Here is a 144,179-nt window from a genome sequence, read left to right on the forward strand (position 1 = left end):
ATGTAGCAGATGACCAAATTGCAAGTACATCTTCTCAAACTCCAGTATTCATACAAAAAAAGAGGCAAGTTAATTTTAAGTGCAGTTGCACAAATATATTGCTTGATACTGTCGTTTTGTTTTTTTAAATAAACCATGTCTGTTTTTCTCTTTTCAAAGTTTGGAAGATATATTGTGCATCCTACAAAATCAAGTTAACACCACAACAGAGTTCAAATTGTGTGTAGATAGAAATGAGCTTCCTGACAGGGGTATCATTCAATGGAAAAGGAAAAAATCTGCATCTCCTGTTAGTACCCTTAAGGTAGTGTATATTGGAGAGTCAGGCGTTGATACAGGAGCACTGAGAAGAGAGTTTTTGACAGGTATGCTGGTTCAGGTGTTTAACAGTTTCATTTTGATGTGAAAGTCCCAAGTGATTTGACCTAAATTTGTTATCTGCTCTTATATGTTAGATATGATTTCAGGAATTGAAAACCGATTCTTTGAAGGAGATGACCTATGTGGAAAAAGTCCCAAGTACTCTTTGACAGACCTTGATAATGACAACTTCAGGTTGGTATCACCCATGGTTTTTAATTCATACAGGGCTATATGATTTATTTTATTTTTTTTAATTATGGACTTCAAGACATTACCTATCTTCCATACAGAACTGTTGGTGAAATAATGGCAGTCAGCCTAGCACAAGGTGGTCCACCACCTGCTTTCATGAAAGAGTGGTGCTACAACTTCATCTGTACTGGGGAGGTAGACTTCAGTAACCTGTCCACAGTGGATGTGGCAGACCTCGTTTCTTGTCTGCTTATCAGCAAGGTAAACATTCGAATGAGTATGAATAAAACTTGATTTTGAAGTTTTACTTGTTTCCAGGTAGAAAATGCCGCAGATTCCCAGTCTCTCATGATGTTATCAGATGATATTGTAGCCTGTGGATACACAAGCCATATCAAACTAGACAACAGAGACAAAATAATTCGGTAAGTGCTTCTCGGCATACAATCCTTGTTTATATCACTGCCTGAGTATGTATTTTCTTGTTTTATGAATACTGTTGTTTATCGCAATGCTTCTTGTGTGTTTTTTAAAGAGCAATTGTCTTACATTCTACAACAAGACTGATCCCAATGCTACAGCAAATTAGAAAGGGCCTGGAACTATACGGCCTGCTGGATCAGATGTCTGGAAACACTGATGCTTTCCACTCCCTGTTTGTTCCTGGGAAAATCACCAAAGTATTGATTTTAACTCTCAAATATCTTGGTCTTACACTGTCCAACTATTCAGTTGTGCATGTCATCCAAGCATGCAGAGTTGAACACAAAAATAATTCTGCACTATTTTTGTAGCCTGATGCTGATTTCATCATGATGAACTGCCAACCACGTTTCAGTGAAAAAGGGACATCCAAGGAGACAACTGAGAGGAAGATAATAAACTTTCTCCAAGATTTTTTACAGGAGTTAGAAATGTCAGGTATAATGAACACGCAGGAGTATAAATAAGTAAATCATGATTATTATTTTTTTTTTTATGATTTCATTTAAGTAAAGTAAAAATAACAATTGTTTTGCATGTACAGGTCACGACCACAGGACTCAGAATGTTGAAAAGGGTTAACTGTTCTCTGAAGTTGTAGCAGGGCGTCATCCTCAAGTGGGCAGAATATTTCTGGAACCACAATGTAACTAGTAGTGTCTTTGTCGCTTTGTAGTATGGCACTCTCCCAGTTAATCCCTGGGTCTTGGAGTTCCTACATAAAAATACATTCCAAGTCAATGTTTGTATGTTAATTGTTTTATATTACGAGTCAATGTTTTGTATGTTAATCGTTTTAGAAAAAAAAAACGTTTTGTAAAAACCGATGTATTGACTCAAATAGAATTCTACCATTGTCAACATACTGTCTATAGCAGTTTTAGATTTGCCTAAAAAAAAAAAAATACAACTAGAGTGCATTGTATTTAAAAAATAAAAATAAAAATAAAAAAAGTGCATCTCTTAAGTGACACCAATTTAAGTCAGGCTGGATGTTTTGTATTTAAAAAAAGAAAAAAAAGAAAAGAAAATTAGATTGTCTTAACACAAAATGTACCTCAAGCCTCTCTCCTTCATCAAGATCTTGAAAGTGTCCCATACACCACAGCTGTTCAGGGCTGAGACTTCCCTCTGTTCGTAGTGGATGATTATTCCACACTCTGAGAAAGGAGTGAAGGTCTGCTTTCAGTCAACGTACATAGATGTAGTGCACACTAAAAAGGTGAACTTCATCAGAGATGTCCAGTACTCCATCTTCTTCCAGAGAGTGGAGAACATCATAGTACTTGCTTGTGACTGCTACCCAGACATCTCTCCAAAGTCGCTCTATTCTGCAACGAAATAAAAAGATTGACTTCAATTTCTAAACTGAAAATTGAAAGGACTAAAAACCATTACATTTAACAGCTACAACATTGTTGTTACCAGCAACAAATCAACAAAACTAACCTCTGGTTGTGAACGCTCTTTCCCGTTATTTTGAATTAAGCCCCGCCCCCTTCCGCCTTCTTAGCCAATCAGAAGCCGTTATTTTGAATTAAGCCCCGCCCACTTCCGCCTTCTTAGCCAATCAGAAGCCGTTATTTTGAATTAAGTACCTCCCCCTAACCAATCAGAAGCGGGGGGACCACCTGTCAAAATTTGACAGGTACCCCGCCCCCCAACCAATCAGAACCCGTTATTTTGAATTAACCCCCGCCCCCTCACCACAACCCTAGCCAATCAGGCGTCAGAACAGCAAATGTCAAAATTGATTGATGACATCCTGCACCCCTCAACAAACATATGTTATCCGGTCCCCCCTCCCTTCCCCTCACAACCCTAGCCAATCAGGCGTCAGAACAGCAAATGTCAAAATTGATTGATGACATCCTGCACCCCCTCAACAAACATATGTTATCCGGTCCCCCCTCCCTTCCCCTCACAACCCTAGCCAATCAGAAGCCGAGGACAGCAAATGTTAAAATTTGATTGATGACCTGTTTATCCGGTCCCCCCACCCACCCTTCTGACCCCCCCCCCCCCCCCCCCCCCCAACGAACATATGTTTTCAGGACCCCCCTCCTCCCACCCCACTGGTGAACATATGTTTCCGGTCACCCCAACGCCCTCCCCATTGTATATGTGTTTCCGGTGACCCCTCTACACCCCCCCACCCACCAGCTTTGAAATCGCGGAGGAAGCGCTCTCCACACTTTGCAAGACCCCCCCCATAGTTCTACCGTCTGCTATTCATAAATCGTTTTCCTCCTGATAAAAAACTTTTTATTATGTTGCAGGAAGGATCCCAACAGCTTTGAAGTCGCGGAGGAAGCGCGCCCCTGTATTCATGAAAATTTTCACACGAATAGTGATAAAGCTCCCCCGTACCCCTTTGAAGTAGAACGGGGTATCAACCGGGGGTCTCGTGGGAAGCGGCGACCCCCCTTATCACCACGGTCAAACTTCACACCAAGTTGGGCGACAGGAAGCCCCCACCACCGGCGCCTCTATCGGGTATGTGCGTGCGTGAATGTAAAATAGTACGAGGTTCTCTTAATCGAGTTAAAGTGTTGTGAATATTAATTATTGTTATCCATTTGCTTCTTGTTTTTTAAAATAAATAAAAGAAACTTACCGGTGTTTACGGGTACGAAGTTGCGTCTCCTTTTCGACGGTCGTACGTATAGGGTTGTTATTTAACCAATTTCTGAAGACGTCTGATATTGTAAAAACGGTGGAGAGGTCTGAGTGTCACCCTCCGCGGTGAACAGCACCATCTAAAGGTCAAAGGATGTTACAGCCTATGATTAAGAGAGGGAGGTAGGTATTAGAACGTGATAAGTTTGTCTGTATTTTTAATTTTAAATAGAGTGAGGCATGAAATTAATCGGTCGATGTTTTATGCGTTGTATTTGATAGCAATGTAATAAAGACATTTTGGTAGGATGAACACAATAAAGTTAGTCTACAAAAGTAAATTAGGGTATTAAAATGTTGATAATGAATGTAAAACCTAAAAATTTGATTCAAAGGTATTCATTTTGTAAATTATACATTTTGGATGACGGAACATTGTATGGCATTAGAGTAGCCTTTAAATATTAAGTGGGGTTAATTTTAAATTTTTGGCAACGGCAGATCGAAACTAGCATCGTACTAAATCCCCCGCAGCCATCTTTTTAATGTTACTGAACATTAATGGTATTCCTGTAACTCAATTCATTTACGTTTCGGTTACAAATGATATGTTTTATTTTTATATGGTATCTATTACAAGACGATGGATGCTAGAATTTGTACATTTTATATATATATATATATATATATATATATATATATATATATATATATATATATATACGTGATGTTTATAGGTATGCTTAGACGTGTATGTTTTTATTATTTTATGTTTATGATGTGTATAAGAGTACGCTGTTTGGGGAGGGACGGGAAAAGTGGTTTACCTTTTTTTTTTGTGTGTTTAAAAAAGATAATATTTGTACTAGTTTTAAAAAATACTGATTTCTGGAGAGAATATGTAATCACAAACTCAGGCAGGAACTGCATGTGGACATTATTGGACGTCTGCTTCTTTTTAAAACTAAGAGAATTGAAAGTATGAAACTTTGAGTTTCTTGATACGTTAATAGATTTATACTCTACTTAACCCTTAATCTTTAATCTTAAAGCCGATCTTTGCAACAATTTAACCAAAATCATCTTCTTATTAGTAGATTAACACCTTAGTCTCTTACAAAGGGTATTCCTGTAAGCCCTTGGCTAATAGTTTTTTAGAAAGGATCCACGGTTTGAATTTATGACACCATAGATGTATTTGTACATGAAGAAGGGTGTGTACACTTTTATTTTAGGGCTGTAGCAATTTAAAATGGAATTTTCCACATTTACCAGATTTAAAGACATACTTATATGTTATCCTAAATGTGATTCACTGTGCAAAATAATAATACTGAAAATGACACAAAATCACGAAAATACAAATAATTCCTACAAAACAAAAGAGGAACCTCACGGCGAGGCGTTGCTCACGTTCTAGTTGTAAACCTGCTTTGGGGATATACATTTTCTACAAATGTACCACTGAGAATATTTACGAGCTTGTAAATAAAATACTAAAGGGTTACCAACATGAAAAATTAAATTTTCGGAGCTTTTAGCTGTGTTAAAATGCTCTTACCTCACCAAATACATGACCGAATTGGAGTTTTCCTCCATTCTCCCCTCTCTGAGAAATTCCGGTCTACAAAACACCAGCCCCACCCAACCTGAGAAAACAAGCTGTAGGCGGTCTTTGACATCATAAGGTTACCCTCTCTCAAGTTTTTGTTGTACGTCTAGCTATGTATTTTATGTTTTTGAGCTGTTGTATATAAGATTGCGTTGTACATAAGAATTTTACCCCCTCTTACGTTTTTGATGCGTTATAAAACTAATAAATGTACTGATTTTTTTTAAAAAAGGATTAGGCTTAGAGAAGGTGTTGGTGGCACTCTCATGAGCTGAGTGCGCAAGTTGTTTTAGCCCCTCTGCAGATGCGCACACGTATAAAATGTTATTTTTCTGTTTCTAGTTTTGTTACCGCTAGTGCTATAATTTGTGTCTATACGATTTTTATCGGATGTCTCTATGTATTTTTGTTGTTGTTTAAGTTTATGAGGTTTGTATATACGAATGCGCTGTGTGGAAACGGGTTTTAACATCTATCGTTTTTGTAAGTCTGGACATCCCCACGACTCTCCAGAAGTATGCAGACTTTCAGCGAGCCGCCAAATCTTACAACATCTAGTCCTGAGCGTTCTAACTCGATCCCCCGGAGGTGGTGGCACTGGTAAATCTCCTCAAAGATTATTAAACGTTCGCAATGTTAGGTTTTTTTTTTCTCGAAGGGGGAGTGTTAGATGACGGCCGAGCGGTTAAATACTTTTATTAGCACGAGACCCCACTGGGGGCGTAGTTTTTACCAAAAAAAACCTATTAAACTTCTAGTGATAAAGACTTCTTTAGTTTCTCTTTAAAAAAAAAAAAAAAAAAAAAAAAAAAAAAAAAAAAAAAAAAAAAAAAAGGTTGGTGGCGGTAAACAACAGATTTTTTTTAAAATGAAAGTCAGAGAGTCTCCTTGATTCCTTCGCACATTAAAATCAATATGCGACTATTATAAAAACATTTACCGTAAAATTAAACATCTTTGAATAAGTCCCCCCTGTTTTAATCCGGGGTAAAACATTTAACGATAATATTCGTCAGTAAAGACACAAGGGGTCTAAGCCGACGTTTAAAGCGTGTAAAGACGTCGCTAAAGAGTAAACTCTCGGAATAACTTTAAATTGTAAAACGTTAGCCTCACGAATAATTAGTCAATACAGGAATCGAGTAGGTAAATATTAATTACAAATTTTAACGGTATACGTACGCATTCAATAAAAATACAAGCGGGTATTTAATACTCTGCAAAGTCACGCCTAGAATTTTTAAAATCCGTAAAAATGTGTAAACACGTTTTGTTTTGCTTTGTTTTGGAGGGACCGAGTATTTTGAAACATTTCATAGTAAAGCGTAAGGAGAACTAAAAAGTTTCATAAAGGTAATAATTTGACTTTAAAATAATAAATAACAATAAAAAAAAAACAAAAGAAAGTGCTCCGTGCTTCACCCTAAAGTGCTACGTGTCAGTCAGTCTGTCGCAATTTGGCCCGGGATGGGGGGGGTCACTGTTCAAGAGATTTTAGTGATCTGGGGACAAACGTAGTCCTCCTCCTTCTTCGTCGGTGTGTTCGTCAGAGTGGGGCGTCTCATCCTGCTGAGATGATGGAAGCCACTCAAACATTCGATGAAGTGAGTGAGAGGGATCGAGCAGGATTCGGTCACAAAAGGAAGATAAGGCTCTGCAGGGTGTCCAATGATTTTTGAACAGACTTTAGTGATATTAAGTAGACGAGTCCGGTCTCGCAGGGGGTGATGGAATGGAACCAAGAAGTGAATGGGAAAGTTAGAATACGCACTCATATACAAGTAACTAACATACTTCTAAAAGCAAAAGTTGGTAAAAATTGATCAGAAATCAATAAGTATCCATATATTATTTGTACAAAATACACCGGCCACCTTAAAACGATGCAAAGATGCGTTTTAGGATGATAGCGAAACGTCATAAATGTAATACAAGATAATCATACCGGTAAGAAAAACATAAAACTATAAAATAGTATCATCAAACACCTATTGTGAGAACTCAGAAACTATTGTAAAAAAAACAAAAACAACAATATAGTACGAATAATATTTTTATCTGAATTATGTCGCTATTTTTAAAGCGTTAGATGGGTAGACGTCTTAAATAATATTATTCATTCAAATTAAGTAATATAGTAGCTGTTATTTCACAATCAGGGCGGTACGTTAGCTGGCTTCTTAGCATAAAGGGTTGTGAGACCGAGTCCTACCTCCGGCCTTGCTGGGTAGACTTTGCGTGTTCTCCCAAATTCCTAAAAAAAAAAAAAAAAAAAAAAAAAACCACGCGTAGTAGGTAAATTAAAGAGTCCCGATGTGTAAATATGCGTGTAAAAAATTGTTTACCTACGCGTACCATCGGAAAGTAAGCGCGATTCGTAAGGAAAAAATAAATCGTTCAATCAAAAGTTAAATGTCTCTTAGTCATACAAGATACACGTTTGTTCACTATATGTTTAGGTAAATTGCTGCAAAGAGCGGTTTTAAGATTAAAAAAGATCGTCGCGGTAGATTGTTACGCTCTGATTAAATCTCGTAGTTTTGTGTTTTAAACCCAGGGGTGATTTAGTATAGCTAATCTTACAGACTATCATATTCAATAATATCTTATAGGCTAATTTAACAATGGGTATTTCTAAGTATTTAAAAGAAAAAAAAACTCACAAAGACTTGGGATCTCTTAGTTCGAATACGTCGTGCAGCGATAAAACTATTTAGAGTGTTAAACGTGCTACATCTTTGCTAGCGATAAGTCTAAAGACGTTTTATTTATCTTCGAAGGGTAAGTTAAGAAAACAAGAAACAAAACAAAACATAAGGGTTTCACGAAACAAAGCACTATCGGTAACAAAAATAAAAAGTAAGTATCCATATATTATTTGCACAAAATACACCTGGCACCTTAAAACGATGCCTTCACCCACCTAAAAAACTAAAACAGAAACAAAGCAAAAATAAAACTACATCATCCTTCTTCACGTACGCGCCATATTCCGAACATAATAAAAACATATTTCATACCCGAATACTTTCTAAAAAACTACAATCCTAAGCCTTACAGGGGTATCCATTGAAAGAATCCGAGCTAATTAGAAGATATTTCATTCATACATATTCAGATGAAAAGGCTAACATCAAGATAGAAGACTCTTACAATCAACAGCTTAAAGATTTCAAAAAGTATGATCCCCACAATACATTCCCCCTCCACCTCCTAAATCAGTTACTGCTTTAAAAAAAAAAAGTTTGCGATTACAAGTCCTTTTCATAAATCAGTTTAAGAAAAACAAAAAAACAGTATATTTATTAGTTTTTTAAATATTACAAAAACGATAGATGTTAAAACCCATTTCCACTATCATCTATCACTATCGCGAGATGCTGTGACTATCGCGAGACCGGTAGCGAGACTGGGAAAATCTAACATGGCGGCGTCCTGCTGCTAAAATAGAATTAGCTTTATATTTCTAATTAAACCCGAATTTAATGATTAGTTAAATTCGATTTTTTTCTTTTCTAAGAAAGATCGGAAATATTATCCAGTGTGGACGACCTCGAACGCTTTATTGACGATTATTTTTATAGCTGCGCGATGGATGATCTGGCGGCTAGTCGTGATAATCCTTCGAAAAAAAGGAAAAATGACTCGTCAACAGACACGGACGATTTAGTAACCGCCGACGTATCGGTGAGTATGCTGGATTCCATAAATAAAAAACTTGACGTCCTCTGTCTTATCCGCGAGGACGTCAAAGAATTAAAGGCAAGTTTGGAATTCGTTAGCCAACAGGTAAGCGATCTCCAACGAGATAATTCCGAGCTACGCTCCTCTCTCGTCGCTGTCACAGCCGAGTTGGAGACGATTAAAAAGGAAAATAAAATGCTAAAGGAAACGGTCTTAGATGTTCAATCCCGTAGTATGCGGGAAAATCTACTATTTTCAGGTATATCCGAAAATACCCCAGTTAATCCAGAGGGCGAGATAAAAAAAATTATGACATTATCGCTAAAGATCCCTCAGGAGACGGTAAATAATATCTCTTTTTACCGTGTACACCGGCTCGGAGCTCGTAAGGGCAATAAGCCCCGTCCTATTATTGCTAAGTTCGAACATTTTAAACATAAAGAATTGGTAAAAAGTAAAGCTCAAAGGGACATCTTTCGGGATGAATGATCAATTCCCAAGAGAGATAAACGAGCGGCGAAAAGTACTGTTTCCTATAATGAAACAAAATAGACAGGAGGGTAAACGGACTTCGATGGTCGTTGATAAATTATATATCGACGGCCAGCTATTCCGAAACCCAACCTCGACCCCTTGGCTGTTCTAACTGATAATTGGTAGAGCCGAGTATTGTGTGATTATTTGACGTATGTATATGTATGTGTATGTATATGTGTATATATGTATATATATGTATATGTATGTATACGTGTATGTATATGTATGTGTATGTATGGATAATGGGTTACGAAACTGAGAATATGAATTTATATCATGTATAGGCTATAATAATAATAATAATGATAATAATAATAATAATATAAAAATATATTCTTAAAAAAATAAAAATAATAATAATAATAATAATAATAATCTCGCTTAGGTCACTATTTACTGGTGTATTGTTATGTTGAATCCCCCACAGATTTCCTTCACACTCACTTCCCCCCTCGTTTCTTCACTATTATACTTATCTACTTGCTATCTCTCTCTTTATATAAATTATATAAATTGCCTAATTACTCTTTTGCTATCCTACAATATGTTAATATTAATAAGCAGCTTATATAGATGTATACATAAGACTGAGTCTATATTGCTCGTATGCAGAAATTAGTTCTGGTCTCCTGGAATGTGTGTGGCGCTCACTCCCAGGCAAAAAGAATAAAAATTTTAGACCATCTCTCAAAATTTAAAGCAGATATTTGTCTCCTACAAGAAACCCACTTACAAAAATCAGAAGAAAAATTATTTATAGATAAAAATTTTAGTCAAGTTTACTCTGCCTCCTATAATAGTAGACAAAGAGGTGTCTCTATACTTATACATAAGAATTTATTCTTTACTCTAAATAATATAGTAACAGATTTAGAGGGCCGATATATTATTATCCAGGTAACTATATTTAATAAAGTATATACAATTGGTAATTTATATGCCCCAAATAATGATGACCCGGATTTTTTCCATGAATTTTTCTCTCGGTTACTCGATTTAGCAACAAATTCTACTATTATTATTGGAGGTGATTTTAACACGGTCTTAAACCCATTAATAGATCGTTCTAATAATACGATATATACAAGGCGATTACGATCCGCTAAAGTAATAGATGAATATATGGAGGATTTTGGCCTCAGCGATGGCTGGAGACTTCAAAACCCAACTAAGAAGGAATTTACTTTCTTCTCTGCGGTGCACCGATCATTCTCAAGAATTGATTTTTTCCTTACAAATAATTCTATTGTTGATAAAACTGCTATAAAAATACATTCTATAATTATAAGTGATCATGCACCAGTCTCTCTCACTCTACAAATTGACTCTACCTTTAAACCTCCCCCGATATGGCGTTTTAACATCTCATTACTGAAAGACGTAGAGTTTGATAAAATTATTAGAAGGGAGTGGGCAGATTTTTTTGGAAATAAATGACTCTCCAAATATATCTCCATCTCTTCTCTGGGAAGCAGGAAAAGCGGTAATTAGAGGGAAAATTATATCATATTCAACTTATAAAAAGAAACAGGATCAAAAATTAGAAAAATACCTGGAAGATAAAATTAAACAACTAACGGATGAATATGCATTAAACCAAAATAATCAAATATGGATAGAACTACAGAATATAAAAATACAGTTAGATAACATGTTATCTAAAAAGACAGAGTTTATAATACAACAGTTGAGATATAATAATTTTGAACATAATAATAAATCAGGTAAATTCCTGGCAAATCAACTTCAACGGAATCGGGAAAAATCTCTTATAACGGCTATTAAAGATATAAATGGTGAATGCACACAATCACCAAAAGAAATTAACCATATTTTTATGTGACTGCTGCCCGCAAAGCAGTAGCGAAGCTACTGCTGCGGAGCAGTCACATATTACTATCCAGAAAGAGCAGTCACATATTACTATCCAGAAAAAAAGCGTTTATTATTCCGTCTTATTCTTCACATTTTTTCAGACAAAATGCGGGTCGTACCGTTGAACGTACCGGCATAAATGAGGTATCAAAAGATGCGTCTCGATCTGACTCGGCGGGGAACCATTTTTTTTCGGAATTTCGAGTTACCATGGCGACGCAATTTCCCCAAAACCCCGCCAAAAAGTCCCATAGGAATGAATGGAGAAGGGGGAAAAACATCGACAAATTTAACACCTTTTTCGAAGCCACGCTGCGTGCACATACATTGGCCGACCGAGACGATTTTTAGCTCATTTTGTTGCAATTTTTCCCATCTTTAGCTCTGTGTCGAAATTTTTTTTAAGAAATGTAAGCGCTCCCTCCTGTGCGGGTTCAAAGAGAGGGTGTGAAATGAAGAAAAAAAGGCTTTTTACATTAGTGTGTATTGCGTTTGCTAGAGTGGCGCAATCAGCGCTAGAGTGGAGAGACAAAAAAAATTATTTCGAAAAATTTCACTTCAACTCGTCACCGTGGCCACAATATTTGCTCAGTAAACATCAAATTTGGATATTTTGTAGTCACAAGGGTCTTCTTTCTGACAAACCCACTTTTGTGCGGCAAAGGTGTCATTTAGTACCTTTTATTTGACTTGAAGCGAGGGGAAGTCGCACTTTTTCGCCCATTGAGCCCCATGTTATTTTCGCCGCCTTTTTTTGGCATTTTTTTACAAGTCACACGTTTTCAACCTCTAATTTGGTCATTTTTTATCCGATTTAAAAAATGAGAACATGCTTACGTTCCCCAAAGCCTTGCCGTTCTAACGGGGCATTTCTGAAATCTGTATCTTAAACCGTTTTGTTCGAGGTGTGCGCTTTCTCATAGAACTCAATTGAAGCAAAATGTTCGCCCACCTGGTAATTACGAAATGTGTGTGCGTGAATGCGCATATTTGTTAAAGTGACAGTAACCCATTTTCAGTTTATTGATTATGGCTTAACTTCCACATTTCTTGATCAATTAAAACAATTCGAATTTTAAACTCTTCAGATCATTCCCTATTTTCGCTTAATAAAAAAAAATCAAAGCACAATATTATATTTTTGTTTATGAAATGTAACGTAATGAACTGCTATTTAAATGGTGCTTTTTGAGCTATTCTGCCCACTCTCTCACTTCTGCTCAGCAACTGCCTCAGCCAATCAGAGCTGCTTGTTGTCATCCACGCCTGGAATTTCCCCACCACCGCCCACACACAGTGGCGGCCATCTTGGCCAGGGATTCTCACACTACTGTCCATACAGAGCGGCGGCCATCTTGGCCAGGGATTCTTACACTCCTGCCGATATAGAGCGGCGGCCATCTTGGCCAATTGATTAGCTTGGCCAGGGATTCTCACACTACTGTCCATACAGAGCGGCGGCCATCTTGGCCAATTGATTGGCTAGGCCAGGGATTCTCACACTACTGCCCACACAGAGTGGCGGCCATCTTGGCCAATTGTTGAGGTGCACCCAGGATTCTCGGCTTCTGCCAGCATGGAGCGGCGGCCATTTTGGTCAATTGATTAGCTTGGCCAGGGATTCTCACACGACTGTCCATACAGAGCGGCGGCCATCTTGGCCAGGGATTCTCACACTACTGTCCATACAGAGCGGCGGCCATCTTGGCCAGGGATTCTCACACTACTGCCCATACAGAGCGGCGGCCATCTTGGCCAATTGATTAGCTTGGCCAGGGATTCTCACACTACTGTCCATACAGAGTGGCGGCCATCTTGGCCAATTGATTGGCTAGGCCAGGGATTCTCACACTACTGCCCACACAGAGTGGCGGCCATCTTGGCCAATTGTTGAGGTGCACCCAGGATTCTCTGCCTCTGCCCACATGGAGCGGCGGCCATTTTGGTCAATTGATTAGCTAGGCCAGGGACTTCAGCACCACTGCACACACACAGAGTGGCGGCCATCTTGTCCAATTGTTGAGGTGCACCCAGGATTCTCGGCCCCTGAGTGGCGGCCATCTTGGCCAATTGATTAGGTATGACAGGGATTGACCTAATTTCAACAGGAAGTGACCCAGACAGACCTAAATTCAACAGGAAGTGACTTAATTTCAGTAGGAAATGACCTAAAAATGACCTGATATCAACAGGAAGTGACTTAATTTGAACAGGAAGTGACCTAATTTCAACAGTAAGTGACCCAGAACTGACCTAAAATCAACAGGAAGTGACCCGATTTCAACAGGAAGTGACCTAATATCAACAGGAAGTGACCCGACTTCAACAGGAAGTGACCTGATTTCAACAGGAAGTGAGCATGCTAGTGCTAAGTTAGCATGCTAATGTTAGCTGAGCATGCTAATGTTAAGTTAGCATGCTAATGTTAGCTTAACATGCTAATGCTAATGCTAAGTTAGCATGCTAATGCTAAGTTAGCATGCTAATGCTAGTTTGTCATGCTAATGCTAAGTTAGCATGCTAATGCTACGTTAGCATGCTAATGCTAATGCTAAGTTAGTATGTTAATGCTAATGCTAAGTTAGCATGCTAATGCTAAGTTAGCATGCTAATGCTACGTTAGCATGCTAATGTTAAGTTAGCGGGCGGGGGTTTGAGGCCTGCCCCACTCCGGGAGAACTCCTGGCGCCCCGGGCGGGCTCCGGAGGCCGGTCCTATTGTGGTGCCAGATGGGTGGGGTGGGGGGTGCTGGGGGACGGGCGTGCCACCTACACCCGCCGGGTTGGGTGAGGCCCCGCTGGTCGCTCCTCTTACTCACTTCACTAGTTTTGCACTATACACTTTGTAAATATACACATAGGGCACACAACACATTTCTTGGTGGGGTGGGGAAGGGTGGAAACACCGTCTTCACCCTTCAACTCCCCTCCAATTTTAATGCACTTCATGTCCAAGGGGATGGGTGAGTTGGGGCGGGGAGCCATCAGAGGGGATGGACTGCAGTGCCTGGCAGCGCTGTGGTCCCCCCCATCTGTGTCCCTGCCCCACCACTTTGTCCCTCCTTTTTTGGGGGGGGGGGATGCGGGTGTGTCGGTGTAGGGGAAATTTTTTCCCTCTGCTCCGACTCACCTGCTCCCAATTTTAATGCACCACACGCACACACTTGTATATACACTGGGTGGGGCCACATTCACGGTGTAAGGGTAGAGTTCGGCAGTCGGCGAGCTGGCAGACTCAGTAACAGGGTTAGGTGTCACTAGTACGCTGGCGTGACGACCGGGGCCTCTCCCCACCGGGCTCGGTGTTCTGGTGCTCCGCCTTTTCCCCTGGTGCTTCCTCCTCTGCTTCCCCCCTCCCGCCGCTGTGCTACTCTCGCACGGCTGGAGGTGGGGTGGGCACGTTTTCCCTCTCTGCGCTGCTGCCCGGTGCCGGTTTCCGGGGGTGGGGGGGGCTCGCGGGGGGCCGGGTTCGCGGGGGGGTTGGCGGTCATCGGGGGGGGGGCGGCTTGTTTGGGGGGGTGGAGGTATGGGTGGGTGGGGGGTTGGGTGTTGGGGGTCGGGGTGTGTTCGGGGGTTTGGGGGCCGGGGGTGGTGGGGCCTGGGTCGTGGTGGGTGGCGGGTTTGGGTGGGGTGCGGGGGGGTCGTGGGGGGATGGGGGCTGGGGACCGGTGGGGCGCTGTGGGGGCCCGCTGGGCCTCGTTCTGCGGCCTTGGGCTCGGGGGTGTGGGCCGGGGCTGGGGCGGGGGTGTTCCGGGCGTCTGGGTCGGCTCGCCGACCGGTGTCCGCTCGGGTGGCTTGGGGGTGGCCTTGGTGCTGCCGCGGCCTGGGGATTTCGGGGGGGGGGGGGGGGGGGTGCTCGCTTTGCTGGACCGCGGTTGACGGCTTTCTTTCTTTGGTGGTGGTCCTTATGCATGCCAGATCCGTCGCACCAGCATCTACTGAAACTCAACAGAAGTAGCCTCTCCCTCCCACAGCCCCTTGAATCAGTGGGTGCTGGTGTCTGTGGATCTCACTTTGCTTTATCTATCCTTCCCTCCTTCCTCTTTTTAGTTTTTCCTCTGGTCACTTGAGATCTCAATTTATTGGAAGTTTGAGGCTTCTGGGGTTGGCATAAGACTCTGGTTTTGTAACCACGCAGGAGGGGTTTTGTTGGTACTGGATTTCACTTTGATGGATTGGATGTACTGGCTTCTATGGATCTCACTCTGCCTTATCGATCCTTCCCTCCTTCCTCTCTTTAGTTTTTCCTCTGGTCTCTTGAGATCTCGCTAAATTTGCTGGAATTTAGAGGCTTCCGGGGTTGGCGTAAGACTTTGATTTTGTAATCATGGGGAAGGCAGGAAGTGTTTGGTCGGTGCTGGATTTCACTTTGATTTATCTTTCTTTTCTCTTTATTTTTTTTCTGACCTTTTCTCTGGTCTCCTGACCATTTAAACTTCACGACTCTGGCAAGATTCTGAAGTACCTGGTTAAGGCGAAGGGTAATGGGATATTTATAAGGCTTTAGGTGAATTAATGAGTATAAATTTATACGTATTTGCACGCACACGCACGCACGCACGCGCACGCACGCACGCACGCACGCAAACGCACGCACGCAAAGGCACGCACGCACACAAAAAAAAAAAAAAAAAAAAAAAACATTTCCACACGGCGCATTCGTATATACAAACCTCACAAACTTAAACAACAACAAAAATACATAGAGACATCCGATAAAAATCGTATAGACACTAGGGGTGTGAATTGCCTAGTACCTGACGATTCGATTCGTATCACGATTCACAGGTCACGATTCGATTCGATACCGATTAATCCCGATACGAATTTATAAGTCGATTGTTGCGATTTTTTTCCATTCAAATTTAGAAAATACTAATCAGTAAGCTTGTAGAGTGTAAGATTTATATGAAAATGTATTATTTATTTATCTGAAATTTCAGTCTTATAGAGGTTGTAATCTGTTTCATGTTTGAACAGCATTAAAATAAAATATTAAGGCTTAATGTTCCGTTCTTATAACATTCTTCCATGCTCAAGGTGTGAATCCTAACCCAAAATCAGACGTTTTGTTGAATATTTTTCCATTAAAAATGGAAGTTTAAAAATCTATTCACACACACACACAAAAAAAAAAAAAGGCAATGATGATAAGACGTTGAATCGGTAAGACTACCGAATGAACAATTCTGAGCTCTTAAAAAAAACAAAAAAAACAAAAAAAAACGATTTTTTTTAATTGAATTGATTCGAGAATCGCGCGATGTAGTATCGCGATATATCGCCGAATCAAATTTTTTTTAACACCCCTAATAGACACAAATTATAGCACTAGCGGTAACAAAACTAGAAACAGAAAAATAACATTTTATACGTGTACGCATGTGCAGAGGGGATAAAACAACTTGCGCACTCAGCTCATGAGAGTGCCACCAACACCTTCTCTAAGCCTAATCCTTTAAAAAAAAAAAAAAAATCAGTACATTTATTAGTTTTATAACGCATCAAAAACGTAAGAGCGGGTGAAATTCTTATGTACAACACAATCTTATATACAACAGCCCAAAAACATAAAATACATAGCTAGACGTACCTTCTTCATGTACGCGCCATATTCCTAACATAATAAAAACATATTTCATACCCGGATACTTTCTAAAAAACTACTACTAACCTAAGGGTTACAGGGCTATCCATTGAAAGAATCCGAGCTAATAATTAGAATATATTTCATTCAAACATATTCAGATAAAAAGGCTAACATCAAGATAGAAGACTCTTACAATCAACAGCTTAAAGATTTCAAAAAGTATGATCCCCACAATACATTCCCCCTCCGCCTCCTAAATCAGTTACTGCTTTTAAAAAGAGTTTGCGATTACAAGTCCTTTTCATAAATCAGTTTAAGAAAAACAAAAAAAAACAGTATATTTATTAGTTTTTTAAAATATTACAAAAACGATAGATGTTAAAACCCGTTTCCACACAGCGCATTCGTATATACAAACCTCATAAACTTAAACAACAACAAAAATACATAGAGACATCCGATAAAAATCGTATAGACACAAATTATAGCACTAGCGGTAACAAAACTAGAAACAGAAAAATAACATTTTATACGTGTACGCATCTGCAGAGGGGCTAAAACAACTTTAGGCCGTCAGGTCACACACGTTTTTGTTCAGTTTCGCTCCACTACCAGGGGCACTAAATAATCTTTACTTCATAAAATAGATTTATTAGTAGTAAGTAGAGGAGGGTCCGTCGGGAGGTCGAATCTCGGATTCAGGAGGAGCAGTGTGGTTTTCGTCCTGGCCGTGGAACAGTGGACCAGCTCTACACCCTCCGCAGGATCCTCGAGGGTGCGTGGGAGTTCGCTCAGCCAGTCCACATGTGTTTTGTGGATTTGGAGAAGGCGTTCGACCGTGTCCCTCGGGGAGTTCTGTGGGGGGTGCTTCGGGAGTACGGGGTGCCGGGCCCCTTGTTACGGGCTGTTCGGTCCCTGTACGACCGTTGCCAGAGTTTGGTCCGCATTGCCGGCAGTAAGTCGGATTCGTTTCCGGTGAGGGTTGGACTCCGCCAAGGCTGCCCTTTGTCACCGATTCTGTTCATAACTTTTATGGACAGAATTTCTAGGCGCAGCCGAGGCGTGGAGGGGTTCCGGTTTGGTGGCCTCAGCATTGCATCTCTGCTCTTTGCAGATGATGTGGTGCTGTTGGCTTCATCAGGCCGGGGCCTCCAGCTCTCACTGGAGCGGTTCGCAGCCGAGTGTGAAGCGGCTGGGATGAGGATCAGCACCTCCAAATCCGAGACCATGGTCCTCAGTCGGAAAAGGGTGGAGTGTCGTCTTCAGGTCGGGGATGAGATCCTGCCCCAAGTGGAGGAGTTCAAGTATCTTGGGGTCTTGTTCACGAGTGAGGGTGGGATGGAGCGGGAGATCGACAGGCGGATCGGTGCAGCGTCTGCAGTGATGCGGACTCTGTATCGGTCCGTCGTGGTGAAGAAAGAGCTGAGCCAAAAGGCAAAGCTCTCGATTTACCGGTCGATCTACGTTCCAACCCTCACCTATGGTCACGAGCTGTGGGTCGTGACCGAAAGAACAAGATCCCGGATACAAGCGGCCGAAATGAGTTTCCTCCGCAGGGTGTCCGGGCTCTCCCTTAGAGATAGGGTGAGAAGCTCGGTCATCCGGGAGGGACTCAGAGTCGAGCCGCTGCTCCTCCGCGTTGAGAGGAGCCAGCTGAGGTGGCTCGGGCATCTGGTTCGGATGCCTCCTGGACGCCTCCCTGGTGAGGTGTTCCGGGCATGTCCCACTGGCGGGAGGCCCCGGGGACGACCCAGGACACGCTGGAGAGACTATGTCTCTCGGTTGGCCTGGGAACGTCTCGGGATCCCGCCGGAGGAGCTGGTTGAAGTGGCTGGGGAGAGGGAAGTCTGGGTTTCCCTCCTGAAGCTGCTGCCCCCGCGACCCGACCCCGGATAAGCGGAAGAAGATGGATGGATGGATGGATAGTAGTAAGTAAGAATCCGTGGAGTTCACCCTCTGAAAACCTGCCAATTTTGTATTTTCGGTGGTGAAACCCCGGCACTATTTTGCGATGAGGCGCAGTGATCTCCGGTGTGGGCGTAGTGCCATTAGGTCGGTAGTGGTGTGATTTAGGTCACATGAGCCAATCAGGTAGCTGCTGCTTTCTCCTCACCATAGCAACCGCATATCAAAAATGGCGACCACAACGTCGGAGAGCGAAGAAGAGCGAAAGGAGAAAAAAGTTAAAAAGAAAGTGGTGAAAAAACTTCGTTCCCATTCAGGTTTGACCATCGCTTCAGCTGGCCCCGTCCTTCCAGCCATCTGCATCATTTGTAAAAATAAATTTCAAAGTATATTCGTCTGGGATCGGAAGGCACACGGAAGAGGGATCATCTCGCCAAAGCAGAAACATTGTCAGCAGGTATGTGCTACACACACGCGTGCCCATTTCTGTTATTAATGTGACCGATATTTTGTATAGGGCTGAAAATAATTTGTTGCTAGGTTAAGTTTTAAGGCTATAGTTTATTAAAAACGCGAGCTGCTGAATGATTTATCGAGTGAATCCAACAGTTGTTACCAAACTCGAGTTACCTGTGCCCATCAGTCATAATAGAGTCACAGCTACATGCTCCCTTTTCCCCAAACTCTCTCTCATCAACCTCAACAAACACTTTACTTAAATCTGTGATGTGCATATACTGTAAAGAGGTGATGTGACAATAACACTTATAATGTAATTCTTTTTTGTCTAAAGGCGGGTTGCTGCAGGCAGCTGAGATGAAGAAAGACTGTTCCATTCTTCTGCATATTCAAGACAAAAGACTGTCACAATGGAGGTGCAGTTTTGTTTCAGAGATTACACAAGGTTCTTAAAGTCAACAGAAACAGCAACCAGGGACGAACAAATGTGAGTTGTTACATTGCACTATTTCATTGTCACTTTGCTAAAATTACACATTTCAAAAGTAAAGCATTGGTCAGCAATATGTCACTTGTATTCCGTTTACATTTCGAGACAGCATTAATTAGAAAGCATGACTCTGCACATGTTAAGTGAGTGTAGGTGTGTTTCAGACAACCCTATGCTGAGAGCTACAAACTCTTTTGTGAACAAGTAATCCGTCAAAGGATTATAGTTGACAAAGATGTGATGAGAATGGACAAGCTAAGAGGTTTGTGAACAGTGTTAAGAAACACGGGGATCTTGATGCTTCAGACTACAGGTAACGTATAAATCTTCACACTGAAAAACATTGTCTGAAATCTATGGGAAGAGATTTGTCTAAAATCTCACTGTTTCAGAAAAAAATAGTTTGCTGACAAGCTCAATTTAAGTTAAAAATAAATAAATAAATAAAATTGATTCTCTAAAAATGAAAACCAGTTGGTTGTTAATTATTATATGCAAATGTGTTTTTTTGTCTTCTGTATTTATAATTGTTCTTTGACCAAGAAAGTATATAGGCCTATAGGTATATTTTTATTTCTATCCAAATATACGATTATTCACTAGAATTTTCAGTAGGATATCCGAATACCAAAATATTCGATAGCTGCAGCACTAATAATACTAATTTTGAGTTGTGGCACGCCCACACGAGTTATTTTACCACACACCCATGTCAAAACTAGCTTACTGCACACACTGCACCCCAACGTCAAATTTTTGCTAACGTCATAATAATAATAATAATAATAATAATAATAATAACAATAATAATAATAATAATATATATTATAAATTTTGTTGGATCCAAAAGCAACTTACAGAATTATAGTTTCATATGATTGTAATTGTCTTATTTTCAAATGTTTAAATATTTTCTTGATTTGAACAAAATATAATTGTTTAGAATAATCTTGATTTCAATTATTACCAAAATAATTGTGATGATTATTTTTTTCCATAATAGAGCAGCCCTAATGTGATGTGAATATGTGTATCTTGTGCTCATCTTTCCCTTTAATTTTCTATTTCAGGCAGTATATACTGAAACGAAGATTGAGGTGTGATTTCCCCCAGCTGGTTTTTCACACCCCTTTCCAGCAACAACTCTGCAATGGTTTTTGTAGAGACATTATCAACAACTGACAAACTTTTAGACAGGGTACCTCACTCATCAGATACATCAACTACTGAGTCTACTGACGTAAGCCAAGAAAGTGACACTAACACATAGCTGGTAAAACATCAGGTTGTAAAATCACAGGGCATACGAGGACACTTGACAGTGCAGGGCTGTAAAATCTATGTAAAATTTGCCTTTCTGTTTGTTTCATTATCAAGATGTTAACTCTCCATTTTAACACTTTTCAAGCAAAAATAAAAATGTCTGTATTCCATTTTTCCACAACACAGACCTTTGTTAAATTGGTCTGCCAAAAAAAGAGAGCTGTTCCAATGAAGTTCCAAAGGTTTTATTGTGAATGCACATTTGATTTTTATTTTATTTATTTAATTTTTTTTATTAATATTTTTTGAGTGGGGGGCAGGGGTGGGGGGCGGGGGGTATAAATGACATGCTGTGATGACACAATCTGATACTTTAATAAATATTCTATATGTTATAATAATCTGGGCTCTGAATGCATCTATTTTCATCTAGTCCATTTTGCCTTGTTCCAGGTTTGTGGTGCATTGTAGTATTTTTGGCCGATGTATGCTGCTTCTTGTGTACCTTTCATGACGTAATAGGTTGTGAATTGTTTTCATATATGAAACATAAACATAGCTAAATGTAACATCCGTGTGCTGGTTTCACTTCTAGTTGAAGCGCTTTTTTGTTTTTTTGGCACAAATTTAATATATTTAATTATCTAAATTCACATGATTGCACCAAACCACCAATACTTGTTTCTGATGTTAGGTACATGTATTTATAACATCTGGGAATGATTTTCTGTTGCCAAATTTAATGTAAGACGTTTTACAACCAAAAACAGCAGCACAAGATTTTCGTTTTTTGTTATTTACCTAAATATGCATTTCTGGCTTGTGACAAAATTGGGGCAGGAAAACATTGGGTGAACTTTTAACCCAAAGTTCAGAAGGGTATTATCTATCAAAAAATGCATTGAACAAGTAGTGCCCAGACAGTGGAGCGAAACTCATTTTCTAGGCACTTTTTTGGGGTTCACCCCACGGCCTACTTGCGCACTCAGCTCATGAGAGTGCCACCAACACCTTCTCTAAGCCTAATCCTTTTTTTTTTAAAAAATCAGTACATTTATTAGTTTTATAACGCATCAAAACGTAAGAGGGGGGTGAAATTCTTATGTACAACACAATCTTATATACAACAGCCCAAAAACCTAAAATACATAGCTAGACGTACCTTCTTCACGTACGCGCCATATTCCTAACATAATAAAAACATATTTCATACCCGGATACTTTCTAAAAAACTACTAACCTAAGGGTTACAGGGCTATCCATTGAAAGAATCCGAGCTAATAATTAGAAGATATTTCATTCATACATATTCAGATAAAAAAGGCTAACATCAAGATAGAAGACTCTTACAATCAACAGCTTAAAGATTTCAAAAAGTATGATCCCCACAATACATTCCCCCTCCGCCTCCTAAATCAGTTACTGCTTTTTAAAAAAAAAAGAGTTTGCGATTACAAGTCCTTTTCATAAATCAGTTTAAGAAAAACAAACAAAAAGCAGTATATTTATTAGTTTTTTAAATATTAGAAAAACGATAGATGTTAAAACCCGTTTCCACACAGCGCATTCGTATATACAAACCTCATAAACTTAAACAACAACAAAAATACATAGAGACATCCGATAAAAATCGTATAGACACAAATTATAGCACTAGCGGTAACAAAACTAGAAACAGAAAAATAACATTTTATACGTGTGCACATCTGCAGAGGGGCTAAAACAACTTGCGCACTCAGCTCATGAGAGTGCCACCAACACCTTCTCTAAAGGCCTCAGTATGCTTCTGCGACGGGCTCGCACGGGGGGGTTACGGCGTTGCTCCGCTCGTGCGTTTGCCTTCCGACTTGTGCGCAATACACATCGGTGTCTGCTGGAGTTTCACACCAAGTCCCGCTGTCGCTATGGCTGGGCCGCCACAGAGTGGTGATTCCTCTGCATTTTATGACGGATTCAGGAAGTTCAATTTAATTCAGAAACACGAAACAAAGCCGGGGGGAGAGTAAGTTCATCACCGTGGCAATTAATGATTGCCAATTTGCACCGGTGTCGGCCGTAAACTCGCCAAAACACAACAGCCGTGCGCTTAGCGAACACAGTTTTTTTTTTTTTTTTTTTTTTTTTTTTGTTATTGTTGTTTTCCGCCTCTCGTCCCAGGCACATATCCACATGCACAGCCGTGGTCTCCGAGCAGGGATGTCGATTTGCGCCGCCAGTTGCCTTCACGGAAACTATCTGGGCGGGGGGCGGGGAGAGAGAGAGAGAAAAAAAAAAGAAAAAACGCCATCGAACGGACCAATCAGAAGCGAGCTACGCCCCGCCATCTACGGCGTCCAAGGATTGGCGACGTGTGCACGTCAGCCGGCCACGAGCGACGCGGCACTTAAAATTCATGAGCGCCGTAGATCATGTGATCGACGGCGGTTCATCGACGCGAGAGCAAACGTGGAGGCATAAATTAGGCTTAAGCCTAATCCTTTTAAAAAAAAAAATCAGTACATTTATTAGTTTTATAACGCATCAAAAACGTAAGAGGGGGTAAAATTCTTATGTACAACGCAATCTTATATACAACAGCTCAAAAACAAAATACATAGCTAGACGTACAACAAAAACGTGAGAGAGGGTAACCTTTTTTTTTTTTTTTTTTTTTTTTTTTTTAAGAGCTCAGAATTGTTCATTCGGTAGTCTTACCGATTCAACGTCTTATCATCATTGCTCTTTTTTTTTTTTTTTGTGTGTGTGTGTGCGTGCGTTTGCGTGTGTGCGTGTGCGTGCGTGCGTGCGTGTGCGTGCAAATACGTATAAATTTATACTCATTAATTCACCTAAAGCCTTATAAATATCCCATTACCCTTCGCCTTAACCAGGTACTTCAGAATCTTGCCAGAGTCGTGAAGTTTAAATGGTCAGGAGACCAGAGAAAAGGTCAGAAAAAAATAAAGAGAAAAGAAAGATAAATCAAAGTGAAATCCAGCACCGACCAAAAACTTCCTGCCTTCCCCATGATTACAAAATCAAAGTCTTACGCCAACCCCGGAAGCCTCTAAATTCCAGCAAATTTAGCGAGATCTCAAGAGACCAGAGGAAAAACTAAAGAGAGGAAGGAGGGAAGCATCGATAAGGCAAAGTGAGATCCACAGACCCAGCACCCACTGATTCAAGGGGCTGTGGGAGGGAGAGGCTACTTCTGTTGAGTTTCAGTAGATGCTGGTGCGACGGATCTGGCATGCATAAGGACCACCACCAAAGAAAGAAGCCGTCAACCGCGGTCCAGCAAAGCGAGCACCGCCCCCCCCCCGAAATCCCCAGGCCGCGGCAGCACCAAGGCCACCCCCAAGCCACCCGAGCGGACACCGGTCGGCGAGCCGACCCAGACGCCCGGAACACCCCCGCCCCAGCCCCGGCCCACATCCCCGAGCCCAAGGCCGCAGAACGAGGCCCAGCGCCCCACCGGTCCCCAGCGCCCCACCGGTCCCCAGCCCCCATCCCCCCACGACCCCCCCGCACCCCACCCAAACCCGCCACCCGCCATGACCCAGGCCCCACCACCCCCGGCCCCCAAACCCCCGAACACACCCCGACCCCCAACACCCAACCCCCCACCCACCCATACCTCCACCCCCCCAAACAAGCCGCCCCGCCCACCCCCCGACGAGCGCGGCAAAATATGCTATTTAAGCTCAATGCAGGAAGTGTTTCGGTTTGGTCCAGTGTTCATTGTCCCACGACCCCGCAGAATGCGGGCGAGCGTCCACGGCACGGCACCACGCGCCGGCACCAACAACCGCGAAGACAAAAGAGTCCGGGCGAGGGGTAAGCAGTTCATGCAGATATCCACTACGGGAATACGTGTAGGCTGTGTGGAAAACAGTTTAGGCGGAGCTCGTCTCTGCGGAACGAGGGGCAAGCTGCGCGCGCTCACGTAGGCTGCTCCTCTCAGCTAGACGGCAGCGTGTCCCGTCGGAGAGTGACGGACAGTTACTGGCGCCCCGTCACATTATCCCCCTCCTCCCCGAGGTTGACGATGTGCGGCAACCTTGACAGATAAACCGCCACCACGTTGCTCTTGCCCGACCGATGTCGGACCTGGAATCGGAACGGCTGCAGGGAGAGGTACCAGCGGGTGAGACGGCTGTTGTGATCCTTCATGGAATTAATCCACGTAAGAGCACGATGATCTGTCTCCAAGTCGAACTCTCTCCCCAGCAGGTAATATCTCAAGCTCTCCAGAGCCCATTTGATGGCCAGGCCCTCCTTCTCCACAGTGGAGTACCTGGTTTCACGTGGCAGCAGCTTGCGACTTAGGTACATCACCGGCTGCTCCTCCCCCGGAGTACCTTGGGCCAAGACTGCCCCAAGTCCCACTGCTGAGGCGTCAGTCTGCACCAGGAACCGCTGGTCGAAGTCAGGACTCCTCAGCACCGGAGAGGAACACAGACAGGCTATGAGGGTTTGGAATGCAGTCTCACATACCTCATTCCAGGACACAGGATTCCTCTGGTCTTTTGCTGTCAGCGCTGTTAGAGGAGCGGCGATCGTGGCAAACCGTGGGACAAACCTCCTGTACCAGCCGGCCAAGCCCAAGAAGGACCTCACCTCCTTCTTCGTGCGAGGCCGTGGACAGTTGCGGATGGCCTCGACCTTATCCAACTGTGGTCGAATCTCGCCTCGTCCAAGCCGGTAGCCAAGGTATCGTGCCTCCTCTCGCGCCCACTGACACTTGGCAGGATTCAGTGTCAGGCCCGCCTTCTGGATCTGACCTAGCACTCGTCCCAGATGCTGCAGATGTTGCTCCCAGGTTTCACTGAAGATGACCACATCATCCAGGTAGGCAGCACTGCAGTCCTCACATCCCTGCAGGACACGGTCCATCAGCCTCTGGAACCTGGCAGGTGCTCCATGGAGACCAAAGGGCATCACTGTGAACTGGAAGAGGCCAGCAGGAGTCCGAAATGCTGTGTAGGGGCGACTGGAGGCATCCAGAGGTACCTGCCAATAGCCCTTGCAGAGGTCCAGTGTAGTGATGAATCTGGCCCGCCCAATCTTTTCCAGCAAATCGTCGATACGGGGCATCGGGTAAGCATCAAACTCCGACATGGCGTTGAGCTTCCGGAAGTCGATGCAGATGCGGAGTGACCCGTCTTTCTTCACCACAATGACCACTGGGCTGCACCACTCTGACTCTGATGGTTCGATCACCCCCAGGCGCTGCATCTCCTCCACTTCTTTGAGCAGTTTCGCCACCAGATGTTGGGGCACCCGGTAGGCCCTTTGGCGGATCGGCCCCTTGTCCTTCAGGCGGATGATATGTTCCCCAAGAGCAGTCTTTCCCGGGTTTGCAGCAAACAGTTTGGAGACTTGCTTGAATACCTGGCTCAACTGGCCGGACTGGACCGCAGGGAGATGGTCAAGTGCAGGCTCGGCTGACAGGTGGAGGTCAGCTGACGTGTACTCCTCCTCCACGTCACTATCCACCTCCATCACCAGCAGGGATGGCACCGGAACCTGGACTGGAGCCTCCTTCCACTCCTTCAGCAGGTTGACATGGTAGGTCTGCTTCTTCTTTTTTTTGTCCGGGTGGTGGATCTCGTACGTCACAGGGCCCATCTTCTTGAGGACCGTGTACGGACCCTGCCACTTAGCAAGCAGTTTGCTGGTGGAGGTTGGCAGCAGAAGCAGGACCTTCTGGCCGGGTTGGAAGTGGCGGTGCCTGGCTTGCTGATCATACCAGGCCTTCTGTGTCTGCTGGGCCTCGCGCAGGTTGACCTCGGCGTCGCATTGGTACTTGGCCAGCCGATCCCTCATCTCCAATACAAACTGGACGATGCTGCGGTCGCTCGTGCCAGTTGCAGGAGTCCCCCAGGTTTTCCGAAGAAGGTCCAATGGGCCCTGGACCTCCCAGCCATAAAGCAGCTCAAAGGGGGAGAATCCGGTGGATGCTTGAGGGACCTCCCGGTAGGCGAAAAGCAGGAAGGGCAGCCACTGGTCCCAGTCTCGTCCATTGTCGGCCACGAATTTCTGCAGCATCTTTTTCAGGGTTTGGTTGAAGCGCTCGACCAAGCCATCCGTCTGAGGGTGGTACGGAGTGGTCTTGACCGCTGAAATCCCGAACTGTTTATGGAAGAGCTGCAGGAGCCTGGAGGTGAAGTTGGTCCCTTGGTCTGTAATAATCTCATCCGGAACACCAACTCTGGAAAAGAGCTGGACAAGACACCGCAGCACAGCCGGGGCAGTCACAGTGCGCAATGGAAAAGCCTCAGGGTAACGGGTAGCATAATCACATATCACTAACATATACTGGTGCCCTCTACTACTTTGTACCAAATGCCCCACAATGTCCATGGCTATACGCCTGAATGGCGTGGAGATTACTGGCAGAGGTTGAAGGTAGGCCCGGTCTGACTGGCGTACATAACACGTTTTCTGGCAAATAGGACAGGTCTTACAGAACGATTGAACATCCGCATACATGGAAGGCCAAAAGAATCTGGAGGATATGCGCAAAAAAGTTTTGTTGCGACCAAGATGACCTGCCCAAGGCAAGGTATGTGCCCGGCGCAGTATCAGTGGTCGACATGAGACTGGTACCACAAGCCGCTTACTCTCATTCGCTACGGCATACAGTACATCATTGTCAATTACAAAGCTTTCTTTATCCCCCTGCGCCATATCCAGCGCCCCAACCACTTTGGCAAATAATGGTTTCAGAGTTATATCCTCCCTTTGTAGGACCCCAATGTCCACTGGCACCTCCCACCTGTCCTTGGTATGTCCATCCTTGTAGTCCGGCATTGGGGATTGCAGCCCCTTTTCAAAGCGCCGCTGGCGGCGCGACTTTCTTAGCCCCTTTGTGCCCCCTTCAAACAGACTACTGTCCAGTGTAGCAAAATAGTCTGGATCCATCACACTGGCTTTGCCCGGGACTGACGGCAGCCCCGCTCTGGCTCGGCTACGCGTAATTACATACCCCGATAAACCCCTACCACATTCACTGTCTTTGGGTCCTGATCCCAGCAACACCTCCAGGAAAACTGGTAAGTCCCACCCCAGAATGGCTGCCACAGGCAGCTTTTCCACCACTCCTACATTCAATAAATAGGGTTGCTCATCCACAACCACAGTCAGTTCAGCAGTAGGGTAGGAGTGACTGTCGCCATGCACACACAAAATATCTTCCAGTTTGTTATAATCCACACTGCTTATTGGAACGAGGTCCCTTCGGACTAACGTCAAGAAACTACCCGAGTCCACCAGAGCAGTCACCGGTTCCCCGTTAATCGCAATGTCTTTAAACCGCTGCCGCCCCCCCACAGCGATTACAGTCTCCGACCTGGGAGTGTAACATGCCCCGCTAATCTTAGCTTTTCGAATAGGGCACAGAGAAGCTTTATGTCCGGCTTGTTGGCAATAGAAACAGATGAGCTCCTTACCAGGACTCTGCTGGCGAGGTGCAGGGCAAGTTTCTCCATGCTGATAAGTGCTGGTTCGGGCTGCTGGTCTGAGTTGCATAGAAGACTGACGATTCGGGCCACCTTGATACTCCATCGGGCCTCCTCTCCGGGCATTGAGGTACTGAAGAGCTAGCTTAGCCGCCATTAACCCGTCGGTCGGCTCATGCTCCTTCACCCAGGTGCAGATGTCTGCCGGGAAGACACGCAGAAGCTGCTCCAAGATGACCTGGTCGCCGATCTGCTCCTTGGTGTGCTGCCCCGGTCGAATCCACCGCCTGTAGAGACCCTTTAACCGGTGGTACGTCTCAGTTGGGTTCTCTCCCGGTGGAACAGTCATGGACCGGAACAGCCGTCGATAAGTCTCCGGTGAGACATCAAACTTTATCAGTAAGGCTGCCTTCAGGTCGGTGTACGAATGAGCCCTCTCCTCATCCATGGCTGTGTACGCCTCAAGTGCCTTTCCCATCAGGAGTGGCACTAGGCGACACGCCCACTCAACCTCTGGCCAGCCCCAGGTTTTGGCAATGCGCTCAAAGCGAAGCAGGTAGTTTTCAATGTCATCGCCTGCCATGAACTGTGGAATTTTTGGGTCTCCAAAAGTTCTGTAGTCAGGCCCGGCCAGCTCTGGTCTGTGGCTCACCCTTGAGAGTGGCGCCTCTGCAGGAGAACTATGACGTGGCTGAGGCGCTGGTGTCGGCAAGTTTAGCCTGACGCTGGAATCCTCACCCGGAAATGTGTCCCGGGATGGTACTGTGCTGGGTGCTACCGGGACCCACTCCGCCCCTCGTGGACCAACATGCTGGGCTGGCCAGGAAGCTGGGAACCCTCTGAGCTCTGCCAGGAAACCCTCCTCTCTTTTCTGCTGGCCCTCCAGAAAAGTCCTCATGGCTGCCACCAGCTCCTGTTCTGCACTTGGTCCTCTCAGAGCTGCCTGGACAGCTGGATCCGCAGCGCCTCCATCCTCGTCCTCCCATTTTAGCGGGCGACCTCGGGAACTCCTCCCTGCGGCCCGTCCTCGTCCTCGTCCTCTTCGACTGGCCATCCCACCACTGCCACCAAATGTCACGGGTTCGTTTTAAGAAGGGGAAAAATGATGGCGCAGTCGAAAAAATTCAGTGAGTGGGTTCTTTTTATTTACCCCAGCACAGCATCCAAAAAGGTGAACAAATATTTACAGTGCAAGTCCAGTGCAGACAAAACAATTTCAAAAATATTTACAACTTCTTTTTGGCCATTTCCACAACTTACTGTTGACAGCTCTGCCCTCACTATCGGACCTCTCCCGACAAATAACTTCCGACTCCCTTAAATACCCTATAGCCCCTCCCCCAGGACAAACCATTTAGAAATTAAACAAAAAGTAACAAAAAGCAGCTAAACCGTGTGTAAATGGACAATATCTACAACATATATTCCTAAAAAAAAAATCCCCCCGTTCACTACCCGTAATTTCCTCCCTCAAACAGAAAGCAATTCGCCTAATAAATCTACTACTATAATGGTTCATTCCAAAGTCAGGTGACAGCTGAAGCGCGGCAAAATATGCTATTTAAGCTCAATGCAGGAAGTGTTTCGGTTTGGTCCAGTGTTCATTGTCCCACGACCCCGCAGAATGCGGGCGAGCGTCCACGGCACGGCACCACGCGCCGGCGCAGAGCGCGCCCCCCCCCCAGCACCAACAACCGCGAAGACAAAAGAGTCCGGGCGAGGGGTAAGCAGTTCATGCAGATATCCACTACGGGAATACGTGTAGGCTGTGTGGAAAACAGTTTAGGCGGAGCTCGTCTCTGCGGAACGAGGGGCAAGCTGCGCGCGCTCACGTAGGCTGCTCCTCACAGCTAGACGGCAGCGTGTCCCGTCGGAGAGTGACGGACAGTTACTGGCGCCCCGTCACATAGTGACACCTAACCCTGTTACTGAGTCCGCCAGCTCGCCGACTGACGAGCTCTACCCTTACACCGTGAATGTGGCCCCCACCCAGTGTATATACAAGTGTGTGCGTGTGGTGCATTAAAATTGGGAGCAGGTGAGTCGGAGCAGAGGGAAAAAATTTCCCCTACTCCGACACACCCGCATCCCCCCCAAAAAATGAATATGTATATGTGTGGTGCATTAAAAAAGGAAATGGAGGGACAAAGTGGTGGGGCAGGGACACAGATGGGGGGGACCACAGCGCTGCCAGGCACTGCAGTCCATCCCCTCTGATGGCTCCCCGCCCCAACTCACCCCTCCCCTTGGACATGAAGTGCATTAAAATTGGAGGGGAGTTGAAGGGTGAAGACGGTGTTTCCACCCTTCCCCACCCCACCAAGAAATGTGTTGTGTGCCCTATGTGTATATTTACAAAGTGTATAGTGCAAAACTAGTGAAGTGAGTAAGAGGAGCGACCAGCGGGGCCTCACCCAACCCAGCGGGTGTAGGTGGCACGCCCGCCCCCCAGCACCCCCCCAGCCCCACCCGCCCCCACCCCACCCATCTGGCACCACAATAGGCGGGCCGCCAGCGCAGCAGGGCTACTGGACAGCCCACCGGCCACCGGAGCCCGGGACCGGGAGGCAGAGGAGGATGGTCGGGAGGAGGCGAGGAGGGAGAGGCGACGGGGGGAGGAAGGGGGAGGGGAGAGGGAGCCACGGGGCACACCAGAGGCCCACCCGCCCCGAACCGCGCCGCCGGGCACGGAGCAGCGGACCGCGCCGGGACGGCACCGCCCCGGGCACCAGGGAAAGCACCCCAACACCGCACCCCACAGGGGGCCCAGGGAGCGGCCAAGACGCAACCGCTACCGAGCAGACAACGGGGGGGGGCAGAACCACCCCCGCCCGACCACGGGGGACGGCGTCAAGAAAATTAACTAATTAGCATGCAGTAACACCAAGTGTTGATGCTTAGTGCCCACTAGAAATAAATCTTAAGGAGTTAGTGAGTAAAGTGTCGTATAGTGTGGTATGCTTGAGCCCACTAGCAGCAACTAGGTTCCTGACTATATAAAAATGAAAACAATCAGATACAAAATACCAAATACAGAAGCAGCGAAAACAGAAGTTGTAACGATGTGGTGGCTCTCGTTAACAGGCAGAATCTTGGCAGGATTAAGTTGCCAAATTAAGATTAAAATATTCTATGTACATAGACCATATTTGTTTAAATCTTGATACTTGATTTTTATTTAAGGCAGAGATTTTTTCCATTGAGATATAATTTATTAGTAAGTTTAACCAGTGGTCGATATTCAGAGATTGTTTATTTTTCCAATTGACAAGGATTATTTTTTTAGCAATAGTAAGGGCTATAAATATAGATTGGGATTGTTTACATGGTAGCTCAGTTATTGTTAAGTCACCTAGTAAACACAATCTTGGAGATAAAGGAAGCCTACAGTTTAATATATCAGCGAGCTTTTCCAAGATTTTAGTCCAGAAATGCATCACTGGAGTACATGACCATAAAGCATGAAGATAAGTATCGGCAGTGTTTTGTGAGCACTGGAGACAAATGTCGGAGTCAGAGAGTCCCATTTTTTTCATCATATATTGTGTAATATATGTTCTATGAAGTATCTTATATTGGATAAGTTGCAAATTTGTCTGTTTGGTCATTTTAAATACATTTTCACAGATTTGGGTCCAAAAGTCTGGTTCCGGAACTATAGACAAGTCTTTTTCCCATTTTAAAGTCGGTAAATACGTTTTATTTGTGTATAAAAATAACTTATATATTTTTGATATTTTCTTTATTGTTGTTGGAGAAAGCTTTATAATATCTTTAGCTAAGACAGGCAGTTGGAGCGTATCCTGAAGTGTTGGGATTTGTTTCTTAACCATATTTTTAACTTGCAGATAATGTAAGAAATTTCCATTTTTTATTTCATATTTCTGGACCAAGTTTGTATACGATATAAACTTATTATCTGAGAAAAGATGATGAAGGTGTGTAATTCCTTTCTGCTCCCATAAGCTTAAATGGAACGACTGATTATTAAGTTGAAAGTCGGGGTTATGCCAAATGGGAGAGAGCCCACAGGGCGCCAATTGGGAATTTGTAATTTCTAATGCCTTCCACCAGGCAGTCAGGGTGGCGGCTATCATTGGGTTTTTAAAACAATTATGTCGTTTTATTGATTTTGTAATAAAGAGTAAATCTAACAGTCTAAGATTATTACAATCCTTCTGCTCCAATTCCAACCAACAGTTAGTATCTCTGTTGGGTTGTGTCCATAGCACAAGATATTGTAGTTGATTAGCTATATAATAGTACATAAAGTTTGGTGCCTCTAAACCTCCTTTAGATTTACTTTCCTGAAGAGTAGATAGACTAATTTTGGCTTTTTTTTTATTCCAATAGAATTTTATGATAGCAGAGTCCAGCGATTGGAACCAGTTAGACGTAGGTTTAAATGGAATCATTGAAAATAAATAATTAATCTTTGGTAAAACTTTCATTTTTATAGTAGCTATCCGTCCTATTAAAGAGATCGGAAGATTATTCCAGCGCTCCAGATCACTACGGATACTATCCAATAATGGTAAAATTTAAAGAAGTTAATTCAGTTAACTTTGGTGAAATTTTAACACCTAAGTATTTTAAATTACCTGTAGGAAAGGAGTAGTGTGGATCCTGACTTGTAGGATTCCATTAATTTTCTGTAATAGGTAATAATGTTGATTTTGTCCAGTTAATAGAGTAATCTGATAAGTGAGAGAATTTAGTTATTAAGTTAAATGCTTCCCCTAGCGAGATAGCAGGTTCTTCTAAATAGAGTAGTATATCATCGGCATATAGATTAATTTTATGTTCTATTGGATTCCTTGGATCTGTCTATCCTGACGTATAGCTAATGCAAGCGGCTCAATAAATATAGCAAATAATAAAGGAGACATTGGGCACCCTTGTCTTGTTCCCCTTTGTAGAGTAAAACTCTGTGATGTAATCCCATTAGTAGTAACTGTAGCTTTAGGAGAATCATATAATATTGAGACCCATTGAATGAATGACTCCCCGAAGCCGAATTTATTTAAGACAGCAAAGAGGAAGGACCAGTTAACTTTATCGAAGGCTTTTTCTGCATCCAGCGAAATAACAACTGCCTTTTTATCATACCGCTGTGACGTACTAATCAAGTTAAAGAGCCTCCTAATATTATTAGTAGAATGACGACCTTTAATAAAACCTGTTTGATCGCTATGAATAATTGTCGAGATTACTGTTTCTAGTCGAGATGCCAAGGCCTTAGCGATAATTTTAATATCGGTATTAATTAGTGATATCGGTCGGTAACTTGACAGGAGGGTGGGGTCTTTTTCTGGCTTTAATAAAAGTTTAATTGCTGCTATATTCATATCTTGACGTATATCACCCTTACTTTTAATTTCAGTTACTACTCTTAGAAATAATGGAGCAAACATTAACCAGAAATGTTTAAAAAATATAGCCGGATAGCCATCTGGACCAGGTGAGAGGGTAACCTTATGATGTCAAAGACCGCCTACAGCTTGTTTTCTCAGGTTGGGTGGGGCTGGTGTTTTGTAGACCGGAATTTCTCAGAGAGGGGAGAATGGAGGAAAACTCCAATTCGGTCATGTATTTGGTGAGGTAAGAGCATTTTAATACAGCTAAAAGCTCCGAAAATTTAATTTTTCATGTTGGTAACCCTTTAGTATTTTATTTACAAGCTCGTAAATATTCTCAGTGGTACATTTGTAGAAAATGTATATCCCCAAAGCAGGTTTACAACTAGAACGTGAGCAACGCCTCGCCGTGAGGTTCCTCTTTTGTTTTGTAGGAATTATTTGTAGCAGACGGTAGAACTATGGGGGGGGTCTTGCAAAGTGGGAAGAGCGCTTCCTCCGCGACTTCAAAGCTGGTGGGTGGGGGGGTGTAGAGGGGTCACCGGAAGCACATATACAATGGGGAGGGTGTTGGGGTGACCGGAAACATATGTTCACAGGCGGGGTGGGAGGAGGGGGGTCCTGAAAACATATGTTCGTTGGGGGGGGGGGGGGGGGGGGGGGGGGGTCAGAAGGGTGGGTGGGGGTTCCGGATAAACAGGTCATCAATCAAATTTTGACATTTGCTGTCCTCGGCTTCTGATTGGCTAGGGTTGTGAGGGGAAGGGAGGGGGGACCGGATAACATATGTTTGTTGAGGGGGTGCAGGATGTCATCAATCAATTTTGACATTTGCTGTTCTGACGCCTGATTGGCTAGGGTTGTGAGGGGAAGGGAGGGGGGACCGGATAACATATGTTTGTTGAGGGGTGCAGGATGTCATCAATCAATTTTGCCATTTGCTGTTCTGACGCCTGATTGGCTAGGGTTGTGGTGAGGGGGCGGGGGTTAATTCAAAATAACGGGTTCTGATTGGTTGGGGGGCGGGGTACCTGTCAAATTTTGACAGGTGGTCCCCCCGCTTCTGATTGGTTAGGGGGAGGTACTTAATTCAAAATAACGGCTTCTGATTGGCTAAGAAGGCGGAAGTGGGCGGGGCGTAATTCAAAATAACGGCTTCTGATTGGCTAAGAAGGCGGAAGGGGGCGGGGCTTAATTCAAAATAACGGCTTCTGATTGGTTTTATGGGGGCCATAAATCAGTTTTTGACGTTTGCTGGCCTTTAATAATATATAATGTGCGGTGTCTAGGTTCTCAACACCCTGATCTGCTCTTACTCTAAAAAGAAAAAACATACATTAGGCAAAGGTAATTTATAACTTAAGTTAATAATACATATATATATAAGGGATATACTTATACGTTATTACAAAATGAGTTGCTTTGTGACCAGGTATATTACCGTGATGGTAAGCCATGAAGCTGGATTGCTCTCATGAAGAATGAGAGAGCAGTTGATGATCTGTTATTTGTCGCAGCATCCAAGTACAAGATCTGCAATTTATGACAGAAAATTGTACATAAACTTTAAGTCCTGTACTACACTTAAATCAGACCCGTCACCAGAAAGAAATTGTAGGGGGGGCATTACCTTTTTTTGGGGGGGCACACTTTATCAACCTAAATCTAATGTTCATCAGGTTGAACAGCGGCATTGTGACAACTGCAAAAGTGTTCAGATATATTTTCTGTCACTTAAAAGCGGCAGTTCGTTCTGAAATCTAAAAGACAAACTGAAAAAAAAATGTGTAGTTCATTTTGCATTTATTCAACTCAAAAGTTCATGTGAAACAAATCCACTCGTCACTTCTGTAAACAATTATGTCCGAATGAATGACCGCAACCCAGCCCCTTCTATCTGGAATTGGCTAGCAGTTGCCTTCATTTGCGTGTTGGATTAGGGCTGTACGATATGGACAAAATTTCCTTTCATTTTTGCCAGACATCTCTATTCTTTGATCTTTGACTCAGCATGAGACTTCACATCATTTAATTTTTTTTATGGTGCCTTCTGTATTTTGTTATTTTATTTCTATACTTATACAGATTTTTTTTTTTTTTTAGTATTTTATTTGCGTGTATACTTATCTGCTTATATTTACTCTAATTAATTTTATTTTGTGTTATTTTATTTTACTTGTGTCTACTAAAAGACTAATTTCTATTCCATGCACAGCACTCTGTATGCAGCAATGGCTGTTTTAAAGTGATTTAGAAATAAGGTTGAGTTATGTCGATGATATACAGAAACAACATATGGGTTCAGTGAAAAACTAAGCAGAATATCAATCCAAAAAGAATGTGTAAAGTGCTGTTTTTTTAATTAGAACTTAGTGACAGTCATCAACATGAACAAACTTGGCAATAAAAAAAAAGAGAATTCAACTCACATTGTACTGCAACTGCTTTAGTGATAAATAATTTTATGCTCCATAGTTGTTGTTGTGTATGTGTGACTGCTTGGGTCTGTTAACAGCATACTGTGTATTGCTACAATTCATCCGTGCTGTGTGGCTTGACTAATTAAAATAAAAGTTTGACACTCACTTGTAAACGTAACCAGTGGACTCAGGATTCCCATTGATGTCAACTGTGTCATCCTGGATCTAGGTTTGGCATTTGGTGGCTTCCATTAAAGCGGCACGACTTGCTCACTGCTCAGTCTTTGTCCCAGCGCCAGCCGGCAAATGCGCACTATCTACCCGGAAGTAGATTTGGCTAAGGCACGTCTGCAGAGCGCGCGTCTCCCCCCACCCCACCCCATCCCTCCTGATCCTGATTGTCATTGGCTCGCTTAGTTGTCAATCACAGCCAAACTTGAAAGGAGGTATGTGGTTGGCTGGCACGCCATGCTTTACTTGAAACAGAAGGCGCAAGTTTACGTGACTGATAGGACGAATAGTTGGTGAGTCATCTTGCTAGGGCGGGCACGGCTGACTGACAGGGCGGGCACGGACCCCCAAGGCCCGCCCATGGCGACGGGACCGACTTAAATGTCTACTGTTTTGAGCTCTCAGTGTAGTGAATTATGCAGTCACTTATCCCCACCAGGGGTTAGTAAAACAAAACAAATTACTTTTTTGTGACATACCATTACCCAACTTTTATTCACATTAAAAACTTTCAGCAAGGGGTTAAGACTCTGAACATATCCTTACCTTCCTTGAGTAACCATCGACTCCACCAAACACCACAATGTTATACCTGGGGAAAAGAAGGGGGTTAATAAAATAGAACTATTTTAATAATCACAGGAAGTTTATTTTACATTACCTTATGAGTTTATGATTTGTGTCAATGTGGACCAAGGAGAGAGGGCCGCGCACGGAATAACTTCTTCACATAACACATCCCAGCTCCGTCATCCGCTTGAAGATCCCTGCAGCATCAACACGGTGCATGGACGCCATCATTCTCCACCACTGTACACGAATGCCCATCGAAACTAAATGACCTTGTACCATTCTATATCCAGCATTTGGCATCTGACCTTTAACAACTGAGATTATGTGGTCAAGATCATCATCAGTCATTGTGCTGTATTGTCCTCTTACAGACAATCCAAATTCTTGCATCCTTCTGTAAATTGTTCTTTTTGAAACACCAAGGCATTTTGCAACACAGGAAACTGGAAGATGTGTGTCCAACAAATACTTCAGTCTTTCACTCTCCAATACAATTCTGGGATGACCAGGTCCAGGTCCTACTTCTATCTCTTGTTCCACTGTAGTCATAGAGGTTTCTCGGATTTCCCTCTGAACAGCATGATAGAGGTCTCTCAAGGCTTCTGTAATCTCAGATAAATTGCCTATCTGTCCAGAGAATGATTCAAACAAAATAAGATCATGACGAGTCAGGAACTCAAGAAAATCCAAATTCAATGGTTGCTGGTTTAAGGCTGACTGCAGTTTATGAAGAAGTCTCTCCAACAACTGTTGCCTCAGCTGGTCCTGTGAAAATGACAAGGATCTAATAAACTGTTTACATTGATACAATATAAACAATACTGAATTTTGGGATTTCAAAAGTAGCATTACTCTGCTCCCTACAAAATTCAAGTGGAAGGCAATATTTACATTTGAGCAGTATTCGATTTAAGTAGCCAAATATTTTATTGATAAACCATTAATGCGTCTTATTCACAGCATTAACAATGCAAATTGGCTGCGGCTGGTTCGCTGGCGTTGCAGCATCTCAAATTAATTGGTAAATGTTAGCATTCTATCAAGATATAAGTATTATATTCCATGTAGAAACTGAGCATTTAATTGAAAATAAATCATTAGATTGTATGCAAAGACTACGAATTTAGTGTCATTTTATTTTAAATACTCACAGGTGGACGTGGTGTGACATTTCCCTGTAGCTGCTCAGATGACATTCCGCCAGAGTGCATGCTATGCTATGCTAGCTTAGACAGAAAGCAACAAAAAAAAAGGAAATCTACTGCTGACTGCTGGTATCTCAAGGGGACAATAACGTTAAACTAAACAAAGATAGAATATTTTTAAATATAATTCAACAACCAGAATGGCAAAGTCTTGTGTTAGAAATCAGACGAATTCCCGAAACTTCTATCGAGTTGAATGTTGAAGCTTCCGGAACATCTTATATAAAATGCTATTGGATAGTAATCAGCCAATAGGGATTGGCCCTGCTTCCCGACTCCTGATTGGTTAAGAATTGTGGCACAAATATTACGCCTCGACCCTTGCATCGCAAGCGTAAATCAAAGTTTCGTACGTGTTGAGGAGAGACGTAGCAAGCGTGCGCGAGGACTGTTTTGTACGCACGAAACACATTTTGTACGTACGAAACACATTTTTGGTGCGTACGAAACACATTTTGTACGTACGAAACACATTTTTGGCACGTACGAAACACATTTTGTATGTACGAAACACATTTTGTTACGCACGGAATTGTGGCACAAATCTAACGCCATATCACACATATGTTATTCATTCTTTATTGTGCGAAGGCTGGAGGCCTTCACACATATGTTATTCTACACCATTCCCGTTATTCTTATTGTGTGAAGGCTGGAGGCCTTCACACATATGTTATTCTACACCATTCCCGTTATTCTTATTCTTATTCTTATTCTTATTCTTATTATATTTTATTACTCGCACTTTTTTGTCCAGTTTTTACTTCCACATTTTTCACCCGATTCACTCCGTTCCAATTTCAAACGATTCCAAATATTCGCGCCTACATCTTATTCCCACGATTCACGTGTTACCCGCAATTCCCGATTTCGTACCCGATTTTTCCCCATGTATTCTTTTTTTTTTTTTTTTTTTTTTTTTTCTTTAAGAGCTCAGAATTGTTCATTCGGTAGTCTTACCGATTCAACGTCTTATCATCATTGCTCTTTTTTTTTTTTTTTTTTTTTTTTGTGTGTGCGTGCGTTTGCGTGTGTGCGTTTGCGTGCGTGCGTTTGCGTGCGTGCGTGCGTGTGCGTGCAAATACGTATAAATTTATACTCATTAATTCACCTAAAGCCTTATAAATATCCCATTACCCTTTGCCTTAACCAGGTACTTCAGAATCTTGCCAGAGTCGTGAAGTTTAAATGGTCAGGAGACCAGAGAAAAGGTCAGAAAAAAATAAAGAGAAAATAAAGATAAATCAAAGTGAAATCCAGCACCGACCAAACACTTCCTGCCTTCCCCATGATTACAAAATCAAAGTCTTACGCCAACCCCGGAAGCCTCTAAATTCCAGCAAATTTAGCGAGATCTCAAGAGACCAGAGGAAAAACTAAAGAGAGGAAGGAGGGAAGGATCGATAAGGCAGAGTGAGATCCATAGAAGCCAGTACATCCAATCCATCAAAGTGAAATCCAGTACCAACAAAACCCCTCCTGCGTGGTTACAAAACCAGAGTCTTATGCCAACCCCAGAAGCCTCAAACTTCCAATAAATTGAGATCTCAAGTGACCAGAGGAAAAACTAAAAAGAGGAAGGAGGGAAGGATAGATAAAGCAAAGTGAGATCCACAGACACCAGCACCCACTGATTCAAGGGGCTGTGGGAGGGAGAGGCTACTTCTGTTGAGTTTCAGTAGATGCTGGTGCGACGGATCTGGCATGCATAAGGACCACCACCAAAGAAAGAAAGCCGTCAACCGCGGTCCAGCAAAGCGAGCACCGACCCCCCCCCCCCCCCAACCCCCCCCCCCCCCCGCCCCCCCACCCGAAATCCCCAGGCCGCGGCAGCACCAAGGCCACCCCCAAGCCACCCGCGCGGACACCGGTCGGCGAGCCGACCCAGACGCCCGGAACACCCCAGCCCCGGCCCACACCCCCGAGCCCAAGGCCGCAGAACGAGGCCCAGCGGGCCCCCACAGCGCCCCACCGGTCCCCAGCCCCCACCCCCCCACGACCCCCCCGCACCCCACCCAAACCCGCCACCCACCACGACCCAGGCCCCACCACCCCCGGCCTCCAAACCCCCGAACACACCCCGACCCCCAACACCCAACCCCCCACCCCCCCATACCTCCACCCCCCCAAACAAGCCGCCCCCCCCCCCCGACGACCGCCAACCCCCCCGCGAACCCGGCCCCCCGCGACCCCCCCCCCACCCCCGGAAACCGGCACCGGGCAGCAGCGCAGAGAGGGAAAACGTGCCCACCCCACCTCCAGCCGTGCGAGAGTAGCACAGCGGCGGGAGGGGGGAAGCAGAGGAGCCCCAGGCCCAGGGAGAGGGAGGGGGAGGGGGGCCGACAGGGAAGGGGGGGGGGGAATCGGGGGGAAGACGACAAGAAGGCGAAAGGGCGGCTGCAGGGCAGGAGGGGGGGGTGGGGGGGAGTAGGAGGGAGGGCGACAAGGGAAAAGGGACCGGGAGGCAGAGGAGGATGGGCGGGAGGAGGCGAGGAGGGAGAGGCGACGGGGGGGAGGAAGGGGGAGGGGAGAGGGAGCCACGGGGCACACCAGAGGCCCACCCGCCCCGAACCGCGCCGCCGGGCACGGAGCAGCGGACCGCGCCGTGACGGCGCCGCCCCGGGCACCAGGGAAAGCACCCCAACACCGCACCCCACAGGGGGCCCAGGGAGCGGCCAAGACAACAACCGCTACCGAGCAGACAACGGGGGGGGGGGGGGGGGCAGAACCACCCCCGCCCGACCACGGGGGACGGCGTCGAGAAAATTTACTAATTAGCATGCAGTAACACCAAGTGTTGATGCTTAGTGCCCACTAGAAATAACTCTTGAGGAGTTAGTGAGTATAGTGTCGTATAGTGTGGTGTGCTCGAGCCCACTAGCAGCAACTAGGTTCCTGACTATATAAAAATAAAAACAATCAGATACAAAATACCAAATACAGAAGCAGGGAAAACAGAAGTTGTAACGATGTGGTGGCTCTCGTTAACAGGCAGAATCTTGGCAGGATTAAGTTGCCAAATTAAGATTAAAATATTCTATGTACATAGACCATATTTGTTTAAATCTTGATACTTGATTTTTATTTAAGGCAGAGATTTTTTCCATTGAGATATAATTTATTAGTAAGTTTAACCAGTGGTCGATATTTAGAGATTGTTTATTTTTCCAATTGACAAGGATTATTTTTTTTAGCAATAGTAAGGGCTATAAATATAGATTGGGATTGTTTACATGGTAGCTCAGTTATTGTTAAGTCACCTAGTAAACACAATCTTGGAGATAAAGGAAGCCTACAGTTTAATATATCAGCGAGCTTTTCCAAGATTTTAGTCCAGAAATGCAGCACTGGAGTACATGACCATAAAGCATGAAGATAAGTATCGGCAGTGTTTTGTGAACACTGGAGACAAATGTCGGAGTCAGAGAGTCCCATTTTTTTCATCATATATTGTGTAATATATGTTCTATGAAGTATCTTATATTGGATAAGTTGCAAATTTGTCTGTTTGGTCATTTTAAATACATTTTCACAGATTTGGGTCCAAAAGTCTGGTTCCGGAACTATAGACAAGTCTTTTTCCCATTTTAAAGTCGGTAAATACGTTTTATTTGTGTATAAAAATAACATATATTTTTGATATTTTCTTTATTGTTGTTGGAGAAAGCTTTATAATATCTTTAGCTAAGACAGGCAGTTGGAGCGTATCCTGAAGTGTTGGGATTTGTTTCTTAACCATATTTTTAACTTGCAGATAATGTAAGAAATTTCCAGTTTTTATTTCATATTTCTGGACCAAGTTTGTATACGATATAAACTTATTATCTGAGAAAAGATGATGAAGGTGTGTAATTCCTTTCTGCTCCCATAAGCTTAAATGGAACGACTGATTATTAAGTTGAAAGTCGGGGTTATGCCAAATGGGAGCGAGCCCACAGGGCGCCAATTGGGAGTTTGTAATTTCTAATGCCTTCCACCAGGCAGTCAGGGTGGCGGCTATCATTGGGTTTTTAAAACAATTATGTCGTTTTATTGATTTTGTAATAAAGAGTAAATCTAACAGTCTAAGATTATTACAATCCTTCTGCTCCAATTCCAACCAACAGTTAGTATCTCTGTTGGGTTGTGTCCATAGCACAAGATATTGTAGTTGATTAGCTATATAATAGTACATAAAGTTTGGTGCCTCTAAACCTCCTTTAGATTTACTTTCCTGAAGAGTAGATAGACTAATTTTAGCTTTTTTTTTATTCCAATAGAATTTTATGATAGCAGAGTCCAGCGATTGGAACCAGTTAGACGTAGGTTTAAATGGAATCATTGAAAATAAATAATTAATCTTTGGTAAAACTTTCATTTTTATAGTAGCTATCCGTCCTATTAAAGAGATCGGAAGATTATTCCAGCGCTCCAGGTCACTACGGATACTGTCCAATAATGGTAAAAAATTTAAAGAAGTTAATTCAGTTAACTTTGGTGAAATTTTAACACCTAAGTATTTTAAATTACCTGTAGGAAAGGAGTAGTGTGGATCCTGACTTGTAGGATTCCATGAATTTTCTGTGATAGGTAATAATGTTGATTTTGTCCAGTTAATAGAGTAATCTGATAAGTGAGAGAATTTAGTTATTAAGTTAAATGCTTCCCCTAGCGAGATAGCAGGTTCTTCTAAATAGAGTAGTATATCATCGGCATATAGATTAATTTTATGTTCTATTGTCCCGGAGTGGATTCCTTGGATCCGTCTATCCTGACGTATAGCTAATGCAAGCGGCTCAATAAATATAGCAAATAATAAAGGAGACATTGGGCACCCTTGTCTTGTACCCCTTTGTAGAGTAAAACTCTGTGATGTAATCCCATTAGTAGTAACTGTAGCTTTAGGAGAATCATATAATATTGAGACCCATTGAATGAATGACTCCCCGAAGCCGAATTTATTTAAGACAGCAAAGAGGAAGGACCAGTTAACTTTATCGAAGGCTTTTTCTGCATCCAGCGAAATAACAACTGCCTTTTTATCATACCGTTGTGACATACTAATCAAGTTAAAGAGCCTCCTAATATTATTAGTAGAATGACGACCTTTAATAAAACCTGTTTGACCGCTATGAATAATTGTCGAGATTACTGTCTCTAGTCGAGATGCCAAGGCCTTAGCGATAATTTTAATATCGGTATTAATTAGTGATATTGGTCGGTAACTTGACGGGAGGGTGGGGTCTTTTTCTGGCTTTAATAAAAGTTTAATTGCTGCTATATTCATATCTTGACATATATCACCCTTACTTTTAATTTCAGTTACTACTCTTAGAAATAATGGAGCAAACATTAACCAGAAATGTTTAAAAAATATAGCCGGATAGCCGTCTGGACCAGGTGCTCTGCCATTAGGCATACTGTCTAAAGCACGATACAACTCATCTATAGTAAGCGGGGCATCTAGAATATCTTTATGTTCAATAGATAACTGAGGTATATTTAAGCTATTTAGGAATACCTCAATATGTTCAGGGTTAGGTCTATTAATTTCTGAGTATAGATTTCGATAATAGTTATAAAAAATATGGTTAATTTCTTTTGGTGATTGTGTGCATTCACCATTTATATCTTTAATAGTCGTTATAAGAGATTTTTCCCGATTCCGTTGAAGTTGATTTGCCAGGAATTTACCTGATTTATTATTATGTTCAAAATTATTATATCTCAACTGTTGTATTATAAACTCTGTCTTTTTAGATAACATGTTATCTAACTGTATTTTTATATTCTGTAGTTCTATCCATATTTGATTATTTTGGTTTAATGCATATTCATCCGTTAGTTGTTTAATTTTATCTTCCAGGTATTTTTCTAATTTTTAGGGCCCGAGCAGCGACCGCTGCGAGGTCCCTATTGTTTTTGTAAAAATTATTATTATTAGGGCCCGAGCAGCGACCGCTGCGAGGTCCCTATTGTTTTTCGTTCGAATTATTATTATTATTAGGGCCCGAGCAGCGACCGCTGCGAGGTCCCTATTGTTTTTGTAAAAATTATTATTATTAGGGCCCGAGCAGCGACCGCTGCGAGGTCCCTATTGTTTTTGTAAAAATTATTATTATTAGGGCCCGAGCAGCGACCGCTGCGAGGTCCCTATTGTTTTTGTAAAAATTATTATTATTATTATTATTATTATTATTATTATTATTATTATTATTATTATTATTATTATTATTATTATTATTATTATTCTTTATTCTCCGCAAACGATCGCGATTTTGGGTACCTAAACATTCACGAAAACTCACCGAACTTTGCACACTCCTCAGGCCCGGCGAAAAATTTGATATTATTAAGTCGTCATAACAATGCGACTCAATAGCGCCCCCTAGCGTAGAAAAATAAAAACCAAGCCCGGCACGTTTGAGCTAGAGCAACAAAAACTGGCAGGCACGTGTAGCACCCCGAGACGCACAAAAAGGTCTATTGGGACCATGTAGCTAAAATGTACAGGAAGTGAGCTATGAATTTTTTTATGTCCAATTTTGGCCTATTTTGGCACATTCACTGTGGTCATGCTTTTTCCCCCTTTGCAAACATTTTTCATCCAATTGACTTCAAACTTGGCATTTATCATCTCAAGACCTGAGAGAAAAACTGGGCAAAAAGTCTTGCCTTTTCGAAATACTATATGATGGGGGCGGGGCATCAAATATTGTCTTTAAAATTTCATTTGTCCAGAAAGAGCAAATGCTTAATAACTCCCATGTTCAAGCTCCAAAAAATCTCAAACTTCTCAGGCAACGTAATAGTCACGGCCTGAAAACATCTATATGATAAAATTCAGTTATACATATAGCGCCACCTAGTGGTTACAATAAATGTCATACTTTACGTTTTTAGCTACTGTGCTGAGCTTGTTGAAGGGATCCATTTGAAAATTGGTCAGAAAAGCCTTAAGATGTTGATCATGCCCCACACCGAATATTGTAACTTTTCGCCAAAGGGCGTGGCCGCTACGGTGACGCAAAGTCTGAAGATTTTCGTGAAAATAAAAGCTGCATTAACTTGACCGAGATGATCCTATCTTCTCAAAATTTCACACATTTGATGAGAGTCCAGCCCTAAAGACATCTACTGACTTATATTTCATCTAACTGATAGCGCCACCTAGTGGCAATTTTTTTTCTTACGAATTTTCTTCTACGTTTTTCTCCAAACACGTTAACTGGACCTACCTCATATTTGCTCAGATGAGGGTTTCGGCCTTCATGATGTCACAACACGAAGTTTGTGAGTTTTCGCGAATTGCTGTGGGTGTGGCTAAGCGCTGTTCGCCAAGAAAACAACGCCAGTTTTGAGGGTCTAAACATGCACAGAAACTCATGAAACTTGGCACACACATCTGGCCTGGTAAAATGAGCCATATTTTATTGTTGATTGTGCTATTTTTACAAAAATGACTCAATAGCGCCCCCTAGAAGTTTTTAACGAAGCAGCCCCGGTTGTACGTTTAAGCAAGAACGACGAATATTTTTAGATGTATGAGGGAGCCCAAGTCCTACAAAAAAGTCTCTGGGACCCATATGCTAAAATGAACAGGAAGTGAGCTACGAATTTTTGAATGTCCCATTTTTGACAATTTTTGCACATTCACAGGGGGCAGACTTTTGCCCACTTCTCCTACACGTTTCATCTGACTGAGTTAAGACTTGACCTGGACCATGTCAAGACCTGAGCCAACGACAGGGGGAAAAATCTTGACCTTTCGAAATACTATATGATGAAGGCGGGGCATCAAAATTTGTGTTTCGCACTGAAAAAGGATATGCTTAATAACTCCCCGGTACATGCTCCAAAAAATCCCAAACTTGAAATGTATGTTTATCGTCAAGGCCTGAAGCTATCTCTATGACAACATTCAGTTATATATGCAGCGCCACCTAGCCCTTGAGGCATAAAAAAAAAATACCCCACATACGGTATTTTGTACAAAAAATGTAAACTCATTCTAAGTGTGATAACTAAGTCATTTATGAATATTCTTTTAGTTTCCACCACTCAAAATGTTCACTGGCATCAGACTTATCCAAACATATATATATTTTTATTTATTTTTGATAGCCTCTGTGGACATTAAAAGCAATATCGTGAATGAAGGATATGCTTAATAACTCCACGGTACATGCTCCAAAAAAAATCCCACACTTGACATGTATGCTTATAATCAAGGCCTGAAGGTATCTCGATGACAACATTCAGTTATAAATACAGCGCCACCTCGCCCTTGAGGCTTATATAAAAAAAAAAAAAACACATACGGTATTTTGTACAAAAAAATGTAAACTCATTCTAAGTGTGATGACTAAGTCATTTATGAATATTCTTTTAGTTTCCACCACTCAAATTGTTCACTGGCTTCACACCGATCCAAACGTATGTACGTTTCCATTTTGTTTTATTCATTTTTGATTGCCCCTTTGGACAATAAAAGTAACATTGTGCAATGAGTACAACGAGCGATGATGTATATATACACTTTTACAAAAAATACCAATCAGGGCAACTCATTGCCTAAAAATAAAAAAGGACGCTGATTTTTGCAGGTCTTAACAATCACCAAAACCCGTTGAGCTTGACACACACTGGCAAAAAAAATATTCTACATGTAAACGTTTATTCTGCCATTTTCAAAGAAATTTTACTTCCAATATGCCAGTACCCCAACGTGCCAGTACCCTAACGTGCAAGTACCCCAACGTGCAAGGACCCCAACGTGGCCCGGGCTGCGAGGGCCCTTTATAGCTGCTCGCAGCTCTAGTTATTATTCTTCTTCTTCTTCTTCTTCTTCTTCTTTATTCTCCGCAAACGATCGCGATTTTGGGTACCTAAACATTCACGAAAACTCACCGAACTTTGCACACTCCTCAGGCCCGGCGAAAAATTTGATATTATTAAGTCGTCATAACAATGCGACTCGATAGCGCCCCCTAGCGTAGAAAAATAAAAACCAAGCCCGGCACGTTTGAGCTAGAGCAACAAAAATTGGCAGGCACATGTAGCACCCCGAGACGCACAAAAAAGTCTATTGGGACCATGTAGCTAAAATGTACAGGAAGTGAGCTATGAATTTTTTTATGTCCAATTTTGGCCTATTTTGGCACATTCACTGTGGTCATGCTTTTTCCCCCTTTGCAAACATTTTTCATCCAATTGACTTCAAACTTGGCATTTATCATCTCAAGACCTGAGAGAAAAACTGGGCAAAACATCTTGCCTTTTTGGAATACTATATGACGGGGGCGGGGCATCAAATATTGCCTTTAAAATTTCATTTGTCCAGAAAGAGCAAATGCTTAATAACTCCCATGTTCAAGCTCCAAAAAATCTCAAACTTCTCAGGCAACGTAATAGTCACGGCCTGAAAACATCTATATGATAAAATTCAGTTATACATATAGCGCCACCTAGTGGTTACAATAAATGTCATACTTTACGTTTTTAGCTACTGTGCTGAGCTTGTTGAAGGGATCCATTTGAAAATTGGTCAGAAAAGGCTTAAGATGTTGATCATGCCCCACACCGAATATTGTAACTTTTCGCCAAAGGGCGTGGCCGCTACGGTGACGCAAAGTCTGAAGATTTTTCGTGAAAATAAAAGCTGCATTAACTTGACCGAGATGATCCTATCTTCTCAAAATTTCACACATTTGATGAGAGTCCAGCCCTAAAGACATCTACTGACTTATATTTCATCTAACTGATAGCGCCACCTAGTGGCAATTTTTTTTATTACGAATTTTCTTCTACGTTTTTCTCCAAACACGTTAACTGGACCTACCTCATATTTGCTCAGATGAGGGTTTCGGCCTTCATGATGTCACAACACGAAGTTTGTGAGTTTTCGCGAATTGCTGTGGGTGTGGCTAAGCGCTGTTCGCCAAGAAAACAACGCCAGTTTTGAGGGTCTAAACATGCACAGAAACTCATGAAACTTGGCACACACATCTGGCCTGGTAAAATGAGCAATATTTTATTGTTGATTGTGCTATTTTTACAAAAATGACTCAATAGCGCCCCCTAGAAGTTTTTAACGAAGCAGCCCCGGTTGTACGTTTAAGCAAGAACGACGAATATTTTTAGGTGTATGAGGGAGCCCAAGACCTACAAAAAAGTCTCTTGGACCCATATGCTAAAATGAACAGGAAGTGAGCTACGAATTTTTGAATGTCCCATTTTTGACGATTTTTGCACATTCACAGGGGGCAGACTTTTGCCCACTTCTACACGTTTCATCTGACTGAGTTAAGACTTGACCTGGACCATGTCAAGACCTGAGCCAACGACAGGGGGAAAAATCTTGACCTTTCGAAATACTATATGATGAAGGCGGGGCATCAAAATTTGTGTTTCGCACTGAAAAAGGATATGCTTAATAACTCCCCGGTACATGCTCCAAAAAATCCCAAACTTGACATGTATGTTTATCGTCAAGGCCTGAAGCTATCTCTATGACAACATTCAGTTATATATGCAGCGTCACCTAGCCTTTGAGGCATAACAAAAAATACCCCACATACGGTATTTTGTACAAAAAATGTAAACTCATTCTAAGTGTGATAACTAAGTCATTAGGGCCCGAGCAGCGACCGCTGCGAGGTCCCTATTGTTTTTGTAAAAATTATTATTAGGGCCCGAGCAGCGACCGCTGCGAGGTCCCTATTGTTTTTGTAAAAATTATTATTATTATTATTATTATTATTATTATTATTAGGGCCCGAGCAGCGACCGCTGCGAGGTCCCTCTTGTTTTTGTAAGAATTATTAGGGCCCGAGCAGCGACCGCTGCGAGGTCCCTATTGTTTTTGTAAAAATTATTAGGGCCCGAGCAGCGACCGCTGCGAGGTCCCTATTGTTTTTGTAAAAATTATTATTATTATTATTATTATTATTATTATTATTATTATTATTATTATTATTATTAGGGCCCGAGCAGCGACCGCTGCGAGGTCCCTATTGTTTTTGTAAAAATCATTATTATTAGGGCCCGAGCAGCGACCGCTGCGAGGTCCCTATTGTTTTTGTAAAAATTATTATTATTAGGGCCCGAGCAGCGACCGCTGCGAGGTCCCTATTGTTTTTGTAAAAATTCTTCTTCTTCTTCTTCTTCTTCTTCTTCTTCTTCTTCTTCTTCTTCTTCTTCTTCTTCTTTATTCTCCGCAAACGATCCCGATTTTGGGTACCTAAACATTCACGAAAACTCACCGAACTTTGCACACTCCTCAGGCCCGGCGAAAAATTTGATATTATGAAGTCGTCATAACAACGCGACTCTATAGCGCCCCCTAGCGTAGAAAAATAAAAACCAAGCCCGGCACGTTTGAGCTAGAGCAACGAAAATTGGCAGGCACGTGTAGCACCCCGAGATGCACAAAAAAGTCTATTGGGACCATGTAGCTAAAATGTACAGGATATGAGCTATGAATTTTTTAATGTCCAATTTTGGCCTATTTTGGCACATTCACTGTGGTCATGCTTTTTCCCCCTCTGCAAACATTTTTCATCCAATTAACTTCAAACTTGGCATTTATCATCTCAAGATGTGAGAGAACAACTGGGCAAAAAGTCTTGCCTTTTCGAAATACTATATGATGGGGGCGGGGCATCAAATATTGCCTTTAAAATTTCATTTGTCCAGAAAGAGCAAATGCTTAATAACTCCCATGTTCAAGCTCCAAAAAATCTCAAACTTCTCAGGCAATGTAATAGTCACGGCCTGAAAACATCTATATGATAAAATTCAGTTATACATATAGCGCCACCTAGTGGTAACAATAAATGTCATACTTTACGTTTTTAGCTACTGCGCTGAGCTCGTTGAAGGGATCCAGTTGAAAATTGGTCAGAAAAGCCTTAAGATGTTGATCATGCCCCACACTGAATATTGTAACTTTTCACCAAAGGGCGTGGCCGCTACGGTGCCGCAAAGTCTAAAGATTTTTCGTGACAATAAAAGCTGCATTAACTTGACCGAGATGATCCTATCTTCTCAAAATTTCACACATTTGATGAGAGTCCAGCCCTAAAGACATCTACTGACTTATATTTCATCTAACTGATAGCGCCACCTAGTGGCAATTTTTTTTCTTATGAATTTTCTTCTACGTTTTTCTCCAAACACGTTAACTGGACCTACCTCATATTTGCTCAGATGAGGGTTTCGGCCTTCATGATGTCACAACACGAAGTTTGTGAGTTTTCGCGAATTGCTGTGGGTGTGGCTAAGCGCTGTTCGCCAAGAAAACAACGCCAGTTTTGAGGGTCTAAACATGCACAGAAACTCATGAAACTTGGCACACACATCTGGCCTGGTAAAATGAGCAATATTTTATTGTTGATTGTGCTATTTTTACAAAAATGACTCAATAGCGCCCCCTAGAAGTTTTTAACGAAGCAGCCCCGGTTGTACGTTTAAGCAAGAACGACGAATATTTTTAGGTGTATGAGGGAGCCCAAGACCTCCAAAAAAGTCTCATGGACCCATATGCTAAAATGAACAGGAAGTGAGCTACGAATTCTTGAATGTCCCATTTTTGACGATTTTTGCACATTCACAGGGGCAGACTTTTGCCCACTTCTCCTACACGTTACATCTGACTGAGTTAAGACTTGACCTGGACCATGTCAAGACCTGAGCCAACGACAGGGGGAAAAATCTTGACCTTTCGAAATACTATATGATGAAGGCGGGGCATCAAAATTTGTGTTTCGCACTGAAAAAGGATATGCTTAATAACTCCCCGGTACATGCTCCAAAAAATCCCAAACTTGACATGTATGTTTATCGTCAAGGCCTGAAGCTATCTCTATGACAACATTCAGTTATATATGCAGCGCCACCTAGCCCTTGAGGCATAAAAAAAAAATACCCCACATACGGTATTTTGTACAAAAAATGTAAACTCATTCTAAGTGTGATAACTAAGTCATTTATGAACATTCTTTTAGTTTCCACCACTCAAAATGTTCACTGGCATCAGACTTATCCAAACATATATATATTTTTATTTATTTTTGATAGCCTCTGTGGACATTAAAAGCAATATCGTGAATGAAGGATATGCTTAATAACTCCACGGTACATGCTCCAAAAAAAATCCCACACTTGACATGTATGCTTATAATCAAGGCCTGAAGGTATCTCGATGACAACATTCAGTTATAAATACAGCGCCACCTAGCCCTTGAGGCTTATATAAAAAATAAAAAAAACACATACGGTATTTTGTACAAAAAATGTAAACTCATTCTAAGTGTGATGACTAAGTCATTTATGAATATTCTTTTAGTTTCCACCACTCAAATTGTTCACTGGCTTCACACCGATCCAAACGTATGTACGTTTCCATTTTGTTTTATTCATTTTTGATTGCCCCTTTGGACAATAAAAGTAACATTGTGCAATGAGTACAACGAGCGATGATGTATATATACACTTTTACTAAAAATACCAATCAGGGCAACTCATTGCCTAAAAATAAAAAAGGACGCAGATTTTTGCAGGTCTTAACAATCCCCAAAACCCGTTGAGCTTGATACACACTGGCAAAAAAAAATATTCTACATGTAAACGTTTATTATGCAATTTTCAAAGAAATTTTGCTTCCAATATGCCAGTACCCCAACGTGCCAGTACCCTAACGTGCAAGTACCCCAACGTGCAAGGACTCCAACGTGGCCCGGGCTGCGAGGGCCCTTTATAGCTGCTCGCAGCTCTAGTTATTATTAGGGCCCGAGCAGCGACCGCTGCGAGGTCCCTATTGTTTTTCCAAAAATTATTATTATTATTATTATTATTATTATTATTAGGGCCCGAGCAGCGACCGCTGCGAGGTCCCTCTTGTTTTTGTAAGAATTATTATTATTCTTCCGCTTCTTCTTCTTCTTCTTTATTCTCCGCAAACGATCGCATTTTTGAGGACCTAAACATTTACGAAATCTCACCAAACTTTGCAATCTCTTCGGGCCCGGCGAAAAATTTGATATTATGTTGTTGTCATAACAACGCGACTCTATAGCGCCCCCTAGCGTAGAAAAATAAAAACCAATCCCGGCCCGTTTGACCTAGAGCTACGAAAATTGGCAGGCACGTGTAGCACCCCGAGACGGACAAAAAAAGTCAGTGGAAGCCATTTCCTAAAATGTACAGGAAGTGAGCTATGAATTTTTGAATGTCCAATTTTGGCCCATTTTGGCACATTCACTGTGGTCATGTTTTTTCCCCCTTTGCAAACATTTTTCATCCAGTTGAATTCAAACTTGCAATGTATCATCTCAAGACCCGAGACAACAACTGGGCAAAAAATCTTGACTTTTTGAAATACTATATGACGGGGGCGGGGCATCAAAAATTGCCTTTAAAATTTAATTTGTCCAGAAAGACAAAATGCTAAATAACTCCCATGGACAAGCTCCAAAAAATCTCAAACTTCTCATGCAACTTAATAGTCACGGCCTGAAAACATCTATACAATGAAATTCAGTTATACATTGAGCGCTACCTCGTGGTGACAATAAATATCATACTTTACGTTTTTAGCTACTGTGCCGAGCTCGTTGAAGGGATCCAGTTGAAAATTGGTCAGAAAAGCCTTAAGATGTTGATCATGCCCCACACCGAATATTGTAACTTTTCGCCAAAGGGCGTGGCCGTTACGGTGCCGCAAAATCTGAAGATTTATCGTCACAATAAAAGTTGCTTTAACTTGACCCAGATGATCCTATCTTCTCAAAATTTCACACATTTGATGAGAGTCCAGCCCTTAAGACATCTACGAACTTATATTTCATCTTACTTATAGCGCCACCTAGTGGCAATTTTTTTTCTTACGGATTTTCTTCTACGTTTTTCTCCAACCACGTTTACTGGACCTACCTCATATTTGCTCAGATGAAGGTTTCGGCCTTCATGATGTCACAACACGAAGTTTGTGAGTTTTTGCGAATCGCTGTGGGCGTGGCTAAGCGCTGTTCGCCAAGAAAATAATGCCAATTTTGAGGGCTGAAACATGCACAGAAACTCATGAAACTTGGCGCACACATCTGGCCTGGCAAAATGAGCAATATTTTATTGTGGATTGTGCTATTTTTACAAAAATGACTCAATAGCGCCCCCTAGAAATTTTTAACGAAGCAGCCCCGGTTGTACGTTTAAGCAAGATCTTTGGAAATTTTTAGGTGTATGAGGGAGCCCAAGACCTACAAGAAAGTCTCTTGGACCCATATGCTAAAATGAACAGGAAGTGAGCTACGAATTTTTGAATGTCCCATTTTTGACGATTTTTGCACATTTACAGGGGGCATACTTTTGCCCACTTCTCCTGCACGTTTCATCCAACTGACTTCAGACTTGACCTGGACCATGTCAAGACCTGAGCCAACGACAGCGGGAAAAAATTTTGACTTTTCGAAATACTATATGATGAGGGCGGGGCATCAAAATTTGTGTTAAGCACTGAAAAAGGATATGCTTAATAACTCGACGGTACATGCTCCAAAAAATCCCAAACTTGACATGTATGATCATAGTCAAGGCCTGAAGCTATCTCTATGACAACATTCAGTTATATATGCAGCGCCACCTAGCCCTTCAGGCATAAAAAAAAAAATACCCCACTTACGGTATTTTTACAAAAATTGTAAACTCATTCTCAGTGTGATAACTAAGTCATTTATGAATATTCTTTTACTTTCCACCACTCGAAATGTTCACTGGCATCAGACCTATCCAAACATACATATTTTTTATTTAGTTTTATTTATTTTTGATAGCCTCTATGGACGTTAAAAGCAGTATCGTGAATGAAGGATATGCTTAATAACTCCCCGGTACATGCTTCAAAAAATTCCAATCTTGACATGTATATTTATAGTCAAGGCGTGAATGTATCTCTATGACAAAATTCAGTTATAAATACAGCGCCACCTAGTCCTTGAGGCATAAAAAAAAAACAACAACCCCACTTACGGTATTTTGTACAAAAAATGTAAACTCATTCTAAGTGTTATAGCTAAGTCATTTATGAATATACTTTTACTTTTTCCACTACTCAAGATGTTCACTGGTATCAGACCGATCCAAACATATGTACTTTTTTATTTTGTTTTATTTATTTTTGATAGCCTTTTGATATGGACAATAAAAGCAACATTGTGCAATGAGTACGAGCGATGATGGGTGTATTTACTTTTGCAAAAAATACCAATCAGGTCAACTCATTCCCTAAAAATAAAAAAGGACGCTGATTTTTGCAGATCTTAACAATCACCAAAACCCATTGAGCTTGACACACACATCACACCTGGCAAAAAAAATCCACATGTAAAGGTTTATCATGCCATGTTAAAAGAAATTTTGCTCCTAATGTGCCAGTACCCCAATGTGCGAGTACCCCAACGTGCAACTACCCCAACGTGGCCCGGGCTGCGAGGGCCCTTTATAGCTGCTCGCAGCTCTAGTTATTATTATTCTTTATTCTCCGCAAACGATCGCGATTTTGGGTACCTAAACATTCACGAAAACTCACCGAACTTTGCACACTCCTCAGGCCCGGCGAAAAATTTGATATTATTAAGTCGTCCTAACAATGCGACTCGATAGCGCCCCCTAGCGTAGAAAAATAAAAACCAAGCCCGGCACGTTTGAGCTAGAGCAACAAAAATTGGCAGGCACGTGTAGCACCCCGAGACGCACAAAAAAGTCTATTGGGACCATGTAGTTAAAATGTACAGGAAGTGAGCTATGAATTTTTTTATGTCCAATTTTGGCCTATTTTGGCACATTCACTGTGGTCATGCTTTTTCCCCCTTTGCAAACATTTTTCATCCAATTGACTTCAAACTTGGCATTTATCATCTCAAGACCTGAGAGAACAACTGGGCAAAACATCTTGCCTTTTTGAAATACTATATGACGGGGGCGGGGCATCAAATATTGCCTTTAAAATTTCATTTGTCCAGAAAGAGCAAATGCTTAATAACTCCCATGTTCAAGCTCCAAAAAATCTCAAACTTCTCAGGCAACGTAATAGTCACGGCCTGAAAACATCTATATGATAAAATTCAGTTATACATATAGCGCCACCTAGTGGTTACAATAAATGTCATACTTTACGTTTTTAGCTACTGTGCTGAGCTTGTTGAAGGGATCCATTTGAAAATTGGTCAGAAAAGCCTTAAGATGTTGATCATGCCCCACACCGAATATTGTAACTTTTCGCCAAAGGGCGTGGCCGCTACGGTGACGCAAAGTCTGAAGATTTTTCGTGAAAATAAAAGCTGCATTAACTTGACCGAGATGATCCTATCTTCTCAAAATTTCACACATTTGATGAGAGTCCAGCCCTAAAGACATCTACTGACTTATATTTCATCTAACTGATAGCGCCACCTAGTGGCAATTTTTTTTCTTACGAATTTTCTTCTACGTTTTTCTCCAAACACGTTAACTGGACCTACCTCATATTTGCTCAGATGAGGGTTTCGGCCTTCATGATGTCACAACACGAAGTTTGTGAGTTTTCGCGAATTGCTGTGGGTGTGGCTAAGCGCTGTTCACCAAGAAAACAACGCCAGTTTTGAGGGTCTAAACATGCACAGAAACTCATGAAACTTGGCACACACATCTGGCCTGGTAAAATGAGCAATATTTTATTGTTGATTGTGCTATTTTTACAAAAATGACTCAATAGCGCCCCCTCGAAATCTTTAACGAAGCAGCCCCGGTTGTACGTTTAAGCAAGAACGACGAATATTTTTAGGTGTATGAGGGAGCCCAAGACCTACAAAAAAGTCTCTTGTACCCATATGCTAAAATGAACAGGAAGTGAGCTACGAATTTTTGAATGTCCCATTTTTGACGATTTTTGCACATTCACAGGGGGCAGACTTTTGCCCACTTCTCCTACACGTTTCATCCGACTGAGTTAAGACTTGGCCTGGACCATGTCAAGACCTGAGCCAACGACAAGGGGAAAAATTTTGACTTTTCGAAATACTATATGATGAGGGCGGGGCATCAAAATTTGTGTTTCGCAATGAAAAAGGATATGCTTGATAACTCCCCGGTACATGCTCCAAAAAATCCCAAACTTGACATGTATGTTTATCGTCAAGGCCTGAAGTTATCTCTATGACAACATTCAGTTATATATGCAGCGCCACGTAGCCCTTGAGGCATGAAAAAAAAATACCCCACATACGGTATTTTGTACAAAAAATGTACACTCATTCTAAGTGTGATAACTAAGTCATTTATGAATATTCTTTTAGTTTCCACCACTCAAATTGTTCACTGGCTTCACACCGATCCAAACGTATGTACGTTTCCATTTTGTTTTATTCATTTTTGATTGCCCCTTTGGACAATAAAAGTAACATTGTGCAATGAGTACAACGAGCGATGATGTGTATATACACTTTTACAAAAAAATACCAATCAGGGCAACTCATTGCCTAAAAATAAAAAAGGACGCTGATTTTTGCAGGTCTTAACAATCACCAAAACCCGTTGAGCTTGACACACACACTGGCAAAAAAATATTCTACATGTAAACGTTTATTATGCCATTTTCAAAGAAATTTTGCTTCCAATATGCCAGTACCCCAATGTGCCAGTACCCCAACGTGCAAGTACCCCAACGTGCAAGGACCCCAACGTGGCCCGGGCTGCGAGGGCCCTTTATAGCTGCTCGCAGCTCTAGTTATTATTATTAGGGCCCGAGCAGCGGCGGCGGCGGTGCCGCTGCGAGGCCCTATTGTTTTTGTAGGAATTCTTATTATTATTATTATTATTATTATTATTATTATTATTATTCTCCGCAAACAATCGCATTTTTGAGACGCTAAACGTGAACGAAAACTCACCAAACTTTACACGCACATCAGGCCTGGCGAAAAATTTGATATTTTAAAGTCGCCATACATGATAACAGAAAAATGGCTCCATAGCGCCACCTACATGGGTTAAACGGATCCCTGTCCCGCTACGATTGTCCTATGGCGACGAAAATTGTGTGGCACCCGTAGCACATCCAGATGAACAAAAACCTCTTTGATGTGTGTACCCTAAAATAGACAGAAAGTGAGGTATGATCATCTGAATGTCCAATTTTGGCCCAGTTTTGCACATTTACAGGGGTCATACTTTTGCCCGCTTCTCCTACACGGTTAACCTGATTGACTTCAAACTTGGGATGGACCATCTCAACACCTGGGACAACATCATTGTAAAAAATCTAAAGTTTTTGATATACTATATGACGGCGGCGACGCATCAAATTTAGAGTTTAAAAATTCTTACTTCACGAAGCATTGCCGGTTGTACGTTTAATCTAGAGCTACGAAAATTGGTACACATATGTAACAGACTATGACCTACAAAAAACTCTTTTTGAACCATATGCTAAACCTCACAGGAAGTCCGCCATTTTGATTTATTTTGGAACGTGTTGCCATTTTTTTGGCCATTTCATTGGGGTCTTATTTTAACGAACTCCTCCTACAGTGTTTATCCGATCATCTTCAAACTTGGTGTGATTCATCTTAAGATGTTGAAGATGAAAAGTTATTGAAAGCTTTGTATTTCGTCGCACGCTGTTGTCATGGCATGCACTGTTTGCAAAGGAAAAAAAATATCCTTAAAGAAGCATTCCAACTTGTACGAAGCAGCGAGAGCTACGAAAATTTGTAGACATACGTAACAGCCCAAGATGTACAAAAAAGTCTCTTGGTGCCCTGTGCTAAACCCAACAGGAAGTCCCCCAGGGGCCGGGCATCACATTTTGAGCTAAAAAACTCCTCTTTAACAAAGCATACCCGGCTGTACGTTTCACCTAGAGTTGCCAAAATTTGTAGAGGTATATAACAGCCCTCGAGGTACAAAAAACTCTTTTTGAACCATATGCTAAACCTAACAGGACGTCCGCCATTTTGATTTACTTTGGAATGTGTTGCCATTTTTTGGGCCATTTCATAGGGGTCATATTTTAACGAACTCCTCCTACAGAGTTTATCCGATCATCTTCAAACTTGGTGTGACTCATCTTAAGATGTTGAGGATGAAAACTTATTGAAAGCTCTTTATTTCTTCGCACGCTGTTGTCGTGGCATGCACTTTTTGCAAAGGAAAAAAATCCTTCTTAATGAAGCATTCCCAGTTGTACGAAGTAGCTAGAGCTACAAAAATTTGTAGACATTTGTAACAGCCCACAATGTACAAAAAAGTCTCTTGGTGCCATGTGCTAAACCCAACAGGAAGTCCCCCAGGGGCCGGGCATCACATTTTGAGCTAGAAAACTCCTCTTTAACGAAGCATTCCCGGTTGTACGTTTGACCTAGCGCGATGATAATTTGCAGGCATACATAAGAGCCCACGATGTACAAAAAAGTCTCTTGGAACCATGTGCTAAACCAAACAGGAAGTCTGCCATTTTGATTTACGATGGGATTTGTTGCCATTTTTTGTGGCCTTTTTCAGGGGTCATATTTTAACGAACTCCTCGTACAAAGTTCATCCGACCGTCTTCAAACTTGGTGTGTTTCATCTTAAGATGTTTAAGATGCAAAGTTATCGAAAGTTTTTTATTTTGTCGCACGCTGCTGCTATAGCGATGCATTGTTTGCCAAGTAAAGTGCTGCTTTGTTTTTTTATCTATACATGTGTGAAAACTCATGAAACTTTGCAAACACATCAGACTTGTCATGAACATGAATTTTTAGAGATTTATTGTGCAATTTGCAATAAATAGCGCCCTCTAGACATTTTTATGAAGTATTTCCGATTGTATGATTCTGCTAGATTTGTGAAAATTAGGACAGACCCCTATCAGCCTAATACCTACAAAAAAGTATGATGTAGCCATTTGCCAAACCAAAGAGGAAGTCCGCTATTTTGATTTTATTTTGGGAATTATACATCATTTTTGGCCTCTTTCATTAAACTTTGCACAGACAAGGCATGGAAAAAACTAACATTTTAAATGGTCCTTGTTCCATGTAACAGTACCCCAACGTGCCAGTACCTTGACGTGCAAGTAACCCAACGTTGTGCTCAATAGCGCCCTCCATGCATTTTTATGGAGCATTTCCAATTGTATGATTCAAGCGATACACAACTAAAGATGACTTGACCTAGATTTGTGAAAACTGGGAGGCATACCTATTAGCTTAAGACCTACAAAAAGTATTCTGTAGCCGTATGCTAAACCTAAAAGGAAGTCCGCCATTTTGAATTTATTTTGGGAATTGCACACCATCTTTGGCCTTTTGCACTCACAAAGCTTGTCAAAAACATTTTAGATGGTCCTTGTCCGATTTGACAGTACCCCAACGTGCCAGTACCCCGACGTGCAAGTACCCCAACGTGGCCCAGGTTGCGAGGGCCCTTTATAGCTGCTCGCAGCTCTAGTTATTATTATTATTATTCTTTATTCTCCGCAAACAATCGCGATTTTGGGTACCTAAATATTCACGAAAACTCACCAAACTTTGCACACTCCTCAGGTCCGGCGAAAAATTTGATATTATGAAGTCGTTATAACAACGCGACTCTATAGCGCCCCCTAGCATAGAAAAATAAAAACCAAGCCCGGCACGTTTGAGCTAGAGCAATGAAAATTGGCAGGCACGTGTAGCACCCCGAGACGCACAAAAAAGTCTATTGGGACCATGTAGCTAAAATGTACAGGAAGTGAGCTATGAATTTTTTAATGTCCAACTTTGGCCTATTTTGGCACATTCACTGTGGTCATGCTTTTTCCCCCTATGCAAACATTTTTCATCTCATTGACTTCAAACTTGGCATTTATCATCTCAAGACCTAAGAGAACAGTTGGGCAAAAAGTCTTGCCTTTTCGAAATACTATATGACAGGGGCGGGGCATCAAATATTGCCTTTAAAATATCATTTTTCCAGAAAGAGCAAATGCTGAATAACTCCCATGTACAAGCTCCAAAAAATCTCAAACTTCTCAGGCAACGTAATAGTCACGGCCTGAAAACATCTATATGACAAAATTCAGTTATACATATAGCGCCACCTAGTGGTTACAATAAATGTCATACTTTACGTTTTTAGCTACTGTGCTGAGCTCGTTGAAGGGATCCAGTTGAAAATTGGTCAGAAAAGCCTTAAGATGTTGATGATGCCCCACACCGAATATTGTAACTTTTCGCCAAAGGGCGTGGCCGCTACGGTGACGCAAAGTCTGAAGATTTTTCGTGACAATAAAAGCTGCATTAACTTGACCGAGATGATCCTATCTTCTCAAAATTTCACACATTTGATGAGAGTCCAGCCCTAAAGACATCTACAAACTTATATTTCATCTTACTGATAGCGCCACCTACTGGCAATTTTTTTTCTCACGATTTTTCTTCAATGTTTTTCTCCAACCATGTTAACTGGACCTACCTCATATTTGCTCAGATGAGGGTGTCGGCCTTCATGCTGTCACAACATGAAGTTTGTGAGTTTTCGCGAATCGCTGTGGGCGTGGCTAAGCGCTGTTCGCCAAGAAAACAACGCCAATTTTGAGGGCCTAAACTGCGACAGAAACACACGAAACTTGGCACACACAGCTGGCCTGGCAAAATGAGCAATTTTTTATCGTCGATTGTGCTATTTTTACAAAAATGACTCAATAGCGCCCCCTAGAAATCTTTAACGAAACAGCCCCAGTTGTACGTTTAAGCAAGAGCTACAAATTTTTTTAGGTGTATTAGGAAGCCCAAGACCTACAAAAAAGTCACTTGGACCCATATGCTAAAATGAACAGGAAGTGAGCTACGAATTTTTGAATGTCCCATTTTTGACGATTTTTGCACATTTACAGGGGGCATACTTTTGCCCACTTCTCCTACACGTTTCATCCGACTGACTTCAGACTTGACCTGGACCATGTCAAGACCTGAGCCAACGACAGGGGGAAAAATCTTGACTTTTCGAAATACTATATCATGAAGGCGGGGCATCAAAATTTGTGTTTCGCACTGAAAAAGGATATGCTTAATAACTCCCCGGTACATGCTCCAAAAAATCCCAAACTTGACATGTATGTTTATCATCAAGGCCTGAAAGTATCTCTATGACAACATTCAGTTATATATGCAGCGCCACCTAGCCCTTGAGGCATAAAAAAAAAATACCCCACATACGGTATTTTGTACAAAAAATGTAAACTCATTCTAAGTGTGATAACTAAGTCATTTATGAATATTCTTTTAGTTTCCACCACTCAAAATGTTCACTGGCATCAGACTTATCCAAACATATATATATTTTTATTTATTTTTGATAGCCTCTGTGGACATTAAAAGCAATATCGTGAATGAAGGATATGCTTAATAACTCCCCGGTGCATGCTTCAAAAAATCCCAAACTTGACATGTATATTTATAGTCAAGGCGTGAAGGTATCTCTATGACAAAATTCAGTTATAAATACAGCGCCACCTAGCCCTTGAGGCATATATATATATATATATATATATAATAAAAAAAAATAATACCCCACATACGGTATTTTGTACAAAAAATGTACACTCATTCTAAGTGTGACAAATGTTGAGGGTTTCGGCCTTCATGATGTCACAACACGAAGTTTGTGAGTTTTCGCGAATTGCTGTGGGCGTGGCTAAGCGCTGTTCGCCAAGAAAACAACGCCAGTTTTGAGGGTCTAAACATGCACAGAAACTCATGAAACTTGGCACACACATCTGGCCTGGTAAAATGAGCAATATTTTATTGTTGATTGTGCTATTTTTACAAAAATGACTCAATAGCGCCCCCTAGAAATTTTTAACGAAGCAGCCCCGGTTGTACGTTTAAGCAAGAACGACGAATATTTTTAGGTGTATGAGGGAGCCCAAGACCTACAAAAAAGTCTCTTGGGCCTACATGCTAAAATGAACAGGAAGTGAGCTACGAATTTTTGAATGTCCCATTTTTGACGATATTTGCACATTTACAGGGGGCATACTTTTGCCCACTTCTCCTACACGTTTCATCCGACTGACTTCAGACTTGACCTGGACCATGTCAAGACCTGAGCCAACGACAGGGGGGAAAATCTTGACTTTTCGAAATACTATATGATGAAGGCGGGGCATCAAACTTTGTGTTTCGAACTGAAAAAGGATATGCTTAATAACTTCCCAGTACATCCTCCAAAAAATCCCAAACTTGACATGTATGCTCATAGTCAAGGCCTGAAGGTATCTCTATGACAACATTCAGTTATATATGCAGCGCCACCTAGCCCTTGAGGCAAAACAAAAAAATACCCCACATACGGTATTTTGTACAAAAAATGTAAACTCATTCTAAGTGTGATAACTAAGTCATTTATGAATATTCTTTTACTTTCCACCACTCAAAATTTTCACTAGCATCAGACCTATCCAAACATACGTATTTTTTATTTAGTTTTATTTATTTTTGATAGCCTCTATTGACGTTAAAAGCAGTAACGTGAATGAAGGATATGCTGAATAACTCCCCGGTACATGCTCCAAAAAATCCCACACTTAACATGTATATTTATAGTCAAGGCCTGAAGGTATCTCTATGACAAAATTCAGTGATAAATACTGCGCCACCTAGTCCTTGAGGCATTAAAAAAAAAAAACAAAAAAAAAACACGGTATTTTGAACAAAATTTGTGAACTCGTAAGTGTTATAACTAAGTCATTTATGAATATTCTTTTACTTTCCACTACTCAAGATGTTCACTGGTATCAGACCGATCCAAACAACAGTAGTTTTTTTATTCAGTTTCATTTTTTTTGATCGCCTCTATGGACAATAAAAGCAACATTGTGCAATGAGTACAAGCGATGATGGGTATACATACTTTTGCAAAAAAAAAACAGTCAGGTCAACTCATTCCCTAAAAATAAAAAATGAAGCTGATTTTTGCACATCTTGACAATCACCAAAACACATTGAGCTTGTCACACACATCACACCTGGCAAAAAAAAAATCACATGTAAAGGTTTGTCATGCCATGTTCAAAGAAATTTTGCTCATAATGTGCCAGTACCCCAACGTGCGAGTACCCCAACGTGCAAGTTCCCCAACGTGCAAGTACCCCAACGTGGCCCGGGCTGCGAGGGCCCTTTATAGCTGCTCGCAGCTCTAGTTATTATTATTAGGGCCCGAGCAGCGACCGCTGCGAGGTCCCTATTGTTTTTGTAAAAATTATTATTATTATTATTATTATTATTATTATTATTATTATTATTATTATTATTCTTTATTCTCCGCAAACAATCGCGATTTTGGGTACCTAAATATTCACGAAAACTCACCAAACTTTGCACACTCCTCAGGTCCGGCGAAAAATTTGATATTATGAAGTCGTTATAACAACGCGACTCTAGCGCCCCCTAGCGTAGAAAAATAAAAACCAAGCCCGACACGTTTGAGCTAGAGCAACGAAAATTGGCAGGCACGTGTAGCACCCCGAGACGCACAAAAAAGTCTATTGGGACCATGTAGCTAAAATGTACAGGAAGTGAGCTATGAATTTTTTAATGTCCAATTTTGGCCTATTTTGGCACATTCACTGTGGTCATGCTTTTTCCCCCTTTGCAAACATTTTTCATCCAATTGACTTCAAACTTGGCATTTATCATCTCAAGACCTAAGAGAACAGCTGGGCAAAACATCTTGCCTTTTCGAAATACTATACGACGGGGGCGGAGCATCAAATATTGCCTTTAAAATTTCATTTGTCCAGAAAGAGCAAATGCTTAATAACTCCCATGTTCAAGCTCCAAAAAATCTCAAACTTCTCAGGCAACGTAATAGTCACAGCCTGAAAACATCTATATGACAAAATTCAGTTATACATATAGCGCCACCTAGTGGTTACAATAAATGTCATACTTTACGTTTTTAGCTACTGCGCTGAGCTCGTTGAAGGGATCCAGTTGAAAATTGTTCAGAAAACCCTTAAGATGTTGATCATGCCCCACACCGAATATTGTAACTTTTCGCCAAAGGGCGTGGCCGCTACGGTGACGCAAAATCTGAAGATTTTTCGTGAAAATAAAAGCTGCATTAACTTGACCGAGATGATCCTATCTTCTCAAAATTTCACACATTTGATGAGAGTCCAGCTCTAAAGACATCTACTAACTTACATTTCATCTAACTGATAGCGCCACCTAGTGGCAATTTTTTTTCTTACGAATTTTCTTCTACGTTTTTCTCCAAACACGTTAACTGGACCTACCTCATATTTGCTCAGAGGAGGGTTTCGGCCTTCATGATGTCACAACACGAAGTTTGTGAGTTTTCGCGAATTGCTGTAGGCGTGGCTAAGCGCTGTTCGCCAAGAAAACAACGCCAGTTTTGAGGGTCTAAACATGCACAGAAACTCCTGAAACTTGGCACACACATCTGGCCTGGTAAAATGAGCAATATTTTATTGTTGATTGTGCTATTTTTACAAAAATGACTCAATAGCGCCCCCTTGAAATTTTTAACGAAGCAGCCCCGGTTGTACGTTTAAGCAAGAACGCCGAATATTTTTAAGTGTATGAGGGAGCCCAAGACCTACAAAAAAGTCTCTTGGACCCAAATGCTAAAATGAACAGGAAGTGAGCTATGAATTTTTGAATGTCCCATTTTTTACGATTTTTGCACATTCACAGGGGGCAGACTTTTGCCCACTTCTCCTACACGTTTCATCCGACTGAGTTAAGACTTGGCCTGGACCATGTCAAGACCTGAGCCAACGACAGGGGGAAAAATTTTGACTTTTCGAAATACTATACGATGAGGGCGGGGCATCAAAATTTGTGTTTCGCAATGAAAAAGGATATGCTTGATAACTCCCCAGTACATGCTCCAAAAAATCCCAAACTTGACATGTATGTTTATCGTCAAGGCCTGAAGTTATCTCTATGACAACATTCAGTTATATATGCAGCGCCACCTAGCCCTTGAGGCATAAAAAAAAAAAAACCCACATACGGTATTTTGTACAAAAAATGTAAACTCATTCTAAGTGTGATAACTAAGTCATTTATGAATATTCTTTTAGTTTCCACCACTCAAAATGTTCACTGGCATCAGACTTATCCAAACATATATATATTTTTATTTATTTTTGATAGCCTCTGTGGACATTAAAAGCAATATCGTGAATGAAGGATATGCTTAATAACTCCACGGTACATGCTCCAAAAAAAATCCCACACTTGACATGTATGCTTATAATCAAGGCCTGAAGGTATCTCTATGACAACATTCAGTTATAAATACAGCGCCACCTAGCCCTTGAGGCATAAAAAAAAAAAACCCACATACGGTATTTTGTACAAAAAATGTAAACTCATTCTAAGTGTGATAACTAAGTCATTTATGAATATTCTTTTAGTTTCCACCACTCAAATTGTTCACTGGCTTCACACCGATCCAAACGTATGTACGTTTCCATTTTGTTTTATTCATTTTTGATTGCCCCTTTGGACAATAAAAGTAACATTGTGCAATGAGTACAACAAGCGATGATGTGTATATACACTTTTACAAAAAATACCAATCAGGGCAACTCATTGCCTAAAAATAAAAAAGGACGCTGATTTTTGCAGGTCTTAACAATCACCAAAACCTGTTGAGCTTGACACACACTGGCAAAAAAAAATATTCTACATGTAAACGTTTATTGTGCCATTTTCAAAGAAATTTTGCTTCCAATATGCCAGTACCCCAACGTGCCAGTACCCTAACGTGCAAGTACCCCAACGTGCAAGGACCCCAACGTGGCCCGGGCTGCGAGGGCCCTTTATAGCTGCTCGCAGCTCTAGTTATTATTATTCTTCTTCTTCTTCTTCTTCTTCTTCTTCTTCTTCTTTATTCTCCACAAACGATCGCGATTTTGGGTACCTAAACATTCACGAAAACTCACCAAACTTTGCACACTCCTCAGGCCCGGCGAAAAATTTTATATTATGAAGTCGTCATAACAATGCGACTCGATAGCGCCCCCTAGCGTAGAAAAATAAAAACCAAGCCCGGCACGTTTGAGCTAGAGCAACAAAAATTGGCAGGCACGTGTAGCACCGCGAGACGCACAAAAAAGTCTATTGGGACCATGTAGCTAAAATGTACAGGAAGTGAGCTATGAATTTTTTTATGTCCAATTTTGGCCTATTTTGGCACATTCACTGTGGTCATGCTTTTTCCCCCTTTGCAAAAATTTTTCATCCAATTGACTTCAAACTTGGCATTTATCATCTCAAGACCTGAGAGAAAAACTGGGCAAAACATCTTGCCTTTTTGAAATACTATATGACGGGGGCGGGGCATCAAATATTGCCTTTAAAATTTCATTTGTCCAGAAAGAGCAAATGCTTAATAACTCCCATGTTCAAGCTCCAAAAAATCTCAAACTTCTCAGGCAACGTAATAGTCACGGCCTGAAAACATCTATATGATAAAATTCAGTTATACATATAGCGCCACCTAGTGGTTACAATAAATGTCATACTTTACGTTTTTAGCTACTGTGCTGAGCTTGTTGAAGGGATCCATTTGAAAATTGGTCAGAAAAGCCTTAAGATGTTGATCATGCCCCACACCGAATATTGTAACTTTTCGCCAAAGGGCGTGGCCGCTACGGTGACGCAAAGTCTGAAGATTTTTCGTGAAAATAAAAGCTGCATTAACTTGACCGAGATGATCCTATCTTCTCAAAATTTCACACATTTGATGAGAGTCCAGCCCTAAAGACATCTACTGACTTATATTTCATCTAACTGATAGCGCCACCTAGTGGCAATTTTTTTTATTACGAATTTTCTTCTACGTTTTTCTCCAAACACGTTAACTGGACCTACCTCATATTTGCTCAGATGAGGGTTTCGGCCTTCATGATGTCACAACACGAAGTTTGTGAGTTTTCGCGAATTGCTGTGGGTGTGGCTAAGCGCTGTTCGCCAAGAAAACAACGCCAGTTTTGAGGGTCTAAACATGCACAGAAACTCATGAAACTTGGCACACACATCTGGCCTGGTAAAATGAGCAATATTTTATTGTGGAATGTGCTATTTTTACAAAAATGACTCAATAGCGCCCCCTAGAAGTTTTTAACGAAGCAGCCCCGGTTGTACGTTTAAGCAAGAACGACGAATATTTTTAGGTGTATGAGGGAGCCCAAGACCTACAAAAAAGTCTCTTGGACCCATATGCTAAAATGAACAGGAAGTGAGCTACGAATTTTTGAATGTCCCATTTTTGACGATTTTTGCACATTCACAGGGGGCAGACTTTTGCCCACTTCTCCTACACGTTTCATCCGACTGAGTTAAGACTTCGCCTGGACCATGTCAAGACCTGAGCCAACGACAGGGGGAAAAATTTTGACTTTTCGAAATACTATATGATGAGGGCGGGGCATCAAAATTTGTGTTTCACAATGAAAAAGGATATGCTTGATAACTCCCCGGTACATGCTCCAAAAAATCCCAAACTTGACATGTATGTTTATCGTCAAGGCCTGAAGTTATCTCTGTGACAACATTCAGTTATATATGCAGCGCCACCTACCCCTTGAGGAATAAAAAAAAAATACCCCACATACGGTATTTTGTACAAAAAATGTACACTCATTCTAAGTGTGATAACGAAGTCATTTCTGAATATTCTTTTAGTTTCCACCACTCAAAATGTTCACTGGCATCAGACTTATCCAAACATATATATATTTTTATTTATTTTTGATAGCCTCTATGGACATTAAAAGCAATATCGTGAATGAAGGATATGCTTAATAACTCCACGGTACATGCTCCAAAAAAAATCCCACACTTGACATGTATGCTTATAATCAAGGCCTGAAGGTATCTCTATGACAACATTCAGTTATAAATACAGCGCCACCTAGCCCTTGAGGCTTATATAAAAAAAAATAAAAATACCCCACATACGGTATTTTGTACAAAAAATGTACACTCATTCTAAGTGTGATAACTAAGTCATTTATGAATATTCTTTTAGTTTCCACCACTCAAATTGTTCACTGGCTTGACACCGATCCAAACGTATGTACGTTTCCATTTTGTTTTATTCATTTTTGATTGCCCCTTTGGACAATAAAAGTAACATTGTGCAATGAGTACAACGAGCGATGATGTGTATATACACTTTTACAAAAAAATACCAATCAGGGCAACTCATTGCCTAAAAATAAAAAAGGACGCTGATTTTTGCAGGTCTTAACAATCACCAAAACCCGTTGAGCTTGATACACACACTGGCAAAAAAATATTCTACATGTAAACGTTTATTATGCCTTTTTCAAAGAAATTTTGCTTCCAATATGCCAGTACCCCAATGTGCCAGTACCCTAACATGCAAGTACCACAACGTGCAAGGACCCCAATGTGGCCCGGGCTGCGAGGGCCCTTTATAGCTGCTCGCAGCTCTAGTTATTATTATTATTATTATTCTTTTTCTCCGTAAACGATCACGATTTTGGGTACCTAAACATTTACGAAAACTCACCAAACTTTGCACACTCCTCAGGCCCGGCGAAAAATTTGATATTATGAAGTCGTCATAACAACGCGACTCTATAGCGCCCCCTAGCATAGAAAAATAAAAACCAAGCCCGGCATGTTTGAGCTAGAGCAACGAAAATTGGCAGGCACGTGTAGCACCCCGAGACGCACAAAAAAGTCTATTGGGACCATGTAGCTAAAATGTACAGGAAGTGAGCTATGAATTTTTTTATGTCCAATTTTGGCCTATTTTGGCACATTCACTGTGGTCATGCTTTTTCCCCCTTTGCAAACATTTTTCATCCAATTGACTTCAAACTTGGCATTTATCATCTCAAGACCTGAGAGAACAACTGGGGAAAAAATCTTGCCTTTTCGAAATACTATATGACGGGGGCGGGGCATCAAATATTGCCTTTAAAATTTCATTTGTCCAGAAAGAGCAAATGCTTAATAACTCCCATGTTCAAGCTCCAAAAAATCTCAAACTTATCAGGCAACTTAATAGTCACGGCCTGAAAACATCTATATGATAAAATTCAGTTATCCATGTAGCGCCACCTAGTGGTAACAATAATTGTCAGACGTTACGTTTTTAGCTACTGTGCTGAGCTCGTTGAAGGGATCCAGTTGAAAATTGGTCAGAAAAGCCTTAAGATGTTGATCATGCCCCACACCGAATATTGTAACTTTTCGCCAAAGGGCGTGGCCGCTACGGTGACGCAAAGTCTGAAGATTTTTCGTGACAATAAAAGCTGCATGAACTTGACCGAGATGATCCTATCTTCTCAAAATTTCACACATTTGATGAGAGTCCAGCCCTAAAGACATCTACGAACTTATATTTCATCTAACTGATAGCGCCACCTAGTGGCAATTTTTTTTCTTACGAATTTTCTTGTACATTTTTCTCCAAACACGTTAACTGGACCAACCTCATATTTGCTCAGATGGGGGTTTCGGCCTTCATGATGTCACAACACGAAGTTTGTGAGTTTTCGCGAATCGCTGTGGGCGTGGCTAAGCACTGTTCGCCAAGAAAACAACGCTAGTTTTGATGGTCTAAACATGCGCAGAAACTCATGAAACTTGGCACACACATCTGGCCTGGCAAAATGAGCAATATTTTATCATGTATTGTCCTATTTTTACAAAAATGACTCAATAGCGCCCCCTAGAAATTTTTAACGAAGCAGCCCCGATTGTACGTTTAAGCAAGATCTACGAAAATTTTTAGGTGTATGAGGGAGTCCAAGACCTACAAAAAAGTCTCTTGGACCCATGTGCTAAAATGAACAGGAAGTGAGCTATGAATTTTTGAATGTCCCATTTTTGACGATTTTTGCACATTTTCAGGGGGCATACTTTTGCCCACTTCTCCTACACATTTCATCCGACTGACTTTAGACTAGACCTGGACCATGTCAAGACCTGAGCCAACTACAGGCAGAAAAATCTTGACTTTTGGAAATACTATATGATGAGGGCGGGGCATCAAATTTTGTGTTTCGCACTGAAAAAGGATATGCTTAATAACTCCCCGGTACATGCTCCAAAAAATCCCAAACTTGACATGTATGTTTATAGTCAAAGCCTGAAGGTATCTCTATGACAAAATTCAGTTATATATGCAGCGCCACCTAGCCCTTCAGGCGTGAAAAAAAAATACCCCACATACGGTATTTTGTACAAAAAATGTCAACTCATTCTAAGTGTGATAACTCCCATGTTCAAGCTCCAAAAAATCTCAAACTTCTCAGGCAACGTAATAGTCACGGCCTGAAAGCATCTATATGATAAAATTCAGTTATACATATAGCGCCACCTAGTGGTAACAATAAATGTCATACTTTACGTTTTTAGCTACTGTGCCGAGCTCGTTGAAGGGATCCAGTTGAAAATTGGTCAGAAAAGCCTTAAGATGTTGATCATGCCCCACACCGAATATTGTAACTTTTCGCCAAAGGGCGTGGCCGCTACGGTGACGCAAAGTCCGAAAATTTTTCGTGACAATAAAAGCTGCATGAACTTGACCGAGATGATCCTATCTTCTCAAAATTTCACACATTTGATGAGAGTCCAGCCCTTAAGACATCTACGAACTTATATTTCATCTTACTGATAGCGCCACCTAGTGGCAATTTTTTTTCTTACGAATTTTCTTGTACATTTTTCTCCAAACACGTTAACTGGACCAACCTCATATTTGCTCAGATGAGGGTTTCGGCCTTCATGATGTCACAACACGAAGTTTGTGAGTTTTCGCGAATCGCTGTGGGCGTGGCTAAGCACTGTTCGCCAAGAAAACAACGCCAGTTTTGAGGGTCTAAACATGCGCAGAAACTCATGAAACTTGGCACACACATCTGGCCTGGTAAAATGAACAATATTTTATTGTTGATTGTACTATTTTTACAAAAATGACTCAATAGCGCCCCCTAGAAATTTTTAACGAAGCAGCCCCGATTCTACGTTTAAGCAAGATCTACGAAAATTTTTACGTGTATGAGGGAGCCAAAGACCTACAAAAAAGTCTCTTGGACCCATATGCTAAAATGAACAGGAAGTGAGGTACGAATTTTTGAATGTCCCATTTTTGACGATTTTTGCACATTTTCAGGGGGCATACTTTTGCCCACTTCTCCTACATGTTTTATCCGACTGACTTATGACTTGACCTGGACCATGCCAAGACCTGAGCCAACAACAGACGGAAAAATCTTGACTTTTGGAAATACTATATGATGAGCGCGGGGCATCAAAATTTGTGTTTCGCACTGAAAAAGGATATGCTTAATAATTCCCCGATACATGCTCCAAAAAATCCCAAACTTGACATGTATGTTTATCGTCAAGGCCTGAAGGTATCTCTATGACAACATTCAGTTATATATGCAGCGCCACCTCGCCCTTGAGGCAAAACAAAAAAATACCCCACATACGGTATTTTGTACAAAAAATGTAAACTCATTCTAAGTGTGATAACTAAGTCATTTATGAATATTCTTTTACTTTCCACCACTCAAAATGTTCACTGGCATTAGACTTATCCAAACATGTACTTTTTTTTAATTTATTTTTGATAGCCTCTAATGGACATTAAAAGCAATATCGTGAATGAAGGATATGCTTAATAACTCCACGGTACATGCTCCAAAAAAATCCCACACTTGACATGTATGTTTAGAGTCAAGGCTTGAAGGTATCCCTATGACAACATTCCATTATATATACAGCGCCACCTAGCCCTAGAGGCATAAAAAAAAATACACCAACTTAACGGTATTTTTACAAAAAAAAAAAAAAATCCACATGTCAAGGTTTATCATGCCATTTTCAAAGAAATTCTGCTTCCAATGTGCCGTACCTAAACTTGCCAGTACCCCAACGTGCAAGTACCCCAACGTGGCCCGGGCTGCGAGGGCCCTTTATAGCTGCTCGCAGCTCTAGTTATTATTATTCTTCTTCTTCATTCTCCGCAAACAATCGCGATTTTGGGTACCTAAATATTCACGAAAACTCACCGAACTTTGCACACTCCTCAGGTCCGGCGAAAAATTTGATATTATGAAGTCGTTATAACAATGCGACTCGATAGCGCCCCCTAGCGTAGAAAAATAAAAACCAAGCCCGGCACGTTTGAGCTAGAGCAACAAAAATTGGCAGGCACGTGTAGTACCCCGAGACGCACAAAAAAGTCTCTTGGGACCATGTAGCTAAAATGTACAGGAAGTGAGCTATGAATTTTTTTATGTCCAATTTTGGCCTATTTTGGCACATTCACTGTGGTCATGCTTTTTCTCCCTTTGCAAACATTTTTCATCCAATTGATTTCAAACTTGGCATTTATCATCTCAAGACCTGAGAGAACAACTGGGCAAAACATCTTGCCTTTTTGAAATACTATATGACGGGGGCGGGGCATCAAATATTGCCTTTAAAATTTCATTTGTCGAGAAAGAGCAAATGCTTAATAACTCCCATGTTCAAGCTCCAAAAAATCTCAAACTTCTCAGGCAACGTAATAGTCACGGCCTGAAAACATCTATATGATAAAATTCAGTTATACATATAGCGCCACCTAGTGGTTACAATAAATGTCATACTTTACGTTTTTAGCTACTGTGCTGAGCTTGTTGAAGGGATCCATTTGAAAATTGGTCAGAAAAGCCTTAAGATGTTGATCATGCCGCACACCGAATATTGTAACTTTTCGCCAAAGGGCGTGGCCTCTACGGTGACGCAAAGTCTGAAGATTTTTCGTGAAAATAAAAGCTGCATTAACTTGACCGAGATGATCCTATCTTCTCAAAATTTCACACATTTGATGAGAGTCCAGCCCTAAAGACATCTACTGACTTATATTTCATCTAACTGATAGCGCCACCTAGTGGCAATTTTTTTTCTTACGAATTTTCTTCTACGTTTTTCTCCAAACACGTTAACTGGACCTACCTCATATTTGCTCAGATGAGGGTTTCGGCCTTCATGATGTCACAACACGAAGTTTGTGAGTTTTCGCGAATTGCTGTGGGTGTGGCTAAGCGCTGTTCTCCAAGAAAACAACGCCAGTTTTGAGGGTCTAAACATGCACAGAAACTCATGAAACTTGGCACACACATCTGGCCTGGTAAAATGAGCCATATTTTATTGTTGATTGTGCTATTTTTTACAAAAATGACTCAATAGCGCCCCCTAGAAGTTTTTAACAAAGCAGCCCCGGTTGTACGTTTAAGCAAGAACGACGAATATTTTTAGGTGTATGAGGGAGCCCAAGTCCTACAAAAAAGTCTCTTGGACCCATATGCTAAAATGAACAGGAAGTGAGCTATGAATTTTTGAATGTCCCATTTTTTACGATTTTTGCACATTCACAGGGGGCAGACTTTTGCCCACTTCTCCTACACGTTTCATCCGACTGAGTTAAGACTTGGCCTGGACCATGTCAAGACCTGAGCCAACGACAGGGGGAAAAATTTTGACTTTTCGAAATACTATATGATGAGGGCGGGGCATCAAATTTTTCGCAATGAAAAAGGATATGCTTGATAACTCCCCGGTACATGCTCCAAAAAATCCCAAACTTGACATGTATGTTTATCGTCAAGGCCTGAAGTTATCTCTATGACAACATTCAGTTATATATGCAGCGCCACCTAGCCCTTGAGGAATAAAAAAAAAAATACCCCACATACGGTATTTTGTACAAAAAATGTACACTCATTCTAAGTGTGATAACGAAGTCATTTCTGAATATTCTTTTAGTTTCCACCACTCAAAATGTTCACTGGCATCAGACTTATCCAAACATATATATATTTTTATTTATTTTTGATAGCCTCTATGGACATTAAAAGCAATATCGTGAATGAAGGATATGCTTAATAACTCCACGGTACATGCTCCAAAAAAAATCCCACACTTGACATGTATGCTTATAATCAAGGCCTGAAGGTATCTCTATGACAACATTCAGTTATAAATACAGCGCCACCTAGCCCTTGAGGCTTATATAAAAAAAAAAAAAAATACCCCACATACGGTATTTTGTACAAAAAATGTACACTCATTCTAAGTGTGATAACTAAGTCATTTATGAATATTCTTTTAGTTTCCACCACTCAAATTGTTCACTGGCTTCACACCGATCCAAACGTATGTACGTTTCCATTTTGTTTTATTCATTTTTGATTGCCCCTTTGGACAATAAAAGTAACATTGTGCAATGAGTACAACGAGCGATGATGTGTATATACACTTTTACAAAAAAATACCAATCAGGGCAACTCATTGCCTAAAAATAAAAAAGGACGCTGATTTTTGCAGGTCTTAACAATCACCAAAACCCGTTGAGCTTGACACACACACTGGCAAAAAAATATTCTACATGTAAACGTTTATTATGCCATTTTCAAAGAAATTTTGCTTCCAATATGCCAGTACCCCAATGTGCCAGTACCCCAACGTGCAAGTACCCCAACGTGCAAGGACCCCAACGTGGCCCGGGCTGCGAGGGCCCTTTATAGCTGCTCGCAGCTCTAGTTGATCCTGTTTCTTTTTATAAGTTGAATATGATATAATTTTCCCTCTAATTACCGCTTTTCCTGCTTCCCAGAGAAGAGATGGAGATATATTTGGAGAGTCATTTATTTCCAAAAAATCTGCCCACTCCCTTCTAATAATTTTATCAAACTCTACGTCTTTCAGTAATGAGATGTTAAAACGCCATATCGGGGGTAGTTTAAAGGTAGAGTCAATTTGTAGAGTGAGAGAGACTGGTGCATGATCACTTATAATTATAGAATGTATTTTTATAGCAGTTTTATCAACAATAGAATTATTTGTAAGGAAAAAATCAATTCTTGAGAATGATCCCCATGTATTCTTAATGGGAGATTCAAAATTTCACATTTCCTTCCACATTTTTCATCCGATTCACTTCGTTCCAACTTCAATATGTTCCATCATGAGCTCTTCCAGCTCTTCAGTTCCAAAATTCACGCCTTACCCACAATTCACGATTTCGTACCCGAATATTTCCCACATTCTATATTTCACATTTACTTTCACATTATTCATCCGATTGACTTCGTTCCAACTTCAATATATTCCAGCAATTCAAGCCATGAGCTCTTCCAGCTTTTCAGTTCCAAAATTCATGCCTTACCCACAATTCCCGATTTCGTACCCGAATATTTCCCACATTCTACATTTCACATTTACTTCCACATTATTCATCCGATTGACTTCATTCCAACTTCAATATATTCCAGCAATTCAAGCCATGAGCTCTTCCAGCTTTTCAGTTCCAAAATTCATGCCTTACCCACAATTCCCGATTTCGTACCCGAATATTTCCCACATTCTATATTTCACATTTACTTTCACATTATTCATCCGATTGACTTCGTTCCAACTTCAATATATTCCAGCAATTCAAGCCATGAGCTCTTCCAGCTTTTCAGTTCCAAAATTCATGCCTTACCCACAATTCCCGATTTCGTACCCGAATATTTCCCACATTCTACATTTCACATTTACTTCGACATTTTTCATCTGATTGACGTCGTTTCAACTTCAATATATTCCAGCATTTCAAGCCATGAGCTCTTCCAGCTTTTCAGTTCCAAAATTCACACCTTGCCCACAATTCCGGATTTCGTACCCGAATATTTCCCACATTCTATATTTCACATTTACTTCCACATTATTCATCCGATTGACTTCGTTCCAACTTCAATATATTCCAGCAATTCAAGCCATGAGCTCTTCCAGCTTTTCAGTTCCAAAATTCATGCCTTACCCACAATTCCCGATTGCGTACCCGAATATTTCCCACATTCTACATTTCACATTTACTTCGACATTTTTCATCTGATTGACGTCGTTTCAACTTCAATATATTCCACCAATTCAAGCCATGAGCTCTTCCAGCTTTTCAGTTCCAAAATTCACGCCTTACCCACAATTCCCAATTTCGTACCCAAATATTTCCCACATTCTACATTTTCCATTTACTTCCACATTATTCATCCGATTGACTTCGTTCCAACTTCAATATATTCCACCATTTCACGTCATGAGCTCTTCCATCTTACCAGCGAACTTACCACGCATGGCGGCCATTTTCCAAATTACCATGAATGGCGGCCATTTTGGATAAATGATTAGATATGCCCAGGATTCTCGCCAACCTGGACCCACAGGCCGGCGGCCATCTTGGCCAATGGATTAGGGACGCCTAGGATTTCCGCCACGTCGTCCACCGGTGGCGGCGGCCATCTTCGCCAATTGATTCGGGAAGCCTAGGATTTCCCCCACGTCGTCCACCGGTGGCGGCGGCCATCTTGGCCAATTGATTAGGGACACCTAGGATTTCCGCCATTTCGACCTAATTTCAATAGGAAGTGACCTAAAATCAACAGGAAGTGACCTGATTTTAACAGGAAGTGAACCGATTTCAACAGGAAGTGACCTCATATCAACAGGAAGTGACCTCATATCAACAGGAAGTTACCTAAAATCAACAGGAAGTGACCTGATTTTAACAGGAAGTGACCTCATATACACAGGAAGTGACCTCATATCAACAGGAAGTTACCTAAAATCAACAGGAAGTGACCTTATATCAACAGGAAGTGACCTAAAATCAACAGGAAGTGACCAGATTTCAACAGGAAGTGGCCTGAAATCAACAGGAAGTGACCTGATTTTAACAGGAAGTGACCCGATTTCAACAGGAAGTGGCCTGAAATCAACAGGAAGTGACCTGATTTTAACAGGAAGTGACCCGATTTCAACAGGAAGTGACCTGATTTTAACAGGAAGTGACCTGATTTTAACAGGAAGTGACCTCATATCAACAGGAAGTGACCTCATATCAACAGGAAGTGACCTAAAATCAACAGGAAATGACCCATTTTAACAGGAAGTGACCCGATTTAAACAGGAAGTGGCCTGAAATCAACAGGAATTGAGCATACTAGTGCTAAGTTAGCATGCTAATGCTAGCTAATGCTAACGCTAGCTGAACATGCTAATGCTATTGCTAACTTAGCATGCAAATGCTAATGTTAGCTTAGCATGCTAATGCTAAGTTTGCATGCTTATGTTAATGTTAGCTTCGCATGCTAATACTAATTCTAAGTTAGCATGCTAATGCTAATGTTAGCATGCTAATGTTAATGCTAAGCTAGCATGCTAATGCTAATGTTAGCTTAGCATGCTAATGCTAGCTTAGCATGCTAATGCTAATGCTAATGCTAGCGTAGCATGCTAATGCTAGCTTAGCATGCTAATGCTAATGTTAGCTTAGCATGCTAATGCTAGCTTAGCATGCTAATGCTAATGTTAGCATGCTAATGCTAATGCTAAGTTAGCATGCTAATGCAAATGTTAGCTTAGCATGCTAATGCTAATGCTAGCTTAGCATGCTAATGTTAAGCTAGCAAGCTAATGCTAATGTTAGCTTAACATGCCAATGCTAATGTTAGCATGTTAATGCTAATGTTAGCTTAGCATGCAAATGCTAATGTTAACTTAGCATGCTAATGCTAAGTTAGCATACTAATGCTAATGTTAGCATGCTAATGCTAATGCTAAGTTAGCATGCTAATGCTAATGTTAGCTTAGCATGCTAATGCTAATGTTAGCTTAGCATGCTAATGCTAAGTTAGCATGCTAATGCTAGCTAATGCTAACGCTAGCTGAACATGCTAATGCTATTGCTAGCTTAACATGCAAATGCTAATGTTATCTTAGCATGCTAATGCTAAGTTAGCATGCTAATGTTAATGTTAGCTTCACATGCTAATGCTAATTCTAAGTTAGCATGCTAATGCTAATGTTAGCATGCTAATCTTAATGCTAAGTTAGCATGCTAATGCTAATGTTAGCTTAGCATGCTAATGCTAGCTTAGCATGCTAATGCTAATGTTAGCTTAGCATGCTAATGCTAATGCTAAGTTAGCATGCTAATGCAAATGTTAGCTTAGCATGCTAGTGCTAATGCTAGCTTAGCATTCTAATGTTAAGCTAGCATGCTAATGCTAATGTTAGCTTAACATGCCAATGCTAATGTTAGCATGTTAATGCTAATGTTAGCTTATCATGCTAATGCTAAGTTAGCATGCTAATGCTAATGTTAGCTTAGCATGTTAATGCTAAGTTAGCATACTAATGCTAATGTTAGCTTAGCATGCTAATGCTAATGCTAAGTTAACATGCCAATGCTAATGTTAGCTTAGCATGCTAATTTGAAGTTAGCATATTAATGCTAATGTTAGCTTAGCATGCTAATGCTAGCTTAGTATAGTAATGCAAATGTGACCTGATTTCAACAGAGTGACTATTACTCCATTGCTTAAGTTTGGCACTCCTTACACCATTGCGACTCGATTCTACCCTCCTTACTTTATTGCTTACTTAATTCTTCTCACTTTACTCCATTGCTTACTTGATTACTTGTTACTTCCTCCATTTCTTACTTGATTTCTTCCTTGTTTTCTTGTTTCTTGCTGATTTACTTTTACTTTTGTGGTATTTATCTTCCTTCAACTGCTTCTAGATTTCTGGATGAATTTAAACCATTCCAACTTGAGCATGTTAAGCTCATTGCATGTCATTCAGTATCATTCAACATCATTCAACACCATTCAATATCATTCAATATCTTTCAATATCATTCATCATCATTCAAAATTATTCCAAATCATTCCACAGGTATTCATTCAGCTCTCCAGCCTTCACACGCCATTTCCCCAGAAATGGCATTTCTAGTTATTATTATTATTATATTTTATTCCTCGCACTTTTTTGTCCAGCTTCTACTTCCACATTTTTCACCCGATTCACTCCGTTCCAATTTCAAACGATTCCAAATATTCGCGCCTAGAGCGCTTCCATTTTTCTTATTCCCACAATTCACGTGTTACCCGCAATTCCCGATTTCGTACCCGATTTTTCCCCATGTATTCTTAATGGGAGATTCAAAATTTCACATTTCCTTCCACAGTTTTCATCCGATTCACTTCGTTCCAACTTCAATATGTTCCATCATGAGCTCTTCCAGCTTTTCAGTTCCAAAATTCACGCCTTACCCACAATTCACGATTTCGTACCCGAATATTTCCCACATTCTACATTTTTCATTTACTTCCACATTATTCATCCGATTGACTTCGTTCCAACTTCAATATATTCCAGCAATTCAAGCCATGAGCTCTTCCAGCTTTTCAGTTCCAAAATTCACTCCTTACCCACAATTCTCGATTTCGTACCTGCACATTACCCACATTCTACATTTTCCATTCTTACACATTATTCATCCGATTGACTTTGTTCCAACTTCAATATATTCCAGCAATTCAAGCCATGAGCTCTTCCAGCTTTTCAGTTCCAAAATTCATGCCTTACCCACAATTCCCGATTTCGTACCCGAATATTTCCCACATTATACATTTCACATTTACTTCGACATTTTTCATCCGATTGACGTCGTTTCAACTTCAATCTATTCCACCAATTCAAGCCATGAGCTCTTCCTGCTTTTCAGTTCCAAAATTCACGCCTTACCCACAATTCCCAATTTCGTACCCAAATATTTCCCATATTCTATATTTCACATTTACTTCCACATTAGTCATCCGATTTACTTCGTTCCAACTTCAATATATTCCAGCAATTCAAGCCATGAGCTCTTCCAGCTTTTCAGTTCCAAAATTCATGCCTTACCCACAATTCCCGATTGCGTACCCGAATATTTCCCACATTCTACATTTCACATTTACTTAGACATTTTTCATCCGATTGACTTCGTTCCAACTTCAATATATTCCAGCAATTCAAGCCATGAGCTCTTCCAGCTTTTCAGTTCCAAAATTCACGCCTTACCCACAATTCCCGATTTTGTACCCACACATTACCCACATTCTACATTTTCTTCCACATTATTCATCCGATTGACGTTGTTCCGGCTTCAATATATTCCAGCAATTCAAGCCATGAGCTCTTCCAGCTTTTCAGTTCCAAAATTCACACCTTGCCCACAATTCCGGATTTCGTACCCGAATATTTCCCACATTCTATATTTCACATTTCCTTCCACATTATTCATCCGATTGACTTCGTTCCAACTTCAATATATTCCAGCAATTCAAGCCATGAGCTCTTCCAGCTTTTCAGTTCCAAAATTCCCGCCTTACCCACAATTCCCAATTTCGTACCCAAATATTTCCCACATTCTACATTTTCCATTTACTTCCACATTATTTATCCGATTGACTTCGTTCCAACTTCAATATATTCCACCATTTCACGTCATGAGCTCTTCCATCTTACCACCTAACTTACCACGTATGGCGGCCATTTTCCAACTTACCATGCACGGCGGCCATTTTAGACAAATGATATGCCCAGGTTTCTCGCCAACCTGGCCTCCCAAGGCGGTGGCCATTTTGGCCAATTGATTAGGTATGCGTGTGATTCTTGCCAGGATATTCCCCGACCTGAACAGGAAGTGACCAATATCAACAGGAAGTGACCTCATATCAACAGGAAGTGACTTAATCTCAACAGGAAGTGACTTAATTTCAACAGGAAGTGACCTAAAATCAACAGGAAGTGACCTGATTTTAACAGGAAATGACCCGATTTCAACAGGAAGTGACCTGATTTTAACAGGAAGTGACCTCATATCAACAGGAAGTGACTTAAAATCAACAGGAAGTGACCCGATTTCAACAGGAAGTGACTTAATTTCAACAGGAAGTGGCCTAAAATCAACAGGAAGTGACCCGATTTCAACAGGAAGTGACCCAATTTTGACAGGAAGTGACCTGATATCAACAGGAAGTGACCCAATTTCAACAGGAAGTGACCCAATTTTGACAGGAAGTGACCTGATATCAACAGGAAGTGACCCAATTTCAACAGGAAGTGACCCGATTTCAACAGGAAGTGACCCAATTTTGACAGGAAGTGACCTGATATCAACAGGAAGTGACCCAATTTCAACAGGAAGTGACCCAATTTTGACAGGAAGTGACCTGATATCAACAGGAAGTGACCCAATTTCAACAGGAAGTAACCCGATTTCAACAGGAAGTGACCCGATTTCAACAGGAAGTGACCCAATTTCAACAGGAAGTGACCCGATTTCAACAGGAAGTGACCCAATTTTGACAGGAAGTGACCTGATATCAACAGGAAGTGTCCCAATTTCAACAGGAAGTGACACAATTTTGACAGGAAGTGACCTGATATCAACAGGAAGTGACCCAATTTCAACAGGAAGTGACCCGATTTCAACAGGAAGTGACCCGATTTCAACAGGAAGTGGCCTGAAATCAACAGGAAGTGAGCATGCTAGTGCTAAGTTAGCATGCTAATGCTAGCTAATGCTAATGCTAGCTGAACATGCTAATGCTATTGCTAGCTTAGCATGCTAATGCTAATGTTAGCTCGGCATGCTAATGCTAATGTTAGCTTAGCATGTGAATGCTAATGTTAGCTTAGCATGCTAATGCTAATGTTAGCTTAGCATGCTAATGCTAAGTTAGCATGCTAATGCTAATGCTAAGTTAACATGCTAATGCTAATGTTAGCATGCTAATGCTAATGTTAGCTTAGCATGCTAATGCTTATGTTAGCATGCTAATGCTAATGTTAGCTTAGCATGCCAATGCTAATGTTAGCTTAGAATGCTAATGCTAAGTTAGCATGCTAATGCTAATGTTAGCTTAGCATGCTAATGCTAAGTTAGCATATTAATGCTAATGTTAACTTAGCATGCTAATGCTAGCTTAGTATACTAATGCAAATGTGACCTGATTTCAACAGAGTGACTATTACTCCATTGCTTAAGTTTGCCACTCCTTACACCATTGCGACTCGATTCTACCCTCCTTACTTCATTGCTTACTTAATTCTTCTCACTTTACTCCATTGCTTACCCGATTACTTGCTACTTCCTCCATTTCTTACTTGATTCCTTCCTTGTTTTCATGTTTCTTGCTGATTTTTTTTTTACTTTTGTGGTATTTATCTTCCTTCAACTGCTTCTAGATTTCTGGATGAATTTAAACCATTCCAACTTCAGCATGTTAAGCTCATTCCATGTCATTCAGTACCATTCAACATCATTCAATATCTTTCAATATCATTCATCATCATTCAACATTATTCCAAATCATTCCACAGGTATTCATTCAGCTCTCCAGCCTTCACACGCCATTTCCCCAGAAATGGCATTTCTAGTTATTATTATTATATTTTATTCCTCGCACTTTTTTGTCCAGTTTCTTCTTCCACATTTTTCACCCGATTCACTCCGTTCCAATTTCAAACGATTCCAAATATTCGCGCCTAGAGCGCTTCCATTTTTCTTATTCCCACGATTCACGTGTTACCCGCAATTCCCGATTTCGTACCCGATTTTTCCCCATGTATTCTTAATGGGAGATTCAAAATTTCACATTTCCTTCCACAGTTTTCATCCGATTCACTTCGTTCCAACTTCAATATGTTCCATCATGAGCTCTTCCAGCTTTTCAGTTCCAAAATTCACGCCTTACCCACAATTCACGATTTCGTACCCGAATATTTCCCACATTCTACATTTTTCATTTACTTCCACATTATTCATCCGATTGACTTCGTTCCAACTTCAATATATTCCAGCAATTAAAGCCATGAGCTCTTCCAGCTTTTCAGTTCCAAAATTCACGCCTTACCCACAATTCTTGATTTCGTACCCGCACATTACCCACATTCTACATTTTCCATTTACTTCGACATTTTTCATCCGATTGACGTCGTTTCAACTTCAATATATTCCACCAATTCAAGCCATGATCTCTTCCAGCTTTTCAGTTCCAAAATTCACGCCTTACCCACAATTCCCAATTTCGTACCCAAATATTTCCCACATTCTACATTTTCCATTTACTTACACATTATTCATCCGATTGACTTTGTTCCAACTTCAATATATTCCAGCAATTCAAGCCATGAGCTCTTCCAGCTTTTCAGTTCCAAAATTCATGCCTTACCCACAATTCCCGATTTCGTACCCGAATATTTCCCACATTATACATTTCACATTTACTTCGACATTTTTCATCCGATTGACGTCGTTTCAACTTCAATCTATTCCACCAATTCAAGCCATGAGCTCTTTCTGCTTTTCAGTTCCAAAATTCACGCCTTACCCACAATTCCCAATTTCGTACCCAAATATTTCCCACATTCTACATTTTCCATTTACTTCCACATTATTTATCCGATTGACTTCGTTCCAACTTCAATATATTCCACCAATTCAAGCCATGAGCTCTTCCAGCTTTTCAGTTCCAAAATTCACACCTTGCCCACAATTCCGGATTTCGTACCCGAATATTTGCCACATTCTACATTTCACATTTACTTCGACATTTTTCAACCGATTGACGTGGTTTCAACTTCAATATATTCCACCAATTCAAGCCATGAGCTCTTCCAGCTTTTCAGTTCCAAAATTCACGCCTTACCCACAATTCCCAATTTCGTACCCAAATATTTCCCACATTCTACATTTTCCATTTACCTCCACATTATTTATCCGATTGACTTCGTTCCAACTTCAATATATTCCACCATTTCACGTCATGAGCTCTTCTATCTTACCACCGAACTTACCACGCATGGCGGACATTTTCCAACTTACCATGCACGGCGGCCATTTTAGACCAATGATATGCCCAGGTTTCTTGCCAACCTGGCCTCTCAAGGCGGTGGCCATTTTGGCCAATTGATTAGGTATGCGTGTGATTCTTGCCAGGATATTCCCCGACCTGAACAGGAAGTGACCAATATCAACAGGAAGTGACCTCATATCAACAGGAAGTGACTTAATTTCAACAGGAAGTGACCTAAAATCAACAGGAAGTGACCTGATATTAACAGGAAATGACCCGAATTCAACAGGAAGTGACCTGATTTTAACAGGAAGTGACCTCATATCAACAGGAAGTGACTTAAAATCAACAGGAAGTGACCCGATTTCAACAGGAAGTGACTTAATTTCAACAGGAAGTGACTTAATTTTAACAGGAAGTGACCTAAAATCAACAGGAAGTGACCTGTTTTTAACAGGAAGTGACCCGATTTCAACAGGAAGTGACCCAATTTTGACAGGAAGTGACCTGATATCAACAGGAAGTGACCTAAAATCAACAGAAGTGACCCAATTTCAACAGGAAGTGACCCGATTTCAACAGGAAGTGACCCGAATTCAACAGGAAGTGGCCTGAAATCAACAGGAAGTGAGCATGCTAGTGCTAAGTTAGGATGCTAATGCTAGCTAATGCTAACACTAGCTGAACATGCTAATGCTACTGCTAGCTTAGCATGCTAATGCAAATGTTAGCTCAGCATGCTAATGCTAAGTTAGCATGCTAATGCTAATGTTAGCTTAGCATGTCAATGCTAATGTTAGCTTAGCATGCTAATGCTAATGTTAGCTTAGCATGCTAATGCTAAGCTAGCATGCTAGTGCTAATGTTAGCTTAGCATGCTAGTGCTAATGGTAGCTTAGCATACTAATGCTAATGTTAGCTTAGCATGCTAATGCTAAGCTAGCATGCTAGTGCTAATGTTAGCTTAGCATGCTAGTGCTAATGTTAGCTTAGCATGCTAATGCTAATGTTAGCTTAACATGCTAATGCTAAGCTAGCATGCTAATGCTAATGCTAAGTTAGCATGCTAAGGCTAATATTAGCTTAGCATGCTAATGCTGTTAGCTTAACATGCTAATGCTAATGTTAGCTTAGAATGCTAATGCTAAGTTAGCATGCTAATGCTAATGTTTGCTTAGCATGCTAATATTAAGTTAGCATATTAATGCTAATGTTAGCTTAGCATGCTAATGCTAGCTTAGTATACTAATGCAAATGTGACCTGATTTCAACCGAGTGACTATAACTACACATTGCTTAAGTTTGCCACTCCTTACACCATTTGCGACTCGATTCTACCCTCCTTAATTCATTGCTTACTTAATTCTTCTCACTTTACTCCATTGCTTACCCGATTACTTGCTACTTGCTCCATTTCTTACTTGATTTCTTCCTTGTTTTCTTATTTCTTGCTGATTTATTTTTACTTTTGTGGTATTTGTCTTCCTTCAACTGCTTCTAGATTTCTGGATGAATTTAAACCATTCCAACTTCAGCATGTTAAGCTCATTCCATGTCATTCAGTATCATTCAACATCATTCAACACCATTCAATATCGTTCAATATCTTTCAATATCATTCATCATCATTCAACATTATTCCAAATCATTCCACAGGTATTCATTCAGCTCTCCAGCCTTCACACGCCATTTCCCCAGAAATGGCATTTCTAGTTCTTATTATTCTTATATTTTATTCCTCGCACTTTTTTGTCCAGTTTCTTCTTCCACATTTTTCACCCGATTCACTCCGTTCCAATTTCAAACGATTCCAAATATTCACGCCTAGAGCGCTTCCATTTTTCTTATTCCCACTATTCACGTGTTACCCGCAATTCCCGATTTCGTACCCGATTTTTCCCCATGTATTCTTAATGGGAGATTCAAAATTTCACATTTCCTTCCACATTTTTCATCCGATTCACTTCGTTCCAACTTCAATATGTTCCATAATGAGCTTTTCAGTTCCAAAATTCAAGCCTTACCCACAATTCACGATTTCGTACCCGAATATTTCCCACATTCTACATTTTTCATTTACTTCCACATTATTCATCCGATTGACTTCGTTCCAACTTCAATATATTCCAGCAATTCAAGCCATGAGTTATTCCAGCTTTTCAGTTCCAAAATTCACGCCTTGCCCACAATTCCCGATTTCGTACCCGAATATTTCCCACATTCTACATTTTCCATTTACTTCCACATTATTCATCCAATTGACGTCGTTCCAGCTTCAATATATTCCAGCATTTCAAGCCATTAGCTCTTCCAGCTTTTCAGTTCCAAAATTCACGCCTTGCCCACAATTCCTGATTTCGTACCCGAATATTTCCCACATTCTACATTTTCCATTTACTTACACATTATTCATCCGATTGACGTCGTTTCAACTTCAATATATTCCACCACTTCAAGCCATGAGCTCTTCCAGCTTTTCAGTTCCAAAATTCACGCCTTGCCCACAATTCCCGATTTCGTACCCGAATATTTCCCACATTCTACATTTTCCATTTACTTACACATTATTCATCCGATTGACGGCGTTCCAGCTTCAATATATTCCAGCAATTCAAGCCATGAGCTCTTCCAGCTTTTCAGTTCCAAAATTCACACCTTGCCCACAATTCCGGATTTCGTACCCGAATATTTCCCATATTCTATATTTCACATTTACTTCCACATTAGTCATCCGATTGACTTCGTTCCAACTTCAATATATTCCAGCAATTCAAGCCATGAGCTCTTCCAGCTTTTCAGTTCCAAAATTCATGCCTTACCCACAATTCCCGATTGCGTACCCGAATATTTCCCACATTCTACATTTCACATTTACTTCGACATTTTTCATCCGATTGACTTCGTTCCAACTTCAATATATTCCAGCAATTCAAGCCATGAGCTCTTCCAGCTTTTCAGTTCCAAAATTCACGCCTTACCCACAATTCCCGATTTTGTACCCACACATTACCCACATTCTACATTTTCTTCCACATTATTCATCCGATTGACGTTGTTCCGGCTTCAATATATTCCAGCAATTCAAGCCATGAGCTCTTCCAGCTTTTCAGTTCCAAAATTCACGCCTTACCCACAATTCACGATTTCGTACCCGAATATTTCCCACATTCTACATTTTTCATTTACTTCCACATTATTCATCCGATTGACTTCGTTCCAACTTCAATATATTCCAGCAATTAAAGCCATGAGCTCTTCCAGCTTTTCAGTTCCAAAATTCACGCCTTACCCACAATTCTTGATTTCGTACCCGCACATTACCCACATTCTACATTTTCCATTTACTTCGACATTTTTCATCCGATTGACGTCGTTTCAACTTCAATATATTCCACCAATTCAAGCCATGATCTCTTCCAGCTTTTCAGTTCCAAAATTCACGCCTTACCCACAATTCCCAATTTCGTACCCAAATATTTCCCACATTCTACATTTTCCATTTACTTACACATTATTCATCCGATTGACTTTGTTCCAACTTCAATATATTCCAGCAATTCAAGCCATGAGCTCTTCCAGCTTTTCAGTTCCAAAATTCATGCCTTACCCACAATTCCCGATTTCGTACCCGAATATTTCCCACATTATACATTTCACATTTACTTCGACATTTTTCATCCGATTGACGTCGTTTCAACTTCAATCTATTCCACCAATTCAAGCCATGAGCTCTTTCTGCTTTTCAGTTCCAAAATTCACGCCTTACCCACAATTCCCAATTTCGTACCCAAATATTTCCCACATTCTACATTTTCCATTTACTTCCACATTATTTATCCGATTGACTTCGTTCCAACTTCAATATATTCCACCAATTCAAGCCATGAGCTCTTCCAGCTTTTCAGTTCCAAAATTCACACCTTGCCCACAATTCCGGATTTCGTACCCGAATATTTGCCACATTCTACATTTCACATTTACTTCGACATTTTTCAACCGATTGACGTGGTTTCAACTTCAATATATTCCACCAATTCAAGCCATGAGCTCTTCCAGCTTTTCAGTTCCAAAATTCACGCCTTACCCACAATTCCCAATTTCGTACCCAAATATTTCCCACATTCTACATTTTCCATTTACCTCCACATTATTTATCCGATTGACTTCGTTCCAACTTCAATATATTCCACCATTTCACGTCATGAGCTCTTCTATCTTACCACCGAACTTACCACGCATGGCGGACATTTTCCAACTTACCATGCACGGCGGCCATTTTAGACCAATGATATGCCCAGGTTTCTTGCCAACCTGGCCTCTCAAGGCGGTGGCCATTTTGGCCAATTGATTAGGTATGCGTGTGATTCTTGCCAGGATATTCCCCGACCTGAACAGGAAGTGACCAATATCAACAGGAAGTGACCTCATATCAACAGGAAGTGACTTAATTTCAACAGGAAGTGACCTAAAATCAACAGGAAGTGACCTGATATTAACAGGAAATGACCCGAATTCAACAGGAAGTGACCTGATTTTAACAGGAAGTGACCTCATATCAACAGGAAGTGACTTAAAATCAACAGGAAGTGACCCGATTTCAACAGGAAGTGACTTAATTTCAACAGGAAGTGACTTAATTTTAACAGGAAGTGACCTAAAATCAACAGGAAGTGACCTGTTTTTAACAGGAAGTGACCCGATTTCAACAGGAAGTGACCCAATTTTGACAGGAAGTGACCTGATATCAACAGGAAGTGACCTAAAATCAACAGAAGTGACCCAATTTCAACAGGAAGTGACCCGATTTCAACAGGAAGTGACCCGAATTCAACAGGAAGTGGCCTGAAATCAACAGGAAGTGAGCATGCTAGTGCTAAGTTAGGATGCTAATGCTAGCTAATGCTAACACTAGCTGAACATGCTAATGCTACTGCTAGCTTAGCATGCTAATGCAAATGTTAGCTCAGCATGCTAATGCTAAGTTAGCATGCTAATGCTAATGTTAGCTTAGCATGTCAATGCTAATGTTAGCTTAGCATGCTAATGCTAATGTTAGCTTAGCATGCTAATGCTAAGCTAGCATGCTAGTGCTAATGTTAGCTTAGCATGCTAGTGCTAATGGTAGCTTAGCATACTAATGCTAATGTTAGCTTAGCATGCTAATGCTAAGCTAGCATGCTAGTGCTAATGTTAGCTTAGCATGCTAGTGCTAATGTTAGCTTAGCATGCTAATGCTAATGTTAGCTTAACATGCTAATGCTAAGCTAGCATGCTAATGCTAATGCTAAGTTAGCATGCTAAGGCTAATATTAGCTTAGCATGCTAATGCTGTTAGCTTAACATGCTAATGCTAATGTTAGCTTAGAATGCTAATGCTAAGTTAGCATGCTAATGCTAATGTTTGCTTAGCATGCTAATATTAAGTTAGCATATTAATGCTAATGTTAGCTTAGCATGCTAATGCTAGCTTAGTATACTAATGCAAATGTGACCTGATTTCAACCGAGTGACTATAACTACACATTGCTTAAGTTTGCCACTCCTTACACCATTTGCGACTCGATTCTACCCTCCTTAATTCATTGCTTACTTAATTCTTCTCACTTTACTCCATTGCTTACCCGATTACTTGCTACTTGCTCCATTTCTTACTTGATTTCTTCCTTGTTTTCTTATTTCTTGCTGATTTATTTTTACTTTTGTGGTATTTGTCTTCCTTCAACTGCTTCTAGATTTCTGGATGAATTTAAACCATTCCAACTTCAGCATGTTAAGCTCATTCCATGTCATTCAGTATCATTCAACATCATTCAACACCATTCAATATCGTTCAATATCTTTCAATATCATTCATCATCATTCAACATTATTCCAAATCATTCCACAGGTATTCATTCAGCTCTCCAGCCTTCACACGCCATTTCCCCAGAAATGGCATTTCTAGTTCTTATTATTCTTATATTTTATTCCTCGCACTTTTTTGTCCAGTTTCTTCTTCCACATTTTTCACCCGATTCACTCCGTTCCAATTTCAAACGATTCCAAATATTCACGCCTAGAGCGCTTCCATTTTTCTTATTCCCACTATTCACGTGTTACCCGCAATTCCCGATTTCGTACCCGATTTTTCCCCATGTATTCTTAATGGGAGATTCAAAATTTCACATTTCCTTCCACATTTTTCATCCGATTCACTTCGTTCCAACTTCAATATGTTCCATAATGAGCTTTTCAGTTCCAAAATTCAAGCCTTACCCACAATTCACGATTTCGTACCCGAATATTTCCCACATTCTACATTTTTCATTTACTTCCACATTATTCATCCGATTGACTTCGTTCCAACTTCAATATATTCCAGCAATTCAAGCCATGAGTTATTCCAGCTTTTCAGTTCCAAAATTCACGCCTTGCCCACAATTCCCGATTTCGTACCCGAATGTTTCCCACATTCTACATTTTCCATTTACTTCCACATTATTCATCCAATTGACGTCGTTCCAGCTTCAATATATTCCAGCATTTCAAGCCATTAGCTCTTCCAGCTTTTCAGTTCCAAAATTCACGCCTTGCCCACAATTCCTGATTTCGTACCCGAATATTTCCCACATTCTACATTTTCCATTTACTTACACATTATTCATCCGATTGACGTCGTTTCAACTTCAATATATTCCACCACTTCAAGCCATGAGCTCTTCCAGCTTTTCAGTTCCAAAATTCACGCCTTGCCCACAATTCCCGATTTCGTACCCGAATATTTCCCACATTCTACATTTTCCATTTACTTACACATTATTCATCCGATTGACGGCGTTCCAGCTTCAATATATTCCAGCAATTCAAGCCATGAGCTCTTCCAGCTTTTCAGTTCCAAAATTCACACCTTGCCCACAATTCCGGATTTCGTACCCGAATATTTCCCATATTCTATATTTCACATTTACTTCCACATTAGTCATCCGATTGACTTCGTTCCAACTTCAATATATTCCAGCAATTCAAGCCATGAGCTCTTCCAGCTTTTCAGTTCCAAAATTCATGCCTTACCCACAATTCCCGATTGCGTACCCGAATATTTCCCACATTCTACATTTCACATTTACTTCGACATTTTTCATCCGATTGACTTCGTTCCAACTTCAATATATTCCAGCAATTCAAGCCATGAGCTCTTCCAGCTTTTCAGTTCCAAAATTCACGCCTTACCCACAATTCCCGATTTTGTACCCACACATTACCCACATTCTACATTTTCTTCCACATTATTCATCCGATTGACGTTGTTCCGGCTTCAATATATTCCAGCAATTCAAGCCATGAGCTCTTCCAGCTTTTCAGTTCCAAAATTCACGCCTTACCCACAATTCACGATTTCGTACCCGAATATTTCCCACATTCTACATTTTTCATTTACTTCCACATTATTCATCCGATTGACTTCGTTCCAACTTCAATATATTCCAGCAATTAAAGCCATGAGCTCTTCCAGCTTTTCAGTTCCAAAATTCACGCCTTACCCACAATTCTTGATTTCGTACCCGCACATTACCCACATTCTACATTTTCCATTTACTTCGACATTTTTCATCCGATTGACGTCGTTTCAACTTCAATATATTCCACCAATTCAAGCCATGATCTCTTCCAGCTTTTCAGTTCCAAAATTCACGCCTTACCCACAATTCCCAATTTCGTACCCAAATATTTCCCACATTCTACATTTTCCATTTACTTACACATTATTCATCCGATTGACTTTGTTCCAACTTCAATATATTCCAGCAATTCAAGCCATGAGCTCTTCCAGCTTTTCAGTTCCAAAATTCATGCCTTACCCACAATTCCCGATTTCGTACCCGAATATTTCCCACATTATACATTTCACATTTACTTCGACATTTTTCATCCGATTGACGTCGTTTCAACTTCAATCTATTCCACCAATTCAAGCCATGAGCTCTTTCTGCTTTTCAGTTCCAAAATTCACGCCTTACCCACAATTCCCAATTTCGTACCCAAATATTTCCCACATTCTACATTTTCCATTTACTTCCACATTATTTATCCGATTGACTTCGTTCCAACTTCAATATATTCCACCAATTCAAGCCATGAGCTCTTCCAGCTTTTCAGTTCCAAAATTCACACCTTGCCCACAATTCCGGATTTCGTACCCGAATATTTGCCACATTCTACATTTCACATTTACTTCGACATTTTTCAACCGATTGACGTGGTTTCAACTTCAATATATTCCACCAATTCAAGCCATGAGCTCTTCCAGCTTTTCAGTTCCAAAATTCACGCCTTACCCACAATTCCCAATTTCGTACCCAAATATTTCCCACATTCTACATTTTCCATTTACCTCCACATTATTTATCCGATTGACTTCGTTCCAACTTCAATATATTCCACCATTTCACGTCATGAGCTCTTCTATATTACCACCGAACTTACCACGCATGGCGGACATTTTCCAACTTACCATGCACGGCGGCCATTTTAGACCAATGATATGCCCAGGTTTCTTGCCAACCTGGCCTCTCAAGGCGGTGGCCATTTTGGCCAATTGATTAGGTATGCGTGTGATTCTTGCCAGGATATTCCCCGACCTGAACAGGAAGTGACCAATATCAACAGGAAGTGACCTCATATCAACAGGAAGTGACTTAATTTCAACAGGAAGTGACCTAAAATCAACAGGAAGTGACCTGATATTAACAGGAAATGACCCGAATTCAACAGGAAGTGACCTGATTTTAACAGGAAGTGACCTCATATCAACAGGAAGTGACTTAAAATCAACAGGAAGTGACCCGATTTCAACAGGAAGTGACTTAATTTCAACAGGAAGTGACTTAATTTTAACAGGAAGTGACCTAAAATCAACAGGAAGTGACCTGTTTTTAACAGGAAGTGACCCGATTTCAACAGGAAGTGACCCAATTTTGACAGGAAGTGACCTGATATCAACAGGAAGTGACCTAAAATCAACAGAAGTGACCCAATTTCAACAGGAAGTGACCCGATTTCAACAGGAAGTGACCCGAATTCAACAGGAAGTGGCCTGAAATCAACAGGAAGTGAGCATGCTAGTGCTAAGTTAGGATGCTAATGCTAGCTAATGCTAACACTAGCTGAACATGCTAATGCTACTGCTAGCTTAGCATGCTAATGCAAATGTTAGCTCAGCATGCTAATGCTAAGTTAGCATGCTAATGCTAATGTTAGCTTAGCATGTCAATGCTAATGTTAGCTTAGCATGCTAATGCTAATGTTAGCTTAGCATGCTAATGCTAAGCTAGCATGCTAGTGCTAATGTTAGCTTAGCATGCTAGTGCTAATGGTAGCTTAGCATACTAATGCTAATGTTAGCTTAGCATGCTAATGCTAAGCTAGCATGCTAGTGCTAATGTTAGCTTAGCATGCTAGTGCTAATGTTAGCTTAGCATGCTAATGCTAATGTTAGCTTAACATGCTAATGCTAAGCTAGCATGCTAATGCTAATGCTAAGTTAGCATGCTAAGGCTAATATTAGCTTAGCATGCTAATGCTGTTAGCTTAACATGCTAATGCTAATGTTAGCTTAGAATGCTAATGCTATGTTAGCATGCTAATGCTAATGTTTGCTTAGCATGCTAATATTAAGTTAGCATATTAATGCTAATGTTAGCTTAGCATGCTAATGCTAGCTTAGTATACTAATGCAAATGTGACCTGATTTCAACCGAGTGACTATAACTACACATTGCTTAAGTTTGCCACTCCTTACACCATTTGCGACTCGATTCTACCCTCCTTAATTCATTGCTTACTTAATTCTTCTCACTTTACTCCATTGCTTACCCGATTACTTGCTACTTGCTCCATTTCTTACTTGATTTCTTCCTTGTTTTCTTATTTCTTGCTGATTTATTTTTACTTTTGTGGTATTTGTCTTCCTTCAACTGCTTCTAGATTTCTGGATGAATTTAAACCATTCCAACTTCAGCATGTTAAGCTCATTCCATGTCATTCAGTATCATTCAACATCATTCAACACCATTCAATATCGTTCAATATCTTTCAATATCATTCATCATCATTCAACATTATTCCAAATCATTCCACAGGTATTCATTCAGCTCTCCAGCCTTCACACGCCATTTCCCCAGAAATGGCATTTCTAGTTCTTATTATTCTTATATTTTATTCCTCGCACTTTTTTGTCCAGTTTCTTCTTCCACATTTTTCACCCGATTCACTCCGTTCCAATTTCAAACGATTCCAAATATTCACGCCTAGAGCGCTTCCATTTTTCTTATTCCCACTATTCACGTGTTACCCGCAATTCCCGATTTCGTACCCGATTTTTCCCCATGTATTCTTAATGGGAGATTCAAAATTTCACATTTCCTTCCACATTTTTCATCCGATTCACTTCGTTCCAACTTCAATATGTTCCATAATGAGCTTTTCAGTTCCAAAATTCAAGCCTTACCCACAATTCACGATTTCGTACCCGAATATTTCCCACATTCTACATTTTTCATTTACTTCCACATTATTCATCCGATTGACTTCGTTCCAACTTCAATATATTCCAGCAATTCAAGCCATGAGTTATTCCAGCTTTTCAGTTCCAAAATTCACGCCTTGCCCACAATTCCCGATTTCGTACCCGAATATTTCCCACATTCTACATTTTCCATTTACTTCCACATTATTCATCCAATTGACGTCGTTCCAGCTTCAATATATTCCAGCATTTCAAGCCATTAGCTCTTCCAGCTTTTCAGTTCCAAAATTCACGCCTTGCCCACAATTCCTGATTTCGTACCCGAATATTTCCCACATTCTACATTTTCCATTTACTTACACATTATTCATCCGATTGACGTCGTTTCAACTTCAATATATTCCACCACTTCAAGCCATGAGCTCTTCCAGCTTTTCAGTTCCAAAATTCACGCCTTGCCCACAATTCCCGATTTCGTACCCGAATATTTCCCACATTCTACATTTTCCATTTACTTACACATTATTCATCCGATTGACGGCGTTCCAGCTTCAATATATTCCAGCAATTCAAGCCATGAGCTCTTCCAGCTTTTCAGTTCCAAAATTCACACCTTGCCCACAATTCCGGATTTCGTACCCGAATATTTCCCATATTCTATATTTCACATTTACTTCCACATTAGTCATCCGATTGACTTCGTTCCAACTTCAATATATTCCAGCAATTCAAGCCATGAGCTCTTCCAGCTTTTCAGTTCCAAAATTCATGCCTTACCCACAATTCCCGATTGCGTACCCGAATATTTCCCACATTCTACATTTCACATTTACTTCGACATTTTTCATCCGATTGACTTCGTTCCAACTTCAATATATTCCAGCAATTCAAGCCATGAGCTCTTCCAGCTTTTCAGTTCCAAAATTCACGCCTTACCCACAATTCCCGATTTTGTACCCACACATTACCCACATTCTACATTTTCTTCCACATTATTCATCCGATTGACGTTGTTCCGGCTTCAATATATTCCAGCAATTCAAGCCATGAGCTCTTCCAGCTTTTCAGTTCCAAAATTCACACCTTGCCCACAATTCCGGATTTCGTACCCGAATATTTCCCACATTCTATATTTCACATTTCCTTCCACATTATTCATCCGATTGACTTCGTTCCAACTTCAATATATTCCAGCAATTCAAGCCATGAGCTCTTCCAGCTTTTCAGTTCCAAAATTCATGCCTTACCCACAATTCCCGATTGCGTACCCGAATATTTCCCACATTCTCCATTTCACATTTACTTCGACATTTTTCATCCGATTGATGTTGTTTCAACTTCAATATATTCCACCAATTCAAGCCATGAGCTCTTCCAGCTTTTCAGTTCCAAAATTCCCGCCTTACCCACAATTCCCAATTTCGTACCCAAATATTTCCCACATTCTACATTTTCCATTTACTTCCACATTATTTATCCGATTGACTTCGTTCCAACTTCAATATATTCCACCATTTCACGTCATGAGCTCTTCCATCTTACCACCTAACTTACCACGTATGGCGGCCATTTTCCAACTTACCATGCACGGCGGCCATTTTAGACAAATGATATGCCCAGGTTTCTCGCCAACCTGGCCTCCCAAGGCGGTGGCCATTTTGGCCAATTGATTAGGTATGCGTGTGATTCTTGCCAGGATATTCCCCGACCTGAACAGGAAGTGACCAATATCAACAGGAAGTGACCTCATATCAACAGGAAGTGACTTAATCTCAACAGGAAGTGACTTAATTTCAACAGGAAGTGACCTAAAATCAACAGGAAGTGACCTGATTTTAACAGGAAATGACCCGATTTCAATAGGAAGTGACCTGATTTTAACAGGAAGTGACCTCATATCAACAGGAAGTGACTTAAAATCAACAGGAAGTGACCCGATTTCAACAGGAAGTGACTTAATTTCAACAGGAAGTGGCCTAAAATCAACAGGAAGTGACCCGATTTCAACAGGAAGTGACCCAATTTTGACAGGAAGTGACCTGATATCAACAGGAAGTAACCCAATTTCAACAGGAAGTGACCCAATTTTGACAGGAAGTGACCTGATATCAACAGGAAGTGACCCAATTTCAACAGGAAGTGACCCGATTTCAACAGGAAGTGACCCAATTTTGACAGGAATTGACCTGATATCAACAGGAAGTGACCCGATTTCAACAGGAAGTGACCCAATTTTGACAGGAAGTGGCCTGATATCAACAGGAAGTGACCCAATTTCAACAGGAAGTGACACAATTTTGACAGGAAGCGACCTGATATCAACAGGAAGTGACCCAATTTCAACAGGAAGTGACCCGATTTCAACAGGAAGTGGCCTGAAATCAACAGGAAGTGAGCATGCTAGTGCTAAGTTAGCATGCTAATGCTAGCTAATGCTAATGCTAGCTGAACATGCTAATGCTATTGCTAGCTTAACATGCTAATGCTAATGTTAGCTCGGCATGCTAATGCTAATGTTAGCTTAGCATGTGTATGCTAATGTTAGCTTAGCATGCTAATGCTAATGTTAGCTTAGCATGCTAATGCTAAGTTAGCATGCTAATGCTAATGTTAGCTTAGCATGTTAATGTTAAGTTAGCATGCTAATGCTAATGTTAGCTTAGCATGATAATGCTAAGTTAGCATGCTAATGCTAATGCTAAGTTAGCATGCTAATGCTAATGTTAGCATGCTAATGCTAATGTTAGCTTAGCATGCTAATGCTCATGTTAGCATGCTAATGCTAATGTTAGCTTAGCATGCCAATGCTAATGTTAGCTTAGAATGCTAATGCTAAGTTAGCATATTAATGCTAATGTTAACTTAGCATGCTAATGCTAGCTTAGTATACTAATGCAAATGTGACCTGATTTCAACAGAGTGACTATTACTCCATTGCTTAAGTTTGCCACTCCTTACACCATTGCGACACGATTCTACCCTCCTTACTTCATTGCTTACTTAATTCTTCTCACTTTACTCCATTGCTTACCCGATTACTTGCTACTTCCTCCATTTCTTACTTGATTCCTTCCTTGTTTTCATGTTTCTTGCTGATTTATTTTTACTTTTGTGGTATTTATCTTCCTTCAACTGCTTCTAGATTTCTGGATGAATTTAAACCATTCACACTTCAGCATGTTAAGCTCATTCCATGTCATTCAGTATCATTCATCATTCAGTATCATTCACTATCTTTCAATATCATTCATCATCATTCAACATTATTCCAAATCATTCCACAGGTATTCATTCAGCTCTCCAGCCTTCACACGCCATTTCCCCAGAAATGGCATTTCTAGTTATTCTTATATTTTATTCCTCGCACTTTTTTGTCCAGTTTCTACTTCCACATTTTTCACCCGATTCACTCCGTTCCAATTTCAAACGATTCCAAATATTCGCGCCTACAGCGCTTCCATTTTTCTTATTCCCACGATTCACGTGTTACCCACAATTCCCGATTTCGTACCCGATTTTTCCCCATGTATTCTTAATGGGAGATTCAAAATTTCACATTTCCTTCCACATTTTTCATCCGATTCACTTCGTTCCAACTTCAATATGTTCCATCATGAGCTCTTCCAGCTTTCCAGCTCCAAAATTCACGCCTTACCCACAATTCACGATTTTGTACCCGAATATTTCCCACATTCTACATTTTTCATTTACTTCCACATTATTCATCTAATTGACGTCGTTCCAGCTTCAATATATTCCAGCATTTCAAGCCATTAGCTCTTCCAGCTTTTCAGTTCCAAAATTCACGCCTTGCCCACAATTCCCGATTTCGTACCCGAATATTTCCCACATTCTACATTTTCCATTTACTTCCACATTATTCATCCGATTGACATCGTTCCAGCTTCAATATATTCCAGCAATTCAAGCCATGAGCTCTTCCAGCTTTTCAGTTCCAAAATTCATGCCTTACCCACAATTCCCGATTTCGTACCCGCACATTACCCACATTCTACATTTTCCATTTACTTCCACAATATTCATCCAATTGACGTCGTTCCAGCTTCAATATATTCCAGCATTTCAAGCCATTAGCTCTTCCAGCTTTTCAGTTCCAAAAATCACGCCTTGCCCACAATTCCCGATTTCGTACCCGAATATTTCCCACATTCTACATTTCACATTTACTTACACATTATTCATCCGATTGACGTCGCGAGATGCTGTGACTATCGCGTGACCGGTAGCGAGACTGGGAAAATCTAACATGGCGGCGCTCTGTTGCTAAAATAGAATTAGCTTTATATTTCTAATTAAACCCGAATTTAATGATTAGATAAATTCGATTTTTTTCTTTTCTAAGAAAGATCGGAAATATTATCCAGTGTGGACGACCTCGAACGTTTTATTGACGATCATTTTTATAGCTGCGCGATGGATGAGCCGGCGGCTAGTCGGGATAATCCTTCGAAAAAAAAAAGGAAAAATGACTCGTCAACAGACACGGACGATTTAGCAACCGCCGACGTATCGGTGAGTATGCTGGATTCCATAAATAAAAAACTTGACGTCCTCTGTCTTATCCGCGAGGACGTCAAAGAATTAAAGGCAAGTTTGGAATTCGTTAGCCAACAGGTAAGCGATCTCCAATGCGATAACTCCGAGCTACGCTCCTCTCTCGTCGCTGTCACAGCCGAGTTGGAGACGATTAAAAAGGAAAATAAAATGCTAAAGGAAACGGTCTTAGATGTTCAATCCCGTAGTATGCGGGAAAATCTAATATTCTCAGGTATATCCGAAAATTCTCCAGATAATCCAGAGGGTGAGATAAAAAAATTCATGACATCATCGCTAAAGATCCCACAGGAGACGGTAAATAATATCTCTTTTCACCGTGTACACCGGCTCGGAGCTCGTAAGGGCAATAAGCCCCGTCCTATTATTGCTAAGTTCGAACATTTTAAACATAAAGAATTGGTAAAAAGTAAAGGACGGGAGCTCAAAGGGACATCTTTCGGGATGAATGATCAATTCCCAAGAGAGATAAACGAGCGGCGAAAAGTACTGTTTCCTATCATGAAACAAAATAGACAGGAGGGTAAACGGACTTCGATGGTCGTTGATAAATTATATATCGACGGCCAGCTATTCCGAAACCCAACCTCGACCCCTTGGCTGTTCTAACTGACAATTGGTAGAGCCGAGCATTGTGTGATTATTTGACGTAGGTATATGTATATGTATGTGTATGTATATGTGTATATATGTATATATATGTATATGTATATGTATGTATATGTATGGATAATGGGTTACGAAATAGAATATGAATTTATATTATGCATAGGCTATATAGTAATAATAATAATAATAATAATAATAATAATATAGAAATATATTCTTAAAAAAAATAAATTAATAATAATAATAATCATCTCGCTTAGGTCACCATTTACTGGTGTATTGTTATGTTGAATCCCCCACAGATTTCCTTCACACTCACTTCCCCCCACGTTTCTTCACTATTATACTTATCTACTTGCTATCTCTCTCTTTATATAAATTATATAAATTGCCTAATTACTCTTTTGCTATCCTACAATATGTTAATATTAATAAGCAGCTTATATAGATGTATACATAAGACTGAGTCTATATTGCTTGTATGCAGAAATTAGTTCTGGTCTCCTGGAATGTGTGTGGCGCTCGCTCCCAGGCAAAAAGAATAAAAATTTTAGACCATCTCTCAAAATTTAAGGCAGATATTTGTCTCCTACAAGAAACCCACTTACAAAAATCAGAAGAAAAATTATTTATAGATAAAAATTTTAGTCAAGTTTACTCTGCCTCCTATAATAGTAGACAAAGAGGTGTCTCTATACTTATACATAAGAATTTATTCTTTACTCTAAATAATATAGTAACAGATTTAGAGGGCCGATATATTATTATCCAGGTAACTATATTTAATAAAGTATATACAATTGGTAATTTATATGCCCCAAATAATGATGACCCTGATTTTTTCCATGAATTTTTCTCTCGGTTACTCGATTTAGCAACAAATTCTACTATTATTATTGGAGGTGATTTTAACACGGTCTTGAACCCGTTAATAGATCGTTCTAATAATACGATATATACAAGGCGATTACGATCCGCTAAAGTAATAGATGAATATATGGAGGATTTTGGCCTCAGCGATGGCTGGAGACTTCAAAACCCAACTAAGAAGGAATTTACTTTCTTCTCTGCTGTGCACCGATCATTCTCAAGAATTGATTTTTTCCTTACAAATAATTCTATTGTTGATAAAACTGCTATAAAAATACATTCTATAATTATAAGTGATCATGCACCAGTCTCCCTCACTCTACAAATTGACTCTACCTTTAAACCTCCCCCGATATGGCGTTTTAACATCTCATTACTGAAAGACGTAGAGTTTGATAAAATTATTAGAAGGGAGTGGGCAGATTTTTTGGAAATAAATGACTCTCCAAATATATCTCCATCTCTTCTCTGGGAAGCAGGGAAAGCGGTAATTAGAGGGAAAATTATATCATATTCAACTTATAAAAAGAAACAGGATCAAAAATTAGAAAAATACCTGGAAGATAAAATTAAACAACTAACGGATGAATATGTATTAAACCCAAATAATCAAATATGGATAGAACTACAGAATATAAAAATACAGTTAGATAACATGTTATCTAAAAAGACAGAGTTTATAATACAACAGTTGAGATATAATAATTTTGAACATAATAATAAATCAGGTAAATTCCTGGCAAATCAACTTCAACGGAATCGGGAAAAATCTCTTATAACGGCTATTAAAGATATAAATGGTGAATGCACACAATCACCAGAAGAAATTAACCATATTTTTTATAACTATTATCGAAATCTATACACAGAAATTAATAGACCTAACCCTGAATATATTGAGGAATTCCTAAACAGCTTAAATATACCTCAGTTATCTATTGAACATAAAGATATTCTCGATACCCCGCTTACTATAGATGAGTTGTATCGTGCTTTAGACAGTATGCCTAATGGCAGAGCACCTGGTCCAGACGGCTTTCCGGCTATATTTTTTAAACATTTCTGGTTAATGTTTGCTCCATTATTTCTAAGAGTAGTAACTGAAATTAAAAGTAAAGGTGATATACGTCAAGATATGAATATAGCAGCAATTAAACTTTTATTAAAGCCAGAAAAAGACCCTACCCTCCCGTCAAGTTACCGACCGATATCACTAATTAATACCGATATTAAAATTATCGCTAAGGCCTTGGCATCTCGATTAGAGACGGTAATCTCGACAATTATTCATAGTGATCAAACAGGTTTTATTAAAGGTCGTCATTCTACTAATAATATTAGGAGACTCTTTAACTTGATTAGTATGTCACAGCGGTATGATAAAAAGGCAGTTGTTATTTCGCTGGATGCAGAAAAAGCATTCGATAAAGTTAACTGGTCCTTCCTCTTTGCTGTCTTAAATAAATTCGGCTTCGGGGAGTCATTCATTCAATGGGTCTCAATATTATATGATTCTCCTAAAGCTACAGTTACTACTAATGGGATTACATCACAGAGTTTTACTTTACAAAGGGGAACAAGACAAGGGTGCCCAATTTCTCCTTTATTATTTGCTATATTTATTGAGCCGCTTGCATTAGCTATACGTCAGGATAGACGGATCCAAGGAATCCACTCCGGGACAATAGAACATAAAATTAATCTATATGCCGATGATATATTACTCTATTTAGAAGAACCTGCTATCTCGCTAGGGGAAGCATTTAAATTAATAACTAAATTCTCTCACTTATCAGATTACTCTATTAACTGGACAAAATCAACATTATTACCTATTACAGAAAATTCATGGAATCCTACAAGTCAGGATCCACACTACTCCTTTCCTACAGGTAATTTAAAATACTTAGGTGTTAAAATTTCACCTAAGTTAACTGAATTAACTTCTTTAAATTTTTCACCATTATTGGATAGTATCCGTAGTGACCTGGAGCGCTGGAATAATCTTCCGATCTCTTTAATAGGACGGATAGCTACTATAAAAATGAAAGTTTTACCAAAGATTAATTATTTATTTTCAATGATTCCATTTAAACCTACGTCTAACTGGTTCCAATCGCTGGACTCTGCTATCATAAAATTCTATTGGAATAAAAAAAAAGCCAAAATTAGTCTATCTACTCTTCAGGAAAGTAAATCTAAAGGAGGTTTAGAGGCACCAAACTTTATGCACTATTATCTAGCTAATCAACTACAATATCTTGTGCTATGGACACAACCCAACAGAGATACTAACTGTTGGTTGGAATTGGAGCAGAAGGATTGTAATAATCTTAGACTGTCAGATTTACTCTTTATTACAAAATCAATAAGACGACATAATTGTTTTAAAAACCCAATGATAGCCGCCACCCTGACTGCCTGGTGGAAGGCATTAGAAATTACAAACTCCCAATTGGCGCCCTGTGGGCTCTCTCCCATTTGGCATAACCCCGACTTTCAACTTAATAATCAGTCGTTCCATTTAAGCCTATGGGAGCAGAAAGGAATTACACACCTTCATCATCTTTTCTCAGATAATAAGTTTATATCGTATACAAACTTGGTCCAGAAATATGAAATAAAAAAGGGAAATTTCTTACATTATCTGCAAGTTAAAAATATGGTTAAGAAACAAATCCCAACACTTCAGGATACGCTCCAACTGCCTGTCTTAGCTAAAGATATTATAAAGCTTTCTCCAACAACAATAAAGAAAATATCAAAAATATATAAGTTATTTTTATACACAAATAAAACGTATTTACCGACTTTAAAATGGGAAAAAGACTTGTCTATAGTTCCGGAACCAGACTTTTGGACCCAAATCTGTGAAAATGTATTTAAAATGACCAAACAGACAAATTTGCAACTTATCCAATATAAGATACTTCATAGAACATATATTACACAATATATGATGAAAAAAATGGGACTCTCTGACTCCGACATTTGTCTCCAGTGCTCACAAAACACTGCCGATACTTATCTTCATGCTTTATGGTCATGTACTCCAGTGCTGCATTTCTGGACTAAAATCTTGGAAAAGCTCGCTGATATATTAAACTGTAGGCTTCCTTTATCTCCAAGACTGTGTTTACTAGGTGACTTAACAATAACTGAGCTACCATGTAAACAATCTCAATCTATATTTATAGCCCTTACTATTGCTAAAAAAATAATCCTTGTCAATTGGAAAAATAAACAATCTCTAAATATCGACCACTGGTTAAACTTACTAATAAATTATATCTCAATGGAAAAAATCTCTGCCTTAAATAAAAATCAAGTATCAAGATTTAAACAAATATGGTCTATGTACATAGAATATTTTAATCTCAATTTGGCAACTTAATCCTGCCAAGATTCTGCCTGTTAACGAGAGCCACCACATCGTTACAACTTCTGTTTTCGCTGCTCCTGTATTTGGTATTTTGTATCTGATTGTTTTTATTTTTATATAGTTAGGAACCTAGTTGCTGCTAGTGGGCTCGAGCATACCACACTATACGACACTATACTCAATAACTCCTTAAGATCTATTTCTAGTGGGCACTAAGCATCAACACTTGGTGTTACTGCATGCTAATTAGTCAATTTTCTTGACGCCGTCCCCTGTGGTCGGGCGGGGGTGGTTCTGCCCCCCCCCCCCCCCCCCCCCCCCGTTGTCTGCTCGGTGGCGGTTGCGTCTTCGCCGCTCCCTGGGCCCCCTGTGGGGTGCGGTGTTGGGGTGCTTCCCCTGGTGCCCGGGGCGGTGCCGTCCCGGCGCGGTCCGCTGCTCCGTGCCCGGCGGCGCGGTTCGGGGTGGGTGGGCCTCCGGTGTGCCCCGTGGTTCCCTCTCCCCTCCCCCTTCCTCCCCCCCGTCGCCTCTCCCTCCTCGCCTCCTCCCGCCCATCCTCCTCTGCCTCCCGGTCCCTTTTCCCTTGTCGCCCTCCCTCCTCCTCTCCCCCCCCGCCTCCTGCCCTGCAGCCGCCCTTTCGCCTTCTTGTCGTCTTCTCCCCGCTTCCCCCGCCCCCCCCCCCCCCTTCCCTGTCTGCCCTGCGGCCCCTCCCCCTCCCTCTCCCTGGGCCTGGGGCTCCCTCCCCGGCCCGGGCGTCGGGCTCCGGGGGCCGGGCGAGGGTTTGGGGCCTGCCCCACTCCGGTATAACTCCTGGCGCCCCGGGCGGGCTCCGGTGGCCGGTGGGCTGTCCGGTAGCCCTGCTGCGCTGGCTGTCCGCCCATTGTGGTGCCGGGTGGATGAGGTGGGGGGCGGCGGGGGGTGGGGGTGCTGGGGGGCGGGCGTGCCACCTACACCCGCCGGGTTGGGTGAGGCCCCGCTGGTCGCTCCTCTTACTCACTTCACTAGCTTGCACTATACACTTTGTAAATATACACATAGGGCACACAACACATTTCTTGGTGGGGTGGGGAAGGGTGGAAACACCGTCTTCACCCTTCAACTCCCCTCCAATTTTAATGCACCTCACGTCCAAGGGGAGGGGTGAGTTGGGGCGGGGAGCCATCAGAGGGGATGGACTGCAGTGCCTGGCAGCGCTGTGGTCCCCCCCATTTGTGTCCCTGCCCCACCACTTTGTCCCTCCATTCCCTTTTTTAATGCACCACACATATACATATTCATTTTTTGGGGGGGGATACGGGTGTGTCGGAATAGGGGAAAATTTTTCCCTCTGCTCCGACTCACCTGCTCCCAATTTTAATGCACCACACGCACACACTTGTATATACACTGGGTGGGGCCACATTCACGGTGTAGGGTAGAGCTCGCCAGTCGGCGAGCTGGCGGACTCAGTAACAGGGTTAGGTGTCACTTGTACTCTGGCGTGACGACCGGGGCCTCTCCCCACCGGGCTCGGTGTTCTGGTGTTCCGCCTTCTCCCCTGGTGCTTCCTCCTCTGCTTCCCCCCTCCCGCCGCTGTGCAAATCTCGCGCGGCTGGAGGTGGGGTGGGCACATCTTCCCTCTCTGCGCTGCTGCCCGGTGCCGGTTTCCGGGGGGGGTGGGGGGTTCTCGCGGGGGGCCGGGTTCGCGGGGGGGGGTGGCGGCCGTCGGGGGGGGGCGGCTTGTTTGGGGGGGGGGTGGAGGTATGGGTGGGTGGGGGGTTGGGTGCTGGGGGTCGGGGTGTGTTCGGGGGTTTGGGGGTCGGGGGTGGTGGGGCCTGGGTCGTGGTGGATGGCGGGTTTGGGTGGGGTGCGGGGGGGTCGTGGGGGGATGGGGGCTGGGGACCGGTGGGGCGCTGTGGGGGCCCGCTGGGCCTCGTTCTGCGGCCTTGGGCTCGGGGGTGTGGGCCGGGGCTGGGGCGGGGGTGTTCCGGGTGTCTGGGTCGGCTCGCCGACCGGTGTCCGCTCGGGTGGCTTGGGGGTGGCCTTGGTGCTGCCGCGGCCTGGGGATTCCGGGGGGGGGTGCTCGCTTTGCTGGACCGCGGTTGACGGCTTCTTTCTTTGGTGGTGGTCCTTATGCATGCCAGATCCATCGCACCAGCATCTACTGAAACTCAAACAGAAGTTGCCTCTCCCTCCCACAGCCCCTTGAATCAGTGGGTGCTGGTGTCTGTGGATCTCACTTTGCTTTATCTATCCTTCCCTCCTTCCTCTCTTTAGTTTTTCCTCTGGTCACTTGAGATCTCAATTTATTGGAAGTTTGAGGTTTCTGGGGTTGGCATAAGACTCCGGTTTTGTAACCACGCAGGAGGGGTCTTGTTGGTGCTGGACTTCACTTTGATGGATTGGATGTACTGGCTTCTATTGATCTCACTCTGCCTTATCGATCCTTCCCTCCTTCCTCTCTTTAGTTTTTCCTCTGGGCTCTTGAGATCTCGCTAAATTTGCTGGAATTTAGAGGCTTCCGGGGTTGGCGTAAGACTTTGATTTTGTAATCATGGGGAAGGCAGGAAGTGTTTGGTCGGTGCTGGATGTCACTTTGATTTACCTTTCTTTTCTCTTTATTTCTTTTTTTTTCTGACCTTTTCTCTGGTCTCCTGACCATTTAAATCTCACGACTCTGGCAAGATTCTGAAGTACCTGGTTAAGGCGAAGGGTAATGGGATATTTATAAGGTTTTAGGTGAATGAATGAGTATAAATTTATAAGTATTTGCACGCACGCACACGCACGCACGCAAACGCACGCAAACGCACACACGCAAACGCACGCACGCACGCAAACGCACGCACGCAAACGCACGCACACATACACACACACACACAAAAAAAAAAAAAAAAAAAAAAAAAAAAAAGAGCAATGATGACAAGACGTTGAATCGGTAAGACTACCGAATGAACAATTCTGAGCTCTTAAAAAAAAAAAAAAAAAAAAAAAAAAAAAAAAAAAAAAAAAAAAAAAAAGCATGTGAATGCTAATGTTAGCTTAGCATGCTAATGCTAATGTTAGTAGAGCATGTTAATGCTAATGTTAGCTTAGCATGCTAATGCTAAGCTAGCATGCTAATATTAATGTTAGCTTAGCATGCTAATGCTAATGTTAGCATGCTAACTTGATTTCTTCCTTGTTTTCTTGTTTCTTGCTGATTTATTTTTACTTTTGTGGTATTTGTCTTCCTTCAACTGCTTCTAGATTTCTGGATGAATTTAAACCATTCCAACTTCAGCATGTTAAGCTCATTCCATGTCATTCAGTATCATTCAACATCATTCAACACCATTCAATATCATTCAATATCTTTCAATATCATTCATCATCATTCAACATTATTCCAAATCATTCCACAGGTATTCAATCAGCTCTCCAGCCTTCACACGCCATTTCCCCAGAAATGGCATTTGTAGTTCTTATTATTCTTATATTTTATTCCTCGCACTTTTTTGTCCAGTTTCTTCTTCCACATCTTTCACCCGATTCACTCCGTTACAATTTCAAACGATTCCAAATATTCGCGCCAACAGCGCTTCCATTTTTCTTATTCCCACGATTCACGTGTTACCCGCAATTCCCGATTTCGTACCCGATTTTTCCCCATGTATTCTTAATGGGAGATTCAAAATTTCACATTTCCTTCCACATTTTTCTTCCGATTCACTTCGTTCCAACTTCAATATTTTCCATCATGAGCTCTTCCAGCTTTTCAGTTCCAAAATTCACGCCTTACCCACAATTCACGATTTCGTACCCGAATATTTCCCACATTCTACATTTTCCATTTACTTCCACATTATTTATCCGATTGACTTCGTTCCAACTTCAATATATTCCAGCAATTCAAGCCATGAGCTCTTCCAGCTTTTCAGTTCCAAAATTCACGCCTTGCCCACAATTCCCGATTTCGTACCCGAATATTTCCCACATTCTACATTTTCCATTTACTTACACATTATTCATCCGATTGACGTCGTTCCAGCTTCAATATATTCCAGCAATTCAAGTCATGAGCTCTTCCAGCTTTTCAGTTCCAAAATTCACACCTTGCCCACAATTCCGGATTTCGTACCCGAATATTTCCCACATTCTATATTTCACATTTACTTCCACATTATTCATCCGATTGACTTCGTTCCAACTTCAATATATTCCAGCAATTCAAGCCATGAGCTCTTCCAGCTTTTCAGTTCCAAAATTCATGCCTTACCCACAATTCCCGATTTCGTACCCGCACATTACCCACATTCTACATTTTCCATTTTCTTCCACATTATTTATCCGATTGACTTCGTTCCAACTTCAATATATTCCACCATTTCACGTCATGAGCTCTTCCATCTTACCACCTAACTTACCGCACATGGCGGCCATTTTCCAACTTACCATGCACAGCGGCCATTTTAGACAAATGATATGCCCAGGTTTCTCGCCAACCTGGCCTCCCAAGGCGGTGGCCATTTTGGCCAATTGATTAGGTATGCGTGTGATTCTTGCCAGGATATTCCCCGACCTGCACAGGAAGTGACCAATATCAACAGGAAGTGACCTCATATCAACAGGAAGTGACTTAATTTCAACATGAAGTGACTTAATTTCAACAGGAAGTGACCTAAAGTCAACAGGAAGTGACCTGATTTTAACAGGAAATGACCCGATTTCAATAGGAAGTGACCTGATTTTAACAGGAAGTGACCTCATATCAACAGGAAGTGACCTAAAATCAACAGGAAGTGACCCGATTTCAACAGGAAGTGACTTAAATTCAACAGGAAGGGACTTAATTTCAACAGGAAGTGACCTAAAATCAACAGGAAGTGACCTGATTTTAACAGGAAGTTACCCGATTTCAACAGGAAGTGACCCGATTTTAACAGGAAGTGACCTGATATCAACAGAAAGTGACCTAAAATCAACAGGAAGTGACCCGATTTCAACAGGAAGTGACCCGATTTCAACAGGAAGTGACTTAATTTCAACAGGAAGTGACCTAAAATCAACAGGAAGTGACCTGATTTTAACAGGAAATGACCCGATTTCAACAGGAAGTGACCTGATTTTAACAGGAAGTGACCTCATATCAACAGGAAGTGACCTAAAATCAACAGGAAGTGACACGATTTCAACAGGAAGTGACTTAATTTCAACAGGAAGTTACTTAATTTCAATAGGAAGTGACTTAAAATCAACAGGAAGTGACCCGATTTCAACAGGAAGTGACCCGTTTTCAACAGGAAGTGACCCGATTTAAACAGGAAGTGGCCTGAAATCAACAGGAAGTGAGCATGCTAGTGCTAAGTTAGCATGCTAATGCTAGCTAATGCTAATGCTAGCTGAACATGCTAATGCTATTGCTAGCTTAACATGCTAATGCTAATGTTAACTCAGCATTCTAATGCTAAGTTATCATGCTAATGTTAATGTTAGATTAGCATGTGAATGCTAATATTAGCTTAGCATGCTAATGCTAATGTTAGCTTAGCATGCTAATGCTAATGTTAGCTGAGCATGTTAATGCTAATGTTAGCTTAGCATGCTAACGCTAAGCTAGCATGCTAATGCTGATGTTAGCTTAGCGTGCTAATGCTAATGTTAGCTTAGCATGCTAATGCTAGCTTAGTATACTAATGCAAATGTTACCTGATTTCAATAGAGTGACTATTACTCCATTGCTTAAGTTTGCCACTCCTTACACCATTGCGACTCGATTCTACCCTCCTTACTTCATTGCTTACTTAATTCTTCTCACTTTACTCCATTGCTTACCCGATTACTTGCTACTTCCTCCATTTCTTACTTGATTCCTTCCTTGTTTTCATGTTTCTTGCTGATTTATTTTTACTTTTGTGGTATTTATCTTCCTTCAACTGCTTCTAGATTTCTGGATGAATTTAAACCATTCACACTTCAGCATGTTAAGCTCATTCCATGTCATTCAGTATCATTCAACACTATTCAATATCATTCAATATCATTCAATATCATTCATCATCATTCAACATTATTCCAAATCATTCCACAGGTATTCATTCAGCTCTCCAGCCTTCACACGCCATTTCCCCAGAAATGGCATTTCTAGTTGTGTGAAGGCTGGAGGCCTTCACACATGTTATTCTACACCATTCCCGTTATTCTTATTGTGTGAAGGCTGGAGGCCTTCACACATATGTTATTCTACACCATTCCCGTTATTCTTATTATTATATTTTATTCCTCGCACTTTTTTGTCCAGTTTCTTCTTCCACATTTTTCACCCGATTCACTCCGTTCCAATTTCAAACGATTCCAAATATTCGCGCCTAGAGCGCTTCCATTTTTCTTATTCCCACGATTCACGTGTTACCCGCAATTCCCGATTTCGTACCCGATTTTTCCCCATGTATTCTTAATGGGAGATTCAAAATTTCACATTTCCTTCCACAGTTTTCATCCGATTCACTTCGTTCCAACTTCAATATGTTCCATCATGAGCTCTTCCAGCTTTTCAGTTCCAAAATTCACGCCTTACCCACAATTCACGATTTCGTACCCGAATATTTCCCACATTCTACATTTTTCATTTACTTCCACATTATTCATCCGATTGACTTCGCTACAACTTCAATATATTCCAGCAATTCAAGCCATGAGCTCTTCCAGCTTTTCAGTTCCAAAATTCACGCCTTGCCCACAATTCCCGATTTCGTACCCGAATATTTCCCACATTCTACATTTTCCATTTACTTCCACATTATTCATCCAATTGACGTCGTTCCAGCTTCAATATATTCCAGCATTTCAAGCCATTAGCTCTTCCAGCTTTTCAGTTCCAAAATTCACGCCTTGCCCACAATTCCTGATTTCGTACCCGAATATTTCCCACATTCTACATTTTCCATTTACTTCCACATTATTCATCCGATTGACGTCGTTTCAACTTCAATATATTCCACCACTTCAAGCCATGAGCTCTTCCAGCTTTTCAGTTCCAAAATTTACGCCTGACCCACAATTCCCGATTTCGTACCCGAATATTTCCCACATTCTACATTTTCCATTTACTTACACATTATTCATCCGATTGACGTCGTTCCAGCTTCAATATATTCCAGCATTTCAAGCCATTAGCTCTTCCAGCTTTTCAGTTCCAAAATTCACGCCTTGCCCACAATTCCCGATTTCGTACCCGAATATTTCCCACATTCTACATTTTCCATTTACTTACACATTATTCATCCGATTGACGTCGTTCCAGCTTCAATATATTCCAGCAATTCAAGCCATGAGCTCTTCCAGCTTTTCAGTTCCAAAATTCACACCTTGCCCACAATTCCGGATTTCGTACCCGAATATTTCCCACATTCTATATTTCACATTTACTTCCACATTAGTCATCCGATTGACTTCGTTCCAACTTCAATATATTACAGCAATTCAAGCCATGAGCTCTTCCAGCTTTTCAGTTCCAAAATTCATGCCTTACCCACAATTCCCGATTGCGTACCCGAATATTTCCCACATTCTACATTTCACATTTACTTCGACATTTTTCTACCGATTGACGTGGTTTCAACTTCAATATATTCCACCAATTCAAGCCATGAGCTCTTCCAGCTTTTCAGTTCCAAAATTCACGCCTTACCCACAATTCCCAATTTCGTACCCAAATATTTCCCACATTCTACATTTTCCATTTACTTCCACATTATTTATCCGATTGACTTCGTGCCAACTTCAATATATTCCACCATTTCACGTCATGAGCTCTTCCATCTTACCACCTAACTTACCACGTATGGCGGCCATTTTCCAACTTACCATGCACGGCGGCCATTTTAGACAAATGATATGCCCAGGTTTCTCGCCAACCTGGCCTCCCAAGGCGGTGGCCATTTTGGCCAATTGATTAGGTATGCGTGTGATTCTTGCCAGGATATTCCCCGACCTGAACAGGAAGTGACCAATATCAACAGGAAGTGACCTCATATCAACAGGAAGTGACTTAATTTCAACAGGAAGTGACTTAATTTCAATAGGAAGTGACCTAAAATCAACAGGAAGTGACCTGATTTTAACAGGAAATGACCCGATTTCAACAGGAAGTGACCTGATTTTAACAGGAGTGACTTCATGTCAACAGGAAGTGACTTAAAATCAACAGGAAGTGACCCGATTTCAACAGGAAGTGACTTTATTTCAACAGGAAGTGACCTAAAATCAACAGGAAGTGACCTGTTTTTAACAGGAAGTGACCCGATTTCAACAGGAAGTGACCCAATTTTGACAGGAAGTGACCTGATATCAACAGGAAGTGACCCAATTTCAACAGGAAGTGACTCAATTTTGACAGGAAGTGACCTGATATCAACAGGAAGTGACCCAATTTCAACAGGAAGTGACCCAATTTCAACAGGAAGTGACCCGATTTCAACAGGAAGTGGCCTGAAATCAACAGGAAGTGAGCATGCTAGTGCTAAGTTAGCATGCTAATGCTAGCTAATGCTAATTCTAGCTGAACATGCTAATGCTATTGCTAGCTTAGCATGCTAATGTTAGCTCAGCATGCTAATGCTAATGTTAGCTTAGCATGTGAATGCTTATGTTAGCTTAGCATGCTAATGCTAATGTTAGCTTAGCATGCTAATGCTAAGTTAGCATGCTAATGCTAATGTTAGCTTAGCATGTTAATGCTAAGTTAGCGTGCTAATGCTAATGTTAGCTTAGCATGCTAATGCTACTGTTAGCTTAGCATGCTAATGCTAATGCTAAGTTAGCATGCTAATGCTAATGTTAGCATGCTAATGCTAATGTTAGCATGCTAATGCTAATGCTAATGTTAGCATGCTAATGCTATTGTTAGCTTAGCATGCCAATGCTAATGTTAGCTTAGAATGCTAATGCTAAGTTAGCATGCTAATGCTAATGTTAGCTTAGCATGCTAATGCTAAGTTAGCATATTAATGCTAATGTTAACTTAGCATGCTAATGCTAGCTTAGTATACTAATGCAAATATGACCTGATTTCAACAGAGTGACTATTACTCCATTGCTTAAGTTTGCCACTCCTTACACCATTGCGACTCGATTCTACCCTCCTTACTTCATTGCTTACTTAATTCTTCTCACTTTACTCCATTGCTTACCCGATTACTTGCTACTTCGTCCATTTCTTACTTGATTTCTTCCTTGTTTTCTTGTTTTTGCTGATTTATTTTTACTTTTGTGGTATTTGTCTTCCTTCAACTGCTTCTAGATTTCTGGATGAATTTAAACCATTCCAACTTCAGCATGTTAAGCTCATTCCATGTCATTCAGTATCATTCAACATCATTCAATATCATTTAATATCATTCAATATCTTTCAATATCTTTCAATATCATTCATCATCATTCAACATTATTCCAAATCATTCCACAGGTATTCATTCAGCTCTCCAGCCTTCACACGCCATTTCCCCAGAAATGGCATTTCTAGTTATTATATTTTATTCCTCGCCCCTTTTTGTCCAGTTTCTTCTTCCACATTTTTCACCCGATTCACTCCGTTCCAATTTCAAACGATTCCAAATATTCGCGCCTACAGCGCTTCCATTTTTCTTATTCCCACGATTCACGTGTTACCCGCAATTCCCGATTTCGTACCCGATTTTTCCCCATGTATTCTTAATGGGAGATTCAACATTTCACATTTCCTTCCACATTTTTCATCCGATTCACTTTGTTCCAACTTCAATATGTTCCATCATGAGCTCTTCCAGCTTTTCAGTTCCAAAATTCACGCCTTACCCACAATTCACGATTTCGTACCCGAATATTTCCCACATTCTACATTTTTCATTTACTTCCACATTATTCATCTGATTGACTTCGTTCCAACTTCAATATATTCCAGCAATTCAAGCCATGAGCTATTCCAGCTTTTCAGTTCCAAAATTCACGCCTTACCCACAATTCCCGATTTCGTACCCGCACATTACCCACATTCTACATTTTAAGGAAAGCAGGAATTTTCGGGCTACCCCTCACACGTCGTAGATGACGCCGGGAGAGAGAAATACATCTCCGACTACTTGAAGCACCAGGGTATTCAACTCGACGCTAGTAAGATAGCGCCAAACCCGGCTAAAAGACAGGTTTCAAAGCTATGCATGAATTCGACATGGGGCAAACTCGGACAGCGTGAAAATTTAAATCAAACAGAAATTGTAAAAAATCCGGATCGTTTTTTCAACCTGCTGTTCTCAGGGATGTACGAGGTGAAATTTTTTCACTTCCTTAACGATGATGTTTCTCTGGTACAGTACAAATACAGCAAAAGCGCTCAAACACCCTCCTCACCGACGTCCAACATCTTCATCGCTTGCCTAACAACCGCCTATGCCCGTTTAATAATGTATGGGTATTTGGAACAACTGCAGACCAGAGTACTTTATACAGACACAGATAGTTTGATCTATACTGTAAAACAGGGGGAAAGCACTCTCCCGTTAGGCGATCTATTAGGTGATCTCACAGATGAACTAGATAATGACACCATCCAAGAATTTGTCTCCGCAGGTCCGAAAAGCTACGCTTATCAGACCAGAAGCAAGGGGAAATTGGTGATGAAGGTGAAAGGCATCACCCAGACGCATGATACGTGTCAAATCATCAATTTTGACAGCGTCAAGGAGCTGGTTGACGGCTACGTCGACAGCATGGGGGCGCGACCAGGGATGCTTCAAACCCCTCAATTCAACATTGTCCGAGATAAGAAGGGGTTTCATTTGAAAAACACTTCATTTATGAAAAAGTTTAAGGTGGTTTACGACAAGCGTCGGTTGCTTCCAGGCGGTCGTAGCGTTCCATTTGGTTTTTGACGAGCTTGTGTTTTTGTTTGTGATTGTGTTTGTGGTGGAAAAAAAAATAAATAAAAAAAAATAAATAAATTAAAAAATAATAAAAATATGAATCCGAACCACATTGATTTTGATACTAGATTAGAAATCCCATTTTCATGTTTGATTGCAGGTCCTAGCGGGTGCGGGAAGACTTTTTTTGTGAAAAGTGTTTTGGAAAATTGTGAGCATGTCATGAAATCATCCCCTGAGAATATCGTTTGGATTTATAATTCTTACCAGGAAATGTATGATGAACTTGAAAAAAAACTGAATAAAAAGATAAAGTTTGTAAAAGGTCTCCCGGAATGCTTTGAGGACGAATCTCTCTTTCCAGCCCATCTTTCGCACCTGATCATCTTGGATGACGTCATCTTCGAGGCGAGTGATCACCCGGAAGTGGTAAACATCTTCACCCAATACAGACATCATCGGAAAATGAGCGTCATGTTACTCACTCAAAACATTTTCCATCAGGGGAAGTATAGCAGAACAATCAGTTTAAACAGTAATTACATTATACTGTTTAAAAACCCTCGCGATAAATTACAGGCGAGTGTTTTGGCTAATCAAATCTACCCCACACGCAAAAAGTAATTTTTGGAATGTTATGAGGACGCCACGAAAAATGCTCATGGGTATTTATTGGTAGATCTTACGCCTGCGTCTCCAGATCAATTTAGATTGAGAACCGGTGTGTTACACGGGGAGTGGCCCGCAGTATATTTACCCAAAAGCTCGTAAGATGTCAAAACTTAAAAAAAAAAAACGCCCCGCTTCTTAAATTATTGTTTCGTGCCCTCCCTCGCAAACGTAAACAAATTCTCAAACAAGCCCCCAATGACCTGGTGAAAGCGCACTGTGAGATTGCTTTAAATCTCTTAAAAGGGCATATACCTCTAAACCCGTCTCAATATAAGAAGCTGAAGAGGAGAAAGAAGTTTATTCGGATATTAGCCGATAAAAAAAACAGTCTTAAAAAGAAACGTGTGACTTTAGTTCAAAAAGGAGGCTTCATACTCCCTCTACTGGCCGCTTTTGCACCTGTCCTAGGCAGCATCGTCACCGGTCTAGTAAACAAATAAAACATGAGTCTGAAAACAGCTCAGAAAATGTTTTTAGTTTCCCCTCACCAACTAGAACGTTTAAGCAAACCCACCCCCAATATCCGTGAAACAGCTGAGAATGATTTGGACATCAGGATGAGGGAGTTATTAGATGATCGTTCTATAAATCAATATGAAAAACTAAGGAGATATCAAACTCTGGTGCAACGGTATCTAGGACTGCTTAAACAAAGAGATCGTGAGTTGGTTCCGGTCGCTTTGACACTTCCTAATCCGCGTGAAGTTTTTGAACGGGGAGGAGGGACGCAAAAGAAGGACGAGGAGGAGGTGGATGAGGAGGGGGGTGTCAAGATGGATGTGGGTGTATGGGGTGAGATATTACAAACTATTCCGCTACGTCATCGTAAAAACGCCGAATATGTTTTAAGAAAAATATCGTCTCGTGAAGAAAAGGTATGGAACCAACGGGGAGAGTTTATCTTTAACGGTAGACCCGTTAGAGGCTCCCATATGACCGATTTACTCAAACATCTCACTGTAAACGGAAAGAAGATCAACGAGCGAGAGCTGCTAGGCTGGACGGAATTCTTACGGCTATTATCGGAGTTTAATATACCAGAGACTATAGTTTCCAATCCCTACGCTAGAGAGCGGTTAAGACTAATAAAAAACGAATCTGTTTCTAAGCAAAGTGACGATGACGTAATATCCGGCGGTAAAAGGAAGCGGAAGAGGAAGCAGAAAATCATTAAATGGGAGGATTATTAATTTTTACCCCTATCGTCAAGAGAAGAGGAATAAACACACCCACTCACGTCTCTGTATCTTTTGCATGTGAATTTTATTGAATAAAATATTTGAAAAAGACATCATGAGCATTGGCATTTTTTTTTAAATATATCCAAACAACATGAAATTTGACCTCCACACATCGTCCTGGGAAACATCCTTCGTCTTTCCACGAACGTTGCTACCATAACATCATTCATAACTACATCGTCATAATAACGGGTTAAAACCTCGCGGTAAGATTCACCACAGCTTCGGGCTGATAAATAATAAACACAATGCTGACCGCATACTGTCGAGAGTTCGTGTTGTAATTGGCGGTCGTGGTGGAATATCCGGTCGGAATGTTTTTTTAAGAAGCAGTTTATGCTCTTAGGGTAATAATAAAAATCAGGTGGGAATCCGAAAGAATCGAAAAACGTAGCCGTCCCGTCGCCCTCTAACGTCAAAGCCAACCAATGTTCGCCAGAAAGGTGGCGAGGGTGTGTATTAACAATATAACAGGAGGGGGTAGGGGGCGCTAATATGTCAGTCAACTCATCTTCAGCGAAGACGCCTTGGAATCTTTCCCCCTGAATTTGTCTCATTAGACGCTCCAAATCACGGCCGTTCATCTTTTAATAATAGTCGATCAAAACTTCACTTTTTGAATTAATTTCTATAATGCTGTCATAAGCGGCGTAAACGATAAGGGTTGCTGTATGGGGGAGAGGATTTCTAAATCTCATATCTAGTCTTACGACTCCGTTGGAAACAGGTGACAATGCCTCGGTATCAGAGGTGGGGCTTAGGTTAAAAGCAAAAAGCGCGTAGCCATTTTGGAAGTCCTGCAAGTCTAAAAACAGGGGCAAATCTTTGAGATACCTTCCTGTTGCTTCATATAAATTATGAAATTCTTGTACAGAGTTCCCCGCAGTAAAAAGCGGTTGAAAAGGTTTATTCGGGATCTGAGTGCCATCTCTCGATAGTGCTAAATATTCAATATCGTGATGGGCGAAATTAAATGGGTTTAAATCTCTTCTCCCCACAAAAGCGTTATGATTAACGAGAGCCAGGACTACGCTTTTTGGCATAGTTCCTAGAAAGAGGTTGTCTTGATGACATATCCTTGAATTTTGAGGGATAGAATAAGTTTTTATGTTGACTCTCGTAACCGGATATAGGGCATTCCCCTTATTGAGAGCTGAGGCGTGGCCCAGCGCTATTGCTGGGGACACGGTTACTTTTTTGATAAAGAGCGACGCACCCATAATTTTTAAGCGAGTATCACTGTCAGGTGCACTCATCAGACAGAAATCATCGCTGGCTCTTATCAGCTTCAACCTTAAATCCACGTTATTTAAAAGGTGTCTCTCGCAGAAAAATATATCCGTATGAATCGGGCCGATGACGTCAAATTCTTTTGAATTCTGTATTAGACGAGCTCGTCTAACAAAACCATCGTTTACCCCGTCGCCTTCGGTGGCTAACGAGTCCATGACACCTCTCGTATCTTTAAAAAACATCCCCGCTGTAAATTGACTTTTCAGCGTATCCCCTGAGAAGTTTAATAACGTTTCTATTATGGCCCTATAGGGATGGGAGGCGCTAGATTGAGATATTAAACGGTCTCCGAGAGTGACGTCAACTTGGCTAAAAATAGTATTCAGAGGGAAATTAATTATACTAACGCGTTCGTTAGGGGCGATGTTAGAGCCGTCTCGTCGTGTTATTTTTAAGCGCAGGTGCAATGCGTATCCGATAAGTCAAGATACTTTGACCCGTCCCCGGGGATAAAAAATTCGATCGGGGATTGGTCGCCGAGGGCCGAAAGGGGTAATATCTCAATATATTGACTCTGCTCTATTGAGAGTTGCGTCATAGGAGGAGAAAATAGATCTAATTCGGACATGGTACATTCTTGCGACTTGTGATGTAAAAGGGCCATTTTTCTTTAAGAGAAAATATCTACACTGTTTCTCCTACGCTTTCTTTTTCGAACTGATTTTCTTTTAGTACTGCGCGGACGTTTTTTATGCGTCTTCACCCGACGCCCCACAGGCCTCGAGGCCAGACGTCGCGCCAGTACGACTAGGCCCGAGCCATCTTGGCCTTGTTTAATGTCTCTTTTCTGACTCATTCTTTCCATAACACGCCCCGCAACATCGGTGGCTATATTTTTAGCCGCCGACTGTAAATGAGGTCTGGCAACGTTCAAACCTCTTTTGACTAAGGGACCTACGAAACGAAATAATTTTGCAAAAATAGATCCTAATCCATATTGGACCGGTGCTCCTTGAAATCCAGGAATACCGCTCCCTGTCTGATGTTCATAATAATGTACGAAGCGGTAGGGGTCCAGATGTGACGTCATAATAACCATGATCTATCGAGGTCTAAAGTGTAACGTTAAAATGACCTTCCCAAACCGGAAACCAACGGGTTGATTTTGATCCGTCTTAATGTGTATCGCTATATCTTCGATGTGCTTTTTACTAATAGGATGGTAATAAGCGGGGTTAAAATTTTTATAAATAATCTCTCCGTAGCGACCTAAAACAGGGACTGCTCTCAATAGCGGAGCGGATGCGTCACCAACCGCCTGGTGTCGAATTACGTCCGTATATAAATAAAGATAATATTGTCCAGCGTTTATATCCGCCGGGTATGGAGCATCAGTCCAATCTAATTCAATAGTAAACCATTCGCCATCTTTCATACCGAGTATATAAGCTAAAGGACCCACGAAACGAATCTTATAGCTGCCTTCCCCCGCGAAGAAAATTTTTTTTCTTTTCAAGGAGTTGAAATTTAATAAAATGAAAGGGCCTATTTTTTCTCTTATAGCGCCCTCTACCGCCTGTCGTACCTTATCGAGATTATCATAGTCACCGGGTTTAACGTCTAGAACGTATTGGGAGGACGTCTTTGTATTCATTAAGAAAAACGACGTGTGTTCTTCAGGGATGTTCACCCAGCTGCGTGGGTATGAAATCTCGGTTAGAGCCACCTCCCATTCTCCCTTAACCAGATCTAAATGGCGCGCCAGATTAACTCTATACTGCGCAATTGTATTATCCTTAAACATATCCATGCTTGAATTTGACGGGAGAGTTACATAGAACCCTCCTTCGTTAATGGGATCCATATTAACGTATGATTTATAATGTATATTTCCGCTGATTTTAAATATTTACAACCTGTGATGCGTGTACCCAGCTGTTAAATTTTTCCGGCCAGCCCTTCCAACGGATTAGATATTGAGTCCGCCCCTTAACCTTACGCCTTTTAATAATTTTTTCAATATGAAAAGCATAATCTTTTGAAATAGCGACCTTTTGCAATTCTTCCTCATAAAATGACCCTTCTATTTCCTCGCCGTCGTAATCTGCTAGTTTGTAGACAGGGGGCGCTCGAGCAATACATTTGGTAATTGTGAAATATTCATCGGTGAAGCTCTGTTCATATTTCTTATCGAAAACCCCTCTTAATTTTGATATCCGTACAATATCTCCTTTTTTAAAATTCATTTTAATCTTTCCGCCTACCCGAATGTTTCCGTATAAATTGAAAAATGCTTTTCGAGTTGTTTCGGCGTTAACTTCAATCGGCTTCATTTTAATACTGGAATGAAAGCTCTCATTGTAGGCCGTCAGGAGTTCTTGCAATATATCTATATATCTGCGAGTATTTTTCGGCGTAAAATAACGCCACATTCTGGTTTTCAAAGTCCGATTAAATCTTTCCACAACCTGGGCTTTTGTGTCGCTATGCGTTGCAAAGTGTGTGATTCGAAGCTTTTTCATCAATCTGGCGAAACGGTTATTAAAAAATTCTTTTCCTTTATCCGTTTGTAATTTTTTAGGAACGCCGCTCTCGGGGAAGACTGATTCGAAGGCCTCCGTCACCCTTACCGCTGATTTATCTTTCAATACACGCGCATACGCTCGTTTTGAAAAAACATCAATAACGGTCAATAAATATTTATTATTGTCGTTGTAGGAGGCCAACGCCTGCATGTCACACAGATCGGCCTAGAATTGTCTCAGAGGCCCCGTAATAAATACTCTATTTCTAGGGAAATTAATACGGGCGGGTTTATGTAACGAATACGTATCTTGTTGAGATAAATATTCTTTAACTTTATCACGTTTTATTTTTTTATTCAAAGCCTCCTGAAGGCCTCTATGGAGGCGATCTACTCCCCCATAACTGGATGGTTGTTTGGGATCAAAGTATAGCTCTTTCAAACGCCTGCCCTCCTTCATCCTCATCTCTTAATGGTTAATAAAGGTTATGTCTATACTTTTTATACACATTTGATTTTAACTCTTTTAAATATTTTTATTAGGTAGTGAAATAAATATGTTTAAATTAATTTGCATCGTTATATTTCAATGCATTATTTACCGTGTGTGTGTGTGTGTGTGTGTGTGTGTTATAAACAAGGCCTACTGCCCTCCTTCATCCTCATCTCTTAATGATTAATAAAGGCTGTGTCTATACTTTTTATACACATTTGATTTAAAATTAACTCTTTTAAATATTTTTTATTAGGTAGTGAAATAAATTTGGTTTAAATTAAGTTGCATTGTTATATTTCAATGCAATATTTACCGTGTGTGTGTGTGTGTGTGTGTGTGTGTGTGTGTTATAAACAAGGCTTACACTCAGACTTTTTTTTTTTTTTTTAATCAGTGGGTAATAAAAAACACAAGTATACATAATTCTAAAAACTATAAAAAAGTAAAAACACAAAACATACATTTTCAAAAAGTGAGTATACATGATTTTTTTTTTTTTTTAATCAATGGGTAATAAAAAACACAAGTATACATAATTCTAAAAACTATAAAAAGTAAAAACACAAAACATACATTTTCAAAAAGTGAGTATACATGATTTTTTTTTTTTTAAATCAACGGGTAATAACAAAACACAAGTATACATAATTCTAAAAACTATAAAAAGTAAAACATACAAAAACATGGTACTAAAAAACTATGAAAAGCAAATACATTTTCAACCTCACGAGTGGAGAAAAAACTTATGGATTAACATAGTAAAGCACTCTAAACAAGATACGGGGTGAACTTTGCGTTCGATAAAGCTTTTAAATTGTTTCATTTCAATCACCATATTACGAGGAATGTTATTATCTTCACAGTATCGTACACAGTCTATGAATAGAGCAATGAGGGTAATCAATTGACCGGCTTTGACGGGATCACCCCTCCATTCACATGTAGCATATTCCAGAGTAACTGTAATATTGTGGTGACTTATTTCAACAGCACGTTTTACATACTCCCCCCAGGGGTGACCAAACAAGGTGGGGGCCAATGTCCTGACTTTATCAATTAATAAAATCAGGCGTTTGACACGTTTGCATTCATCATCAACAACACCAGCATCAACATCTTCATCATCATCATCACGTTTCAGTATGGTTTTCTCCACAATTTCTATCCAATTATCCATTCCATAGTAATAATTGATTTGCATTTTTCTTAGAAAATTACCCATCGCGATCGCACAACCCACGGATTATGTCAGGGATTGCAAATGGCAGGTAGCCGTCCCACGTACTGGCAAGAACGGTAGTGATTCTGTCTAAAATCAGCCGTTCATGCGCGTAGTCGTGCAGCACAGATTCGACGATACGTCTCACGTCTGCGTCTGAGGATGGATGGTTAGTAATCGTTACAACCCTGCGGATTGTCGACCTGAAATGCCCGTTACATAATTCTTCGACAATAGCATCGAAGTTCTCCCCAAAATAATACGGGCGTCTGGGTGCGTAAAAACAGGTGTGCTTATTTCGACATGTGTATGAATAAAAACACCCCTCACACGTTTTTCTACTATATTTGATGATAGCGATCCTCAGCATATAGCTAGCAGCCTGTTTAATACATTGATACCTGGCATTATTCACCCACATGAAAGGAGACAGCGTCCAATCCAGGCAGGTGGCTCGTTCGTTGCACGGTGGCGGAGGGGGCAGGGGGATGGCGTTCGCCGGTAATCCTAGAAGCATAACGTTGGGTGATGACGTGCCGTTGGAAGCTCCATACATAGATACTTCCGCAGTATCGGGGGTAGCCGTACCGTTTGAGATTCCCCACGCCGGTGAACGAGGAGAGGCTGATCCGGTTGAGAAATTCCACACGGGTCGCTCCGGCGTCTCGAAAGCTGGTGAAGATTCGCTGGATAGAGCCCACGCTGGAATTCCACGCTCTATCGGCGAACTGTTCTCATCACACCCCGTGTCATTTGTGTGGGAATGCGTCTGCGTGAACGGCAGAAGAAGATTCTCTTTTTCAGGCGCCGCGCTGACGTCATCGATCGCCTCAACGTTGCGGCAGACGCCGGGCTCCTCCTCCTCCTCCCCCTGCATCGGTTGTAACGATGTCAGACCTCCGTCACAATCTGCCGACGTCGACGGACGGTCATCCCCGCCATTCGACTCGTCTCTGTGGACTACCGCCATACTAGTATGGTATGGCTCGGCGGTGCTCACAACGTGGTAAAGTCCGGTTGTATGGAGACCCGGAGGGACGTCCATCGCGCCACCTCCTCGCTGTACGGGTCCTTCGAGAAAGGTAACATCCGCCTCGTTTTCCTCAATGTCAGAGCAAATGGGGCTAGAGGTAATTAGGATTGGAGGAGGAACGAAGCAAGAACGCGTACCTTCGCTGTATGTAGGGAATAGCAGCGGAGAAGTTGGCTGCGATGATGCCGGTGTGCTTCCTTTTTGTTCAGCGGTGGGGGGCATGGTCGGAGGCATTTCTTGCTGCGAGTCAGACGAATGTAGACGACTAATACCTTGTTGGGGGGTACGTACTATTTTTATGCTCGTAGAGGCGGGAAAAGGTAGGTTGGGTGTGAGGAGGAGGGTATGGGGGGTAGAGGGAGGGAGGGGGGATGTCGCCGGACTGTGGTTAATCAAATTTCAGAGTTTTTCTCACCCCGATGAGATTCCGCCACAATCTACTATTAGAATACAAGGTAGAAATTCTCTCAGACTCGCTCAGCATGTGGTTCCGCCATTCAGACCATGGTACGCTTACAATTTGATAAAAAAACACCACATTCTGTATTGAATGATTCCAACGTAAAATACATATGCTCGGGCTCCCTACATCCTCCCGTGGATTTTGTCGGACATTCTTCTTCTCTTTTGACATGCTCGAACTTTACTCGAAAGTACCATCGCCCGTTTGGTGCTGTTCTACTAACCCATGTAAAACACAGAATCTCACCAGACTGTCCGAGCTGATCCGAATGCATTGTTGTGTACTCTTTGAAGTTCCTGGGGATAAGTTCGTTGATCACGCCCCAGTCGTTTGAATTCAGAGTGCCAAAGCCAGTCGCCGGCGTTGTCTTGATACCATCATATTCCATAAAAACGCACAATTCACCCATCTCGTACAAAAAACGGTACCCCCAAAATGCTCCATTCAGCGGCCACTTCTTCTCCACAAAACCCCTTCAGCAGGTTTTTGAACACGACGTAAAAACATTCTATGTTTACGAGGCGTCCTCTGCGGGTTCAACACCTGCATAAGAACGCTAGTCTCGCCTATTACACTGTGGTTGGGGTCAGACATTTTGTTTCAGCTGTCACGACTCAAATGAAAAAAGAAAATTGAATCTCTCCCGTTAGTCAGTCTAAAAACACACCCACTGCTTTAAATCCATCCCACCCTAATACCACGTGGTATTTAATCTAAAAAAAAGAAAAAGTACAAACGTCGCCTCATTTATTTTTATTTATTTTTGAAAAAGAAAACCCTTGACCATATGCAGTAACATCCTTTGCCCTTTAGACGGCGCCGTTTACCGCGGCTTGAGGGAGTCACAACTCTCAAGCCGGCTCCTTTAGCTCATAGTCACACACAAGTTTTTTAGTCTAAGAAAAAGAATGACACGGTTCTAAAATGGGCTAAATATCCGCGCTTTACGCACGAATAATCTATTTTTACGCCTGTATTTCCAACTCCAACGGTTAGAGACAGACGCCATTTTATTTTTTTTAATTTTTTTTATTTTTTTTTTAAAACCCCATTGAATGAGACGCGACTTCAAATTCTGAAACACCGGTAAGTTTCTTTTATTTATTTTAAAAAACATGAAACAAATGGAAAACATTTTTTAAATATTCACAACACTTTAACTCGAATAAGAGAGCCTCGTCCTATTTTACATTCACGCACGCACATGCCCGATAGAGGGGGTTCCCGGGTGTGAAGTTTGGCCGTGGTATTGAGGGGGGTCGCCGTTTCCCACGTTTGATACACTTTATACTTCAAAGTGGGGAGCATTATCAGTATTCGCATAGAGGGGCGCGCTTCCCCTTGCTACTTCAAAAGCTGGTAGGATCCTTCCTGTAAGATAAAAAAAGTTTATTAACATGAGGATGTCGAAATATTGTTATCATCTGGTAGAACTGATGAGAGAGTTTCCTCTCAGACAACAAAGCTGTTGGTGGGGGGTCAAAGGAAGTACGTATACAATTGATGGGGGGTGTTAGGGAGGGTGACCGGAATCATATGTTTGTTGAAGGGGGTACAGAAGGGTGGGGGGATCCGGAAAACATGTGCTTGTTGTTGTTGTGGGATGCAGAATGTCATCAATCAATTTTGACAGGAGCTGTCCTCGGCTTCTGATTGGCTATGACGATGAGGGGGTGGGGAGGGGGGTGCAGGATGTCATCAATCAATTTTGACAGGAGCTGTCCTTGGCTTCTGATTGGTTAAGAAGTCGGAAAGTGGGTGGGGCTTAATTCAAAATAACGGTTTCTGATTGGCTATGAAGGCGGAAGGGGGCGGGGCTTACTTCAAAGGGGTAGGTTATGAATGGTTTTATGGGGGGTGTCATAAAGTTTTATGGGGGGTGCCATAAATCAGTTTTTGACATTTGCCGTCCTTTACATATATATTGTGATCATTGTTTTTTTTCATTGTACAGTAAATCTCATTTCAAATGATCGGCTACATATAGATGATGCAATTTCCATTATTATTGTGTAATTTTAGGTAATGTATGACAATTGACATTAGGCAGTGATGATCAAACTCAAAGAATTGATTTTCAATATAAAGTTAACAGTCTTGTTCTTAGTGAAATGAAAAACAAAAATAAAAAACAAAGTCACAGAGGGTGCCTGCCATCTATTGACTGTTTTTGGTTACAAGTTCATACATGCAGGGCAACACTTTGGTGGAAAGATGCGACCTGCTGGGCATACTGTAGCGTGGTTCAAGTACACTAATTAAATGTTTGAATCCAGCGTTTTCCACCGCCGAATAAGGCTGCAGGTCTGCCGCTATAAATAGACCTATAGCGTTCGTTATAGCTTTCGCGCGAGCTGAAGTGTGTGGAAGTTTCACTGTAAATGAGGATGAAATAGTTGGTTGGACCGTAGTTTTCCCACTTCTAGTTGAATTTGTCAAATCTAAATCTTTGTGATGCCTGCGTAAATGTCCTGCCATGTTTGTAGTGTTTCCCGTGGCCGGGTACGGTACGCCCACATAACATATCTTGCAAACTGTGGTCTTTTTGTCCACAACACGAACGTTGTCGACATAACTCACAGGGAAAGCAAAATGTTTCCAAACTGGTGACTTGAGAGAAGCGGAAGCGGCTTGAAGCTCCATTGGCGTGTCTTTGTCCGCGCTTGCCATGACTGCAGGACAAGTTAGCTAACAAGTGCCGTTAGCTAGTAGCTGCATTGGCTGCGTCTCAGTTGCTTTCCTGGGAGGTGGGAGGTGGGAGGTGGGGGTGGAGGTTTGTGGAGGGACAGAGGGGGCGGGCGGGGCGATCGCGTGTCCTCTCTTTTATTTCGATGCTCGAAATCGTGACGTAATTTCAATCGATTTCGGGAAAAAAACGAAATCGTGACACCCTTACTGAATACTGGCAGCACCAAACATGCAACACCTCAACAATACAAAGTACCAAAGGAACGCAGTGTAGGTACGCCATCTCTTGGTCGTGAAATTAACTGCATTTAGTGACGGCATGAGAAGCCTACTGTAGCAATAATTGGGTCGTCTTTTGGACGAATTAATAATCTGGACGTTACAGATGTAAATTATATTTACCTCGATAACCTCTAGGGGCACCACGTTGGCTTTGCTTTGGGTTAACAGGAGCAAACAATGACCAAAATCCTTTCTTCATCAGTCATTTATAATCTAGTCGCCACACTCGATATTCAGTGGTTCGTTGTACTAACAAAAGAATAATAATCCACTCGGAAACACAGATACTTAGGCGGAATAGAGTTAATAAAACATGCATTTATTCACGATTCCTACAATACAGAATCAAAACACTGCCTATCTAACTATTCTACCGTCAGAAGAAAAGAAATAAAATAAAGCTAATGAAAATAAGGAAGGAATGAATAAGGAAACAGGGAAAAGAGAAATTTGACCTGCCAGATCTGTGATATGTTTTAAACGTAAATTGCACACAGGGGTACCGATTTGGGGAACGTGGACTTACGAGAATAGGTGTTGCATCGAAACGAGCAGAAACGGGCGGTCTTTTGAAAAGGGGGAAAAAAAATAGTCAATGTTCGTTCAAAAAGGCAAGAAAATCAAAAAAGGGGCTATTCCACAGGTGAGCAAGGGAGCCGCTCGGGGGCTAACGTAGTTGCGCGGCTCGTCCCTTGATTGGTCGGCGACTCGGCGAGGTTGATTCTCCGGCGAGGTTGGTTCTGCCGGACAGCTGTCCGACTCCAGGTGTTGGAGCTCGGTCCGCTACAAGCCGGCGTACGGAGAAGGCCAGCCGTTGGAGGTGAGCTGGCACCGCGGCGGGGCGCCACCGAATAGCAGGTGAGGTGCGGGGCGGCTTAGGTGCACAACCTTGAGTCCGGCGGTACGTTGCAAGTGTACCCAGGGGCCGCGGAGCTCGCTACTGGTGGGCAATCACCGATGGTGAAGAAAAAAAAGGGAAAACAAGAAAAAAGGGAGTAAAAGAGTCTTTAGTCAGCGTTGTAGTTTGCACCTGCTTTGGCGTGGCGTGGAGCGAGTGTCTGCTCTCGTGGCAACGGTTGCTGCCAGGGACGAAAGTGGCCACGTGGTTGGCAAGTTTCTTGGAACAAAGAGTTGGAGCAGGCTGGGAAACTTGCAGGTAGAGAGCGATCGGGAAGAGGAATCGGAAGATGATGTTGGAAGAGAGAAGTTGGAAGAGAGTGGTCGAGGGGGTCCCTTCGTCTTTTTAAAGTCTATGGGCGGGGCTTCAGTAGGTGGTGGCACACCCTTTCTGTTCGCTCACGCAGACTTAAAAAAAAAAATTATTAAAGGGATTAATAATTTGGCATTAAATTTGGTCAGTCTGGCAAATCAGTTTTCCCACACAACCCGTTTAACACGCATCGTAATTAATGCATCATAAACTAACTTGTGAGGTAATTTCTACTTGAGCCTAATCTGACTGAACTGAAAGATATTGATTACCTTTCATTCTTTATGGAGTACAAATGAAATAGGACATTCATACACAAAGATACAACATTCAGTTCAGTTCAGTTGTCTGTCAAGAATTATCATGGTATAAATGTGTAAAATGCGGTTGCTTGTATGAATTGTCACTAAGGATAGTTCCAAGTTTCACCACTTGACGGTGCTGTTGCTCCATCTGGACGTTCCAGGAGTGCCCCCTGGTGGGGCGAGACGCCAGAATATCCTTTGTGATTGATAAGAGGTCATGAACATTCCTTTGATCAGTCGTTTGTGTATTCCAAATCATTGGAGTAGTTTTCTCGGGCTCCGGGATGTCGGGCTTGAATACACTCCTTCGGCAGACGCATAAATTCCTTTGTCACCTGGTCAGCGGCTTCAAAAGAGCTTTGTTCGTGGTTGAGTGACCACCTGCAGAGCTAACCAAGCTTAGATCCTGTCTGGGCTGTGGAATATTTATGCAACTGCAGAGAGTTTGCTTTAGAAGAAGCAAACTAAAAAAAAAAAAATAGACTGTGGACTGGGCCATAGGCCATAGTTGTTACACTACATACATTTAACATAAATCCGCCCCTCCTACAATAACGCAGCGAGGAGGAGCGACGCTCGTCACTTTACGGGACACTACAATATGCAAATACCATACAGCATGCACATATATTCACATATTAATGACCGCGAGTGACGGCGACACGATGCTAGCGGGCTAATGTGGCTAGCTGGCTCACAAGCACTCAGACTGCGGCAGGCTTAGAGTCTAAAGGCACAACGCGAGCACTAACTTTGTTGTCATCAACTCAGGGCGTAAAGGACCATCAATGGGGTGAGTAAATGTAATTTCTAAATAGAGATAGACCGATATGCTTTTTTTCAGGGCCGATACCGATACCGATTATCGGTAGTCAAGGAGGCAGATAACCGATATTTGAAGCCGATATTCATTTGCAGTAAAAGTTAAAATGTTGGCACCAAATTTTTGAATAATGCAAACCCTAACCGTTCTTTACAATGGATTCTCACACTGCACTTTTCATTTTACATTTTTCCATCTGCAATAAGACGTTGGTGGCGGGGGGAGTTAAATGTGGGGGCCAACGTGACATTACCTTTTATAGCATTTGGGATACTTGTAGTTTTATTCTATAAATGTTATATTTTTATATTTTGAAGTAATAGGAGGAACCCTATCATTCAAAATGTGCATCAGCTGTGGCATTACTTATTACTACAGCAAAAAAAATATATAAAAATTCCATGAGAAAAACTATTCATCCCTGAACACCATACAGTTCTTATTATGATTATTGTTATTGTTACCATATAGACAGTATTGATAAGCTTAGGATCTTAAATCGAGAACAGCAATATCATGCTACTCCTCTCTACAAGAGAACTGTCAAAAGACAGCTTCAGGATACAACACACTTCATCATGTAGTTTACTGCCACTTAGGATGCCCCAATCAACGCAGAAAAAGGTAGAGTAAAATAACTTGGTTATAATAATAGTAAGAATAACTTGGTTAAACAGACATTGTTGCGGTGGACCGCTGCCAGTTTCTGCAGTTTAATGTGTTTTACACTTACAGACACGTGTGTGTATATGGGCACACTATTCTCTCACTACTGTACTGTATTACTTAATGGCACAGATTTACTTGTCTAAATAATAACTGGGGTGCAACATTGCTAATTCACATTAACAAGCACTATCTTAGCTGTCCACATGAATAGTTACTAACACACGAGAAAGTTATACAACACACCAAACATGAGCTCATTATTCAAAGTATGATGCACGTAACGAAATTACATCACTGAACATTAATTGCAGCCGACTACGGCCGTAGATGTTACATATTAGTGGCATCCATTGAGAGGATAATGTCCCAACTGACGGCAGACATGACGTGAAAAGAGAGACAAAACGAGCAAATAAGCACACTATACATTAGTGCACTTCTCTACTCATGCCTAACATACGGAAGAGAACACGTTCGTGTAGTTAAACGGTGTTTGAGACACTTAATTAGTTACGGAGCGGACTTTACCGAGGTGCACAACGAACTGTCAATCAAATCGACGTCGAAGCTTCAGGCACACAATGGCAAACCAGTGCGACAAATAAAGGCAATATAAAGTAACTAAACGCTATTTAGTGTCACTGTGGCATCTAACTGCATAATAACCGCTATGCAACAAGTAGTGGACGTGACCCAGAATGCAATGTGTGCGTCACGAGAGGTAAATATAATGACGTTACTCTACTCTTAACATGGAACTAGACAATATAATAATGACAACTGTTAATATTTGGAACCTTTCTAACAAACATTGTTTACTTAATTAAGTGAAAATGTGTGTGATTCCCTCCCCGAGTAGTTCAAGTAGCGAATTAGCTACTGGGTGTTAGCCTACATGCTATGCTGAACACACCACTGTTAGCTAGCGGGGATTCAATGCAAGGCAATGCAGCTCCATTCATATAGTGCATTTAATACACAACATAATTCAATGTGTTTAGCTTATCATGGTGAAAAGTTTGGCGGAGTCTCTTCTCTTTTAACTTACCTTCGAAGCATGTCTCTCGCGTTGTGTCCGTGGGTGCGTGGGTGACCGGCGACTGTGATACACGGCATACACTACTGATTGGTTCTGGCTCTTGCACGGCTAACCAATCAAATGCTGCTATGGCCGTTATGTTGCTGGAGTTGGACTCCATAACAGACAGAGACGCTCTGGGCTGCATTCGAAGCGAATAGACTGAGTTTTAAATGGATCGCTTATATCAGCCGTCAGATTAATAAAACAGGCCGATACCGATATGTAACAATATGTCAAATATCGGCCCCGATTATCGGCCCGGCCGATTATCGGTCTATCTCTATTTCTAAAGTAAACTGGCTTCAACTAGCTAAACTCGATCGCAACTGACGCTAACCGGAACAGGAAATCCACTATGTGACGCATCACAACGTGAGACATCTACACGTGCGCGTGAACTCGATTCAATATGAGGCTGAGCCTTTACTACAGCCGCCCCCAAATGTGCATCCAAATAAAGGCTCAGCGAAGGATATTAGTTTAGTTCTCTCCAGATGGTAAATCAGGTAGACACACTAGGCGGGCGACAGGACGAGTGTAAACGTGACCCTGAATGTCCACATCAGCTGAACGAATACAACAGTTGTCACTTCGGTGAACCTTTTTTTTTTTTTTTTTTTCTTCACTTCGGTGAACCTTGATCACACGTCCAATAGGCCACGAAGCCCTGGGCAGCTGAAGGTCCACCACGAGAACCACAGCCTTCTCCAGGAGCCCTGGGGTAGTAGAATGCCATTTCTGACGGATCTGCAGGGTAGGGAGGTACTCCCTGATGTACCTGGACCAGAACTGGTCAGCAAGCACCTGAGAATGCCGCCAACGCTTGCGACTCAGAGTCTCCGTCTCAGGATGCACGACCTGTGGGAGCGATCCATCCGGCCGCCCCATCAGCAGACTGTTGGGCGTCACAGGGTCGGCATCGGCTGCATCGACGGAGACGTAGCCCAAAGGCTTGGAGTTGAGGATAGACTCCACTTCCAGCAGGACGGAGAGCAGGACATCCTCGTGGACAGGTTGGGCTCCGACACAGGTGTCCAGGGCAGTCTTTACAGAGCGAATTTTGCGCTCCCACACCCCGCCGAAATATGGAGCCGCAGGGGGATTAAAGTTGAACTTAATTTTCTGACTTGCAAGCTGTTGCTGTAGAGTCGGTGTCATGTTGGCGAAGGCCTCTTGCAATTCTCGCTCTCCACCCTTGAAGTTAGTTCCCTGGTCGGACCACAACTCTGCAGGGGTCCCACGTCTGGCGATGAACCCGCGGAGAGCCATCAGGTATGCATCTGCATCCATCGTCCTCAACAGATCCAGATGGACTGCCCGTGTTGTTAGGCACTTAAAAATTATTCCCCAGCGCTTCTCTTGGCGTCGGGCCACCTTGACCAACATGGGCCCGAAGCAATCCGCACCCGTGGAGTAGAAGGCTGGCTTGAATAATCGGAGGCGGGCAACTGGCAGATCTGCCATTTTGGTAATGGAGGGCTGAGCCCTCCAGCGTCGGCATTCAGCACATGAATATTGTTGTCTGCGGACTGCTTCTCTGCCTCTGAGGATCCAGAATGACCTCCGCAACTCTGCGTAGACCCGCTCTGGACCAGGATGGTGTAGGTCACTGTCGTACTTCCGGATGAGCAACTGGGTGAGTGAATGCGATGGATCAAGAACGATGGGGTGCAAGGTGGAGTCATCAAGGCCCTCTGAACGCCGTAGGCGACCACCTACTCTGATCAAACCAGATGATATGTCAAGTTCAGGCGATAAGGTCAGTAAACGACTCTTGGATAAGACGGGCTTCTCTTTAGCTAGCAGCTTGTAGTCTTCAGGAAATTACTGTTGTTGTGCCTCCAGCAACACTGCTGTCTCGGCTTGCTGGTACACCTTAGCGCTTGGAGAGGAGTCTGAAGAGCCCTGTCCATGTAACTCTTGGGCCTTGGCCTTGATTAGCTCCCGCCAAGTGTTGTACACTGGGTCATTTGGACTTGTCGGCGAGGTAACTGTCAGGGCGCAGAAGGTAGTCTTGCGTAGCTCAGCCGGGTCCTCGGCTGGCTCTGCATTTGCCTTCTATGGCCAGTTGTCTTGACTTTGAAGGAGGAAGGGAGGACCCTGGGACCATCTACTTGGATTGGTAAGTTCTCTCAGGGATTTGCCTCGCGTCAGGTCGTCAGCTGGATTGTTCGCTGATCCGCCATAGCGCCAGGTACAATTCTGTGTGAGCTCTTGAATCTCGGCTACTCTCGTCCCCACGAATACCTTGTAGCGGCATGACTGGGATTGTAGCCAGGTCAGGACTGTCGTGGAGTCGGTCCACAACACCATCCGGGTCACTGACAGGGTCAGTTCTTTCTGGAGGAGCTGGGCGAGCTGTGCAGCTACTAGTGCCGCACAGAGCTCCAGGCGTGGGATGGACTGTGTGCGTTTAGGAGCTACACGTGATCGAGCAAGAATAAAGGATACGTGCACATGACCGTCTTCGGTTCTCAGGTACGCTACAGCCCCATAGGCTTTCTCGGAAGCGTCGGCAAAGATGTGAACCTCATAGGTAGCGCCTTCCATCTTGACACCTGCGGAAACATAAGGGCGAGGGAGTGACAAGATAGACAAACAGTCCAGCTCAGCTTCCCATTTAAACCAGGCCTGCATCAGTTCAGAGGGGAGGTTCGTATCATCCCACCCATGCTTCTTGTCCCACAGCTGCCTGACAATAAGCTTTGCTTGGGCGGGCAACAGGTAACCTAGGGGGTCATATTGGGAGGCTAGGACTTTGTAGAGGTTCCTCAAAGTCGGCGCTTCATAGGCTACTGGTCTCTGTTTGTAGCTTAAGGAATCAGTCTCCCAGGTCCAACTGAGGCCAAGGGTAGATTCTTGGGGGTCGGCCTTATCTTCGGTCAGCCACTTGTCCAGGCTTTCGGATCGAGCTTCTTGAGGCAAGTGGCTCAGGACATTTGTTTTGCTGCAGGCACTGACGCATGTCAAACCCTGCTGAGGCTAATAGGGCTCTGAGACCATCGACTAGTGACTTGGCTTCTTCTGGAGTGTGCAGGCTTTGGAGACAATTATCCACGTAGAAGCACTTCTCCACTGAGATCTTGAGGGCTCCGTCTGGTTGCCTAGGATCGGTTACATGGCATTGTAGGGCATAGGTTTCACAGCATGGGCTGCAGGCTGTGCCAAATGGAAGGACCTGCCACTCAAATACGCTGGGGGGTTTGTCCACCTGCAAGTCGCACCACAGGAATCTGAGTAAGGGCCGATCCTCAGGAATAAGATGCACCTGATGGAACATCCCCTTTATATTCCCACTTATAGCTATGGGACGTTCGCGGAACACATAAGACTCCCAACAACGAAGCCCTGAGACTCGGACCAGCAAGTAGGTATTGGTTTAAGGACTGTCCGAGGTACTGGTGGGAGCAGTTAAAGACGAGGCGCGACTTCCCGTTATTCTTGACAAGATGGTGGGGAATGTACCATTCCTCCGGATGGGGAGTCTCGGATGTGACTTCACGCACTGCACCAGAGTCCATGAGCTTCTGTATCTCTGACTTATATGCCTCTGCCTGTTTGGGATTCTTCAGGAGGCGTCTCTCGGTGCTGCGTAATAGCGGCATCACAGAATCTTTGGGGGCTACAAGCAACGGCATGTCAGGATGGCGAAGCAGTGGTGTAGCGTACCTTTGGATGCCATTCACGTCAACACGACTAGTCCTAGCTTTGAGCATGGCTACTGCTAACTGATCTTGCTTAGACCGCACAACTTCCTTTTCTGGACGAGGAGGGACAGAGTCCATTCTCCACAGCCTCTCAACGTGTTTGTAGAGCTCCTCGAGCTGTGGAGGAGAAGAGGTGAACAGACACTGAACTGAGCTGGCGCACCGCCCCGTGGGCTTGGAGGGTCCACCCCAACCTTGTGTGGACGGTGGCAGGGCTACCAGGGGGACATAGCCGGACAGATTCAACTGCTGTGACAAGGTGAGGCTGGTCTGAGCCAATCAGGAGTGACGGCTCAGCTTCTCTGAAGGCGGGAATGGGCAAGCCACAGAGGTGTTTGAACTTCTGCTGAAGGCGGTCAACAGGATAGGTATGCTTAGCTAAGCTAAGACGGCTGGCTGTGAATGCACCTTCAATCTTGTAACTAGTGTGAGGATTGTTGACGGAAGAGACACAGTGTATCCAGGAAACACTTCCACATTCTGCCTTACTGTGCGCAGAGGAAGGTCTTCAGGAATGCCTTTCATGCCCAAAGCTTTGGCTGCCATAGGTAAGAGCATTGATCTTTCCGATCCGTCATCCAGGATCGCGAAGGTATTCAGAGTCCGTGTCCCGTAGTGGATGAGGATGGGGACTACCTTTAACATGACTCTGTTCCCTGCGCCTGGCCGATCAAGGTAGAGAGTGTTGGAGGCCGAGCTAACTAAACAGCTTTCTTCTTTAATTGTTACTTCTTGGGGGGCCTTCCCTGACTTAGTATTCACCTCATGGAGGGCTAGAAGGTGCTTTCTCTGACAAATGCTACAGGGCTTCTTTAGGGTGCATTGAGCGGCTATGTGGGCACGTGCACAGCGCCAACAGCGTTTGCTGGCCTGGATCCAATCTTTAAGCTGCTCGGTGGAGAGCTTTGCAACTTCAGTACACTGACTAAAATAATGTTCCTTGCTCTCGCAGTAGGCGCAGTAGGGGCTAGTCTTAGACTTCCCTTTGTCCGCTTTACTTTGCATGTGAGGCGGAGTTGCGGCCTCACCAACTCCATGCAGGACTGTCACGGATTGTTTGTCAGGCCGACTGTCCTTCTTTCCGCTTGGCCTCTCCTTTCCAGCTCGGGTGGTGGTCTGACTGTCAAATCCTTGACAACACGACTCATACCTGAGCCATTCTGAGAGGTCGTGGAGGGTGTGGTTAGTTCCTGATTGCTTACCCTGGTGGCGGCGGAAGTCAGCACGCTGCTCGGGAGGAAGCTTGCTTAGTAGGCGTGCTTCATGTGAGCCACACTGAAGTTCAACTTCTCCAGCTGAGCCGAGGGTCCGCAGGAGGCCCACTAGGGATTGTATCTGAAGGGAGAACTTCTGAAATGATGCAATGTCACCACGCTTAACTTCAGGAGCCTCCAGGACGCTAGCAATTTTCCCAAGGGCAAGTTGATGTGGTTGGCCGAACTTATCTTGGAGTGCTGCCAGGGTGTCAGTGTATGGTGCTGGAGAATTCAAATATGCATCAGCAATGAGCCTTGCTTCTTCCAACTTAAGATGATCGACCAGGATCTGATAGCGAAACAACTCAGTATAACTGGCTGGAAGCATGTTCTTCAGAGCTATGCGCAGCCTTGCAAACTCACTGGGATCTGGTTTACTGAATTTAGGAATGGTAGGATTGGGGCCTCGATATACTGGTTCACATAAGGGTTGTGAGATGCTATGGCGAGGAGGAGGCACGTGGAGTGTTGATGGCTGCGGAGCTGCCCTAGGTGCTGAGTGTCTTATCTCTGCATTCACTGGAGCTGAGAATGGACATGGAGGTGGCGGGGGAGGCCATTCGACGGAGTGGGCAGGAACATAAGAGGGTGAGTAGAAACGCTGATTACTGGCCTCTTCGATCTTGAGTGATTGCATATTACTTGGCAGGTCTGGCTCGGGTTTGGGCCAGGGTGGAAGAGGCAAATCCCTTTCCTCCTGAGGGGCGGCAGCACCTGAGTGGGTTGCTGTACTTGGAGCAGGAATATAGGATTGAGCCACTCCAGTCCTCCATGAGCGAGTAAGGTCTATTAGTTCTTTGATCTCATTGCAGGTCTCGTTCAGCTGGTTTAAGCCTGACTGGATCCACTGTTGTGATTGGCGCAACATCGCCTTCTCCTCCTGTATTTCTTTGTTCACGTGGGGTAAGTGGTAACTGTCATAGGAGCTGACTGGCGGTGTGGATTGGAGGAAAGTGTCCCATTCCGCACTGGTTCTCCGAAGACGACTTGGGGCTAGCTGAGGAGTCTCCATGTGAGCAGCATTCCCATAGGAGCTTCGGGGAGGAGGTGCCTGGAATGGGGTCGCCTGGGCTGAATACTCTCGTGGCTGGTATCCTACATAATCCACTTCATAATCCTGTCGGGCAGGAGGGGGCCGGGTTCGTCGCTTAGGTCTTGTAGCAGGATCCATCTCTTCCACTGGATCCATCATATTACCAATTATCCGGCTCTAAGGACCTCCTTTGTAGTGGAGCTGATAGGAAGGAGCTGGTTCTTTATGTGGCTAATTGGAAACACGATGGTGTGCCGGTCAGAGCACAGGCAGGAAGAGACAGGACCCCAGGATGTAATTCAGTAGCCTTTACTGATGGGGTGATCGCCAGAAATATACATTGGTTGACAGGACGTTGGAGACAAGAATTGAAATTGGCTTAAAGGAACTTGACTAGACTTATAATTGAGTCTGCAAAACAAACAGAAAAATATAATAATTAATCTTAACTCACAATATTATTACAAATAAACCAAATAAACCAAAGCTCACATATATCACTAAGTTATGCAGTAATGTCTGAATACTGGCAGCACCAAACATACAACACCACAACAATACAAAGTACCAAAGGAACGCAGTGTAGGTACGCCATCTCTTGGTCGTGAAATTAACTGCACTTAGTGACGGCATGAGAAGCCTACATACATTTAACATAAATCCGCCCCTCCTACAATAACGCAGCGAGGAGGAGCGACGCGCGTCACTTTACGGGACACTACAATATGCAAATACCATACAGCATACGCATATATTCACATATTAATGACCGCGAGTGACGGCGAAACTCAATCGCAACTGACGCTAACCGGAACAGGAAATCCACTATGTGACGCATCACAACGTGAGACATCTACGCGTGCGCGTGAACTAGATTCAATATGAGGCTGAGCCTTTACTACATTCTTTCTTTCTTTCTCTTTCTTTCTTTCTTTCTTTCTTTCTTTCTTTCTTTCTTTCTTTCTTTCTTTCTTTCTTTCTTTCTTTCTTTCTTTCTTTCTTTCTCCATGTGTGCTCTGTCCTCTCCTTCTCTTTCACCTCTCTTATTTTCCTGTCCTTCCCTTTTTTTTCTCTCTACCTGAGTCTGTTAAAAAAAGGCACTGTCCAAGCCTCTGATTGGTTAAAACAGTAACTGGTTGGGTGGGGCCAGAGCTGCACAGGTGCAGGTAATTGTGGTCAATAGTGTCAATTGTCCAGGTTGGAAGTCTATTAAAACAATACACAGCAAACCAAAACAAACACAGCAAACATGCAAAGGAAAAAGATAAAAATCACACAACTCCTACATTTAAATATAAAATACTTCCACCTTATGACACAGTAATTGGTAATAAAAACATATTTTACTTTGTCTATAGCCTACTTTTTTTAACTTGGGAGTTTAATCAGTACCTTTACAAGCGATTGAATAGTTTATTTTACACAAGTAGGCTATTGAGAATATTTTTCGACCCTATCTTGCCTGCACGCACTGTTCGTTGAGCGGATTGGACTGGAGCGCATACAATTCTGTTCTCCATTGAGTCTACAAAATGATGATGATGACGACGATGATGGTCTGATTGGTCTTCATGCTGTTCTTTTCGCGCCCCCTTCTCGGCCCCTACGACAGCAGCCTTTGTCGACCAAGAATGATTTAAACAGGGCCAGAGAAGGGGAGGTGTCTGTGGGAGAGGCAAGAGGATCGGTAGAAAGGGCCAGTGAGTGTGCATGTAGACTGCCACACGGTGGAGCAAAGCCTTGTAAAAACTTTCTTTCTTTCTTCTTTTTTTTCACTCCCTCCCATACATTCTCTTCTCATACACTTTGAGAAGTTGTAATATCTTCCCCTCAAAATAAACTTAATTTGACACCAAATTACGACACTTTCTTTTTCAGCACAATTTCGATGGCCGGACGTTAAAACCCTTTGTCCACTCGCAGACATAAAGAGAAAGCCCAACAACAAGTGTGGTGTAATTGTGGTCGCCTATTAGTATCCAGTTGGCGCACAGTGGCAGCCCATGCAGTGCGCCGCTGCCGCCGGAATGCTTTTATCCAACGTGAGCGTGAGCGTCTGCGCGGGCTTCAACAGCGCCCTGCACGCCGGAGCCGGGGAAGGGCACCCGGACCTGGGGGGCGGTTCTGAGCGCTCCACCCTCACTCCGACAGGGAACCTCATCGTGGCCATGTGCTTGGGCTTCATCGGCACTTTTGGACTTGTCAACAACTCGCTGGTGCTGGTTCTCTACTGCCGCTACAAGACACTGCGCTCGCCCATCAACTTGCTCCTGATTAATATTTCCGTCAGCGACTTGCTGGTGTGCGTGCTGGGGACACCGTTCAGCTTCGCGGCCAGCACGCAGGGAAGGTGGCTCATTGGAGCGAAGGGATGCGTGTGGTACGGCTTCGCCAACTCTCTCTTCGGTAAGTACGCGACTGTTTCCACAACATTGGGGGGGGGATGTTAATCTGCGTGCTCCAGATGGGGGGGGGATGTTAATCTGCGTGCTCCAGATGACCGCGCTGCGCGTCTAAATGAAAGTTGAATGAATGGATGAGCGCACATTTTGATTCAAGTTGGATTCAAACCTGGAAACCTGCCGTTTGTCTAAGCGTGCATGAATAGAGGCAATTTGACGTTTTCAATGACAATTCGCAAACTGGGCAAAATGGGCAAGTTTGTATTGCACTCCTTAATAGAAGCCATATCGGTATAGTAATTAGACCCTGCAGTTGCGCATCGTGTCCTCAAATGTGGCAATTAATGACGTCTTCTGGTGTAAATGAGCATTGTTCCTATTGGAGGGTTACTTTTAAAGACATCCCTGCTCTATCCTTATGAGTCTCACAGTCTGGGTAAGGGACTGCGACCGTGCACTTATAGGCGCTCATGAGTGGTGACATAATTGCGCTCATTAACGCGACCTCACATGCGCGTCCTTTGTTTTGTCATTATGAACGTTGTGGCGTATTTGGGTTCTTCTGACTGCACGCACAGATAAGGCAGGGTGCAATTGGTCGTGTATGTTATTGCAGGTATTATTGGGTGCGCCCCTCATTTATATAGTGCAAGCTCCTCGGGTTATAAGCAACCAGAGGCGCAGACTGCATAGGGGCCGTTTGTATTAAAAAACGAGACCCTGGTGTACCTTTGCTGTGATCATAAAGAGTGAGCATGGTGATGGAAATTGTGGAAAGTGGCCCGTTCACCTGAAACCAGGTCAGGCTGAGAAACAAAAGAGCAGCACTTATATGTGGAAAATGCTGCAAAATAAACATTTAAGTTAATTGTTTTTAATTTGATCAGAGCCCAGCTAAGAGCTGTATCAAAAATGCTAAATGGGCTTTCACTTGTATAGCATTTTTCAACCTACAAGGTAATCAAAGCACTTTAAGACTCATTACTGATGACACAGCATCAGGAGCAACTGTGGTTCAGTAACTTGCTCAAGGACACTTTGACATGGTCACAAGGGCCAACGATCGAATCTGCATCCTCTACGGTTAGGAGATCAATCTACCACCTGAGCCATGCCGTCCCCATTTACCAAATCAAGAGCTGTATCAAAAATGGAACATTCATGATGATGTGCATAACATAACCAGGGAGGTATTCATTGTTAGGCTGTTTTATTGCACATCACAAACGAAAAGGCATGAATGTATATGATTGTTTATTTCAATATGTGTGCTCTATCAATACCCTCCAACGAATCAATACAATTTTTAAGTGGGTCTTGGGCCGAAAAAAAAACAACAACAAAAACCTTGGAAAAATAATTTCAGAATCGTCACAGTATTTTGTAGAATTAATGGAGTGCATGGTGACTGTACTTAGAAGGACTTCTAAAACAAATACAAATTTGTATATTAATGTCTTTGGTCTGAGAGATGATCGATGGTTTCTGTTCGTAATTGTAATATTCTGACTTTGTCCAAGTTCTTTCATGTTTGAACTCGTCCTAATTAGTTTGGAAATATCAGTCCTTCCACACATTTCAAGAAGTCTTTTATTGAGTCTTTAGCACAATGTTAACATTAACTAACCAGTTTTTCACCTATTGTCACACCATGTCTGGTCAATAACTGTAACCTGAGAGGAAAAAATTCATTTTTTAAACCACTTTTTTGGACAACATGAATGAATGATCAATACATGATCAACAAGTTTTAATTTAAATACAAAAGTGTCTCTCTGCCTCTAAATGTGACGCATGACAAAGACCCATCTCCACAATTGTTAAAACTGTGACATGCAATATGTCAGTGCTGTTTTTCTTTATATAGTTTAGTCATTTATCTTGTTCTCATTACTTGTTTGTGCAACACGGGGACAGGACACATACATCAATCTACCAAATTTTATGCTCAGCTACTTTGAAATATTTCCTCCAACTCGTCGGTCATCACAATGAAAGCATGTTGCTGTTTCGAATGACTTTTAATAGGATCACAAAGTAACGTTTAATAAAGAATTTATAAGTTTTCAGAATGTTATACCACTACATTCTTTTACAAGTGCATACACAACAAGCTGCAGTCGCCAACCATAACTTTCCACCGCTGAAACTTACATGGCAGGGCTCATAAATGTTTGGCTGGAGTTAAAAAAAAAAAAAAAAAAAAAAAAAAAAAAAGCTCATTTTTAAAACACAGCTTCCACTATTTGTTGCACTTAAATATAATGTGGAATAGCCCTTTAGACAATACAAAGAAATGTTGAATGTTATCCACTTTTAGATGGCACACCAGCTAAGTGGATGAAATGTGCATGTCCAAAATTGTGTCTGAGAAACCAGAAATGTGAGATAAAACCAAACGAAACAATCAGTGAGTCTAATTCATCATAACAAAAAGACTGCCTGGATTTTTTTTTCCACTCGACTGGCTGTGCGAATTAGCCACCTTTGCTTTCCTATCAAATACTGAAACTTCCACTTTTTGGGTTCAACTTGGCAAAATTGAATTTTTCCTTCACTCGGGAGCCTCTCTTGAATCTGTCAAATTGAAATTGAAAATGGACTTACATACTTTCGTTTCTCTGGAGATAATTTGTCCGTTTCCAAAACATGATGGCTTTATTTCAAAAGCATCGCTGGTAATAAAGTGAGCCACCAAATGTGCTTTAATTGTAGCCACAACCTTACTGACTCAAGTGTTATGCTAAGTTGACATGTTACGCTAAGATCCATAGGAGCCAATTGGATTCAATTTGGCAGGAGTTTGGCTTCCATGAGCAGGTGGAGCATCATATTGAAATTTGAAAGTATGTACTGTATGTTGAAAGAGAGATAACTCCGACATCATTATCATCTGCACTGGTTATGGATTACTTATCCCCTAACGGGCTCATAAAAACAGCAAGGGGAATGGTGAGGAAGTGTCAAGGACTGGATTGGAGCCATTTAGACGGAACATGTTGGCTTTTGTTTGGATAAAGTGACTGGTTCTCCTCAAATTTCAATAAAGCTTTTGAGCTGATCAATGTAGCTTGAAATTAGAAATATGTTTAAAGGACATTGCTGCCAATGAGCGGGTTGTCGACTTGATAGTCTCAAGGCGATGTGTTTGCAATCTGCTTTATTATACTCACCTTTTCATTCAGTTCAGTTTTTGATTAAACTTCCACAACTTTTACTTTATCAGGGACACAAACGGACGTTTGTTGTCACATGTACGTAATACGTACGTGTGCCTGAATAAACTATTAGGCTTAGGGCTCTGTTTTCGTAGGTAGGTGCATGTGCACCCTGCATCAAAACAGGTGCATGTCAATGTCCGTGCCTATCATGTTTGGGGCCATGTTGCATCTCTCCAGTCATTCTGGTGAACAATTCTGACAATTAAGTCACAAAAAGTAGACTGCGCTGATCGTCAATACTGGTACATCACAATTTTTGTGCAAGTCTAATTTAGCGTGTTTGTGAATTTGTCCGACACGTCATTTTTTGTTCTTTGGGCTTGGCGTTCCGACGCATCGAGCTGTCGCGCACCCAGGTACATCTCCAATTTGATGACAAAAATTAGACGAGATTTTAGACTCAGTAAACCCAGGTCTAAACGGTGCCACACGTGGTAGTGTTAATTTTGTCAGACATTGTAAAATTTAGTTTTAGTACAGTTTCAATCACGCGTGTTAATTTTTGTCATCGCTAGTCAACCTCATATTTTAGTTGATTATAAATCTAGCTTTTTTAAGTCTTTATTTTAGTCCAAGAAAACATAATTGCATTCATCTAGTTTTAGTCAGGGCAACACGGTGTCGAGTGGTTAGCACGTCCGCCTCCCAGTACTGAGGCCTTGGGTTCGAGTCCAGGCTCTGGCTTTCCTGGGTGGAGTTTGCATGTTCTCCCGGTGCCTGCGTGGGTCTTCTCCAGGCACTCCGGTCTCCTCCCACATTCCAAAGACATGCACGGCAGGTTAATTGGGCGCTCCGAATTGTCCCCAGGTGTGATTGTGAGTGTGGATGGTTGTTCGTCTCTGTCTGTCCTGCGATTGGCTGGCAATCAGTTCAGGGTGTACCCCGCCTACTGCTCATGGCCAGCTGAGATAGGCTCCAGCACCCCACGCGACCCTTGTGAGGAATAAGTGGTCAAGAAAATGGATGGACAGATGGATACTTTTAGTCAACAAAAACTGTCAAAGTTTTAGTCTAGATTTAGTCAGGACAATCATTTTAAACCTGTATATATACTGTATATTTTTTGTTCAGAAGATAATGTTGAATTTCTGATCTAAAACTCAAAATTTTCTCTCATCTTTTTGATGAAAAACAACTTGACACACAATTAGGGTATATCAACCAGTGGCTACTATAGCACTATAGTACAAGCGACGGAAATGCATACTGATTTAGTCCCAGTTATTGTTTATTAATGAGGGTTTTAGTGTAGTAGTGTAGTTTTCGTCTGGTGAAAAATGTGTGTTGACAAAAATATTTGTGTTTATTTTTTTAATTAACACTAACGTGGTATAATGTGATTTTTCTGGATTTGATTGAGGCGCAGGCAGACAGATTCGGCGCTCTGCGAACGTGTGTGGTGGATCTCATCAGATTTCAATCATAAATATAAGAAATAGCGTGGGACAATCCGTCTGAAGCATTGTAGAAATCAATTCATTGAGCAAACTATAATAATCGTCATCTTAAAAATATTTTAATAGCATGCTTGTGACCGTCCGACAAAACTATATGGTGGGGATATGGCGGGGCACACAGGTACGCACAGGACTGAGTGTGAGACTATCTCCAATTGCCCACCCACCTATTTGAGAAGTACTGGTGTAAACACACTTTACATGGGCCAGTATGTCATGCACAGACCCGCAAGTATATTTCAGCTTCCACAACGTCAAGCTCGACGTCCGCTTCCACTGATTTTAAGCAAATGTGGGGAGCCGCTAAACAACCCCATTACCCCCACTTCTACCTGCGCAAGGTCTACGAAA

At 41.7% G+C, this 144,179-nt stretch overlaps 2 protein-coding genes and 2 long non-coding RNA genes across 5 annotated transcripts in view; 3 read left to right on the forward strand and 1 right to left on the reverse strand.

Moving 5' to 3' along the window:
• Nucleotides 1–308: 308 nt before the first annotated feature.
• On the forward strand, nucleotides 309–1,508 carry LOC144007909 (G2/M phase-specific E3 ubiquitin-protein ligase-like). The gene is made up of 5 exons (XM_077507906.1): nucleotides 309–555; nucleotides 654–816; nucleotides 874–980; nucleotides 1,091–1,235; nucleotides 1,350–1,508. The coding sequence occupies exons 1-5, from the start codon at nucleotides 449–451 to the stop codon at nucleotides 1,503–1,505; spliced, it is 678 nt and encodes a 225-aa protein (XP_077364032.1). The 5' UTR covers nucleotides 309–448; the 3' UTR covers nucleotides 1,506–1,508.
• Nucleotides 1,509–18,892: 17,384 nt separating this feature from the next.
• Nucleotides 18,893–21,156, forward strand: LOC144005925 (uncharacterized). Of its 2 annotated transcripts, none has more exons than XR_013279695.1 (3): nucleotides 18,893–19,316; nucleotides 19,653–20,121; nucleotides 20,879–21,156. It is a non-coding gene; the product is annotated as an uncharacterized LOC144005925 (long non-coding RNA). The 2 variants fall into 2 exon arrangements; XR_013279688.1 differs by lacking the exon at nucleotides 20,879–21,156 and having other exon boundaries at nucleotides 19,653–19,805; nucleotides 19,973–20,593.
• Nucleotides 21,157–35,317: 14,161 nt separating this feature from the next.
• Nucleotides 35,318–80,836, reverse strand: LOC144005931 (uncharacterized). The gene is made up of 3 exons (XR_013279696.1): nucleotides 80,726–80,836; nucleotides 37,183–37,859; nucleotides 35,318–37,113 (listed from the first exon to the last, which is right to left on the reverse strand). It is a non-coding gene; the product is annotated as an uncharacterized LOC144005931 (long non-coding RNA).
• A 57,939-nt stretch (nucleotides 80,837–138,775) lies between these two features.
• LOC144005936 (pinopsin-like) overlaps nucleotides 138,776–144,179 on the forward strand; it is a 224,428-nt gene continuing 219,024 nt past the window's right edge. Inside the window, exon 1 of the mRNA XM_077504439.1 lies at nucleotides 138,776–139,154. Coding sequence (XP_077360565.1) covers nucleotides 138,776–139,154 — 379 coding nt within the window. The remainder of the gene's footprint in view (nucleotides 139,155–144,179) is intronic.

The sequence above is a fragment of the Festucalex cinctus genome, chromosome 1, assembly GCF_051991245.1.
Source record: "Festucalex cinctus isolate MCC-2025b chromosome 1, RoL_Fcin_1.0, whole genome shotgun sequence".
NCBI lineage: Eukaryota > Metazoa > Chordata > Actinopteri > Syngnathiformes > Syngnathidae > Festucalex > Festucalex cinctus.

Coding starts and splice junctions, on each gene's coding strand:
- LOC144007909 (XM_077507906.1), top strand. CDS start 449: ATGTTAGATATGATTTCAGGAATTGAAAACCGATTCTTTGAAGGAGAT. Junction 817..873: donor CTTGTCTGCTTATCAGCAAG/GTAAACATTCGA, acceptor ACTTGTTTCCAG/GTAGAAAATGCCGCAGATTC. Junction 981..1,090: donor AACAGAGACAAAATAATTCG/GTAAGTGCTTCT, acceptor TGTTTTTTAAAG/AGCAATTGTCTTACATTCTA.